The 144,179-nt window shown below is 48.0% G+C and overlaps 1 long non-coding RNA gene across 1 annotated transcript; it reads left to right on the top strand.

Moving 5' to 3' along the window:
- Positions 1-60,737: 60,737 nt before the first annotated feature.
- On the top strand, positions 60,738-134,986 carry LOC127222143 (uncharacterized). The gene is made up of 3 exons (XR_007834529.1): positions 60,738-61,329; positions 132,584-132,663; positions 134,875-134,986. It is a non-coding gene; the product is annotated as an uncharacterized LOC127222143 (long non-coding RNA).
- The last annotated feature ends 9,193 nt before the right edge of the window (positions 134,987-144,179 follow it).

Genomic DNA, 144,179 nt, shown 5'->3' with positions numbered 1-144,179 from the left:
GGTTCAATTCCAAGCATTCACATGGCAGTTCACAACTGTCTGTAGCTCCAGTTCCAGGGGATCTGACACTCTCACCACAGACATACATGCGGGTAAAATACCAGTTGATGCTCATAAAATTAAAAATAATAATAATAAATTTTTAAAACTAGATAGATAGATCAGCTTTCTCCAGCACCATGTCTGCCTGCACATTGCCATGCTTCTTGCCATGAAAACAATGGACTAAATCTCTCAAAATGTAAACCAGCCCCAATTAAATGTTTTCCTTTGTAAGAGTTGCCTTAGTCATGGTGTGTCTTCACAGCAAACGAAACCCTGAGACAGGTATGTCCTCAAATCCTCCTCATGTTGATCCCACACTGTTTTTAAGACCTTGCTTCGAAACATTGCTCTGCAGTACACAGTGGTAGGACACCTGAGCCTGGCTGAGTTCTGTGTGTGACCTTGGGCAATGACATCTTCTCTGAAACTTTGGCTTCCTAGTCAAGTGGTAACCCTGTTCCTGGCCACCTCAGAGGTAAGTGAAGAGGGAATGAACATATGTGATGTTGAGGATGAGGCGGCTCTCCTCTTACAGTTACTCATGGATGGGATGAGGAGGACAGGCCTGAGTCCTCCCACCATGCAGCAGTCTTATCTGGAAGAGTCAGTTGCCAAGTGATGCTCTGTGAGTGGATTGTCCTTTTAACTCAATAGCTCAGGCCGGCTGTCTCCATGCGTCCAGGTTAGACCTTAGCAAAGGCCTCACCTCTTAGCCATCTCAGGAAATAATAAAAGCCTGGTTCTTTTTTTCCTGGTTAAATTTCAACAGAAAGTATACGCATCATTAAATATGGAAATCCAGAATTTTATTAGCAATCTGCTAGATCTGAACTGACGCCAATTAAACAAAAAAGATATCATTTATAAAAAGGCAGAGTTCAACTTGTATTAAATATGAAATGCAATTTTCTCCTGGTTTTGATTTATTACTGGCGGTCCATTGTTCAAAGAAGCATGTTATATTTCAATAGAGAAATATTGTTTATTCATTAATATTTTAAAACAGGCTTATTGCTGTGCATGGCTCTCACCGAATGAAACTTATGATTTAAAACATGAATTAATAAACACATTTGAAAGTGTTAGACGAGATCACAGCCTCTCATTTTTCATTTTCCTGGGAGCATATTAAATTTTTATAATTCTGCACCTACAGTTTTTTCTTTTAAATAAAGACACAGATTCCGAATTACTCTGCTAATTTTAGGTACCTGGGAAAAGGAAGCAGCATCAGGGAGACCAGAGTCAGGGTGGCAGAACCCTCCAGAAGACAGGTTTCTCTTTGTAACATCCATAAATCAAAATGAATGAGCCTTGTGTGGGGGGCGGTGTACCTGGGTGGGAAGGTGCTGGCTGGAGTGGGTCCACACGTGGGGCTGTATGTGGTGCATGTGGGTGTGCCTCAGTTGCAACAGAATGACAGAAACATGGGCGCATCAGCTGGCTGGTAGAGTGTGTGCAAGCTGTTTGCACCTCAGTTGTTCAGTCCAGTGGCCAAGCAATGTGTATTGAGGGCCTACTGTGTGCCAGGCAGCATGCTGCTTTCTGGGATGTGCTGGTCACCATGATCGTCTTACCTTTCTCTTCTCATGCAGCTGCTCCAGTCATCTCCCCACCAGGGCCTGAACCTGTTGACTTTCTTCACACACACACAACACACACAATAGCATGTGATAGCCCTCAGGGAATGTTTATGGAAGTGCTGGTGGTTGGTGAACCTGTGAAAAACAGGGACCTCTGCAGGTGGCAGATAGGGAGGAGCTTCTGTAGTGATGGCTGAGAGATGAACAGCCTGCTTGAGGACCATGGAGCAATGGAGACCCAGGTGGGTCAGTGAAGAGTATGTCCTGAACACCTCCCATCCCTGGGATGGGACCATCTGAGAAGTCTGATCACTGCTGCCTCCCAATGACACATGTGCCATCCCTATCCATATGACAAGAAAGGAAGAAAGCCTGGGAGGAGAGACTTGCCCCAGTGGCAGAATTGGGAAGAAACTCATCTCTAGGTGTTAGCCAGGTTCACACTCCCTCTAAAGAGTGCTCAGGAAGCCAGACAGTGGTGGTGGTGCACACCTTTAGTCCCAGCACTCCGGAGGCAGAGGCAGGTGGATCTACATGAGTTTGAGGCCAGCCTGGTCTACAGACTTGAGTTCCAGGACAGCCAGGGCTACACAGAGAAACCCAGCCTTGACAAACACCTGAATAAACAGAAGGATGGGAAGGGAGGGAGGGAGGGGAGAGATGAGGGGTGGAGTGCTCAAGAGAGGTGTGTGCCTTTGAGTGCTCTCCAGGATGCATGTGAGAAAGTCACTCACACTGCTAAAGCTGTATGAAGGGCTGGAACCCTTAAGAGTTGGAGTGGTGCTGTTATTGCTATTGCAGGAATGGCTTACTTTTTATGAGAAGGAATGGGTTAGCTACTGCAGGAATAAGATAGCTGTCTTGAGGGTGGGTTGCATTGTGAGAGTGGACTAATGGTCACTGGATTGGGCTAGTTACCATAACAGTGAGTTAACACAGACTTCTTTAGAAAGTTCCCAGTAAAGTGAGTTTGTCTCTCTGTCTACCTCTGCTAAATTATGCTACACAAGCCATTGTTTGGTGTTGACTCCATGCTTCTGAATCCAGAACTGTGAGCAAATGCTCTTCTGCCACTTTTATGTTCCACAAGCTGTTATAGCAGCAGAAGATGGACTAAGAAAGGAAGATTGCAAAGAAGGTTAGAGATGATGGCTACACTGCCCTTGGGTGTGTAGACACAGGGAATTTGAGGTGTCTTGGAGAAGTCTGTCATCAAAGGCTATAAAAAGGAAAGCCCCTGGTGGTATGGAATTAATCCTGCCTTTCAATTTACAGGACTGACTCGGGAAGGAAGTAAAGTCTAACCTGCCCTAGAGTGTAGTTGACACACCCAGTGTCACTCCTCTAGAGAAAACTGATTTCCCACTCTCGGCAGCTATAATAGGGAATAGCTCCTTGGTTAGGGGTGTCTTTGTGCTGGCGTTTGTCTGGTTTGAGCCTGTACAGGTCTTGTGGATGCAGCCACAGTCTCTGTGAGTTCACATGTGTACCTAGCCCTGCTGGTCTGGAAGACACTGTTTCCTCTGGCTCTTAACAATCTTTCAACTCTTCTTCCACGTAGATCCTCCAGTCTTGAGGGGAGTATGAGTCTCATTCAGGGCTGAATGCTCCAAAGTCTCTCACTCTCTGCACATTGTCTATTTGTTGGTCTCTGTATTAGTTCCCATCTACTTGCCGTAAAAGGCTTCTCTGATAAGGACTGAACAAGACACTTATCCATGGGTATAACAAGATGTCCCTGGGGGGGGGGGTGTCTTTGTATTGTTTTGTTCACTTAGCAGAATAATAGCAGTAGATTTTTCCCTAGGGTTCATGTCCTATCTAATCTCGGGTTCTTGGTCTCAATAGCAATGTTAGCTATGGGTTCCATCTTGTAGAATGGGTCTTAAAACCAAGCAAAAAGGGATTGGTTACTCCCAATACATTTGTGCCTTTATTGCACCAATATGTCTTGCAAGGAGGCCACTGCAATAGATCACAGGGTTTGTAGCTGGTGGATTATTCTTTTCCCCCTGCTAACCACCTGTGATTAAAGTTCCTCGGGTAGCTTTCCAGGCCTAGGGTAATATCACTGGGTTGGAGCCCATGGCTCTCTTGAACTTTATTGATGGGAGATCACATGGTTTTCCAATATGATAGTGTCAAATTTCCCACTCACAGACTTGTCAACCTTAGTATTTTCAAGATGCCGTTGTTCAGACAAGAATGAATCATCGTGTTGAATTCATGTCATTGCCTACAATATCAGCATCTTTGCAGCAAAAGCCTGTGCTCCTCTGTGATAGACACCTTCAAGTTGTTTAGTTGTCTTCTTCTCCTCCTCCTTCTCCTTCTCCTGCATCTTTTTCTTTGTTTGCCAGTGTATTTGTGTGACACAAGGATATGTATGTATGTGTGTATGTGCATGTTTGTATGGGTGAACATGTGTGGGGGTGTGCATACATGACTATGCACAAGTATGTAGAGGCCTGAGATCAATGTTGAATATCTTCCTGGTTCTCTATATACTGTTTGTATTGGAGCAGCTTGATCCCAGAGCTTACAGATCAAGCAGGGTCCTGTGCTGGGATTGCAGAGCACTGTCATGGTCTCTCAGCATTCATCTGGTGCTGGAATTTGAACTCTGGTCCTCGGGCTTACACAGCAAGCACTTCACCCACCCCCCCTACCTGCCTGTCTTGATGGCTTCTATGTTGCTTGTCTTTTTCTTGCTGGTTTATAGAGCATTTTAATAAACTATGGTTTATTAAACTATGCTTCACTTTAAATTGAACATATTTTTACCCTTCTGTGATTACTGCTTTCTGTGTTGTTTGAGGTAGAGATCTGATCACCCCACACACAGGTCTATGGTGTCATCTCTGTCCACATGTGTGTCCTTCCATTATCCTGATTTCTCATGGCTGCTAGGTGGTTTGCTCACCTCTGCATCAATACCACACTGGCCCAATGCCAGAACTTTCTGAGTCTTCCTGATATGCAAAAGAGTGCTTTATTTTTTCTGAGACAGGGTTTTCTGTATAGCTTTTGAGCCTGTCCTGGAACTAGCTCTTCTAGACCAGCCTGGTCTCGAACTCATAGAGATCTGCCTGCTTCTGCCTCCCGAGTGCTGGATTAAAGGCAATGCACCACCATGGCCCAGCTAAAAGAGTGGTTTCTTATGTCATTTTTTTTTTCTTCAGAAATATCTTGGCTATTCTTGGCTCAGTGCATTTCTGTATAAATTTCAGAATCAGCATGCAAAGTCTCAAATAACAACAAAAACAGTGTTGGAAGCCATATATGCCTATCATCTCAGACTGAGGTGGTTTGAGACCACCCTGGGCTACACTAGTGAAGGTGTATCCTAGCTTGCTTTTTGTTGCCATGATCAACACTCCAAACTTGAGCAATCTGGGGAGGAGAGGGTTTATTTAAGCGTACAGGCTTCAGTCTGTCAGGGCAGGGGTTCAGGTAGGAAACAATTGCCACATACTCGTTTATTCTCTGGCTTATTCAGCCTGTGCTCTTATACTGCGGAGGCCCCTGCCCAGGGATGACACTGCCTACAGTGCACTGAACCCTCTCACCTCAATCATCAATCAAAACAAGCATGCATGGCCACAGGCAATCTGATGAAGGCAATTCTTCAAGAAATGTTCCATTTTCCCAGGTGGCTCTATTGTGTCAAGTTGGCAATGAGACAAGAAGTGACTGTGCTGTGGCCACAGATGTTGGCTGCTGTGAGGGAAGTTGTAGCTGTGGACAGGGGCATTGGGTACAGGGGAATCCTACTCTATGTTTATTTGGGGTGTGTGTGTGTGTGTGTGTGTGTGTGTGTGTGTGTGTGTGTATGTGTGTGTGTGTGTGTGTGTGAGTCAGAGGACAACTTTCAGTAGTTGGTTCTCCCTTCCACTGTGGGTTCTGGCGATCGAACTTGGATTGTCATTCTTGGCAAATAAACACCTTTACCCACTGAGCCTTCTTACCAGTGCCTAAATCTCTAAGCACTCACACCACAAGGACATTTGCTCAACTATGCTCATAGCAACATTATTCATAATAGCCAGATCTTGGAAACAACCTCCCTCGACTGAAGAATGGACAAAGAAAATGTGGTACATTTACACAATGAAGTACTACTCGGTGGTAAGAAATGATGACATCCTAAAATTTGCAGGCAAATAGACAGAACTAGAAAAGAAAAAAAAAATCCTGAGTGAAGTAACCCAAATATAATATGTACTCATCCATAAGTGGATACCAGACATAAACCAAAAGATACCCAGCCTACAATCCATAACCCCAAAGAAGCTAGAACCCTCTTCCAGAAACAGATGGAAGCAGATGCAGAAATCCACTACTAACCATTAGGCCAAGCTCCTGGAGTACAATGGAAGTGAGGGAGGAGCGATAATATGAACACAGGAGTCAAGACCAACCCACAGAATCAGCTGACCCGAGATGGTGAGAGATCACTGACTCAGGTCTGACAAATGGGGAACCTGCATAAGACTGAACTAGACTTCCTTAAAATAGGTGACAATGGTGTGGCTGGGACAATATTTGAGGCCACTGGCAGTGTGTCTAAGATCTAACTCTAATATACAAACTGACTTAGTGGAACCATTCTATATGGAGAGATATCTTGCTCAGCTGAGACACAGGGGTTTGGGGGGGTGGAGAGGTGCCTTGGTCCTGCTTCAATGAGATGATGGGACAGACTTAGACTTCCTAAGGGAGGCCTTACCCTCTCAGTGGAGCAGATGGGGGGGTCAGGCATGTGGGGGGAGCAGGAGGAGAGGAGGGAGGGGAACTTGGATTGGAATGTAAAAAATAAATTAATTTAAAAAAATAAGTAAAAAAATGAAAAAAAAAAAAAGACTATCTCATAGCTCAGGCTGTTTCTAAACTCACTATGCAGCTAAGAAAGACCTTGAACTTTTGATGCTTTTTACCTCCCAGGTGCTGTAATTACAAGGCATGGCCCACCATGCCCAGCTGTATTTTGTTTTCCAACGTATCTAATGACATGTACTCACCATTACATTCATGCAGAATAGTTCTGATGTTTTTAAAAAAGCCTCCATCTTATATCTATTCACCCCACTTTCTCTATTCCTTCCTTTTATTATTTCCATACACTCAATTCTTTGGGAATATTATATGGTTGAGATCATATAATAATATGTGCATGGTAACTCATCCCTTTGTAGTGCTGAATAGTATTCCATTGACTTGGACATACCACCATTTTTGCACGTGTCTCTTGAAGAGTATCTTGGCTGCTCCTTAGTTTGGGTAATTATGAATGAAGCTGCTATAAATATCTAGAATTAGTTTTTTGTGTAGCTTGAAGCTTTTGGTTTATTTGAGTACAGTTGCTGGGTTATCTAAAGATGTATTCCTGAAGCAGAGGCCTAGTGTATTGCATCCCAGCCTCCAAGAGGGAGAGTTCCATTGCTACACATCCTTGTCAACATTTTGTGTTGTCAGTATTTTGGATTTTGGCTGTTCTGAGTGGCTTACGGTGAAATTTCATTTTGTTTTTAATGCATGTGTTTGTGTTCATGTGTGTGTTTATCTGTGTGTATATGTGGAGGTCAGAGGTTGATCTTGGTGTCTTCCTTGGTTGTTCTCCTATAGCAGTCCAGACTAGGAGTGCTAGTGACTAGTGACTAAGAATGACAAAAGATTAAGAAAGACTGACACCAGCTGGCCTGGGGTGGGTCATAGACTCTGATGGAGATATACCACCAGCAGCCTGGAGACTCAGTGAGTTTATTATACACAGCCTGAAGGAGGCAGCAGTTTAGCTAAATTCAGTAGAAGGTCTGTAAGATTCAGACTTGGGGTAGTGGTCATCCTGAACATGAAAGCTATGGGAGGTCTGTTTTAGCTAAAGATCCACCCATTCACCAACATCTGGACTTGGATCAGGGGAAGATATTGCCATTCCCATTAGCCTCAGGCATTGGTGTCCTCAATGGGGACATGCTCAAGTAAACAACACATATTCACTCAGGACTTCATCTTCTCTCCATACTCCCTCCCCTGCTTTTTTGAGATAGGGTCTTTCCCTGAACCTGGAACTCACTGACTAGGTTCTATGGCTGGCCAGCAAGCCCTGGGGGACCCTCCTGTGTCTTTCTCCTCAGTGCTGACCTCACATGTGCAGAACACACACTCAGCTTTTAGGAATGGTGTAGAACCTCTCACTCAGGTCCTTGCACTTGCAAAGAAGGCACTTCACTGATCAAGCCATCTCCCCAGGCCCTTCTCTTGTACAATCGCCTAAAGACACATGGTGCTGAACGATTCCATCTGCTGACTTTTTCATTTGGGTATTTTCTTTGGAGAGGCATCTGTACAGATCTTCTATCCATTTCTAAAACTGACCTGTCTGTTTCTTGTTAAATAGTAACAGTTCTTTGATATTAATAACAGTTGTGAATATTTTCTTAGAGTCTGTGGCTCATCTCATTCTAGTGATTAGTCCTTTGCAGGCAGTGATGTGGCTCTGCCTTCTCTGTCATGTCTAAAAATCCACATCTGCTAAAACTCATCAAGGCTTCCTGAGTTATCCTGAAGGAAGGTTGTGGCTTGCTTTGGTTTCTTTGAGATGAGGTCTCTCTCATGTAGCCCTAGCTGGCCTGAACTTGTCATGTTCAGACTGGTGTGGATTCACAGAGCTCTGCAGGTCCCTGCTTCCCCAGTGCTGGCGTTAAAGGCCTGTTCCACCACACCCCATTCCCCTGCAGTTTTATAGCTAACTGTCTGCACCACTGGAAAGGGTGCAGGGATCATATCTAGACTTTGTCCTTCCCATATGATTTATTGTAGATCTTCTCTGCTCCATAGTTCTTATTTACCTTGTCTGCTGTCAGCCAACCATTATTAGGGATCTGTTTCAGGGACACTGGTTCTGTCAATGCATTTGTCTCTGATTTCCCCCACACCACACTGGCTGTGAAGTCTGGGGGAAGGGTACCCAGTCCTTTCACTTTACCCTTCTCCTCCAGGATCCAGATGGCTGCTCTGGGTCTTTTGCCTCTCACTATGAGCCTTAACATCAGTCTAGATCTGCAAAATAACTTAGTGGTATTTGCTTGCAACCGTGCTGGATGGTCCAAGGTGGGAAGACATGATGGGATTGAGGCTTCCCACCCACTAAGAGGGGCTGTCTCTTCAAATATTCAGTTTTTCCTTCAGTGCCTTTGAGGGCATTGTAACTTTCCTCATATAGATCTCATGTCAGGGACACAGAACGTTGCCCCCTCATCTCCCAGAGGCAGGAGAGCAGTGGGAGGAGAGGCCAGGCTGGTCTGTGTGCAGTCTCAGCACCAGCATGTATTGAAGCCACCAATGAGTCTAATACCCACCCATGAAAGTCCCAGGCAGAGTCCAGAGTGGCTTGGGACTCCACTCCAGAGTCCAGTAGCTAAGTGATGCACCCATCTCCCATGTGTGTAGGGCCTGGGCTCCAGTGGCCTCCTATCCAACCAGTGGCTCCTGGAGGTACCAATGGGGCAGAGGTAAGGCTCACAGGGAGGTACAGGTAAGGGGCTCCTGGCTGAGGTAGCATCTGACTTGGAGGCAGGTTCAGCCTGCTTGGGCTCTGCCTTGGGCAAGGATACCTGGCCATCCCTACTGACCACCTATGACCAGGATATCTGGGGCAGCTCTCCAGGCTTGTGTGAGGGAGACTCCTTTGAAAAGTGGGCTTGGCACCCCTTCCTGGAGTGCCCCCCCAGTGGCAGCAGGCTGCAGACAGGGTTTGGGGAAACTTTGTACCAGGTGCACAGAGCATTGTCCCCTCATCTCCCGGAGGCAGAACAGCAGTTGGGGGAGAGACCAGGCCTCCATCAGAGGGAGTTTTCGCCCTGAGCTCACAGACTTTCTCGACTTCGGATTTACAAATTGAAAATCATTAATAATTCTAACCAGGCGGTGATAAATCTGAGATCTCTCTCGATGAACCCAGACAGCGTTTCATAAATCAAAAAGATTACTTAGGAATTTTTTAAAATCTGACGTCAAAATGTCACGGTTACTAATGGTTTCGGTAGATCTCGAGCGGTGATATATCATTTATCTATGCTACATCTCAGAAGTGACACGGGGGCAGAAACAGGATGTCTTTTAATATCTCAAATACAGCTCAGGCCGTAATAAAGGTGTTAACATGGTGTGGCTTCTTCCGGAGCTGGGGGGTCTGATTGAATGCTGCTATGTGTCCCAAGGCCTGGGAAGGTCTGAGGCTTGGGAATAGTCTTCAACTTTCTCAAGAGGCAGAAAAGAGGTCCCTGAACCCCAGCTTGAAGAGGAATAGGCTTGAGTGGGCTCAAATCCAGCTCTTGCCCACAGGAGCCAGACCCTAAGGCAGCCCCAACTCCCACAATTCCATGAAAGTAACCTGTTAGCAGCGCTAATTGTAGATCTTAAGAACTCACTGTGTCTCTTTCTTGCAACTGAACCCCAGAGAGACATTCATTCAGGGCTCCTCACAGCCACCCTGGGGCTCCCTGGTCTCCCCAGGTCTACTATAATCTGGACCTGAAATATGAGAACAACCCTGCCCCCTGCACACACACAAAGGCCTATGGGTCAAAGGCTTACTTGGTTAATTAGCCTGTGGCACTTTGGGAGGTAGTGGGTCCTTTAAGAGATGCGGTTTAGTAGAAGGATGAGATGTCACTGGTGGTGTGTCCTCACAGTGGGTGCTAGAACACCAGCTACCACCATGAGGACAGGTTAACCTAGGTTCAGAAGCCACCAGTCAGAATAAACCTTTCTTCCTGAGAGAGTGATTTCTTCAGGTCTTTTCTCAAGGTGAGGGAAAGTTGGTTGATACCAGTCCAGAGTTCTCTGGACCAGCTCCCCACCCCATCTGAGCTGTCCACACAGGTGGGCCTCTTCCTGCTTCTGAGACAGCTGCTCAGGCATGCCCCTGTCTCAGGGCCTTTGCAGTCATTGGTCCCTTGTGAAAGTCTTAGTCCCATGGCAAGTAGTTAATGAATGAGCCGTTGAAGGCCTGTGTCACAGAGGAGTCACAATTGCTTTAAACACATTGGTTTAAGCCCACACAAGCATGGCTGTGTGAGCCTAGGTTAGGCCCTTCCCTCCCAACCCTCTGCAGGGCCCCTCCATCCTAAGAGCACCCCAGAGGCCAGAGGAGACTCGCCTGCCTGCTGGGATTCTTAGCAAGAGGCCCAGTGGTGGGCCTGCTCCTCTCCTGGCTCTGCCATCTTGTACTGAGGGACTCTGTCTGAGGCTCTTCCTCTCTCTCTAGTTCCCCCTCTTCCCATTTGGGAACCCATGACTAGGACTCTGCCTTCAGGGACTGGGGAATGAGGTGAGAAGGCAGCATGGGGGAGTGTTGCACTTGTCAAGCGTTTAAAACAGCGGTGCTTGTTAACCAGCTCCGTGTACAAAAGAGATACTTATGTGAGTCTCGGAGAAAGAGAGTGGCTTACCCAAGGGTACACAGCACTCCTTAGGAAATACCGGTGATCTGTCTCTCCCCAGATGCCTGACTGAATTAGAAGAGGGCTCTGCATATAGGCCTGGTGACTCCCCCAGGCTGTGGTAGGTTGATGTTCTGAGAAGTCCGAGGGCCTGAGACAGCCTGGACAAAGAGCCAGAGCCTGGCTGGATTGTGCAGGCAGGACCTCTGGAGCATGGGTTCTTGGGAAACGGGTACTTGGAGATTCAGGTGAGGCTGGGGCTACACCAGGTCCAAAGTTAGCCCCACTTGAGCTGGTCCACGTGGGCCTTCCCTCCCTGTGTCCACCACTGCCAACCTTGGCCTTCTCAACTCTTTCCACCCAGCCCCACCCTGAACGAACCTTCGATCCTTTTTCTCTGAGCTGCTGGTCAGATGGCTTGGAAATGCTCAGAAGTCTCCCATGGGATGGGTGCTGGACTCCCAGGCAAGCTCCCTGGCCTCTTCCCCTCTCCTCTGTAAGCTTGGTGAAGAAATTAGAGCTCACCACTCGCTACCCACCACCCAGGATCCCCCTTCTCCTGGAACCTGGCATGGGAACTGAATTGGGGCAGCTCTCCCAAGGAGCCACTATAACCCTGAGCATGCCTGCCACCCATCCTGGTGCCTCCCCTGTGCTTTGGGTTAGTCTCACTATTCCTTTTTATAGCCTCCTGTCTCTGCATACAGGAGATGCTTAGCTCTTGCTCCCCATAGTCTGGACCTATCTGTCCCAGAATGCTCTGTGCATTCAAGCAAGCAAATGCAGCAAGGTGTCCTGGACACTTCTCACTATCCGTCATCCCCACTCCACAAAAGTCCCTGATAAGGAGGCTTTAGTGTTGGGATATATTTAAACTTGAGGTCTGCCTCTTTTAAAGTAGCCCTTCTAAGCCTCAGTTTCCTTGTATGGGAAATGGGGTGAGGATCACGTTACTCATATGCACAGTACAAGCTCTGTGAGCTGGGCCACATGCTGCCCTATGTTGTTTCAGACTGTGAGTGCTGGGCACAAGCTCCAGGAAGGCAGGTGAAGGATAAGCCTCCCCCCCCCCAGGCCTCTGTGCTCAGATGGTCTGGGTGGGGCCAAAGGGAGCTTTAGCAACAAATGTGCCAGCTCATTATTCTAGTAGGCTAGCCTTTGGCCTAGGGCTGAAGGTCTCCTGTAGAAGCCAAGGTCACCTGGGCTAGAAGCAGAGGTGCTCCCCATGTCTGGTCCAGGTTCCCACACTATAACCCAACCCTCTGTTTGTGTCTTGGGGACTTCACCCTGACTCTGGCCTGAGCCACATGGGCCTGTGGGTCTGCCAAGCTTCTCCTCCCTCCCTCCTCTCTCTCTCTCATTTTGGTTTTAATTTTGTTGTTTTTTATTTTTGCTTTTGTGACTGGGCTTCATGTAGCCCGGGGCCTTATGTAGCCCAGGCTGCCCTAGAACTTATCATATAGCGGAGGATGGCCTTGAACTCCTGATCATCCTGTCTCCACCTTGCAAGTTCCGGGATTACAGGCTTGAACCACCATATTTGGCCTGCCTTCAGTGCTTCTATCATAGTAACCTCCATCTCTTGGAGAGGGACTCCTTCCAATCAACCTGATTGAGAGGGGTAGAGAAGGGGAAGGCTCCCCCACACTAGGGACCACAGGGGCAGCAGGAAACCCCAGACCTAAACCCCAAACCTCAGACCTGAACCTAGCACAGCTCTTCTATCTCCAGCTGGCTACCCTGGCAAGGCACTTGCTACCCAAGCCCCAGTTTCCCCTTTTGGAAAAAGGAGAGTCTGTCTGAATTCACACCTCCCCCTACAAGTTAGTGAGGGGCCAGCTCATCAGTGATGAGTGACTTTCAGTTAAAAAGGTCAGGTACCCACCCCCAGAGCACCTCCAGGGCGATGATGAACCCCACTCTGGGGACTCCCTTACTGTTTCACAGATGAGGAAACCATTTCCCTGGATACCAAGCTACTTGTTGGAGTCATACCACAGGGAGACACAAGCCCCAGGGGATCTGAGAAGCTTCCCTGGTCCCACATCCCTCAGTTCCTGTCATGCCTGCTAGGCCCTGCCTGGAGACATTAACCCTCCCTGAGGTGACATCTATATAAATATTGTTAATGGCCCGCACATAATGTTAAGTCAGGTTTTACTGGGCACCCTCGTCCAGACTGTGGATTTATAGTCATAGGATTTGAGGTAAATGTTTATTGGGCCAAGTGAGTTCTGGGCCATTCTGTCCTGGCTGCTGGCTCCCTGGGGCTGCCCAAGGGCCCTGCCCACCTGTCAGAAGCATGCCAGGATAAATCTCACCAAGTAAAATATTTATTAATTTTGCTAACCAGCGTTGATCTCATAAATTATGGTGACTTTTTCATGAAATGATTATTAACATCCGAGACTCCGTGTTAATGGTTTATTGACCAAATGTAGGATAATTAAGCCTGGGACCATGGCCTGGTCAATCTGGGCCAGGCCAGTTTGGCCAGGATTATGCCAGTGACTTAGTTTATATGGCAGTCAGGGTCATGGGGAAAGTCTAGAGCTGGGACCTGTTCAACTGAGCCCTCATCCATGGAAGCATTCCCTGGGGTGGCCAGGTGTGCAGTAAGCCAGGGGAAAAAGTCATGTCCCTGACCCCAGTCTTCCCTGGCTGCAAGCACTGGCGTGACTAGGGACAACCGCTCTAGAGAGCTATCAGCAAGCATTCTGCAGGAGCTGGGCGAGGGCTGTGCCCGCTGGGCTCCTGAGCTCACCTGGGCTAGCACATCCAGGCACACCATGTGGCCTGCATGCCAATCTGTCCACAACTATATGAGCCTGGCATGGGGTGTTGGTGCCACTCTCCTCATTCCTGTGCTGCTGCTGCCGCGGCTGCTCGGAGACCCCCCCCCCCTTTCCAGAGTGATCCCACACGGCAGTCTGGTCAAGAAAAGTCATACCATTCCTCATAGGTTTCCAGAGTCTGCAGCAAAAACTGCCTGTGTGGCTGCCACGACACCCCATCCCAAGTCCCCCAGGAAGAACCCCAGGATAGGTAGGGACGGTGTCACAGGACTGGTGGTGGCATTCTACTCAAAGGTTGCTCCTGGTTACTGGTGTGGTACAGGGGCAGGGAGAAGGTGTTAAGGAAGCTTGGGCGGGGTCTCACAGGCCCCTCAGAGACCAGTTTTCTATCCTGAGGCTTTGGACAGGGTGGCGGTGGGGAGGTCAGATGCTGGGTGGTCTCTGAGGCTTTGTATATTGTAAATGCGGGCTCTTGGCATCTGGGGCAGGGACATTTGTCAGCTGGTGACCTCTGAGACAGAGGGAAATGGGTGGACAGAGAAACCAGGGAGAGAGGCAGTAGGGGCCAGAGTGGCCTCTCTAGTGGCTGTGCCTCAGGGTTGCTGGGGGCTCTGGGGGAACTGGTCTCTCTACAGAGACCTTGTTTAAATTCATGGACAGGAGCCTTTTCTAACCTAGCTGTGCCTCAAGGACAATGATGCCCTTAGGAGCCTATGGTCCTGAAAGACCTGAAATGTACTGAAAACCAAGCCACTGCAGTTAGTGTCCAGAAACACACGCTTCAGGGGCCTGCATGGGTAGCTCATGGGGTCCTTTGACTTCCTTTCTTTGTCAAGGGTTTATGGACTCTGACCCAAAACCACAGGCCTCTTCCCTGGGCCAGCTACCACAGGGGCCTCTGAAGAGTGCTGTTGGTTGTACAGATCTGCGTTCCTTCCCTAACAAATTTTTCAATGATATGCTCTCATTGGGTTTTTGTTGTTGTTGTTGTTAGATGTGTTTATTTATTTTGTATGTGTTGGGAGGGGACAGGAAGCACGGTGTCATGCTGCACATGTAGAGGGTCAAAGAACAACCTGCAAGAACTGGCCCACTTCTCCCTCCATTTGGGTCCTGGGCACCTAAGTCAGTTCATCAGGCTTGAGCAGTTTCCATTTTTCAGTGCAGGCACTAAGGCCTCAGGAGCTGCCCAAAAGGTAAAAACAGCTCTCAGTCACACCTACTGCTTCTCAGCACTGCTGTGGTAACGGGGAGGCCTGGGGCCTGCAGGGGTCAGAGTGGAGCACTCAGAGGCCATGCTAGCCCTTAGGCCTCTGCATTGGTAGGAGCTTTCTCCCGCTTCAGGCACTGGCCTAGCTCTCCTCAGTTACAAGAGCCATTCCGTGCTGTGGAGTACCTCCTTTCTACCACCCATCACCACTTTAAGTCATTTGCATTTCTTCTTCCCTCACTGTTCTGTAGTCCCTCAAGGCTCTTCTGAAGGGTGTGACTCAGAACCTACTGAACAAATGGATGAAAGAACCAACTGAATGAATGAATGAATGAAGAGTGAGTGAAAGAAGAAACAAATGAATTCATGAATAAATGACCAAGTGAATATATGGATTGAGGACTGAATGTATGATTTAATGAATGAGTGAGAAAATGAATGAATGAATGAATCAATCAAACAAACAAACAATCAATCAATGAGCAAACAAGTACACAGATGGTCCCCCAGGTCCTCCTAGAAGCATCTTCATGGTTGTGATGGATAATCATAGTTGTCAGCTTGATGAGATTTAGACCCTCCATTGAAACAAGACTCTGGGAATGTCTGAGGGAAACTCTAAACTGGGCTAACCGAGGTGGGGAGGCCCATCCTAAATGTGGGTGGCACCATGGGCTGGGGTCCCAGGCTGAATAAAAAAGGAAAGGGGATGTGACAGCAGCATTCACCTCTCGTGAGCCCAGGCGCCCCCCTGTTCCTGCCACCATGCCTTCTCCAGCAATGATGGACTGTACCTTCAAACTGAGTTGTGTTTGTGGGGTGTTTTGTTGCGTCAGTGACTAACATAACGGTTATGGCTGATGCTTGCACCTGCTTTGGCCAATGCTGATACTTCTTCCCTACTCAGCAGCCATGTCTCCCTCCTTTTTCCCTGTCTCGTGGCCACAGCATGAGCTAACCTCCCAGAAGACACCAAGCAGGCCCTGCTCTCCCAAGGCCTGTAGGCCTGACCCACTCTTGCTGGGCTTTCCTAGAGCATACCCTCCTTGACTCCCCCAGCAACTCTCCCTCCAGCCACCATGGCTCCTGGCTGACCTGCCCCTCCACTGGATCCCTGCCTCCCTTCCTTTGCCCTGGTTTCATGGTCCCCTTTGAGAGAGTGTCTGCTTCCCTCGCGGTGGCATGTCTCCCGGTATGCAGGGCCAGGAAGCACGGGCTATGAGGCCCGTCACCCTGTGGTAATGCCAGGCCCTCTAGGAATACTGGCTGAAGTCACCAGACAATCATGAAATGCCAGGTGCTGCTCCTAGTGGCCTCCCAGCACTGCCTCAGCAACATCCAGTCATCTCCCCTGCTCTTGGGTACATCCGACCCATAGTGACCCATTCCTTATTCTTTTGTGGGCCATCCCTTATGAGGGAGGGGTATTGGGTAGCTTGACCACTGGCTAAAATGTGGTTCATGTGTTGCCAGGCCCTCAAAGATGAGAGGCTAGAAATTCTGCTGTTTGTGTTTTGCGCCTCCTCCTCCACACACACACACCAGCCCATCTGCAGCTCTTCAGGTAACCTGAGCTGGCTCCAGGCTTCTGTCTGGCTCTGCCACAGCCAGGTGGCCTTGGGCAAGGTCCCACACCTTCCCAGTCAGTCTCCTCTGTAAAATGGGCAGAGTGTTAGTTACCTTCCCCAGGAATTCTGGGAGATTCAACTCAGGCTTGGAGCCAGCACAGATATGTTCTGAGGGCAGCCAGCCCCTAATCAGATAGGAGGAAAGCAGGGTCCAGGCTAGGAGTGGAATGTCCCCACCCTGCAGTCTCCTCAGGAGGGCTTACCCGCTTGGGGCTTGAAATGTGACTTCCTTTCCATTGCAGACTTGGTACCATTGCTCTGCAGTGACAGGGTGGGCCCTAGTGTCAGGGCAGTCCTGTATGTGGCTAGAACAGCAGTTACTCTTTAGAATGTCCTAGGTTGCTAGATAAGTGAGGTGGCTCTGCTGAGGGACCCAGGGCTATTTTGCTTGTAGAGAAATCTGTGGGTTTTGGAGTGTTTTGTTTTGCTTTGTTTTAATTCCCTAAATCTCCTCACAGGAAGCTGCTCTTCAGGTCTGTGCTAGAACAAAAGTGTCTTCAGGAATCTGTTTGGGAATAGCTGCCATTCAGCTTAAGGCCTAGCACCCAGAGTCTGCAGCTTTGGGGATCACTGGATACCTCCACCCCCTGAGGGCCCTCAGCACCAGTTGAAAAGGAAGCAGAGCTCAGCCCCCCCCACCAGAGACCCGAATGAGAATTTTAATGAGGGTTTATTTTTAATAAAGGTTAATAAAGTTTAATTAAATTAAATTAATAAAGTCTAATATTTGCCAAGCCGTGCGTCAGGCCTGGGTGTGCTGGGATTAAGCCGTGTGTTTGTGCTCCAGGGTTGGGAGGATGGGGATGGAGGAGGGATGCTGAGGTGGGCTGGAGAGACAGGCTTTGTGCCGGGGCTAGGGTCTATGGTTATCTCTAGTAGGTCTGCTGCCAGCCTCACTGAGTGGGAGGGTGCAGGAGGCTCAGACTCCAGTCACCACCCTCATAAAACCCAGACACACTATCTCTAGAGCTGATATCTTTCTACCTTTGAGACAAAGAAACAGCTTTGGAGAAGCAGGCTTACCAGATCTAAAGCCAGAGGCAGGTGGGGGAGGCACTTGAGAAAGAGGTAGGCACTACCAGTGGCCTCTTGCAGCTGGTGGGACCATGGTGGTGTGTATGGGGGGGGTCTTCAGTGCCAATTCTGCACCCCCTAAGGCTATGCCTTCCCATCTTAGTATCTTCATCTTGGAAATGGGCCTGCGACCCTTCGGGGCTGTGAAGGATACAGCAGATGCCTTGTGTGCTGGCTAGAAACGAGCAAACTATCTCCAAAGGCCAGTCACTCCACTGTCCTAAAAGCCAGGGATGAACTGCCTGATGGTCTTTGAGAAAGGAACTAAATAGAACAGAGGATAGGAAACAATCGGAACAGGAGAGCTTTTTCAGGACAGTAACAGCTTCTGTGCAAGCTCTGCCTGGTGGAGAAGGGTAGGGTGTGCTGGAAGAGGAGCCTTCAAGACCACAGAGTGAAGGGACAGAGCAGGGCTGGGGGAAATGGCCAAGAGCCCAGATGGTGCGAGTCTGAGAGGACTGGGCCTAGAATAGGAACCCAAAGCTTTTGAACAAGGGATAGGCATGGATTCCACATGCCAAGCAGGAAGCTAAGCTAGTCTGGGAATCAAAATGTACCAGGAAGGACAGATGTCTCTGGCAGGTGTCCGTCTCCATGTCAGAGAACAAAAGCCTCATTTTAGGACATAGTAGCTGCAATCTAGGGGGCTGTGGGGTGGCTGTACATGTTGCTCAAGTTGGCCAGTTGCATGGCTTTCTCCATGGACCCTACAACAGCCCTCAAAGGGAGCAAATTTGATTGGCCTAATTTTATAGCTAGGGAAGCCAAGGCTCAAAGCACCACCATGACTCCTCTAGGGCAAGGTTTCTCAAACTTTTTCTACCACAGCCTTTTTACTCCTGAGGAATTTTATACGACCCTTAGGATATAACTATATAAACTAGGTATACGATTCAAACATCTGTTGACAATAAATAATAAAGAGATTTATTTTAAAGCAATTCTTTGGTATGTATACTTTTATCACTTATGAAAGATTTATTAAACGTAAATTTGCACAGTAATGAGGATGTACATGCGTGTTTACATTTGCCATAAAGAATTAAATGTTGGCTGAATATTTGATACTGTAGGACAAACAGCATGTTCAATGTTTTTCAGAGTTGATCAATATTTTGATTTTATCTTTGTCAATTTTGTGTAAATATATAGCATAAAGTGTCAGAAGTATGTTTAGGGCTATTTTGGAAGTTGTGGGAGATCCTGTCCTGGTCCCAAGCCAAAAATCAATACATGGTTTTTTAAATAAGAAACTTGAAGGGTGTTTAAAAATCAAACATCTTAACAAAATACAACCCAAAGACACACTGACACATGCTGAGGAATGATGGTAGGAAATGTTAAAGTCATTGTTTCTCTTGGTTAAATCATCCCATTTCTGTGAAAAAAAGTTTACTCAGTGAAAACACTGTAGTTCATACCATGCAAGAGGCTAGAGTCAGCGAGCTGGCACACAGGGTAAAGATGCTTGCTGCCAACCCTGATAACCTGAATTTGATCACCAGTACTCTTATGGTAGAAGGATAGAACTGACTCTTTAAGGTGGTCCTCTGACCTCTCCAAGCACATCCTGGCCCTCTCACCCACACCCAAATATAAATAAATAAATGCAACAAAATATTACATACAACAGTCTTGAGTCCAAGTCAAGGTGCTTCAGAGAGTAATGATCTTTCATTTTGAGCTGTGACGGCATTTGTGAGTTCAGAAAGACACTTCTGTGAAGTCTTGGGAAACAACACAGGTGAGTGACACCAGAGAAGCCTTGAGTTCCCTACATGTTTGGTTTTTAATTAATGTTTGGCCTCTGGGTGTGACTTTCAGTGTCACTGTATCCCCAACCTTCATAGACAGTTCTTTGAGCCCTGTGGAGTTCAGCAGCCAGGCTTCAGAACCTGAATAATACCGGGAGGGAATGGGCCGTCTGCAGGCACCTGCCTGGGGCTCCACAACTGGCTTCACTCCCCTTGGGTGAAGGGCTCAGGCAAAAGGGCCAGCTGGTGCCCAGTGCCCAGGGCAGACATCCCTTGAGGGTCTCTGGCGCCAGCATGGTGGGCAGCCCCTCCCTGAGCTTGTATGAGAGATGGCAAAGCATTATTAACAAAGGCATTGATTTTCCTATCTCTGCTTTATGTATTTTATTAGCCAACACTCTACCGTGTAACCACTCAGCGCCACGCCGGCAGGCGATGAATCTGAAATGCCGGGGCACGTAAAAGGGAATTGACCGCATTGCTTATGCGCCAACGATGAGAATAACAGCAAAAGTGTAATAAAATGAATAGCACCCAGCAATGGCCATAAAAAAAATATGACCCAGGGGACTGTGGAATTTCCTGGGCTGCGAAATAGCTGAGTGAGGGGTCGAGGCCCTGGCAATATCCATCCACGTCTGTGGCTCTGCCTCTTGCCAAGGTCGCTCTGTGCCAGTCACTGGCTTCCTCCCCAGCCATAGTACGTGGAGTTGGCCAAGACCTTTTTCATTTGGAGTGTGGGGGGGACCCAAATTAGCTAGTTTGAAGCAACAGTCCAGACTAGAGAGCTAGAATGAAGCCCAAGAGCCCAAGCTGTGCAATTTTTGATGCTTGCTAACCCTCTCTGTGCTGACCCACCTCTGCATAGGGATGGGGATAGAGCAGGCCTGCCTCAGGAGCAATCACAAAGCTGTAATCACCAGGGACAAATAACGTGAAGCTTCATGAGACTGACCAAACACTGAACAGGGGGATGGTTGAGATGACCTCTTCTATGGTACTGTAAGCCTGAGGCTGGTCAGCAGGACCCTCCTTCCTTTGGGTCCCATGCTGGCTCCTTTAAATCGTAGCTAATGACCATACTAAATGACCAGTAAGGCCTCCCAGGCAAGAGGACAAGATGAGCAAGAATATATATATATATATATATATTCATTCATGTGTCTCTGGGGGCTCTAAATTGTATGACAACTGGTGGTGACTGAGGCAGTGGGCATGCTCCTGGAACCTCTCCCAGTGGAGACACAGGCCCACTGTTCCCAGAAGAGCACAGCAGATGCCCCTCACATCTGCCTAGTTCCAGCAGCCTGAGACAGAGCGCCCACCCACTCTCCAGGGCAAGGCGTCGGCCAGGAGCTGTCAGGGCAGACACCCAATAAACTGAGTGATAGATTCAGATTCAGAGAGAAGGGCCCAAGACCAAACGGGGAAGGTGTTCCTCCCTCCTGAGGTGTCTCTCAGGCATCAGTAGGCTCCACCTGCAGTGTCAGCCATCAGCCCAAGCCTCCTTTCTCCAGTCTTGGGGACACCCCACTCTGCTCTGGCCCACAGGCTCCCATCTTCGGGCTCCAGGCCAGTGCCTCCAACTTGAGCCAGTGAAGGGAAGGTGGCTTTAGGCTTGACCTCTAGGGATTTCCAGGCTAGTGGGGCCAAACACACATGGTGGCTGTTAGAGATCAGAGACACGAGGGGCTATGTGCACATTGCCAGCCCTTTAGGACTAAGCAGAACAGTCCAGGAGGCTTCCTGGAGGAAGAGGCAGAAACTGAGAGTGTGACCTGAGGCATCATCGGGCAAGGCAGGCAACAAGAACGGAAGGGTTAAGATTAAGGGCATAGCACCATGAGCTTGGTAGAGTTACTGTGTGTGAGGCAGGAGGGGTCACCAAGGCCACTCTGCACAGGGCCACAAGGCCACATTCTGCAGCTTGGCCTTCCACTGAACACCAAGCTCACCCAGGCAAGATTCAACCGCTTCTCCTGCAGTGCTGGGAGTGGAGCCTAGGGCTGTGTGCTTGTCAGACGAGTGTTCTGCCTTTGAGCCATTCCATAGCCCCTTTTTCCTCCTTATTTTGTGGTTTTGTTTTTCTCCTGAAAGGTGGCTTCTATTTCCCGATGGTGGCCTGAGCATAGGGGCACACAGGCACACTAGCACTACTGGCTGTGGGAGAAAAGCAGCTCACTTATTACCCTGTAACTACTATAGAATCACCTGATTGTTTACATTTCTCTTGCTTACGTAATTGTGTTTGGCCTTAGCATGTAAATTGGGCCATAATTACTGTATAATTCATAGTTTTTATATCTTAGAACAAGTCAGTGTCTAAATCACACACCCCCATGTAAATACTTTAAAATTATTCAGTAATTACTTATTTACATTATAATTAAAAATAAGTAATTAGCATACATTTACAAAGGATTTACATACTTAATTCTGAATATCAGTTCTTGGCAGCACTAGGGAAATCTTTGGCTGATCATGAAATGGAAACAGGGAAAGGGTTGGCCTCTCCAGGTGGGGAGGGGGACATGGTTTTGAGGACAGCTAACTTCTCTGCTTGTGGGATGAGCAGCTCCAGAGTGGGGAACCCAAAACTGTTCCACAGAACTCATGTTGGGCTTTCTGGGAGAGGAATCATATTCTCTCTCTCTGGGAATTAAAACGGGTGTCACCTGCCACATGAGGCAAGAGGGGGTAGATGCGTAGAAGTACTTCCAGAGTGTGCAGGAGGAAAATGCTGAATGGGCTAACACTCAGAAGGTCTGTTCCCAGGAGGTCTGAGTGCTGGTTCAGTTCTAGACGACGGAGCTCCCTCTTCTACCTAAAACGGAATATTTCCATTGTCAGTGAACTGCTACACACTATATCCAGAGAGACGGTGGGCCCTTCCTTCATCTACCTGTCTAACATGGCAGCTGAGACCTTGCAAGCATGTTCGGATGCAAGCTTCCAGTCACATCAGAAGACAGGGCTGTGATGGGAGACAGGAGTTGCCTCTGAGGCCTGGGTTCCTGCAGAGCCCTGCCCCGGCCACCCTGGCTACTTCACACAGCAACAGGGGCAAGTGCACCAGGTTCAGGGACCTCATATCTGGTGCCCTTACCCAGGGCTGCCGCGTGCTCTCCCAGACAGTGGACTGCAGTGGAATTGGCAACCACAGCCCATTTCTTACAGGTTGCAGTAATCTTTATCTTCTCCATTAGATTAATCCTGAAAAAAATTCGAGACAAGTTCTTACTATATAAACAGGCTGGCCTAGAACCTTCCTGCTTCAGCTTCCCGAGCACTGGCTGAAGTTTTGGCTTTTTATCTTGGCTGGGAGAGGGGCAGGAGGCAGCAGGGGTGTCCACTGGGCTCTACTGATGAGCTCACACTCCTCTGTCAGGTTGACAGGCAGTATTCTTCCACTCCAACCCTGATTTTGTGTATGTTGTATGTGCACATGTGTTAGAGGCCAGAGGTCAACCTTGGGTATTATTTCTCCGTTTTCATCTACCTTGTTTTTTGAGACAGGGTCTCCCACAGACCTAGATCTTGCCGAGCTAGCTAGACTGGCTGGCCAGTGAGCCCCAGGGATGTGCCCATCTGTCTCTGCTCCCCAGCACCGGGATTACAGACTTATGCCACCAAACCTACTTTGTATGTAGACCCTGGAAACTGAACTCATGCTTATGTGGCAAGGGCTGCACCAGCCGAGCCCTCTCCTCCATCCTCAGGGTTTCATTTTTGACCTGACATCCCATGTTCTACTGACTGGGAGCTTGTGAGGGCTCTTGAGACCCTCAAAATCAGCAGCCCCTCGGGCCCCATAACCCATAGCTCCACGCACTCCATATTCAGCTACAGAGGGCTGAGTTCTCAACTGCAGCAATACCTTCTTAAGTGGCGCTGCTAGAACTGAAGCCAGGAGAGGGCCTGGTGTGAGTGGCACCTGGGCCATCTCCTATGGGCCTGGCCTGTGGACCTTCCTGACAACCTGTCACTCAGTGGGGGAGGGCATCTGAACTCAGGACAGCACTCCCGGGGAAGGAGAGCATGAGCCGTGGTTGCTACTGTCTTGGTAGCTAGGAACAAGAGCACTGCTCGGAGGAGGGGACCCTAGACCCCAGCAGCCAGCCCTTCCACTCTCCCCTCTGCATCTTGCAGCTTAGAGTATGTCTGCTCCCTTTTCCTTCACTTTTTCTCGGCTGAGAAAAGGGCTGGGACTCAAAACCAAAACTTATGGGCACACACATGGTTGGTGCATAAACAAGCTCAGAGGGTTGTGAGAAGAGAGTGACGCCCTTCTGGGGGTCCATTCTGCCCTCTTGAGTCATCCGCTTAGGACAGCGTTGGGGTGGGCCAAAGAACTTGATGGGTGCAATAGACATTGAATTGGTAAACATTGAGAATGGGCTCTGGAAGAGGGTCCCTGCTTCAGAGCCAAGCATTTTTATGTCAAATGTCCCTCAAAACCATCTACCCACAGCCACCTGTCTCTGTAATGGGGAGAGGAAAACAGCAGAAGGTGAAACTGTAAGCTCAGCCACTGAGGAGCAGAGAGTCCCTCCACTGGACTTTCAAGGGGAACTTCAGCAGGGCCACCTCTGCTGGGTTTTCTGAGCATTTGAGTAGTAGACAGGTAGTTCCTGTCTAGGCTCTGCTACCTAATATCCAGCCCTTTTGCCTGCTAAATACTTAATAGTTACGTTTAAAACTCACTCATGCAAACCAGGAGCATGGCTGTGGAAGATCATTCTCCAAACTGAATAGAGCAGAGGGCTGTAGGCCAAAATAGTAAGCCATTGTCTCAATAAACAAACACATATAAAAATAAAACCTGGGCTTGAGCCAGCCAGACTGTACCAAATAAGCCCCTCCCAGATCCGTTCCCTCTAGGAAGGCTCCCACCTTCCAAAGGTTCCACCCCTGGCTGGCTCAGTGTTGATTGAGGGTGAGTACACTGAGGAGGTCTGGTGCATCTCAAGATAAGCACACCGGGAGGGGCCTCTGCTATTCTGAGTCTCTGCCATATCGCGCACAGCTTAGTTCTGGAAATCTGTGGGTGACAAGGAAATAAGGAAAAGACAGACACACACACACAGAAAAGCTAGGGTCAGACAGGACTTGCTCTCTCTGATGGAGCAGAAGCAGCATCAACAGAGCCAGGAACCTCAGAGGGAGAAGGAACAGTCTCTGGGCTGGGGTAGGAGGCCTCTGGGGGGAGGGGGAAGTCTCGGGTTACAGTTATGACTGAAGGGGAAGCTACAGTTGCTAGTGTTTGCGCACAATGGCCAATAGTTTCTGAGCACTCTTACTTGGACAAGAGGACGGCTTTACCTCTGAGCCTCCCATAGAGAAGGATTGGCCACTCCCATGGGCTTGAAGCTATGGTTCTTGTCAGTATCACACACCCACCCATGGCTTCCTCCACTCCTTACACACCCACCCATGGCTTCCTCCACTCCTTACACACCCACCCATGGCTTCCTCCATTCCTTACACACCCACCCATGGCTTCTTCCACTCTTTATACACTCACTTGGGGCTTCTTCAAGAGTATCTCAACCCATCACCACCAATAGGCTGGAGCCTGAGACAAGCCTAGCCTCTGATTCCCTAGGTTCTCACCTGGGGAGGCATATCAGAATGGCCCAGGCAGGCTGGACAAGGACAGGGACAGAGCAGGACAGTGATATTCCTGGGGTGCAGTTCACAGAGCAAGAGGTAGGAGTAGATGGGCAAGCAGAAACACATTATTATGGGAGAGAATTTGTGTTAACAACTGGAGTTAACAAAGGCCAACAAATACTGTGTGCCTATGTGTATGTGTGTGAGCCGGTAGGTGTGTATGATTGTATGAGTATCTGAGTAGATTTATGAGTCTGCATCTGGAAGGTGCCAGAGGACAACAGAGCTGAGTTGATGCAGAATTTTTTTTAAAGACAGGTTTCTCTGTATTGCTTTGGAGCCTGTCTAGAACTCTCTCGGTAGACCAGGCTGGCCTCAAACTCACAGAGATCCTTCTGCCTCTGCCTCCCAAGTGCTGGGATTAAAGGTGTGCGCCACCAATTCCCAGCTGCGATACAAGAATTTGTTCAGGGATTTTCTCCTGTTGCCTTTGGACTGAGTTTTGGAAAAGATGAGCCATGTGCCCAAGGCTAACTACTAATTGTTGACACAGCTACACTGAAGCCCAGGGGCATCCAACTCTCTGGGGTTCTAACTAGTCACTTCCCTGATGGCAGTGATCAAATAACCAACAAGAAGCCTCTTCAGGGAGAAAGGATTTATTTTGGGTCACTATTTCAGGGGACAGAGCTCATCAGGGCAGGGAAGGTGTGGTGGCAGGGGACAAGGAAACCAAGCACACTGCACCTGCACGAGGAAGCAGAGGGACTGGCTAGAACTGGGCCAAAGTTTTCACTACCTCCCAAACAGCATCACTAACTGGGGAGCGCCTGTTCCACCACAGGAGCCTCTGGGGGTGTCATCTCCTACCACACCACACTGGGCATATTCCCATATTATTTAAAAAAAAAAAAAAAAAGATCAGTTTTAACTTTTTTGTGTGTATGTGTGTGTGTGGGTGTTGGATGTCCTAGAGCTAATGTTATGGGGAGTGTGAGTTGCCCAACATAGGTGCTGGGAATTGAACTCAGATCCTCTGGAAGAGCAATGAGTGCTCCTAACTGCTGAGTCATTTCTCCAGTTCCCAATCCTAACACTTTTGAAATGTAGTTTATCATTTATTTTTATTGCAGTTTCCAAGGCAGGCATGTGGCTAGCACGTCACGCTGCCATTTTCATGAATAATCCAGACTTCTTTCGAACACCGCCCCCACCCCACAGCCCTGCATCCTCTTAGTGTATTTGTGTGGGAGTGTGTGGCAGCATTTGTGCACACAAGCTTGCTTCAGAGCCCTGTGGGGGAGTGGGTTGGGGTTGGTGCCACCATGGGGCCCTGGCCAGGATGTAGGTATGGGCTGTAGTGTTGATCCCCATGAGTCACTCCGGCCAGGGTTAACAACAGTCAGTCTCTGGGACTTGAGGACCCTTCACCCAGTGAAGGTCGCATTGTCATGCCCAGCTACACTGCAAATGTGTAGATGAACCTTCACTTGCACCCACAGGTGCACAAGGAGTGTGCATTGTCACCAGCAAATGACTTAAGCTTCCTGCGCCTCCATGGCACATTTACAAATACAGAGTGGCAGGGATTTCTGGGCTCACCTGCATTTCCCAGCCTGCCTTGCAGTTAGGCTGAAGCACAAGGGCATGGGGATCTTGTGTGCATTTCCCAGTCAAATGCTTTCTGTGTCCCCAACTGTGCCCTGAGAGGCGGCAGACAGAGGGAAGCCAGCACCACTCCAGCTCTGGGTGACAGTGAAGCCTCCACAGGAGGCTGGTGACAGCTGGGGCCTTTATGAGTGGGGCAGCAGTGGCCAGAGCTAACCAATAGACATGCTCTCTTCAGGTCTGTCTGTGACCCTCATTCTCCTGGGGGCTTTCTGAGTGGCTGCATTCATGGGCATCATAATGAGGCCTTTCTTTCCCTCCCTCCCTCCCTCCCTCTCTCTCTCTCTCTCTCTCTCTCTCTCTCTCTCTCTCTCTCTCTCTCTCTCTCCCTTCCTTCATTCCTTTCTTTTCTTTTCTTTTCTTTTTTTTTTTTTGAGTCTCAGTTTCTCTGTGTATCCCTGGCTATACTGGAACTCAATTTGTAGACCAGGCTGGCCGTGAACTCTGAGATCTACCTGCCTCTGCCTCTGGAGTGCTGGGTTCAAAGGTGTGTGCACCATCATATACCTGCTCATTCTTGTCTCTCATGGAAACAGTTCCTGGGAGCCCAGTTTCCAGACCACACTTGGTCAGGCTTGAGCCTCCTATGGACAGGTGATCTGCCACGTCAGCAAAGAATTCTATTGTATCAAGTGTGCATGAGGGATGGAAGCGGTATGGGTGCTTAAGTGCTTGGATGCAGGAGTACAGGCAGGGAAGAGGCCCCTGATGGTCTTGGTGGGGACACTCAGGCAGGACAGCACTTAGTGACATAGGAACCAGCGCTGTTGTCAGCATAGGTCGGGGTCCATCCATGTGGCACACTCCAAGTCACCGCTTTGGTCCTGCACTTGACTCCTACTTTAGCCATGTTTGTATAGAGGCTTCTGCAGCTGGTGGAGTTGGCCTGAGTCCCGGCTCTTGTCATCTTCTAAGTGCTGTTCTGAGGCTGTACCAGGGGTTCCCAGCTCACCCTGCCAAGCCCACAGGGCCTGCATTGGTTGGGACACCCAGAATAGTAGGGGCTGAAGAAGGGAAGTACAGATAGGGTGTGGCTATTGAGAATGAAGGAACAAAGCCCCAAACATCTACACATCTGAATGGATGGCAATCTGGAAAGGCAGGAAGCAGGCTGGGTCCATTGCTGGAGACCGCTAGGCTGTGTAACACAGTGACCCAGACACTTCATCTGGGTTGTTCATGTTTTCACAATAAGAACATGTTCACTGATCACTTGTGAAGTTAAGAATTTAAGAGACCAGAGAGATGATTCAGCAGTTAAGAGCACTGACTGCTTGCTCTTCCAAAGGACCAAGGTTCAGTTCCCAGCTCCTGCATGGTAACTCACAACTGTTATACTCCCAGTTCCAGTTTTGATGTCCTATGTGGCCTCCAAAGACACCAGACACACACATGATGCATAGACATGCATGCGGGCAGAACACCCATGCATATAAAATAAACATTTAAAATCCCTTTTAATAAGAATTTATTTAGGTGAGTCTTTAATCACAGCACTCAGGAGGCAGAGGCAGGTGGATCTCTGAGAGTTCAAGGCCAGCCTGGTCTACAGAGTGAGTTCCAGGGCAGCCAGAGCTACATAGAGAGACCCTGTCTCAAACACACACACAAATAATAATAACAACAATAATACATTCATTTATAATTTCAAGTGGGTAATGGCTAGCAGGCAAACCAGTCCTGTTTAGGATGGCCTCTCTGCCATGACTACCTGGCCTACTTAGTTAAGTGTTTGATATTGAGCACTGGATAGTTAGCAGGAGCTCAGTGAATCTTTGCTGGTTGGACAGATGGGTGAAAGGACGGGCAGATGGGCAGCCAAATGAATGTGCCCAAGGTGAGTGCATAGTACCAAAGTGGACCAGATGATCACCTTCCTGTTTTGAGTCACTGTATCTCTATGATATGGTCTCTGATAGTACCAGCTACCTTACTTGGGCCTTGTCAGATTGTTTGCGAGGACCAGGACCCTGTATCATCCTCATCCTTGGTGACTCATGTAGGCACCTGCATTCCCTCTTTCCCATCTTCCCTCCATAGACTAGGCTTTTTTCATCTCCAGAAAATCTCATGTGTCTGTTCCCACAGGGTCTTCTTAGGAGGGACTTGTAGGGAATAGGGAGAGAGGAAAGAGACAGAGGCACATTTCCTGACTCGAGAGGGATGGTGGCCACCACTGCTCCTTGTCTACCTGTGTGATCCTGGAAGAGACAAGGCCTGATGAGGAGACACACCACATCACAAAGTTAGGGATGCCCAGGTTCATCCACCCCTCCCCCACCTCACCCAGTTTCCCCAGAGCCAGGGAGCCAGGGGGAGGATCATACACTCAGGCCCTATCTGATACCTATAAGCTTGCTCAAGCTTCTGTAAATCACACAAAAACTGACAAGTTTTCCTATTAAAAGATAATTGTAATCAGGGTGCCGGACGTGCAGTGTGGGGCTGATTGGAGATAGACGGACAGCGTGGAAAGATGGATCGTTTTAATTTGCACCAATTAAATTGAAGTTCATGGGTTCATCTTCTTCAATCTTCATGAATACTTTATTTTCTGGCTGCTACTGAGCTATTAAAAAGAATGATTGAGGCACGCGGCAGGCCGGGTCTATTTTATGAAATATCACCTTTAAAGAATTTGAGTACGCCATTTTCATAATGAGTTTTCTAGTACCTAATCCTCTCCTCTATTACTACATTTAAGAAGTGGATTGATCTGGGAAGTGCCGAGGGTGCAGGTAATGATACATTTTGCCAGGCGCGGGCGGTGTAATGGATCATGGTTTGGCCAGGAGTATAATGGATGGGTGCCCAGAGGAGGTGCGAGGGCATGGGGTGGGGTGGTCTGTCTTGGATGAGGATGAGTTCCGGCAAGCCAGGTACTGTTTAGGTAACTCTTGGGCTGGCAAGGAAGGCATACAACTCAGAGGAGTGGGCAGACATGGGGAGAAAGAAGAGAGATGGGAAGGGATCTGGGCTTTGGGCAGGTCTGCAGGCTCAGATGCTTGGAGAGGCTGGTATGGCCTGGGCCACACCTAGACAGCATCGGATGCAGAGAAGGACACAGGAAGGGGCCTTTTTGGGGCCCCTGGGGGTAGTTTCCATAAGAAGGTAGGACAGGCATATCTTAACCACAGCAACGTGTTTTTGACCTTAAACCCTTCATGGAGGCTTGTCTCCCAGGCCATATTGATCTTTGGGTTTAGAGGCAAAGGCGGGTATCAGACATCATATAGGCAAGTGTGGGTTGAGGTTTCCCTGAGAGAGGCATCCTGAGCCTACCCAGAGCCTCAGGCCTATTCCTGTGCCTTAGACAATACCTCAAAGGACATCTAGGCCCAGCCCTTGCAAGTCCCCATGCAGATGACATCCTGAGGTGCTTGGCCTAGGTTCCAGGAAAGCAAAGTTATCTGTATGTATGTGAGGGGATGTCAGTGGGGAGAGACCTGCCTTGCCCAGGCAGAGTATCTACTCCACCGCTTGGATGTGCTTTCTCTCCTAGGCATCAGCAGCAACAGCCGTCATAATTAACCCTGCTAATTAATCAGGGCAGGACAGATTAATTGAGATCACAGGAGACCAGGAGAGCAGGTGCGGCTCCAGGGCTGATGGGATAACGAGCTCTCTGAACACCCAGGAGGCCTGGCCCTGCCCCAGGGAGCCAGGAGAACCAGGCTGGCTCAGTGAGGCATTGTGCCAGGCAGTCTAAAGGGACCCTACCTGACTGGGGTGCTGGTTGGCCAGTTTCTACCACTTTTGGTGACCAGGGTCCCACCGGGTGATTCCACTGGGCCATGGACCTCAGGGTCTGGCAGGCAGTATGAGTTTACTATCCACTCCAGCACCAGACTCCAGGAGTCTAGAAACAGTCACAGAGAGAGAGCCTCTGCTCTCACCCACTGTATGTAATCCATGAAAATCTCTGCAGCTTCCTGCCCAGAGCTGCCTCTCTGCCCTGCCTAGACCAGGCTACCATCGGGACCACCACCAGGAAGTCACATTTGGAGACACACAGTGCCAGTGTCACTCTGCCGCTAAGAATAACCCCCTGCTCTTGTGTTTGGGAGGGGGGAGTCTTCCCCGGAAACAGGGCCCTTCTCAGGGCCTTGGGCAGCTGTGGGAAGCTAAGGCAGCATCTTTATGGATTGGGAAACGGCTTCTGCTCCCCTCTGCGCCTACTCTCTTGCTGTTCAATTGCTGTCCTGTCCTCAGCAGCCTTGACCAGTTCTTCCTGTTCCCTCAGCACTCGGTCTCCCCAGCAGAAAGCCACCTCACATTGTTTCCCAAGAAGCTACTTGTCCCCAGGCAGCCATGTTGCTGCCCTCTGACATCACACCTGTGGCTTTGCTCATTCTGTTCCCTCTCCTCACGTGCCCTTCCCCTCCTACTTAAGCTTAAATGCCCAGAGCAGGCCTTGTCTTTTATACTTCACTTGTTCTGGTCCCAGTAGCTCCTGCCATAGGGCAATATCAGTCTTCCTGTGACTCTGTAAACCATGCATCCATCTCTTTAAGCTCCTTGGGGGGTGAGTCTGGGATTGAAGTTGCCAGCCCTATTGAATCTTCTGTGTGCTTGCATCAGGCATGCTAAGCCCTTGGATCAGGAGTTCACCCTGGTCTCTTCTTGACAGAGGGACATAGCTATCTTGCACATTGTGAGGTGTTTGCAGGACCTCTGTTCATGAGATGCCACCAGCTCCGACAGCTGAGACAGCCACAAGTCTCCTGAGGGTTCAAAGTCACTCCTAGCCAAAAACTCATTTTGAATAGAAGTGAGAACAAAGAGGGAGGGAACAGACCCATTCTGTACCACAGTCTAACCTGGAGCTCACTCTGCAGTTCAGCCTGGCCTCAAACTTGTAGCAATGCCTCTACTTTAGCCTGCCACAGATTGATGGCCTGATGGCACTCTGGGCTGTGGATAGTGAGAGTCTTAATGCCCAATGCTAACTGCACACAGAAGGCACAGTGTTTTGTACAAATAAGTACATAAAAGTGCAGGCACACATACATGTATACACACACACACACGTTGACCAGGAGACACATATAGAATGTGCATAGAGTCTTTAGATGTGGCTTAGTTGGTGGCGTACTTGCCTAGCATACATGAAGTCCTGGGATCATTGCTAATGTTACATAAACTGTGTGGTGGTGCATACCTATAATCCCAGCATGCAGGGGGTCAGAAGCTCAAAGGTCAGCCTCAGCTACATAGTGAGTAGTAGGCTAGCCTGGGCTACAGAGACTCTGCCCTAAATAAATAAATAAATGACACAAGAAAACAGTGTGTACAGTGACACTGACTAGTGGTTCCTGCATAGGTCATACACACCCTGCAGCAGAGCAGGGCAAATACAGAGCCCTGTCCCTGTGAGCACCAGTGATCACAGCACTCCACACAGCAGGGCTCGACACATGCAGTGTTTCCTGTGGAAGGTAGGTTGCAGGTTGGCAGTCACCTGTAGGGGTGGTGAGGAAGAAGGCTCCAGGGTCCTCCGTGAACTTAGGGGGCTCCCACTCTGGTCTACACACACGCCACGGGCAGTTTTCTGTATTGTTTGTGTGTGTGCGTATATGTGTGTATGAAATGCTGCAATTAAAAGCCCCCCATATGCCAACAGTACCAACTGAAAACATGCATTAAACCTAGAGAACTCTAGTGGGTGTGCTTCAGGTTAACCATCTCTTTACAGGGGTGTTGGTAAACTTAAGCCACACACGAGACCTCAAGTCATTCTTGCCTCTGGTCAATTCCAATGCCTGCTTCCTGCAGGCTGTTTGTCTTAGTACTGTTCCTTAGCTCTCATGATTGTCTGGGCAGGGCCACAGGACCTGAGACCATGTTGTCTATCTCAAATGTGTGGCTAGGCACCTTTTGCCTCAAGGATGACACACACACTTATTACACATATTTATACTTGTGCTAAAAGAATTATGGGGACAAGACAATGGTAGGGGATATAGTTATGAGCTTGTTCTATATTTTGTTCTTACAAGTACAACAAGGACATGGGGTCATACAGCTGATACCCAGATTCAGAGTAATAGAGTAACTGATTTTAAAAGGGCAATGTGTTAAATAAACTGGCTGTGGCGGCCCATGCCTGCCATCCCAGCACCCCAGCAGCTGGATCAGGAGGATCAGGGTTTGAGGCCTTGTTTCAAAACCCCCAAACCTTGGTTTTAGTTTCTGACACCCATGGGTCTCTGAGCCTATGCAGTATGGTGACTACATTTCCCTCCTCACCCCTAAGCCATCATCTTCACTACAGCAGCAGCATTCTTATTCTCTCCCCCCAATTCCCTGGAGTCACTTGGACCCCACCATGCATCTTCTAGACAGTAAGATCCACTGGGCTGTGGCCAGGACATCCTTAGTTCCCATCTCTCCATTCTGTTACCAGCATCTTGTTACCAGCCTGCTGGGCAGAAGCCTGAATGAGAGCAGCAGTCTCGGAGCCACACCATGCCGTCACCTCTCTGTCCTTCACTCAGGGCATCTCTAAGTATCCAGGCACTTACTTCTGAGCCAGGCTTCCCTGATCAACAGAGTGCAAACCATGTCATATCTCACCACACAAAAGTCCTCTGCACTGAAGTCACCTGTCCCCATCCCATCTCCTCCATCCAGCAGGCTGATGGCTAACCTGAGGCCTTCATAGCATCAAAGTCCAGCCTCCTCCCTCAGAATCCTGCTGTGTTCACTTTCTTGTTCTTAGAGCTTTCCCCACCCTCTCCTCTCTGTTTTCCTCATGTCTGCACCTCCAAGGACATCATCCTACATCGGGGCTCATCAGCTTTGTTCTAGAACGGTGGTTATTAACCTGTGGGTGGCAACCACCTTGAGGGTCATATATCAGACATCCTCAGTATGATTCATAATAGTAGCAAAGTCACAGTTATGAAGTAACAAGGAAAACAACGCTACGGTGGGGGTCACCACAGCATGAGGAACTGTATCAGAACTATTGCTCTCTACCGATCTGGCTGGGTGGGCCTGGCTGTGTGCTGGCAGCAGGCGAATCTAGGCTCCAGGCCTCTACTGCTATCAGATTGTGTGCTTGGGCATGAAACTGATCTGCAGAGAGGCCCACTGCAGCGGGAGGGGCAATATTACCAGTGGCCATGGAAGAAACCACAGGAAGGGTGGCCACTGCTCTTGATGCAGATGGCGTTCAGGGGTCATGAGGCTCCAGGACCTGGAGTCAAGAAGTAGACTCCAGGGATTTATACCCAAATCCAGAGACAGAAGGAGCCACAGGGCTCACCAATAAGAAACGAATGAAGCAGAGAGAGTCAGGGGACTGGAACAGCTTGGAATGAGCATCAGACACGAACCAGGGCCTGCATCCACCCAATACAATGATGCCATTCAGGTACTGAAGTGACCCAGAGAGGGGAAGGTACTTGGTGATTGGAAGACTGACGCTGCAGGAACTGGTTCTGAAGGTATCATTGTAGTTGTGGTCCCGTTAGCCACCTGGTTTTCTGAGGACATGATTGTCACAGGCTGGGATGGGGGGTGGAGACACTGGGACACAACAGATAGTTCAGCCTCCCCCAGGGATGGGCTCCATTCTCTTTAGCTGCTGCAGCTCCAGGGTTGGGCTCCAGGGCTGGGCCACAGGCTCTGCCTCATCTATATATCCAGTGATGAGGATATAGAAGCCACTATGGTCAAGAGCCTGAGTGTGTGTGTGTGTGTGTGTGTGTGTGTGTGTGTGTGATGTGTCTGTGTGTATGTATGTGTGTGTGTGTCTCAGTTTGTGTAGCTGTGTAGTGTCCTATTTCAGTACTCAAAGAGGAAGTAATAGGATTTACTAGATTGATATCAGCTCAGGGGGTGAGATCTGAGCATACTGAATGATGGCTGAGCATTTGCAGGTAAAACAAGACAGATAAACAACACTGTCCCTTAGGAGCCTAGTGGCAGGTCATGTGCCGGAGACTCTCAGGCCAGTGGTCTCCATATCTGAGCAAGAATATGAAAGTGATTGAAGAGCTGTAGGGACCAGCCCCCAGGCTGTGGAGTCCCTTCCCAAGCCATCAGATTGCCTGGAAGCTATGTCCCTAATGGTGTGCTATAGGGCTCTATCACAGATCACAAACTGTAAGAACAGAGAGAAAGAGAGCGCTCACTCACGGGCAAGTTGGCTAGGTCTCTATGACACACACTGTGAGGACTAAGATGGCTCTAAGGATGTGCTCCACCCCCAACTGCTCCAGACTGCAGCAGGCTTGGTGATAATGCCTTTGTCTGTTTTTTTTTTTTTGGGGGGTGGGGGGGTGCAGGGAGGAGAGGGGAGCCAGGAAGGCAAACTATCACCCTCTCAGTGGCAACTTGTTTCAATGTCCATGTGTGTGCTGTATGCACTGTATGCACTGTGCCCATAGGAGTTCAATAAATGGACAGACCAGTCTTCAAACTCAAACACTTTCTTCTGATCATGCACGAGCAAAGCCTGATACCTGGAGCCCAGGGTTGGGCCCAGCCTGGTACACTAGCTAAGGCAGCCTTGACAACTGGATCCTGCGGCTGCCACCATCCTTCGCTTTAATTGCTGGAAAATTGACGATAGATGCAAAGAAAATAATGAGGCCTAATTATGTTAATTAAACAGCTAATTCATTAATTAACACACTCACATCCCCAGCTTGGAGAGCCCCTCACAGTGGCCACTTGGTTGGTTTGGTTCCGTTCCAGCAAGGGAGGGGGCACTGCTGGGCTAGGTGCCCCGCCCCCTGAGTAGGGGCCATGTCAGCTGCTCCTGAGGAGCCCTCCCCAGAACCTGGGCTGTTTCCAGTTCTCTGTTCCTGTTCTCAGATGAAGAGGTTCTAGGCAGAGATACTGCAGTTGTGAGGAGCCTGGGTCTGTCCCCCAGGAGTCCCCTGGTTACTTCCTCAGTAGCCTCCATCCTGCGGAAAGTAGAGAGGAAAGCAGGGTCTGAGCAGTGAATTCAGATTGGGTGTGCAAGAGACCCACAGGCAGAAGAAAGCAGGACCAGGGGGTGTGCAGCTGGGATGGCTCTGCCCAGGCCCACCCCCAGGCAGCCTCTGCCTTCTTTGCTTCTTCACCCTGGCTGGACCCTATGTGCTGTCCTCCCCTGCCGCTGTGTTCTGAGCCATGGCAGCTTGCAAAGATCTATGACCGGCTTTTTGTTTCCTCTCATTGTGTTTTAAGGTTTGCTTAGTTTTAATGACCATCACCAAGTTCCCTCCTGAAGCTCTTTCCAAAATCTGCACCCTACTCGTACTTTCCCCCATCCTCTGCCTCTAGCTCCAAAAAGGGCTGCTGGGGCACCAGCCTTCTCCTTTGTTATCCCTGTCTTGTAAGGAATGGTTGGCTTCTTTCTCTAATTGACCTGGTGTCTCTGTGGAGCAGGGTGGGGCAGGAAGCAGATTGTGTGAGCCCCACCTTCCCTTTCCTTGACTGATAGCAATCCCCACCAATGAGGGTCCTTGAGAACCTATAGAGAACCCAGCCTGGCCTGGGAAGGGTGGTCAAGCCCCTCCTGCATGGCTCCCTGCCACCCTGTGTCCCTTAGCCTGGATGGTGGCTGCCTGGTGGAGCAGCCTCTCACTGGCCAGTGACAGAGAGACAAGTCCCCAAGGTCCATGGGGCCCGTCCACCCTGTAGACAAGCCCCCAGTGGAAGCCTCTACTCACAGAGGGCAGTGAAAACCTCCACCCTGCCAGGTATTTTAACCACCTCTCCAGAGACAGGGAATCGATGGCTTTGGAGCTGAGACTTAATTTGAAGAAGCTGAAAGCAAAGGTTCATGGGAAATATGATGATTATAAAGTGCTTAGCCTCTGCCTGGGGCTGCACCGGGCTGGTTTCACAGAGTCTGGGATGCCAGAAGCCAGTTCGCTCTCTAATTACAATGGATTTCAAAAGTGCAATAAAAGCAGCTGCCTCCATGCTGGGCCTTGTGGCTTGGAGCTGTTTGTAGAAGATGTGATGAACGTGGGGTCACAACAGACCTCCCCTCCTGACCTCTGACTCCTGCATTCCGTCCACCTCCAGCCCCGGCCCCGCCCAGTGGAGGAGAGTCACAACCACACAAGCAGCTGGACCTCAAATGAATTCTTGCTGTGCCCTACTACCTAGGCCCTGAGTTGTTCAAGTTTCCACTATTATGAAGTATATCAGTCAGCACTCATCATAGAATTGCTGTGTGACAAGCAACCCCAAAAGCCAGTTGCTTAAAACCAGGCATATCTATTGTCACAGATTTATTTGATGGCTACCTGGCCTTAGCTGATCTTGTCTGTGCTCAACTGGGCTCTGTGCCTTCCTCTTCAGGAGCCAGCCCCTGGCTCTGGAATATTCTTTTCATGCCAAGGAGAGAAACATTTAGGCTCTGAACTAGCTCCCTCTCCTTCCTCATTCTTGATATGTGGCCAAAGTGAGTGCTAATAGGTGTAAACTCAAACTGGGAGAGCAATGCCTATTTTAAAAGACATTTACATTTGTGTGTGTCTGTATATGGGTTTGTGCTTGTGAGTACTGTTGTCCAGGGAGGCCAGAAGAAGGCAACCCCCCTCCCCAGCTCTAGTTACTAATGGTTGTGAGTTGTCCAATGAGGGGGTAGAACTGAATTCTGGTCTTAATGGCTGGGCCATCTGGGTGAGCAATTTCTTGTCCCTTTAGTGGGGGGACACCATAAAATCGAAGAGCATGGCCACAGGCAAGGTGACTAACTGCAACACTTGGATGCCATCGAACACACTAGGAAGTTTCTCTCATTATCCCCATAGGGCAGATGATCACCACTCAGTGCTACAGCTGAGAGGAGATACCCACCCCACCCTGTGTGGTTCCAGTAGCCCCTTCTCATCTGCAAATCAATGTCTAAGTACCCCTGACAGAGCAGCACGTCAGGAACTTAACCCCAAGTACCGCTGGACAGCGACATCCCTCATTCTGTCCAGACCAGATGGCAGACACCGTGACTAGCCGCTACTCTGTGCTGCCTAGTGGATGAAAGATGGAATCTAGAGCAAGCCCTCTCCCTCCCCCAACACTTGGCCAGTAACAGAATCCCAGGAGGCCTGGAAACCTTTTCAGAGGCTCCATTGGTCTCACTGGGCCCCTCAGCAGCCTCCTCTCCTAAGGGCCTCTCCCCAGCATGGCTCTGGCAGCATGCTCTGGGCATGCCCTTCTGTGACACCAGGACCTCTGGTGCCCAGCCCTTTCCCCGTGGCTCCCAAGTCTAGGACCATGTGGCTGGAGGGCCTCAGAGACTCACAGGCTCTCGCCACCTGACTATTACCCAAGTAATATTACTATTTCTATTACCCAAGTAATGTGTGCACATTGCAGAGAAATTAGAAAATACAGAAAACCATAAAGAAAAAGAATCAAGCATAAATGAGTAAGAGGCAGCACACGGGTTAGGGCATAAACAGAAAACAGTTTTATCTTCCCCAGTAACTGTTGCCTCCAGAGGCTCTGTCTTCCTCCTGGCTGGGCAGGGAGTCTGTCAGCCACATTGCAGACTAGTTCAGTGACTTTGCTCAGGCCTATTAAACCTATTAAAGGGGTTTTTGTTTGTTTGTTAGACTCTGGGACTTGGCTCTGCTCCCTCATATTTGAAGACTCTGTTCCTGCCCTGCTCTATCCCTGGGCCTCCTGGCCCCCAGCTGTTTCTGGTGGTTCTTCTGGGGATGGAGACATCCCCAGACTTCCTTCCTACTCCACACCTCAACTAATAATTACCTGGCACTGTTATTGTGTGTGAAGTTCTCCACATGAAATGTTAAAACTTACCTGATATCGCAGAGAGGCAGGACAGAGACATCTGATAGTTCTCTTGACCACTGGGTGTTGACACAGGTTTCTGTCCTCACAAAGTTTGGTGTCATGGCTGAGTTTCTACCTAGGAGATGTGGCATAGCCCATTTAATGAGTGTGTCTGACTTCATTATCTGGTCCCTCTTAATAGGTATTTCACAGGCTTCCTTCCACAGGCTGAGTTGCAGCAGAATGGCCAAAAGGCTTGTGTCCCTATCACTGGGGACCTGGAGGACTTGGTCATTCCACCCGTGTAAGTGCCTTATCCTAGCTGGGAACTTCTAGGGGTGGAGGACTCCAAGCCCACTTGTTTGGATGCCAGCCTGGGGCACACAGGAGTTGCTGAGACATCAGCAACCCTGGGAATCTTGTGCCTGGCTGAGGTGCAGTGCTGGGCCTCGGTCACTCATCCCTGAGGTGCCACATGGTTCAGGAGTGCAGCGCCTGTGTGACCAGAGCACCGAGCTTGGTGGAGGGTGTCAGGATTGAAACACTTAACAGACCACCATGAGAAGTGATGAAGAAGCTGCTGCCATTTATTACAGAGAGTAATGGGTATATATACCCAAGCCAGGAGATGGGCTAAGCATAGGAGGAAATCACGCACCACCCACACCTCGGGTTATGGTACAGGTACTGTGCACCAGAAAACAACCTTGTTTGTTCAACCTTGTTTGCTCAGCCTTGTTTGCACAGAAGTTCTACAGCTGGGTAGGGAGGAAGAGAGCTGTAAGGGACAAGTACTTAAATTTCCCAACACAGGGGAACAGAGGATGACACACAGGCTGGAAGCCAGGGGCTAAGAGAGACCAGAGAGAGAGAGAGGAAGAGAGAGAGAGAAGGAGAGGGGGTGGGGGGATAAAGAGGGAGGAGAGAGAAGGAGAGGAAGAGAGAGGAGAAAAGTCTAGAAGGAGAGAAGAAAGAAAAAGGAGAAGAGGAGATAGACAGATAGACTGATAAATAGATCTTTCTAGGGCTCCCAGTTCAGAGATGTTCATGGTTTCACATCTTAACTGGGAAGGGTGGGTCATTAGGATGAGTCCCCATGGGGTAGATTTGCACAGGACTCTGTAGCCTCAAAGAGAAAATGGTGTGGGGACAGACAGAGCCCACTGTGAATCTAAGAGAGGTGCTGACTACCAAGTGCGTCTCAGTGGGGTCTCCTACCTCTTCATCCTGATCCTCCCATTTTTTGACAGTGCTGGAGATAGAGTATGTTATCTTTGTGTGTTTTAGGAATGTGCTCTGCCACTGAACAACACCTCACCCCTTAACTGTGCGTGTGTTTGTAGGGTTTGTGTGTGGCATGAACCACGAGTTTCATTGGGGTTACTTCCAGGGGCATGGGCACCTTACCAGGGGCTACACTACTGAAGGAAGTACCTCTCCCTCTTCCCAAGAACAAGGAACTATTTGTAGATCTTCAGCAGGGAGAGGGATCTCACAACACTGAGCCCCCACCATGATGTGCTGTTGACAGTCTGTGTTGTGCCAGTTGTCACAGCAGCTGGAGGTCAAGAGCACACTGCCATGCTGTGGCCAGTAGACATCCCTCCCATCCTTCCCCCAGGCTCTTACATTCTCCCCTGTCCCTTCCTCTGTGATATCCCCTGAGCCTTGAAAGAGAGATACAAATAGCCCATTTAACCAAGCCCTCCTAACTTTTGACGTTCTGTGTAAGAGCTCTCAATCCTCCTGCCTCAGGTCCACACCCAGATCATCTCAATCCTTTGAAGACAGTACCAATACCAGCATTTACAGACGAGCAACCAGAGGCTCAGAGCACAGGAATGCCATGGCCAAGGTCCCCTAGCTAGGCAGTGCCAGTGCCTGGCTTAATTGTCTCCTAGAGACAGCATCCCTGCCCTGGCCTTGTCCCCAAGCCATTGCTGGCCTGGCCCAAGCACAACTTAACTTCTTCCTTCTAAAATATTTAAACATTAAAAAAACATTTGTATTTGTGTATGTCTATGAGGAGGTTAGGGTAACAGAAGAAGTCATGAGGTTGTCAGATCCCCTGGAACTGGAGTCATGGGTGGCTGTGAGCCACCTGACATGGATGCTTGGAACCAAGCTCCAGTCCTCTGCAAGAGCAGCAAGCTCTCTTAGCCACGGAGCATCCCTTCCACCCCAGGCACAAAGTGGTCAGAGAAGCAAAGAGACAAGGATGGAACCCCTGACTCTGGGAAGGAAGATGTCTGTCACATCTGGGTTCAACACTAACAGGTCAGCCGGTCCCACTATCTTCAGCTGGGAAAGCCAGGCCCGAGGTCCCCAGTGCACAGGATAGGCCAGTGCTCTCTTGCCCTGCCTAGTAACGGCATTTGAACCCAAGCGAGCTAGGTACTAGCTGCTGGGCCTTTCTCAGTCCCATCCCGAAGGTAAAAAGTTCACCCGGGCAGCCATCTGTCCTGAGCTGTCAGGCAGTCATGTAATCTCTCTGTGATTTTATTACTTAAAAACAGCACAGCATCCGGGCTGGGGATTTTCCAAGGTGTTTGAGGCTGCCACGGGCCCCATTTATATCCAGCCTGCATTTCCTTTGCAGTCTCCTTGAGACAAGTGACCAGCAGGCCCCACTGTGAAGGCCATATCAGTCATTTGCCAACAGGAGCCAGGCTGTGAATTACCAGGGGATGGCAAGGAGGGGGTGCAGGCTGGGGACTCGAGGTGACAGTAAACATGTCCCCAGAACATGTCCCCCATCATTCACAGGTAGATAGCAGACCTGCGCGTCCCCGTCTCTAAATCTCTGTGTGACCTGTAAGGGAGATGGAGGTGACTTTCAAAGGGACCTCTCTATGGCGACTCGCAGAAGTTTATGACAGGGTGGATGCACCTGCCTGGTGGAGACAATCCTTGCTCCAAGTTGCTGACTGGAGAGCAGGCAGCCCAGTGAGCGAGTTGTTTCCACTCAGTGAGAATTTCTCAGCATCAGACATTGGAGGGGTGTACATTTCAAACTACTTGGGACATGCAAAATAGGTCTGCAAAGTTAGGCTTCTATTGTCCCTTCTCTGGGATCCTTTGTCACATTGCCCCTTCTGCCTCCTCTCCCAGGGACCCACCAACCCCTAGCAAGCCACTGGCTCACTTTCTTGTTCTGTCTGGACCTGAAGGGTTTCCTGGGAGAAGCGGTGCCTACCCTGCCCTGCCTTGGGGTGTCTCTCCCACAGGACAGTGGTCTACTCCAGGCCCTTCATTAGCATCATAAGTACTGTCATTCCAGCCTTGCAAGAAAGCTACAATGGGAGTCCATAACTACCCACTCTGCCAGTGAGGAGAGGAGGGTGGAGAGATTGAGAAGTCATCCCTTGATTACCCACTGATTTGATATGGAATTTGAACTTAAACTTGGGTCTGTCTGGTTTTCAGCCTTGGCATGGGAGAGGGCTAGCAGCTGCTTGCAGCCCAAGAGATCTGAGAACTACAGTAGCTTCCTGTTAACAACCATCCCTCTCAGTAGCTAGTGAGGTCTTGGTGTCAGCATCTTGACCTACTGTAATGGGTGGACATTCTGGCTAAGATGAGGCTGGTGATGAAATGGGGTCCTTGAGAGCTGGAATGCAACTAAGACAGAGTGCTTCCAGGCCATGCAATGCCCCGGGCTCTATCTACAACTTCAAAAAATGAAAGGGAGTGGATCTTAAAAGATAGAAAGTGGGCAGAAACATGAGAAATGAGCATAAGCAAGGGTATGAGATGGGTAAAGAGGCTCAGGGATACTGGGTTTATGTTTTCTGCTCTGTCTGTCTTTCCCTCTTACCTGTTCCCATTACTTCCTCTGCCTCTGAACCCGTTTGATCCCATCCTTTTTGTGGCTCCCAGTGTTGGAATGTGTGGCCTTGGGCAAACCCTGTTCCCTCACCATCCTCCATCTCCACTGTGATGTAGAGGTAACCGGTCCAGATCATGGGAGGTGGGGAAGCAGCTTGCCCCATCAGCCTAGGACACATGGAGATGCCACAAGATGGTGTTCTCCACAAATCAAGCCCTGCCATGGCCCCTCCGAGACTTCTCTGATGTCCTCTCTTTGACCTCTTGACCCTGTGCTCTTGGTTTCTGCTTGTTGGCGAAGTCTCACTTCCATCCTTGTCTCTCTCTCCCACAGCCTCCCTCGATGCTTCTGGAAGGTTCTCAACTCTTTTCCCTCTCAGCCTCCACTCCTTTATATATATTGTAAATATCCTTTCCCTGCTCCTCTTCCTAATTTTGGGGAACACTTTTGGTTCCCAGTCTCTTTTTTCCTGCTGTAATATTATCTCTTCTTGGGGTCATATGAGAGCCTGTGGCAGAGGGTCAGGTGGAAATTCTTAGTTCCCTTTGATAGTTCCCCAAGACCCTGAGCTGAGGTCTGAACCTAGGCATGAGCCTGAGGGTAGCTTCAAGATCAATGAGAGGGACAGGTCTACCACGTCCTGTCCCAGAGCCTGGACAGGACCAGGAGGTCCACCACACCCTTGCCCCCAGCCTGGACAGGACCAGGAGGTCCACCACACCCTTGCCCCCAGCCTGGACAGGACCAGGAGGTCCACCTGGGCACCCACTGGTCATGGCCAAAGGGTGTAACCACCAAGTCTTCATAGCTACATGTCTGGGCTCAGACAGGGACTGACTCCTTCAAAGATAATTTATTGGCAGATACCTCATTGCACAGGGTAATAGCTGTGCTTAAATAATAATAAGCTTGATTACCGTGCAGTCGTTAAACTTTTTTTCCCATTTGGTTTAACTGACCATTTTGTGTGTGGTTTGGAAGGGGGGAAGCACCCAGCCGTTTCCCCAGGTCTGCAGTGGGAGTTAATTTCTAATGAAGGTATAATTTTATTTCAATGATTTTACATTTAATTAACTAAAGCTACAAGTAACACGGTGGTGGGCCTCACTTTGGGGAGCAATGGGAGTAAAGGGCTCTCAGGAGGAGAGCTGGGCTGGGGAGAGAGCTGAAGGGAAAGGGACACCAAGTCACACTGTGATGTGGCTGTTCAGGTGGGGCCATGGCCACCTCTTCCTGAATTTTTCTTGGGCTTGGCTCTTCCTTCCTTACATTAACAGACATTGAGTTTGGGAAGGCTTACAAGTCACAACTAGGTGTCTAGATGATATTTTAGATATGTCCACACCCACTAACTGCCACCCAGAGGAAGCGCCCCCAGGGTGTCTTCCAGACACCCAGTGATGATGCTGGCCACCATCATTTTGGACTCCACCTAAAAATAAAATAGCACGAATTCTCTGCCTGGCTTCTCTGCTCTCCCCTCTGCCCCCCATTTGTGTGTATGTGTGTGTGTGTGTGTGATGTGTATGTGTGTTCTGAGCATATTCGTATGCTGTTGGGAGTGTGTACATGTGGAGGCCAGAGGTTGGTGTCAGTTCTCTCTCACTGAACCTAGAACACTCACCACACTAGACTGGCTGGCGAGCACAATCCAGTGATCCACCAATCTCTGTTCTGTCCAGTGCTGGATTATAGGCAAGCATGGCTACTCCCGGCTTGTGTGAGCAACTCCCAAGCTGTTTGGCTTTTCAGTTCAACACTATGCTTGCAAAAATACTCAAGTGTCAGGAATCGCAGAGCTGTTGCTTTCCATCTCTGGGCAATAATCTGTCATGTGGAGCTCCTGATGCACCCTTTCACAGCTCAGCATCTGCTTTGTCTCCAGTCTGGGGTGTTGTGAGCACTGATGTTAGGCTTAGTCTGCTGTTGCTGCTTGCTGGGCAGAAAGACTGTTTCTCTTGGTTCTTTGTCTCCTCTGCTTCTTCTACTTGACACCCTCCTCCCTACCTCTCTGCCTCCTGCCCCTTCCTCCTGACACTCACCCCTTCCTTCCTCACCTCCGCACCCCTTCTTCCCCAACCTATTCCACCCCTACCTCCCCACACCTTCCTCCCCTACCCTGACCCCCATTTTACCCTTCTTCCTTCCCCACCTCCCCCACCCACACCCATTTATTCCTCCCACACTTGGCATCACTGGTCCTTCTGACTTGGTTATCACAGAGGGGAGGTAGTATAATGATCCCTGATGGCTAATGATAGACAACAGCTTTTCTAGGATTCCTGATCATTCATGTCATTTTCTATGAGTACCTGCTATGTCAAATGTTCGTGTCTTCACATGCCTATGATGGAATCTACTCCTTCCCAGCATGGTAGTATTTAGAGGCCAGGCCCTTGGAAGGTGATTAAGCACAGATTAATCTACTATCTCGGAGTCCTCACCACACTCTGAATCTACTGGCACCTTAGTGTTCAGACTCGTGAACTCGAAGTTCTGTTGTTCACAGCTTACTCAATCAGGGCTTTTTTTTTTTTTTTTTTTTTTTTTTTTAACAGCAACTTAAATCAGCAGGAGCTCAGTCGGGTCTTCCAGTTTCTTTTAAGTACTTGGCTTTTTGTTTTTCTTGATCTTTACAGTATGTAAAGAATATGCACCAGGAGACTTCTTGATTGTGTAGTGGTCCTCTGTGGTGAGCAGTGACCCTAATTTTCAGAGGACAAAGCTAAGGAGCATTCTTGAGAACATGAGAACATGTGTCCACCCAGATAAGCACAGGAAGTGACCCACACACCTGTAACTGGCCTGCCACCACACCCCTAGCCTGTTCTCTGCCACCTACTGGTTCTCTAGGGGTTTTAAGTTAAAAAAAAAGTTTCCACCATCAATGTTACAACATGTGCATAATCCCCAAACATACTCTGTTCCTGGTTTCCTCCAACTCTCTCTGCGTGTCTGCGCTTTATTTGTGTTGGTCTTGAAATAGCCTCCTCTGAGCTCCATGGTCCTTTGGGCCTCTGTGGTTGGAATTCAGAAGACACAAAGTAGTGCTGTAGACAGGCAAAGTTGATCAGAGCGAAGTGAGGTGCTCTTGAGGGACGAGAGTGGATGGTGGCTACAGAGGCGGTTGTGCCATTTTGCATTTTATAGGTTTTTGTTTGTTTGTTTGTTTGTTTATTTGTTGTATATGCAGTGATATGCCTGCATGTATGCCTGCATGACAGAAGAGGGCACTAGATCTCATTACAGATGGTGTGAGCCATCATGTGGTTGCAGGGAATTGAACTCAGGACCTCTGGAAGAGCAGTCAGTGCTCTTAACCACTAAGCCATCTCTCTAGCTGCATTTTATAGTTTTGTGTGATGGCTGAAGTCTTGGACAGACAACTTCGCTGAGGGCTTTCCTGCTGGGTGGCAATCATAATTTATTTTGAGGTTTCTTTTTATTGTTTTTAATTATGTGATTGTGTGTATCTTCATATGGGTTGTGTACATGAGTGTAGGTACCTGAGGAGGTCAGATGGGTTGGATCCCCTGTGAGCCACCTGACACAGGTCCTGAGAACTGGATGTAAGTCCTCTGGAAGAGCAGTGTGTGCTTTTAACCATTGAGCCGTATCCCCAGTCCCTGGGTAATCATATAAGGTTTAGATACTCACTTGCCAATCACCATCTGGTCAGTTCAGGGTGTCAGTCTCCAGGACCAAAGATCCAACCTAGGTCCCATCCTGTTCCTCTGGCCAGTACCCAGAGATTAGTGTGTGTGTGTGTGTGGGGGGGTGGAGAATGGTTTAGCCCAGTGTCTTTCAAGCTTGCTAATCTCTAGTCAGTTAGTTGATATTGTGAATATTTTATATGCATGCATCATTTGAGTTGGGTCTGGCTTCTTTGTCATTACTGTATTGCTGCCTAGATTCACTCATGTCAAATACCATAATCCATTCTATGGGTATACAGCATTTTTTTTTTTATGAAATTGCACATCACTTGGTAGACATTTGCATTTTTCCATTCACTGTTATGGTTGATGCCACATGATGTGTGTGTTATGATTTTGTGGGAACCTGTATACATTTTTCCTGGGAGCTTAAACACAACAGCCCATCCTCCAAAGTGCTGCACCATCTTGTGCTCCTGTGAGCAGGGCTGAGGTGCCCAGAGTTACCACACCCTCACCCACACTAAACATTATTTGTTATGTGAGGATAGCTGTCCTGTTGGGGATGAAATAGTACACAACTGAGGCTTGGGGTTACATTCTTGTATGATGAAGGGTGCTGGCCAATATTTTAGCCTTTCATTCTTGCTGGCCATTTGTGTATTTTCTTTGGTGAAAAGTCACCAGGTCATTTGCCAGTTTAAGAATTACTTAAATTGTTTATTATTTCCTTTGAGATAGGGTCTTGCTCTGAAACCCAAGCTGGTCTGCAGCTCACAGTCTCCCTGCCTCAGTTTCTCAAGCCCTGGGATTAACATCATGTGCTGTCCATCATGCCTGGCCTCACTGCCCCTTTTAAATCAGGTTGTCTTTAAGAGGTTGAATGGTGGTGTGCTTTATGTATGGCGGCTCCTAGATTTCCTACAGACACATGATTGGCCAGTGTTTTCTTCCTTGTGTACTGGTGTCATTTCTCTTTCTTGGAAAAGTCTACAAAGCACAAACTTTGGAGTGTTGATGATGTACATCTGCCATTATTGATGGGGCCATTCCTTGTGTTTTCTGTGTCATATCTAAGATTAGCAATGTTGGTTTTTCTGTTTACAGTTTGATACTTTCAATTTTTGCACCTGTATGTTTGATATATATTGAGTTAATTTACTTTAAATACAAAATGTTAATTTATATTTATTGTGTGTGTGTGTGTGTGCGCGCGCGCGCGCGCGCGTGTGTACTGCAGCGTGCATGGAGAGGTCAGAGGACAACTTTGGAAGTTCATTGTGTCCTCCCACTGTGGATCAGGGATTGAACTGAGGTTGTCAGCCACACACAGTCTTTACCTGCAGAGCCATCTTGCTAACTTTGAGTTAATTTTTGTAGATGAAATGAGGCAGAGGCTCTCCTCTCTCTCTTTCTTGTGGATACCCACTCACCTTAACACCATTTGTTGATCTTCCCCTACAGGATGCTACCCTGTACCATTGTTACATATCAGTGGTTCCTTCTGGACTCTTCTCTTCTTCTGGTCTGCATGTCTGTCCTTTACCACACAGGACTGACCACTGCAATTTATGGTAAGTTTTGGAATTGGGAGGTGTGAGCCCTCTGGCTCTGTTCTCTTTTTCAAGGCTGTGTTGCTTCTTCTCATGGTCTTGAATTTATATGTAGATGTTAGGGTCAGCTTGCCTATGTCTGAGAAAAAGAAGAAGGTGGGGGTTGCATTGCCCATGTAATCCAGTATGGGAAACCCCGCCTCTTACCACTAGTGTGCTTCAGTCCAGAAGCACAGGCTCTGTCCATCCTTTCAGCTACATCTTCTTATTCTTTCAACAATGTCTTATAGTTTTTGAAGTATCAGTTTTGGATTTATTCTGTTAAGTTCACCCTAAGTATTTGAGTCCTTTTGGTGCTATTGTGAATGGAGTTGCTTTCTTAATTTCAGTCTGGGCTTATTGATTATCCTGGGTTGAAGTACAAATGCCTTTTTACATGTTGATTTGGGATCCTGTATAAGTGTTCTGCCTGTGTGTATGTCTCTGTACTATATGTGTACCTGGTGTCTGAGTAGGCCAGAAGATTGCTTTGGAACCACTTGAATTGGAGTCATGGATGGTTGTAAGCCACTGTGTGGATCTGAACCCAGGTCCCTTCTGAGAGCAGCAAGTGCCCTTGACCACTGAGCCTTCTAATCCTTATTTTTGATGTGTGCATCTATGCCTGAGGATTTTCTACAACAAAATCTTATGTTATCTGTAGTTATGATAGCTTTACATCTTTCCTTCCCATGTAGGTAACATTTCTTTTTCTTGTCCAATCGACCTGTCTAGACCTTCCAGCCTGCGTCAAGTATAATGGAGGAAGCAGGTATTCCTTCTTCACTCCTGCAGAGAGTAGAGCAGTCTTCCTGCACTGAGTGTGATGGAGCTGTGGGTTTTCCTTGCTATCCTTGCCAGGGTTGAAAAGTTATCTTCACTTCCTGGCTTGGTTATAGTGTGTTGACTAGGAAGGGAGGGTGCATTTTGTTGCTCTTCTCCTGTGTGGTTGAGATGACATGGGATGTTTGGGTTTACTCTATTGATGTGGCATATTACATCACTGACTTTTGGATATTAAACCATCCTGGCATTGCTGAGATAAACCTTACTTTGTCATAGTAGAATTGGCCTTACAAGTTTCTAGGTTCTGTTTTCTATCATTTTCATTAGAGATTTTTGTGTCTATTCACAATTTCTTTTTAAATTAATGTTTTAGTGGGAGAAAACAATGGGTTTCAGTGTGATGTTTTCACACATGGGCACATTCACTCATTGTATTCATATCTACCCCATTGCCCTCTCCTTCCCCACCTCCTGCCTCTGGGTTCACACCATATGCACGTTTCAATTTTATTTTATTGTGGCATTTTTTGGTGTTTTCCCTTCTAGCCAGAGCTCTGTCCTGGCCTGAGGTGTGTGTCTGTCTTTATACATACTGTGTCCCTGAAGCATGTACTGAGACCATTGCTTCTTCTCAGTGTCACAAACTCCTGTAGGACTCTGCCATGATGCTTCTGCCAACTCTCATTGAGTTGCCATGATCCCAAGCCCTGTGTAATAGCCTGGCCTTGCCATCTGCAGTAGGCACACATAGGTCTGGCCTGTGCCCACACTCCCAAGCTCCCTTCCCCTGTGCCCAGTGATTTCCCCCTCAGCTGGTTTGTCATTGTGTGGGTTCATCAGCGTTGTTACAAACATCATCCCTTTCAGCAGCTGGGAGCAAAATGGAGACAACCATACATACTACAGAGATAATGTGAAAATTCTGTCAGCACCCTGTGTGGCCAAGGGGCTCCTTTCTCAGCCCAGTCTCACTGCTGGAAGCCCATTAGCACACTGAGAGCAGAGTGCCATTCATACCCTTTCTGTTCATGTCTTCCCTGGTTCCCCTTTGCCCTCAATTTCTCTGGTGTCCCAACATTGTGACCACATCAACTCTTGCTATGGTGCCTGTCCAGTCTAGACAGGAGCTCAGCCTTCCTTTGTTTTGTGGTGGCTGCCTGTGGTGCTGTCCCCAGGCCACCCAGCCTTCTGTCTCTTTGAAGCTAAAGAAAATGACGGGCCCACGGATGTCTTGTGATGAGATGTCCCCTTTCCATCCCTGAGGCAACTGAACATTTTGATCCTCTGTCCCAATCCACCCCTTATCTGTCACTTTTGCATTGCCTCCACTCTGCTGGGCCCACCTCAGCCTCCCCCCCCATGGACACCCTTGCTTGGTGAAGCTCCATGGATGCTATTCAATGCAGGTTTCTAGCATTTACAAAGGTCTGAGGCTAGCAGACTGTGGACCATTGCTCAGGACATGGAAACAAAGCAGGACAGAGCACAGCCATGCTCCTTGGCCTTTTTCTCACCCCTCCCCAGAGCAACTTTCATTCAAGACCAGAGAGCACTACAGATCTGTATGGCAGCTTTGTCTCTGAGTTCCATGCCAGATGACCGTGGGTCTCCGTTTGTACAATCCATGAAGTCCCTTGGCATATGTGGTAAAGGCCGCTGTCCCAGCTGCAATGCCTGCCACCATTCAGGTAGCTGCTGTGACTGTCCTTTTCATAGGCCTTTTCAGTCCTGTGAATCCATGCAGGCCTCTAATAGAGCCCCTCCCTCCCTCCTCCTTCTTCCTCTTTCCCCTTTCTCCTCCCCTCCATTCTCCCCCTCTTTACTCCTCCTCCATCCTTTCCTCTCTCCTCTCCCTCCATTTTCTCCTTCCTCCTCTGGCATGTGAGTGTATGCACATATGTATTTATGAGCATGGTGTATGTTTATGCATGTGTGTGTTCAGGTGCGAGTGTATACATACACTCCAGGAGCCAGAGGGTGTCAGGTTTCCTGATCCACTGCCTTATCCTTTGAGACAGAATTTCTCACTGAGCACAGAGCCAGGTTGGCAGCCAGCAATCCCCCAGACCCTCCTGTCTCCATCCCCTGAAGCACTAGTGTTACAGGTATGTAAATGGCATGTCTGGATTTTTATGTGGGTACTGGGATCTTAACTCAGATTCTCATGCTTGAATAGCAAGTGCTCTTACCCACTGAGCTGTCTCTCCAGCTCCAAATGCTAATCTTCAAACAAATACAGCTACTGTTTCCTGAGGCCTTAACACATTATATGTCACCTAGAACACTTACCTTGTCTTCTTTCTTCCTTTTCAATTTTTTTTTTTGATCTGCATTATTTCTTAACAGCCCCTGGGATGATGTATCAGTCAGCTTTGACTGTGTAACAAACCACCCCAGAACTTAGTGACTTGAAACACAGCAGTCTCTCCGGCTCTTGTTTCTGTTCTATGCGTGGGAATGTGGGTAGGCTCAGCAGATCTTGACTGGGCTCACTCATGCCCTGTGGTTGACTGGAAGGTAGTAAGCCTTACCTGGATTGGTCTTTTCTTTGTTTTCTGGCCCATTGTGCTCCATGCTCATGTGGGGTGGTGGGGACCCAAGGCCAGAATGATAAACTTATGAGGCCTCTTAGGGTTTGAACACACAATCAGCACATTGTCACTTCTGCCCCTCTCACTGGCCAGGGCAAGCCCCCAGGTTGGCACAGATCCACCAGGTAGGATGAGATGTCACTTTCCCATTGGAGAAGGTACTATGTCACACCGCAAAGGTGTGTGTTGAAAGGCCCACATATTTCATATTAGAGAGGCTAGCTGCTCCTGCCTCTCTTGGTCCTTTTAAAGAACCCATTGAGAGGTAGGAAGATGACTCAGTGGGTATACTCTTTTGCCACACAAATATGATGACCTGAATTTAGATGCCCAGCATGCAGGGAAAGCTGAACACAGTAGCATAGGTGTCTGTAATCCCAGCACTCCCACAGGGAGACGGGAAGTGGGGATGTGGGGACCGGGAATCCAAGGGTCAGCCCCCTGGCATGTATGCAGGGTGAACAGCAATGGACTCTTAAACAAGGCAGAAGGTGAGGACTGTCTCAGTCATTGTTCTGTTGCTGTGAGGAGAACCATGACCGAGGCAACTCTTAGGAAAGAAAGCATTTAATTGGGGCTGTCTTACAGTCTCAGAGGTTAGCATCACGGCAGGAAGCATGGCAGCAGGCATGCAGGCCTGGTGCTGGAGAAGCAATTGAGGGCTCTATCCTGATCTGCAGGCAGAGAGGAACTCTAGGCCTGGAATGGGCTTCTGAAACTTCAAAGCTCACCCCCAGTGACATACTTCCTCCAACAAAGCCATATCTATAATCCTTTTCAAATAGTGCCATTCCCTGGTGACTAAGCATTCAAATCAATTCACCTCTGGGGGACATTTGTATTCAAACCATCACAAGGATGGACACTTGAGTTTGTTGACTGATCTTCTCCATGCATGTGTGTACACACCTGTATTCACAAACAAATGCACGAGAACACACACACACACACACACACACACACTCTGGGCAGCCTCCATCCCAAAGGGTCATCAAGACCCCTGGCTGTGGTAGAATACTGAAGGTGTGTGGCTTTTGTTTATGCTGCTTTTGTTTAACTCTGTGAAGCTGTGATTCGTTGCCTGTCTAAAACACCTGATGGTCTAATAAAGAACTGAATGGTCAACAGCGAGGCAGGAGCAAGGATAAGCGAGGATAGGCAGGGCTGCCAGGCAGAGAGGATAAATAGAAGGAAAAATGAGGAAGAGAAGAGGAAAGCAATAAAACAAGGAGAAGAGAACATCAGGGGACAGCCACCAAGCCAGGAAGCCACCAAACCACCCAGCCACCCAGCCAGTCACAGGGTAAGAAGGAAAGTAAGACATACAGAAGTAAGAAAGATAATAGTCCAGAGGGAAAAGGTAGACAGAATTATTTAAGAATAGCTGGCTAGAAACAAGCTTTCTGGATTAAAAAAAAAAAAAAAAAAAAAAAAAAGAAAGAAAGAAAGAAAGAAAGAAAAAGAAAAAATAAAAAGAAAAGAAAAGAAAGGAAGATATAACTTAACTAGTGTAAGGATTCAGGCATTACCCTGGCCTGCCCCGTCACCTGGCAGAATGCACTGAGGCAGTACTTTCCTCAGCCCAGGATTCCATGAGTACTAGTCTGCAGGCAGGTGCAAAGGACCCTTTAAAAGACAGACCCACCCACTTACGCTCTCTCTCTGCTCTTTACTCTCCCCGCTTTCCTCTCTTTCTGCTCCTGTCTCCCTCTTCTCTTCTGTCCTCTCTGTGTCTCTTCTTTACCTCTTTTTTCTTCCCTCTCCCTTCCCTCCCCTTTCTAATAAAACTTTTCACTCAAGCTCTATCTGCCTGGTGTGTTTGTCCCTGCCTCAGTCACCCTCACTGCCATGGAACCCGCAATGATCGCCCACGTGGAACCCCCTTAGCTTTATCCTAACATTGAAACAAAAGAACAATTAGCATGTATAAAAAGTATATATCAAATAAAAACAAAACAAAAAAGAAACCAGTCAGGCTAAGGCCAGACAGTCATAACTAAGAATAAGCCTGTGTGTGTGACTTATTTGGGAGCTGGGTAGTGGACCCCCCCAAAAGCCAAAGGAGCAAAACAACACACCTGGCAGCATTATTGGTAAGAACTAGATGATCCTGGGGTAAACTTTGCAGACACCTGGCAGGCTACATGTCAATCAGTGAACAGCAGGGAGCTAGCTCTAGGCCTTCTGCCCCAATGAGGCCAGCCCAGCATGTACCCTGGGAGAAAAGGAGGTTCGGGCTGGAGGTGAAGATGCAGAGCTAGGCCTTCATTCATTCAACCAACAAATACTCACTCAGCATTTGCTGTGACTATGATCACAGGAGGAGCACAGCAAGTAAGAGCATCTATAAGCCCCGAGCACAGCTGGAATTCCTTGTGGCGATCCTCCCCTTGTCTCCTCCCCACAGCTGCCTGTCATACTTCTTTCTCCATCCCCCTTTCCCAGGGTTTCTCTTTTTCTTCTGTTGCTGAGGTTCCCCTACGACCCACTGTCCTACAAGCTCATTTTCTGCTTTGTAGAAAGGCCACTCAGCCAGGTCTGGGGTGTTCTCACCCTGGGGGCTCCAGTTCCTGAATCCCTGGGCAGATGCTGCAGGGCCAGGCTCTCGGGCACAGGCAATATGTGACCCTGGTGCCTGAGAGTTTTCTTGGGACTTCTCAGAGCTGGGAAGAGCTTTGCTCCTTGCAGACATGGAGGGTTGTCAGCACAGCAGGACTCTGGTGTCTGGTCAGCTGCTGGACGGGGATGGGATACTGGCCTCTTGATATGTGGTACACAGGCAAGAGTGGGCATTTGCAGGCCTCTGAGTCACTGTGTGTGCACCTATGTGTGTATATGCATGTCATACAAGAATGCAAGACTACAAGAGATTTTCTGCAGCCGTGGGTGTGGATGCCTGTGTGTCCCCCTATGTCCACAGACATCTTTTTTCACCACACAGCTTCCACCTGCCCTGCCAGAAATGGGTGAGATCTGGCCTTGAAATCTTTAAAATTTGGGGCTGTGAATGCCCAGCCTGATCAGGGATGGAATAGGGGATGCATGTATGGGGGGGCATTGCACACATCTGTCAGGGCTGGAGGTAGCTATGGTGTGTAGAAAGAGGCCTAAGGATATCCCCTGTGGAGTAGTATCCATGGTGGCATTGGGAAGGTCGGAAGCTGGAGGAGAGGAGCAAGGGCCTTGTGGAGTAGGACCATGTGCCATCTTACATGGTACAGGTTCCAGGCTTGGAGGTATGATGTTCCTTTTTTGGTTCCTTGTGGCTGCTCCCACATTACAGGTAAGAAGGAAGGCTCATGGAGGCTAGCACAGTTGCAAAATGGGGAGCCTCAGCCCCAACTAGACCAGAATGGGCACTCATCAGCCCCAGAGCTGGACCACAGCTCCCAGCTGAGGACTGAAAATGGCCCATTTTCTGACTCAGGTTCTGGTACCTGGAGTGTGGGACTGGAGATGACCCCTTCACAGTGAGCTGGAGTGTGGGTCAGTCTTAGAGGCAGCCAAGAGGCTTGGACTCAATGGTCAACTGGGGACCTAAGTATACACAGCCAATGAGATGCCCTCTGGTGACTCCCAGAAACACTGGGGTGTGTTTTGGGAAAGGAAAGACTGTGTCATCTGAAAATGGGCCTGGATGCTTTGCTCATTGAAGTGTTTGTGCCTTCCTACATTTTCTCTAGCAGGGATCACTGTAGGGCACCAGGGTGTGATGTAAGGGGCCCTGAGGAGTCTGCCTCTGGGTTCAAGTTCCAGCTCTGTTACTCAGCACCCCAACCTGCTCCACATCTGTGTCATGGGGCCAGTTAGTGGCATGTACTTGCTAGGCTTGTCTGAGGGCTCAGAGGATGAGCTCTGGAACCTCTGCTGAGTGGTGTCTGCTTCTCTCAAACCTGTGGGGCCCGGTGTCAGCCTGGAATTATCTTTAGGACGCAGGCCACCCATGACATTTCTGGGGTTTATGAGTCTGGGAGATTACTTCGTTAAGGAGAGGCTTGTCCCGGCTGGGAATGGACAGGCTGCCTGTGCCTGCGTGTGCTCAAGTGACCAAGAGCGATGTTTTATGGGGTCTGTAAAAGCTGCTGACCCTGCTCTGGAAGTAATGAGATGAGCAGGGCCCGGGGATTCCAATAACCTTCAGCTCCAGCTGAGCCCACGGAACCCCTGACCTAGGAGTGCGCTGGGAAGCAGGGCTGGCCAGTGGGGTGCGAGGGGTGGGGAATGGACAGACTCCCCATACCCTAAGGGCAGGATGGCTGGACACTCAATACCAGCTGTAACTAGGCAGAGTGGCGGAACATAGGAGAGCCGTATCAGTGGCCCTGTCCAGGATTAAATGCTTCTTCTAGCCCTAGTCTCACGTCCCCCACCCCATGAAGTCACAATATATGTCCGGTGGAGAATGCTGTAATGCTACAGAGAGTGTGCTCCATAGTGTCCGGTGCCTACCCCTGGTATACCAGTGGAGAGCAGACGATTGGCACCCCAAGTCAGGACCTAGAATACAACTTGGACTCCCTGGTGTCACCTCCTGACTGGACCCTTGGCCCATGTGTGAGGGTTCAGAAACATGGCAGGGGCGTGACTGCCAATTCATAATGGTGGGAATGGTCAGCTATACCCTGCCAATATGGCCTGCCCCTGCCTGGGTAGAGGGCATATGCCTTGGAATTTGTGTGTCTTGGTGTTGGGTTTGAAAGTTTGGTCTTCTAAGCAAGGTTAGCCAGAGAGAGGTGAAGTCATTATTTCATCCACCGATTATACTCATCCATGTGTCTATCCATTCATCCATCTGTCCAGCCATCTGTCCATCCAGGAATCCAGGCACTCCTTCAGCAGACATCTTTAGGCATGGCTTGTAGAAGGACTGGTTCTCAACTCACAGACGATGGAGAAGCTGAGGCTGCGGCAGGGGGTTCAAGCTCTCTCACCCAGGGTGTCACTTAACTTCCAGTCCAGTCTGGAGAGGATTAAATCCCATGAAACCCTGCAGCCCTGCCACAACCCCTCCGCTGCAGGTACCCTGAAGTTTGAGCTAGAAGTACTTAAAGGTGTGGGGAGGTTGGCTCCAGCATCCCCAGAGATCTGCCTTGATCATTCGCACAAGTACAGCTTGCCTGAGTTTTCTGGCTCAGCATCCAGGACTCCAGAAGCACCAGTAATCAGCCATGTTTCCCATCTGACCCCAAGACTGAGTTTCACCTGCTCTTGCGCCTCTCCTCTCCCTCCCTGGGCCCAAAATGGGATGTAGCTTAGAGAGATGGGGGCTCTGGCCTTAATGCCCATGGTGGCAGATGGTCAGGGGTCCTGTGTTCCACTTTCCTCTCTGTAACGTCAAGCTAATGGAAAGGCCCAGGGGACCCCTCCCTCAGACACCCTGCTCCCACAGGTGTCTTAGTACCTTAGTGTTTTGTCACACCAATGACCCCTTCTGAGAAGTGGAGGGCTGACCCTCTGCTTCCCAGGTCTGCTTCCAGGATGACATCACTTCATTCTGCAGAACAGCTCCCAGCAGTCAGCAGGGGCCAGGGCTCCTCCCAAGGAGCTCTTTCCCAGGAGCTTGCCCAGGCTCAAGCTCCTAGAAGGCCCTGAGTAGCAACTGGGAGTGTACTGTTGTTGACTCTATTCTAGAGATGTGTCTTCCATAACTCTTTAAAGGCCTTGTGAGCAGTCAGGTCTTCCCTCCGGGGGGTCTGATGGGAACCTGGGAGCCCTGAGCCCCCTCCTGAAGCCAACAGCCTTTTCCTGGGAGGTTGTAGGGGTGTGTGGGAGGTAGTGGGCAGGGCCAGCTTCAGGCTTTCCTTTTCCCAGGAAGGGTTTCCTGGACATGGACAGCTGGGGGCACCTGACACCATTCATGGGCAAAGAGCCCAGATTTTGGTACTAGGTGGGCAAGTCTTCAAAATCCAGTTCAAACATTTCCTAGCTGTGTGACCAAGGGCAAGTAGTTCAACCTCTCTGTGCCTTAAAATGGAGATAACAGAGCCTGCCCCTGGGGTTTAATACAGATTAAACTTACAAAGTTCTTGGGACAGGGCAGGGTTTGGCACCTCTCAGCTCCCCTCATTTGACATGCTAGAATTTGCCCCTCACTGGTGAGACAGGTGTTTCTACTGAAGTCACCTGCTGGCCAAGGAAGTATGACTCCCAGCACACCTACCCCTCATAGCCTGGAGAGGAGGGCCTCTGAGGTAAAGTGCAGCAGGGTGGGCCACTGGCTGTACCCCAAGACCTGGTGAATCTCAGCCCTACCCGAGGGCCAGCTGGACGAATGCTCCAATTAAAGGTAATTCCCCCTTTCCTACCTTGAAATTCCTATCGATTTCTTCCCTAAATAGAAATCCCCATCGATTCCTTGTCTGTCCAGATTACTATCCTCGGCTGTTGCCTGCAGAACTGCGTGTCTTCCCGCTTCTTTCAAGTCCCATAACTCTTTGCAAGGTGACCCTGCCACCATCTGTACCTCCACAGCTGGGCCGGGAAGAGGGGCCCTCTTTTGCCCCAGGTGGAAATAAAGATGTCACAATGCTTGGGACAGATGCGGGGGGCCTGACTCTCCCTAAAACTTCATAGCTCATTGCTCAGGGGAGAGGTCGAGGACCACAGGGATATCCTTGACTAGAAGCAGGCCCCCATGTGCGGGAAGGGTGGGGTTTAGATGGGTTATCCTGGAGGAGGCCACGCCTACTGAGTCTGGGCTGGTTCCCCAAAGCACTCCAGGATCTCTGGGAGGGGAAGATTTATACCAGGTAAATTGGTGAATGCTGCACATCTGCCCAAGTTGTTCAAAGGGCCTTGCCTCTTGTCCTGTGGCCGCTGCTCTGGCCCTTCCAGAAGCAACAAATGGCTCAGTCATCAGATATAGTCTCTCTTCCCCACACCTCCACCTCTGCCCATGTTCTACTCAACACCTAGCCCCAGCCCCACCCAGTAGCAATTCTTATAGGCACTGTCCATTTTCTTCCCTTCTCTGCTCCCCTGGGCTGGAAAATAGATCAGGTCCCCATCCCATGGAGATTCCTGGCCAGCTGACTTAGTGGCTAGGTAAGCTCAACAAGTCACTGTTTCTGGGGTCTTCAGTCCCCTATCTGGACAGTGCATCTGAACAAACTGTCAAAACCCACCTTCAAGCAGTGAGCTGAAAACTCAGGCTGCCCCACATGGAGAGGGGTACACAGAGAGATAAATGGCCATGTCCAAGGTCACACAGCTGCTAGGTCTTGGCTAGGATATGAAGCTATCCCTGTCCCTTTGAGGTTTGCTGGGACCGTTGACAGCGGCAAAGCCACCATGCTCTATAGTCAGCTTTGTTTCCCTGAGTTGGGGTCTCTCACTGACCCTGGAATTGAGCTGGAGGCCAGAAAACCCCAGAGATCCCATCTCCCTGCTCCCAAGATGCTGGGGTTACAAGTCAATGCAGTTACACTCAGCTTTGGCTCAGGTGGAAGGGATGTGAAGACAGGTCCTCAAGCTTGCCCAGCAAGTGTTTTACTTCCCAAACCATCTCCCTAGCCCACTGACACCCTCTTTTTGTTTTTAAATTAATTTTTCTACACAGGGTTTCTCTATATAGCTTTGTAGACCAGGCTGGCTTTAAACAGAGATCCATCTGCCTCTGCCTCCCCAGTGCTGGGATTAAAGGCGTGTGCCCCCATTACCCAGCTTCAGTTTAGTTTTTTCAAGACTGGGTCTCTCTTTGTAGCCCTGGCTGTCCCAGAATTCACTCTGTAGACCAGGCTGGCCTCGAACTCACAGAGATCCACCTACCTCTGCCTCCTGAGTGCTGGGATTGAAGGCATGAGCCACCACTGGCAGGCTTGACACTCTCACATAGCTTAAGATGATCTTCAACTTACTATTTAGCAGATGATGATCTTGAATTCCTGATCCCCCTGCCTCTACCCCCCAAATGTCTTAATGCCTTCTTCAGAGCTCCCACTTGGGGAGCACTGAGGACGCCCTCCAGAGCTCTTCTGTATCTTTTCACACCCCCAAGAGATATATCAGTAGTGCAGCCTCTGACTCGACTGATTGGCATGGTGAGGAGCTCTGACACTGGGTGTCCATTTCCTTGGGCAGCTTCTCCGCAGTTTCTCCAGAGCTACAACGTTATCCTCTCTGTACCCTCCATCGCATTGCTCTGTCTGATGTGCTGACATATTTGTGCAGTGTAAAACCTGATTATTTCCTTATTAGTTACTCACCATGCTTAATCCATTCTTCCCATTGATCCTGCTCCACACGGAGGGATAATCCTGCCCCTACCACTCCATCAGCCACTTTGATATGGTGGGGAACCCAGTAGATCAAAATGGCATGGCCTGTGGGGGATCTGGGTAGCCAAGCACTGATTGGCTGGATTTGCTTAAAGTTCATTTGGATATCTGATTGCAGTGGGTCAGGAGTGAGGGTTAGGTGTTTGTCACCTCGTCTCAGTTAGGGTCTTCTGTGAGGAAGGAACTTCCTTTGAGAAAAAGCCTTCATCACACTGGCTTATGGTCAAGTCTGAAGTAGCTTCTCAGTTAGTGATGGATGGGGGAGGGAGGGCCCAGCCCACGGTGAGTGGTGCCATCCCTGGGTTGGTGGTCCTGAATTCTGCAAGAAAGTAAGCCTGTAAGCGGCACCCCTCCGTGGCTTCTGCTTCAGCGATTCCTGCCTTGAGTTTCTGCTCAGACTTCCTTTCATGGTAGACTGTCAACTGTGAGATGAAAGAAACCCTTTCTCCCAGGTTGCTTTTGGTCGTGGTGTTAATCGCAGCAACAGAAAGCAAATAAGGACATCATGTGGTACAAAGGCTGGTACCTCTGGGCCTGCTCTGTGGACATCAGTGTTTCCTTTATTCTTGGCCCATCTGCCAGAGGCAAAGCAACTGTCATCCTTTCAAGTAACTGACCAAGCCCTGTCCCGACTCAGTGTACTTCCCCAACAAAAGGCACTTGAGGCTCTGTGATGGTTGGCTCTTGTATACTCATTTGTGGTGCCCAGACTTCATGTGAGCCTTCGAGGCTGTGTCAGAGGACACATGGGGCCATACTGACATCCCTGTGCTCATGGGGGGGGGGTCTCATCCTAGAGAAAGAAGAGAACAATGAAATGCCTGGACCTGGTTCTGGTGGCGGCCACAGCTGTGAAGAAAAGTTTGTGTGTGAGTAAGTGAGTGAGTGGATTCTCGAGGAGCCCTTCTGGATTGGGAAGCCAGAGCTGAGCTGCCAATGGTCCTAACCGAGCATTCTGAGAGGAGGGAGGGGGAAGTGTGAGGACCCTGGGCAGGTGTGAGCGTGTGATTGAGGATATTGGCTGCTCTCTGGAATTGGGCCCAAGGGACTTCCTTTGCTCCCTCAGCCTCCTCTTCCTCCTCTCTCCTGGGACCAGCATCCTCAAGCAGCCTGGAGAACTGAGCCATGCTCTGGTCAGGGCACCTTCTCCCAGCTCATAAACCTGAGCTATAACGGACAGCCCCATTTATGGAGCAGCGGAAAGGTGTGGGTCTTCGAACAAAGCAGCTTGTTACACTTAGGCCCCAATAAAAAAGCTTCTAAGAGCCTAATTAACAGTTTAGGTACATATAAAAACATAATGAGAAAAACAATCTGTTTGCAAAAAAGGAACGAAAGAAAAAGAAAAAAATATGAAAAGGCCAAGTTGGCAGAGCCTGGCCTGCTGCTGGGCATGTGGTGTCGGCACAGCTCGAGTGGCCGGGAGGGCTGGCCTAATGGCCTCCTCGCATGCCGACATTCCACCTCTGTATGTCTGAGCAATTTTCAACTTGGCAGGAAGGGAGCTGCGCAGAAATTTGCGTAAGCCTTGATAAATATTTTATGCAAATTAAAATTGAATTCTTTGCTTAGTTTAAGCAATTTCCCTGTAAGGAGTGTGTCGAGGAGGGAGATTACAACATTTGCCTGGTTTGTTTATAATTTAATTTTTTTTTTATGTTGCGGCTGGCAGAGGAGGAGATGGTAACACCTGTGAGTGTTTATAACGTCCCATCTCCTTCACAGCTGCTCCTATTCAAAACACCTCGCCGGCGTAATAATTTCATAAAATTTCATGATTTACCATCTGCTCGTGCCGGTTTGGGCTTCGGCAATAAGCTCGTGCGTGGCGCCCGGCCCAGAAAGGTACAATAACTGTATATTTTAACTTAATGGTTTTTTGGGGGGCATGCAAATTTCTGTGAGCAGATTGTGTTGAGGCCTGGGCTTGGAGCGGCCTCCCTGAGCCCCAGAAGCCCCCCGGAGCACCCCCCGGCTCAGTGAAGGTTGCCCGTGTCGAAATCGAGATATCAAACACCAAGTGCCGAAAGACAGGGTAGGAGGTACAAGGAGATTATTTTCCTTTTAGCATTTGATGTCTGTGCATTTGGGTAATTAAAATGATTACTACAACAATTAAAGCAAGTAATTAGAAACTAATTACACCAGCATTTTTTGTGATTACAGGAGCAGATGAAAATAGTGTTCAAAATTAAATTCATTGCATATTCATGGGAATGAAATTAAATACTGCTGGGTGGATGAGATAATCGGAGGAGAGGAGAGGAGAGGCATTCTGGGGATTCGGAGAACAGACTGCGGTTAATACTCCAAACAGACATTTGGTTAAATCAGTGATAATCTTTTAATGGCTTTAAAAGGGGCTAATATTTGGAAAGCAGTCAAAATTGCTGAGAGTTTGTGTTTTTCACTCACTCTGTGATAATACATACCAGCTGTAGCACAATGGAAAACATTTAATCATTAGCCACTCAAATGGAGGCACAGGAGCCAGCGTCTCCCCGCCTCTCCTGGTGTCTCATGCACGACAATAAATTAAATTAAAGAATCTTAGCAGCTCTTTCTTCCCCCGCCCCCTCCCCCCTCTCCTCTTTCCCTGGCTATTGACTACTTCCCAGCCACTGCCTTGCCACGACCATTTAATGAGATCCCGTAGATTAAATAGATTTTCTGTTTAACTCCACACTGGTGAGATAGCATGTCAGCGATGGAATGGCTATTAACATTTAAATATTTCACAGAACAAAAAAAAATCAGAATATGAATTTTTCATTGTTGCGACGCTCAATGGAGACGCTCCCTCCCTTTCTCTCTCTCTCCCCCTCCCTCCCTCTCTCTCGGCTCTCTCTTTCTCTCTCTCTTTCTCTGCTAGACCTAATGAAACTAAAGTAATTAGAAAGATACAAGAAGAGGGCTTTCACCAGAGTGCAATTAAATTGAGCAGGGAGCCGTTATTTATATAGGCTGGCCACTGCGTAGCCACGGCTATTTTCTCAGCCTGCTTGAGTCATAGATTATTACAAGAGATTAATAATGTAAATTTCACTGACTCGGCTGCTCTCCGAGCCTTGGCCTTCAGAAATTGATGGGCACGTCATCCATCACCTCCTCTGGTCCAGGCCTGTCCCTCTGCAGAGCTCACTAGCCCCTGCACCCCACCTTGAAGCTCACCTGCTCAGTGTCCTGTTATGGCTTTGATCCCTAGCCCCCACCCTGTTTTTTTGTTTTATTTTGTTTTGGTTTTGGTTTCTATTTCTTTGTAGGTTTTTCCTTCTGTTTATTTCCTTGAGCACTAACCCTGTTTAATTTCTGGCTGATTTTTTAGAGTCACAACACTATGACCCTCCGGTAGTCTGAGAAGGGGTCGATTTGCCTCTTACAAACCCATCAGACAGTGGGTGGATTAAAGGCACAATTTGCCCACTGTCTCTTCTCCCCCGATTCTCCCTCTGGGGCCACTTTCTGTGCATCTGGCTGGCTGGCCATCCATGCATCCATCCTCTCCATTTCTCTTGGTGCACCTCTGTTTCCCATTGCCTTTCCAGCCACAGGAGGGAGGGAGGAGCTGAAGCTGGGGTGCTGTCTGTGGTTTCCTAGTGGTGTGACCTTGGCTTGGAGCCTTCTGACCCTCATCCACTAAGGAGAGGTAATAAATCAGAGATTACAAACTCTATGGAGGGCTAGGTTCTCGGAGGAGCATACTGATGAAAACGTGTACCCATCCTCCCTCACCTCTCCCACAGTGCTTGCTCAGAGTGCTCCCTCCCTCCCATCATTGGTCCCAACCTCAGAGCATCTTGTCAGCTGGTTGTGTTGTGAGGAGGAGACTGGGGGGGGGGGATCAGCTAGAGCCTGAAGTGAGTTGTGGTGAGGTCAGGGAGGAGGAGGTCTCCATGGCAGGTCTCTGGTGTGTCTCACACCTACCTGCCCAGTCTGGGAGTGACCTCACTTTCATGGCTGGGGGAAATGCTCAAAATGTGCCCTTCTGCAGAGCCAAGAGGGCTGGCTTTCAAAACAATTAGCACTAGCGTCTGCCTGAGCACCCATGCTGGTTTTGTATAATTAAAGCAAGGCTCCAGAATCCCACTGGACACTCTTTAAAAACGACTCATTTTCAGCATTATTTACAACAATGGGATGGAGCAAGGGAGGCTCCTGGACCCCTTCAGCTACCCCCAGGAGAGGCCTCGAGCCGCCATTGCTGCCTTTGGCCTTTGCTATCTTCCTAGTAGTGGACCCAAAGCCCAGGGTGGGCCTGAGGGCACTTGTGCAGGGTCTCAGCTCACTGTGGTCCTTTCTTACTGGCTCTTACTGGCTCAACCCAGAGAGTTATAGAGGTGGACTTGGGTGGAGGTGGGAACAGGGGTGAGAGATCATGGGTCCCCTTGAATTCTCGGAGCTAAAATTAAAACTGTAAAGATGTATTTTATTTTATATGTATGGGAGTTTTGCCTGTATGTATATCAGTGCACCATGTGTGTGTGTGGTACCTTCAGAGATCAGAAAAGGACATTGGATCCCTTGGAACTGGATGGGGTGATCCACCATGCTGGTTCTGGGAACTGAACCCAAGTCCTCTGCTAGAGTAGTAAGTGCTATTAACCACTGAACCATTTCAAGGGAGAGTGAAATTATTATTTTTAAAAAATGTTTTGTTCATTTAAGTATATGGGTTCTGTCGATTGAATTTGGTCATGAGACCTGATGGCAAGGTGCTTTTACCTAAATGGTTAGCCATCTTGCCAGCCCTGGCACTTTTAAATAAAGCCTAGGTAATAATCAGAGAAAAGGTGACAGCAGTTCTCGAAGAAAACAATGTATTGGAAATAATAATTCTGAGGGAGTCATGGCATTAATCTTCAGCTGTGGAAATGGGGAGTGGGCAAGGCAGGTGGGTGTTGACATCTAGTCTGCCCTGTGTCACCCTAACTCATGTACTCATGCAACTGCAGCAAGGAGGTGTATTCTTTGTCAGCTGTGTATGTTGGAAGCCCACAAGAACACACACATGAAGGTTATCTGGGTATGGACACAGACACACATGTGCTTGAACTATGTTTGAACACATACATGAGTGAGCAAGTCACACATCCAAGTATGAGATTGTGTATGCACATACAGGTGCAAGATGGGTATTGCAGACACTACTGCCTGGTGAAGCAATGGGGGTCATATCCTGGCTCTCTGGGGGCAATTATTGGGGACAGTAGACCTGCTATGTATGCCTTTCAAGACACTTAGTCAAACCATAGCATGGTCACCATTTTTTGTGCCAGCCCATACAAAACCTCCCCTACCTCATCTACTTTCAGTATACCAGGAGTAGTGATGGCTGTCTGGGGAAAGCCAGGTAGGGTCTTGCAGTCGGCTGCACCAGACACCATGTGGGACTCTGGGGTCACAGCTGTACTGAGAACCTCAGGGAGAGCTGCTATCATAAAAAGAGACATGGTTGACTGACCTGGGGACCGAGAGGTTCACAGCATGTCACAGGAACTTAGGTCTCCTCCATCCCAGGAGGCTGACATGTTATGAACCAAGAGAAGAGAACATCATGGAATCAGAGCTCTGGGAGGAGAGGTTAGATGGGGGTGGTCCTGCACTCAGACCAACCCCTGCACTTGGCCCCCATGTTATAGATGAGCTGACAGAGGCCTGGGTTACTGTGACCATTTGGATATGTATGGACAGCCGATCTTTGTTTCCACTCACATCACAGATAGAAGGTATTTTCCCCAGTCTGTGATGCTGACCATGGCCAGTTAGTGGAACTGACCTGAGGGGTGATGCTCACTATGCTATATGGTTCTCTTAGGCTTGGTGGGAAGCTGCCTTGGGCAGCCATTTATTGAAAAATGATAAAAGACCACGAAGCTGCCTTGACCCTGACCCTCAGCCTGAAGCAAAACTTTGCCTAGACTAACAAAATACAGTTAACTTGTAGTCCTATGTGCATGACAACTTATTTACTATCAGTCACCAAGTAATTTCAGGTTGGTTTGTTACACAGCATTGTAGGCTGTAGCTGACAAATACAATTTATTGCTAAGAGTGGCCAAGTTGAGATTTAAAAATGATGTGGTTCTATCCAGAGCCTGTGAACAGAACTGTGTGCGTGTGGTATAAGTGTAGCAAGTTAGAAAGCATGGGGGAAGTGTCTGGCACAGAACCAGGTCCTTTACCAACATATACAACCATTGCTGTCACCTCTGTAGTCACCTCTAAAGGGCAAAGGAAAGCCCAATACAGCCCCAAGATGTGACAGGAAGGTCCCAGGTACCTCTCCACGGCCACAGAGCTGCTGTGAGCTGCTGCCACTCCCTTAGACATCCTTACTGCAGCTGAAATCAAGAGGCTCTTGGCTCATGGCCAAGCCCCAGCCCTCCACAGGCTGCCTCAGATTCTCATCTTTAAGAGGGGAAAGGAAGCTGAAGGAAACTGTTGTAGATGCTGATCCTGGGGTGGGGGGGCAGGTAACTACCAGCCCTCAAGTACAAGCACAGCTATGTGCATCTCCAGGACACAGGTTCTCAGAGGCCAAGCCAAATGTCCTCTTGAGAACTTTGGGAGGACAGGAGCCTGGAGGGGTTCATTGTGTGGTCAAGCGGACCAGCTCTACTGTAACACGAGGTGAGCCTTTATTCAATACCCTCTTTCTGGCTATTCCCTCCATACATGTCATTCTTAACCACAGTGAGAGTGACTTATGCTTTGTAGACGGGATGAAGACAAAGAGAGGAAGGAAACATTCCCTGGGCTCTGTGGCTACCAGGTACCAAGAACACATGGCTCATTTAATCCTCACCAAACTTCCTCTGCAAGAACAATTAACCCCATTTTGCAGATTAGGAAACTGAGGCTCAGAGAGGAAGCCCAGGTTTGCCTGGCTCTGAAATCCGATTCCTCCCCAAGTCCCTTTCCCTTCTGGACCTCCAGACCCTGTGGCCCGAGGCAAGACTCACCACCACCCTTAATTGTAATTCAACTACTTGTGATATTTTGGTACCAATTAATATTGATTTTACAATTGGTTTACGGAGATGTTGTTTTATTACTAATATATTTAATGCGCAAATCAATGAGAACACTTGCCTGGCCCTCTCCCTGGAAGGTAATAAAATCAGATATCTCAGGGGTGAAACACTACCCGATTCGTGAAAGGCAAAGCAGATGTTTAATGTAATAGTTAAAGACTCTCTGGGTGGTCCATGAAGCTGCAGCTTCCCCAGCCCATTTTCCTTGCTGCCAGCACAGGCTTCGTTCCCAAGCCCCAGGGATAAGCAGGGGTGCAGGGGCCAGGACCTGGGGACAGGGGATAAAGACAAGACACACTTGGCTGCTCACCCTGCTGCCTCCCTCCTCTTACCTTCATGGCTCTGCCTCCCCCTCCTTCCCATTTCTTCATTTCTTCCCTTCTGTTACTCTGTTCTGTTCATTCATTATTCCTCACCTAATTTTTACGTCTTCCATTCCATCCAACTGTTTTTTCTCAACCCCAGATGTGTTTCTCTACTCGTTTGTTCTTCTGTTGCTAATGTTGGTGTTTTCTGTGGGGTTCTTTTGAGACAAGGTTTTGCTATGTAGCCAAGGCTGGTCTCACACCTACACTCCTCCTGCCTTCTGAATGCTGAGTTACCAGTGCGGCCATTGACCACTATGCTTTCTAATATGCTCAATCTTCCTTCATTGGCTCATTCAATTATTTGTGTGTCCTTTTGTCTCTTCACTTCATCCATCCATCCATCCATCCACCCACCCACCCATCCATTCATCATCTGTCCACCTATCCAAATGTTCAGTCATTTGGTCATTCATCCTTGTATCCAAGTATTCGTTCATTCATTCCTTTCATCCATTCATTTGTCTTTGATTTATTGATCTTTCCTCTATCATTGTCCATCCATCCATGCATCCATCCACCAGACCCTTGTCTGGCTAGGTGCTGAGGTTGGAGATGGAACTCTGGATCAGACGCATGGTTGCAGTTCCCTCTGGGGTCCCCATCACACAAGGGAGAAAGTGCCCTTTTTCCCAATGGTGACTTGTCCCCCTTATGTCGATCTTCAAGGCCGGAGTTGAGGAACCTCTGTGGTACCTGGTCCCTTGGGGTTTTCCAGAGTCCTTTCTTTCCTGGTGGACACTGGGACTGAGGCATCTGGGGTCTGAGACCAGCTAGGGACTCTGCAGGTCCAGTCAGTGCTGGTCTCTTGAGACCTCTAGCTTCCAACGTGGGCACCCCAAAATCTGGCTGTGAGGTCCACTCCACTCTTGTCCTAGACTGGGGTCTCAGAAGCCCAACTCTAGTGTCCCAGTTCTTGGCAGGAAAACATTACTGTCCGCATTGGGAAAGGAGGCACGAAGAGGGAAAGTCTTGTTCAAGGGCACATGGCTTTTAGTCATTAGACCCGCAGCCAGACCCACAGGTCTGAGCAATCCCAAATCTTGGAGAACAGACCTCAGAGCTAAGAGACAGAATTGAAATCCTCGTGCCCCTCAGAACAACTTCAGAGCCTCTGGCAAGGGACTTACCCATCCTCTGTCTTGGCACCTTGTTTATCAGTGTGGCTGTAGCTATGGCAGTCAACTTGGGCTTTTGTAGTCCCTAGCATGGAGTAAGGGAGGAGGTCTGCCTCCACACTGGAGGTTTACAATGAGCTGTCCTTCTGGGGGCTCTGGTTGGGAGTCCTAATGGTGCAGGGCACTAGGTCAAGCTGGGGTCAAGGGAGTCAAGTCAAGTGTGGGCTCTCCAGGACAGTCTCTCCCCTCCTGGCCCCCTCCAAGGCTCTGTTGGTGAGCAGACAGAGGCAGGTGGGCAGGAGCCTAGCTCTCTGCTGTGATTTATACAGGAACTCGTAATGGCACCACTGGCAGTAAATAATCAGATATGAAATTTTGCCATTTAATTAACAAAAAAAAAATGATCAAGGGCTGTGCAAAGAAGGGAGCCTGGCCACCCCCACATCAGCTGCCATTGTGGGCACAGAGTGCATCATTACTGAATCAGTACTCATTTACCTTGTGGGTGTGACTCTCATTGTCTCTGCTTCATAGACAGGCAAGCTGCGGTCCAGAGAGGTCCAGAGACAGCCTGGAGTTCCCCAAGAACCACTCAGTAACCTGGGGCAGGCAGGATCCTCTGGACTTAGTCCTTCTGCTCAGCTCATGCACCCCTCCCCAAATGCCCCTTGGGCTGCTATGGTTGTGAAGCCACTGGGAGGGATCTTCAGATAAGGGTTGTTTGGGGCAGTGGGTGGCATATGGAACCTCTCCTCGCTCCTCCTTCAATGGCAAGACCTTTGTATTCAGAGAACACATATTACTCCTTGCCTCACCCCTCTGGAGAGACACTAGGTTCTCAGGCTTGTGAACGATTGGGAGTGTCCAGTTCTGGGGAAACAGGGGTGAGGAGCCCAGCAATGGGTGACTTCTTCCCTTCTCGTCTTTATTTTCCCATACTTACCCACACTGCCTACCTGTTATTCTGTAAAATGGGTACATACATAGAAGCAGGAACAAGAGCAAGGGGAGGGAGAGCTGGAGAGACCTGTCCCAGAATCCTCAGCTGTGTTTTCTTTTTTCTTTTGGGGGTTGGGTTTTGGCTAATCTCACTGCATAGTGTATTTTATTTGCAAGTTTTAATTATAGGAAAGATTTTTGGGTGTCTTCCTTTTTCTGCCTTTGCAGTGCTGGAAATGGGACCTAGAGACTCTCTAGTCTCATATAAAATCTATACTGTATGCTGTATGCTAGGCACCGTTGAGTCACCTCCCGCCCCCAAGGGGTCTTGCTCTTAGTTTAAGAGATGTTGTGTTCCAGACATGCCTGTCAGAGAGGGTCAGGGAAAACATGTGTCCTCAACAGGCATACACTGAGGCAGAATCCGGGACTTCAGGGCTTTGCCTCATTTGGTGGGAGGGGATGTGAGCTCAGAGGAGGGACTCTGGGCCGAGCTGCCCTGGTCCACAGTAGGGCATGGGTTTGGGGCACAGTGCAGGAAGTATAAACATACTGACTCACATGTATGAGTATTCACAGAGGCCTTGACCTTCATGACCTTGGAATATTCCCTCCCATCTCCTGTGGTACCTTCTTAGGGCCATGGGAGCCCATGCACATCTGTTCAAGGGTACACATGAAGCAACCCCAGATGTGAGCTTCTGTGATGGTGATTGGTGACATAGCTTAGCACTAAGCATTACCACAAACTCCTTTGTTGTAAAATTCAGACATCTCTATCCCACATTTCCACAAAGGTACCTGACACATTTTGGCACATATTATTTCTCTTCCATTAAATGTATACGTATTGATTTCTCCTCCCACTCCCTCTTGCCCCCCCCAAAGAAATCCAGAAGGAAAAACACCAACATGTCTGCAGTGATCTTTTCCCAGGGTAAATAGAATTGGGAGATGGTTCTTCTCAGTGATTTTCTGTGGGTGTTTTTTTTTTTTTTTTTTTTTTTTTTTTTTTGTATCTTTAGTGGAAGGAGCTGTTGAAAAGGGAAACTAGAAACAACAGGAGCTGCAGTGAACAGTGGCCCACCCGCCTGTAGGATTTCCTGCTGTTCACTTCCAATGGAATGCTTTGTTTCCCAGGGTGACAGCAGTCCAGAGAGATGGAGTCACTCTGGAGACCCAGACCTGGGGTTTGGGGTTCTCTCTTGTGCAACTCGCCTTGGGTGTATCTGAGGGGTGTCCACAGCTGGGCTATGGCCCCAGGGCCCTCCGGACACTTCCTTAAAATGGCAGGAGAATCCTCCCAACAAGTCACCAGGTCTTGAGTTCCCCAAACCTCAAAAATACCCCAGTTTCTTCACTCCCACCCCAGCGCCTGGCCTGCCATTTCCAGCCCCCTGGCCCGTTGGCTTATAGAACATGGAGACAATAGAAGCCGCGTGTAACCGCTGTTTACAGAAAAAAATGGTACAAGATTTATTTATTGGAAAGTGACTGAGGAATATGAATTCTACACTCCATTTAAAATGCTTTTTATTTCTCTCAGCCTTGGGGCTCAGAGTACATCTAATTTCACCCACAGCTATAATTCTCTACCAAACAGTTCCTGCTGTTCCTCTGGGGTCCCCAGGAACTGAGTTAGTTTATGTGTGCTACTGAGGAGGCTCAGACATGGGCAGCAGCGGCTATGTGCCAGCGTGGGGGAGGGGCTCCTGCCCCCACTGCCCCTGCACAGATATTCTGCACATGTGTGCACAGTGGGCCAGCACCCCAGCAAAGCAAGGCCTTTGGGGATCCAAGGTGCCCAAGCCATGGCACCTTTTGATGACATGGACTCCAGCAGGCGAGTGGACCATATCTCACACTGGACATGTTGATTGCTAAAACCTCAGCGCTAACAAACAATTAGTTTGTTAGTGTATTTATCCTGTGAACATTGGAGTCCGTGATTACAGATCCAATAGTGGAATTGCAGCAGTGTTTAGAGATAAATCTGTGCTGAGTCTGGAGGTGTCCGCGACGGGTGGAGGTGGGAGACCTCCGCAGGGAATGGCAGACATTGCCTGCCGTTCCATTCCATCCATCTGATTTTTTTTCTCCTGGCAGACGGTTGGCCTGTGTACCTGCCAGTCTGCTTGCCTGTCTAGAAGCATCTCTCTGTTTGACTTTTTGTGAACTCAGTTCTTCCCTGTATTTCAGGTCCTGGAGTCACAGAAAATACCAGAAGATGCTGAGTGCCCAAGTAATTCCAGTGTTTTTTAGATAAGACAGCCCACTTTCATCCTTGAGCATGGATGGAGAAAATATTGTAGACGTTTCCAAAAAAGAAAAAAAAAAAAGGAAACTAGCTTTGTCCAATGGTCATTGAGGCTCCTGTTGGTCCTGACCTGCAGCCACACTTTCTGTATTGGTTGTTTGTCTTATTGTGGCAACAAAATACATCTAAAACACACTTCATGGCAGGCGAGGCACAGCGACAGGAATGTGAGACAGCGTCTCGCATCACATCCACAGTCAGGAGGCAGAGGGCCATGAATGCCAGAGTTTAGCCTACTTCCCCCTTTTTATGCCGTCAGGGTTCCTGCCCATGACATGGTGTTGCCCACATTTAGGGTGGGTCTTCTCACCTCAATAGACCTCATTGGGAAATGGCCTCACAGCCATGCCCAAAGGCTCAGTATTTAACCATCACACTCTTGTGTCATCAGTGTTTTGGGTATTTTTCCCTTAGGACCCTCCCTTAGTCACCACTGACTCCCCACCAGGCTGTATGCATTCAATGCTTGAGCTCCTTCAACCACTCAGTCAAACCAGCTGCCTACCTATGGGCTATGTCAGTCAGTTCTCTCTGGCCCTCAGACATTCTGGACTTCCTTTCTATGGTGACTGGACCCTTGGTATGCTGTTCTGGGGCCAAGCTTCTGCCTCCCTGGCTTTGTCTCTCCCAGCATCTCCCAGGCTCCTCCTCAGCTGTCTTCTTAAAGGTCCATGAACTGTTTCTCCATCCTCCTCGCCTGTGGGTGTCCTCCATCTGTCCAGGGAGCTTGTCTGATATTGCACCTCCCTCCTCACTGATCTTCCTATGCCTCTGCTTTCAGCCTAGAGTGCTCTGTGGTCCTGGGGTTCTGGGATCTCCTTCCCTCTGTGCCCCTGAGCCCAGGGCCTAGCAGCCCCATCAACAGAAACCTGGGAGGGGTCAGGCCAGGGGTGGCAGGCCGGCATGGCTTTCCTCTTAGACACTCCAGGAATTGAATCTTCTGTTTCTGATCTGCATGGGCCAGGTCACCAACCTGACAGTATGTCTGCAGCAGCATCCAACTGACCTCAAAGTTGCAAGTGACTTTCCATAAATAGCCACAAGAAAGTGACTTTCCATAAATAGCCCCAAGAGAGTAACTTTCCAGTTAGAGCAGGGCCCTGGCTGAGGCCCCCACTCACTCCAGCAATAGGCACTTTACCTGGTGCTCTTGTGTAATAGTCTTTTCTTCTTTAGGAGTTTTGATACTGGGTGTCACATAACTCAGGTTAGCCTCAAATTCACTATACAACCAATGATGGCCTTGAAACACCTGCTCTCCTGCTTCTGCCTCTCAAGTGCTATATGACAGGTGTGTCACCACAACTCTTTTACATAATTTTCACAAGAACTAGGTAAAGTGAGTGATGTCTGTGCCTCATATACCAAAGACATGGGAAATGAGACTCTGGGATTAGGGACATGCCTGAGGTCACAGGATCCTCAGTGGTGCAATTAGCATTTCAGAGCAGGTCTGTGTGACTCTTAGGCACTGCCCCTGCTACTGTCCATGAGACTTACAGGGTCACAGGGCCCTGAGCTAGCCTAGTAGCTGGCCCTCTGGTGGCTCAGGACCTGTAGACATGCTTGCCTAAGTGGCAGCCTGGGCTCTCAAGGCTCTGTGGGGTTCCCTAAGTTGTTGAAGGACATCAGGGCTCTGACTAGTGTTCACCGTCTTTTCAACCAGTCCTTCCTTCCTTCCTCCTCCCACCTCTTTCTTTCTTCCTCTTCATCCTTCTCTTTTGTAAGACTGTGACTCATGCCATTAAATCGATATCTTTATGGGCACAGGGCAGTGTTTCTTAGTATATCAACCAGACGTGCAACCAGCACCACTGTCTATACTCGTTCCCCTAAGCAGACCCCCAAACCTACAAAGGCCCCCTCCTCAGCCCCCGGAAGCTACTCATCTGCTTCCTGGCCCTCCTGACTTGTCTTCCTGGGTGTGTCATGCGACTGTGGCCATGCTACACGTGGTCTTTTGTGTCTGAACATTCACTGGCTTAGGGTTTCTCAGGTTTATCCACATCAGGCATAACTTCCCTGTCCCTTCCTCCTTCAACTGTGCCTGCCACTGTGCAGACAGACCTGCTTTGGTCACCTGCGCCTGGGTCAATGGTCTCTGTACTGTTTCCACCGTTGGCTACTTTGATCCACACTACTGAGTTCCTAGAGGAAGCCAGTATGGAAGATATCACACACCTATTTTGTCATTGGGAATACACGCCTCGATGGAATTAAGACATTGCCAATGTGGGGCAGATTTAGAGTTGAACTCCAGAAACACTATTATTTCATTCCCCAAATCCTGGCTCTACTTAGCCTTGTAAAATTTATGGGACAAAGGAAGGCAGAAAGAGGAGGGCAACAGGATCCTGCAATATTCTAGAAATTCTAGATCTGTTGTCTTGTTAGCTACTTGGCTGCCCCCAAGAGGAGGGGTGCATTTCTGGGTTCAGACCCCTTTGGTGGTTTGGGGATGCTGGATTTGAGATATGGAGGCCTTCTCTGATGTACAGGTAGGCAATTTGAGGACCAGAAGGACAAATGGCAGGCCCAAGTCAGAGAACTAGAACTTGAATTCAGGTCTGTTTATATGAGAAGCCGTGTGTGTGTGTGTGTGTGTGTGTGTGTGTGTGTGTGGTGTGAGTGTATGTGTGTGTGTGTGGTGTGAATGCATGTGTGGTGTATGTGTGAGAGAGTGTGTGTGTGTTTTGTGAATACATGTGTGGTGTATGTGGAGTGTGTGTATGGTGTGTGTGTGAGTGTGTGTGTGTGTGTGGTATGAGTGTATGTGTGTGTGTGGTGTGAATGCATGTGTGGTGTGTGTGTGAGAGAGTGTGTGTGTGTTGTGTGAATGCATGTGTGGTGTATGTGGAGTGTGTGTATGGTGTGTGTATGAGTGTGTGTGTGTGTGTGTGCTGTGAGTGTATGTGTGTGTGTGGTGTGAATCCATGTGTGGTATATGTGTAAGTATATGTGTGAGTGTATGTGTGTGTTCTGAGTGTACATGTGTGTGTGGTGTGAATGCATGCATGGTGTATGTTTGAGTGTGTGTGTGGTGTGTGTGAGTGTGTGTGGTGTGAGTGTATGTGTGGTCTGTGTTTGTGAGTGTGTGTGGTGGTGTGCATCTGTGTGTATATCTGCACGTGAGAATGTCTCTGTGTATGTGTGTGCATGCATGCATGTTCTAGATGTCTGTGGAAGGCATGACTGAGAGGGAGTGCTGTGTGCACAGCTGGCTAAGGGGCTTTTAAGCTGAGGTGTTAGCATGGGAGGAGGCAGCACCAGACAACCCAATTTTGTTCAGTCTTATCCCTAACACCACATAAAACCAAGCATGGCAGCTCAAGCATGCAATCACAGACTTAGAGAAACAGAAGCAGAAGTTGGGTATCATCATGGCAACACAGCAAGTTTAAAGCCAGCCTGGACTACAGGAGACTTTATCTCAATAAGAGGGAAACTGGCATGGGGACTTTGCCCATTGAGTGTCAGTTACGCCAGTGAGCACAGAGGTGCAGGCAGTCTCTGTCTCTGGAGATGGGAGCAGAGCTTCATTGGAGGCCTGGGCTGGGGGTCAGCAGGGAGCAAACAGCTCAGAAGCTTGTGTGAAATCCAACTGTGTCCCATGCTCTGCCTACCTGTTTGTCACCAGCCTCTGATACATTTGTGCACCAGGATGAAGGCACTGCTGTCACCTAGTCCTCTATAGTTTCCAATCATGTGCCAATCCCTGTCCTGGCTCTTCGTAATCATCCACTCATTTAATCCTTACATCGCCCCCCAAGATAGGTTAGGTTTTATTATTCCATTTTACAGCTGAAGATATTGTGGCCTAGAGAGATTAATTACATGTACAAAGGCTCACATTGAATAAATTAATGGACTTAGATGTGGATAAAAGCTGTCTATATCTCAAACCCATGCCTTTGGTGAGTGCTAGATTTTATTGTCTCTACATGGCTGTGCTGTCTGGAGCTGGGACAATTGATGAGCAGAGCCCTGTGGGGTCTGAGGAAGACAGTCATGGGGACAGACACAGCTAACATGGCCCAGGAGGAACCTTGGATCCTTTCCTCCTCAGTCATGTTTGACAAAGCATTGTCTGGCATAAATGGCCTGTTTAGTTGTATTTCTTTTCTGTCAATCTTTGGGATTCCTGAGGGCAAGGACCTTGCTCGGCTGACCTTGCATGCCTCACTCATAGCTAGTGCTGGGCTTGTAGTAGGGAGCTATCAGCTGCAGCGTGTTACTGGCATTCTGTTTTGAGCACATGCCTGGACTCCTATTCTCTTCCTTCTTCCAGGTTAGAGCCTGGGTCTAGGAAGAATAGATTGTGACCTACAGTGTGTATCCAGATCCCAAGTCTGGGGTGATTTCAGAATCTTTATCTTTCACTTTTCTCAGTCCAAAGCACTGTCCCCGAGTTGCCTCTTCCAAACCTGCCCCCACCTTGGAAACTATCTGAAAATCCCTCTGCAGATGCCCATGAGGAGACAACTCAGTAGTTTGCAGGAGTGATTCCGATGAATGTGGTGAATGGACACAGCAGCCCTAGCTGTAGAGGCTGGCTATCTTAGTCACTGTTCTACCTCTGTCAAGAGACTCCAGGGACAAGGCAACTCTTATAAAAGAGAGCATTTAATTGGGTGGCTTACAGTTCCAGAGGCAAGTCCATTATCATTATGGCAGGGAACATGGTGGCTGTCAGGCAGGTATGGTGCTGAAATATCTGAGAGCTACATTCTGATCCATATGCAGCAGGTAAAGGGGGCGGGGGAGAGGGAGACGAGATGGGTGTGGACTGTGAGACCTCCAAGCTTATCCCTAGTGACACACTTTCTCCAGCAAGGCCACACCTCCTAATACTTCTCAAACAGTGCCACTTCCTGGTGGCTAAGCATTCAAATATATGAGCCCATGAGGACCATTCTTATTCAAATGGCCACAATGACCCATACTTGCTGTTCCACACTGAAAGTAACTGGATCTGAAGACCTTCAACCTCCCATTTAGAGGAATTTGAGATGGTCACATTCTGATGAGGGACAAGTGGGGAGGAAAGTCTTGGTAATAGTAACAGATAAGGGATGTAATGTCTAAAGAAACAGCTTTGGAGCTGAGCCTTCTAGACAGGAGTCAGAGCAGTGAAGAGACAAGGATGAGGGCTTTGGGGTCACCTTGAGTTCATTGAGAGCATCTTTGTTGGGAGTTGGCACCAGGAACAATGGCCATACACATCTCTGAGACAAGGAGTCTCTGAGTTTTAGTCTGGATGTGAGGCATATCTTCTTCCTTTACCTCTTGTAGTGTAAGCATGGGTGAATCTCTGACTTTAGGGGTTCAGAGTAGGGCTAACAACAGTACCCATTTCAGTGGTGTTGGTGGAGAAATAACAGGACCAATAATAACGTATGGCCATTTCTTAGCCTATTGTGGGTCCCAGTGTGGGAAGAGTTCCCAGGTTGTGCAACTCAAAAGACAGCTGGCGATGACCCAACCCCAGAGCCCTGTTCTTTAGTGAAATATCCTGTTGGGCATCCTGGCTGGAGTGTGGGATAAGTGGAGGTGAGGTGTGGGGTGGTGGGCGTGTGGGAGAGGCACGCGGGGCTGCTGGAGGGGAAGAGGGCAGCTGACAGGAGTGAGAAACAGAGGCTCTAGGCAGCACCATGGACAGGAACAGGCCGCTGTCCGTAGTTCTGATCTCCTTTTCAGCAAACCTTTATGGAGAAAGGCAGTGTTTGAAAAGAAACACAAATGCATGGTGTGTGTGTGTGTGTGTGTGTGTGTGTGTGTGTGTGTGTGTGTGTGTGTGTGTCTGTGTGTCTGTGTGTCTCTGTGTGTCTCTCTCTGTGTGTGATCATGTTCATATGCATAGTACATATGTGTGTATTGTGTATATACATGTGCATACATTAGTGTTTGTGCAAGAGTGTTCAACAATGAATGTCTGTGTGCATGTGTGTTTTGTGTGCAAGAGTGCATATGAGTGTGGACACACATGCTTGAGTATCTGTGTATAGACCTGTATGAGACAGTAATTGGCTTCGCAAGTTGATCTCTCTGTCGGTTTCCCTAAGCCTAGCAGGCAGCAGTGTCTAAAAAACAGGCAGGGTAAGAATCTTGAGGAACCCTGACACCATTAGGTGATGCTATGAGCTTCCTATAATCCTCTTCCATCCTAAGAAAATCCAACATGTATCTATCTAGAAGAAATTGGAAAACCATGATCACAATAGATAACTTCTTCTGAGAGCCACACTCTTCCTAGTAATCAACGTGAGTATCTCCAAGTGGGGACTTGTGCTTCTATGGGAATGGTGATTGGATGGAGTCTTCTACTCAGGCAGCATATAGAAGGTCCTCCCAGCACCAGCGGTATGCAATTGTTCCTAATCAAGAGGTCCCTTGATGCATTTAGGTCAGGAGCATGTCACATCTGTCCATAGACAGTTGTGGTGCACACTCCTGTTATCCAACCAGGAGGAATGACAGGGCCAGTGAGATGACAGCTGGTGTTGACAGTGGGGTGTTATTTACCTGCTCAGGGGATGTGGTCTACAGTCCTGTAACAAAAGTCTAGTTCAAAGACACCTGCAGTGTTGGATTATAGCTTCACTTTCTCTCTCTTTAGAGCGACATTGTCATGGGCAGGGCTGGATGACTTGTTTCAAGTGCCTGGTGTGTGTGTGTGTGTGTGTGTGTGTGTGTGTGTGTGTATACACATGCGCGCACACTTGTGCACAAGTGAATGCATGCACAAATGTGTGCATGCATGCGCACAAGTATGTACACAGGAACAAGCATCAAGACTACACTGGCTTCTGTGCTGGGTCTTTACGCTGTGATCTTTCTAGGCACAGAGATTTCATGCAAGAAATGGAACATATGCTCTTTCTTTCCTTCTCTCTTATTCCCTCCTTTCTCCTCCTCCGCTCATCCCCTCCTCTTTCCCTCTCTCTGTTTTCCCCTCTCCCCCATCTCCTGTCAGCACATTAATGTGCCCGGTTCCTACTTACTGTGTGTTTTTCTGCAAATCCACAGTGTGACTGACAGGGTGTGACCATGTTCTCCCAAGATGAGCCATTTTGTGCAGGTTCCCAGCAAGCCTGTGTACACATGAAGACCCAATGCTTATGTACTTGTCCCTGACTCATGGTGTTGCTGAGTGTCTGTGGGGGTGTGATACCAACATGGTGTCAGAAGTCAGCCCCTTCCCTCCTCCCACCAACGTCCTGACTTCCCCTTCTCCATGGCAAAGCTGTTTCTTTGAAAGGCTCCAGCACCTGGTTCCACAGATCTTTCTGTGTGCATATTCCCAGGCCCGCACTGCTCCCAAGTGACTGGGGACCTTTTGTCAAGCACATATGAAATTAAGTGAAATAAAAATCATATTAAAAATTATTACCATGTAACAGCCATTAGTCTGCACACTGCTGTCAGCCTGTGATGGATACCTCACTTACTTCAATGAATGTTCTAACAGCAGTGATAAAATCACTCAGAAAAAAAATAGAATAAACCGTTAACCCTCTCCCCATCCACACTTGTTTTTCTTTGAGAAAAATACAATAAAGATCTTTGCAGGAAGGGCTCAGACTTCTGTGCCTCTAGGAATGAGGGATGAGCTGGTTCTAGGGTCCTGAATGCACTTCTCTGTGTTGGGAGAGAATGTTGATCCTGCTCCAGGCATGAGCCCCATTTCTTAAGCTGGTTTCTGGGGGCTGGGTTAGCATAGGCTCTTGCTGAGTCAAGTCAGGGAGGGCCCTAGTTCTCAAGTGCAAGACTTTAAGTGAGGCTTGTTTGCTAAAGCAGATTTATTAGCACCCCTCCCCCATTGTATGTATGTTTGTGGTGTTATGTGGTGTTTGTGACTTGCATGGTGTATCACCAGTATTCATTCATTCACATGTGGAAGTCAGAGCAGGACATGGCATGTCCTCTATTGCTCTCCACCTTACTTCCTTGAAAAGGTCCTATGGATGAATATGTGGCTCACTGCTTCCACTAAGCTGAATGGCCAGTGAGCTCCTTGGGTCCACCTGTCCCTGCTCCCTACAGTGCTGGGGTTATAGACACGTGCAACCCTGCCTGGCCTTTTTCACTTGAGTGATTGGATTCAAATTCTGGCTCCTATGCTTGTATAACATGCAGTCTTACCTACTAAACATCTCCCATTTCCCACCTTGTTTTTTGAGACAGGATCTCTCACTGGGTCCAGGGCTGGTTGACTAAGCTATGTTGGCTGGCCTGCAAGTCCCAGGGACCTGCCTGTCTCCATCTCCCCAACACTGGGATCGAAAGCATGGTGCTGGAGATCAAATCAGGTCCTCATGCTTATGGGACAAGAACTTTATTGACTGGGCTAACCCCCCCCACCAGCCCAGACATCTACATCTGATAGGTGGGGGTCATTCTATACCTGACAATGGCCTTGGCCAGAGGCTCAAGAGATGGGTCAGGTTAAAAGGATTGATGAATGAGGGGCATGCAGAACAGCTATCTTTTAAAGGTGGCGTCGTATCTTCTGGATGTTTACCTAGAAGCTGGAGGATGGTACACTCTGAGACAGGGAGCATGTCGTATGTCTTTATTGGAAGAGCTTGGAAAGCCATAGGTTTGGGTAGTCTGGACAAGACCACAGAGCTTCCTGAGACCACAGGGAGCTGAGGCTAGGGGTGGGGTGGCAGATGCACCATTCAGGCTAGAGAGGCAGCAGATGAGACCATACATGTGTGGGAGCACAAAGTTGCAAACAGTGCTGAGTACAGCTGGCCACAGAGTCACTGGAGGAAATAATGGAGAGGTTGAGGAGGAGGAGGTTAGGGAGAAGCAATGTTACTGGGTGAGGGGCTGTGGAGTTGCCAGCAAAGTGAGGCATTGTGACAAACCATATAGAACTAACAACTGTGGATGGAGAGATGGCTCAGCAGTTAGGAGCACTTGCTGTTCTTGCAGAGGACCTGGCTTCAGCTCCCAGAACCCACATGGTGGCTCATAGCTGTCTGTGACCCCAGCTCCAGGAGATCCAATGGCTTCTTCATGAGTACCAGACACATGTGTGATATGTAGACATACATGCAAGACAACACTCATGCACATGAAAATAAATAAATCTTAAACTTACAAAAATTTAAAAAGTATTGAAAATGTGAATGATAACAAAATGCCTGACTGCAGCAATGTGGGGAAGAAAGGTTTTATCTCAGCTCATAGTTTGAGGGTGCAGTCCTTCGTGGTGGGGAGTGTCATTGTGATGGGAGTGGTCACACTATACTGTGTCAGAGTGAGTGATATAAATGCGAGTGTTCACCCACTCCCTCCCTTCTACTCAATTCAGGACCAAGGCTCTGTGGCAACATCCACACTCAGAGTGAATTTTCCACCTCAATGGCAGTCTGTCTCCTTGGTGACGCCAGATCCTGTCAGGCTGACATCAGTAACAGCCATCACACAGGATCATCTGTCACCTCTTCTGCCAGCCATGAGTAGGGCCCCCCACCATGACTCTCAGTGACATTCAGCCAAGGGCTACCATCTTTACTGACACTGAGCAGAAGCCATGGCCAGAGAGGCTGGGCACCCATCCAGATGTGGTGTCTTTGGAGAGACAGACTCCATGGCCTGCAGGTCCCTGCCCTGCGCAGTCATCTACATACTGTGGAACTCATTTTTGGTGCAGCCTGTCCCCACATGGCTTCCTGGCCTTGGCTTCTGTGTCACCCTTCTTCATCCCAGCATTACCTTGATGGTCCAAGTGCCTTGTGTGATCAGCTCATGTCATAGAATGAAGAATTGTTCCATGTAGCTCCTGGCTTGTGACCCCAAGGACAGAAAGCCATGAGCCCTGGTTTACAAAACATGTTGTCACAGTGAACACAAGCTGGTGGTAAAGAAGGACAAGACTCTTATCTTCTCACAGTTCCAGGGTCCACCAGAAGTCTGAAGTGAAGGCTTTTGGGGGTGCTTCCCTTCTGCCTCTCCAACTCCACATGAGGCTAGTGATTGTCCATACCCTGGACTATGACTGCACCCCTCCACTCTGCCTCTCGGTACCAGTACAGCTGGATTGAGTGTCTCCCACTCTGTAAGACCTCATCTTAAATTGGCCAAAGACCAAATTTACAAATAAGGCCCCACTCACAAGTGAACATTAACACTGCAATGTGGCTTTTTGTTTATCTGTTTGAGGCAGGCTCTCACTCTGTAGCCAAGGCTGGCTTGAACTCCCTTTGTAGCTCATGCTGGCCCTAAACAGGAAGCTGCCTCAGCAACATGATTCCCCCTGAATGCTGGATTATAAGCATGAGCCACCATGCCTGGATGCCTGCATGCCTGGCCTTTATGTGGCATTGTGTGTGTGTGTGTGTGTGTGTGTGTGTGTTTATGTTTATGTACGTGTGCAACCACACCCAGCTCTAAAAAGATACATAGGTGCTCGGAACTGAACTCAGACTCCATTCTTGGGAGACAAGCACTGACTTCTTTGAGAGATGGGATTTAGTACACAGCATCTTCTAATGGCATGTGGAAGAGGAGGGTGCAAGCTGATGCAAGCAAGTGTAGTACCTTGGGAAGTTAGTAGGGATCTCCACCCCAAACCTTCTCAGCACTGGGACCTGGGAACTATCTCAGAAATAACAGGAGGGATGTGCAACTTATTTTCTGTTGCTGTAATAAATGCCATGACCAAAAACAGCTTAGGGAAGGAAAGGGTTTATTTAGTTGTTTCTGAGTTGCTGACCATCAGAAGGAATTCAGGGCAGGAACTCAGCAGAAACCACAGCCAGCTTTCTTATACAACCCAGAGCCACCTACTCAGGGGTGGCACTGCCCGCAGGAGACTGGACTCTCCTACGTCCATCACTAATCAAGACAGTTCTTCACAGCCCAGCCAGCCACCATGCCTGACAATCCCCAGAATCCACATAGTAGGAGAGAGCTGACTTCTGCAAGTTGTTCTCTGAAGTCCACACACACGCTGGAGCTTGCATGTGTGCACAAGCACACACATATGCATGTCTACACACTCACACAACAGTAAGAAACAGCTAGAGCCTGCACTCCCAGGACTGTTGTGAAGGCTAGCCTCCAGCACCATTTACTGTGGGGTCATCTCTGGGGCCTCTGTGGTAGTGTTTTGGGAGAGGTACAACTGAAGGCCCACCATGAATGTGGGTGGCACTATCCCTTAGGCTGGGGGTCCCCACTGAATTAAAAGGGGGACAGGAGGAGGCCTGATAGGCACCAGCGTTCTTCTCTCCTTGTTTCTGGATCCAGGATGTGAGTAGTTCCAGCCCCACAGACCTGCTGCTGTGATGGACTGTACCCTCTTGAGTCATCAGCCCAAATGCAGCTTTCTTCCTTTGTTGCTTCTGTTGTCATAGTGATGAGCAAAGCAACTAACACAGCTGCTCTTTGGCTCAGAAAATCACCACAGAGGCAAGGGCGTTGCCTACGATCTTGGCTTTCATAGTACTGGGACACCTCTTGTGATGGCAGTGAGGGGCATCTGTTCATACATTCATTCATCAGATATTTACTGAAGGCCTACTGTGTGCCAGGGATGGCAAGTGTCATGCAATTTCCTCCTGGACAGAGATGTTTGGAAATGGATCATCTCAGGGACCCCATTTGGCTATGATGACTGCTATTCTAAAGTTTCCCAGGAGCAGTTGAAATATGAGGCAGGAGGCCAGTTGTTTATAGCAGAGTTTGGGAGATAAGAGGAAGCCTAAAGGGCTATTCAGGAACCATACTAAAAGGGAAGATTGTGTCTAGTGTTCTAGCAGGTGTGGGATACAGTGGGTGGGTAGGTAGGCTGCAGTGGGGTGGGGTCCATATGTGTTGAAGCCCCGAGACTGTGGCCATTCATGGGAGTGTGGGCTGGGAGAGTTGAGACTTGGGGAGCAGGTGATGATTGGGGGATCACTGAGGATATGTGGAGGGACGATTGAGCAGGACTCCTCATGGAATCTTGTCAGCCTTGGGGCTGTGCCCCTGTCTGAGGCAGGTGATGGTGTTTCCATGCCCTCAGCCTTAGCTGTTCCTATCACTGTATCCTTGAGACTGCCAAAGGGACACTAAGGCGAGGGAAGGGCATAGTAATTGGGGAAGGAAAGCTCTGGGTGTTCCTCCAGATCTCCCTCTTTCCCTCTGTCCCTCTGTCCCCTCAGCTTTCACTTCTTCTCTATCCAGGGTTTGCAGAGAGACTATGTGGGCTGACATTTCAAATGAGCATGGATAGAGAGACTATGTGGGCTGACCTTAAAAGTAAGCAGGGATTGAGAGGTGGGATGGAAGACAGAGCAGCTGGGGTCTAAGTGGTCCCCGGATCCCACAGGGTCTCGCTACTTTGACACAGGAAAAGCAATGAGAACCTAGACATGACACTTGACCTGGTAGGAAACTCAGTAGCTTCCTGTAGTGAAATACCATCAGCTCCCAAGGCCTACTGGGAGTATCAGGAAAGTAGAGTTGAGTGTGTGTGATGGTTGGGACCTTATGGTGGATTTGAAACATGGGGGGCTGTGTGATCATGATGGAGAGGAGCAGGTTAGGGTGAATGGGCTGAAGGAAGAACAGGAATGGGGCTGCTCCTACCTGGTCCCAGACTCACATCTGCACAGGAGCTGAGAGCATTTCAACAGAGGACACCTGGGGCTGGGGTAATGGTAGAGGGGCTGCTGCCCTGTCCTCATCCTGCATGGCATTCGTTCTTTATGGGCTACAGGGGATGGAGGGTTTTGGGGGCCAGAGGACCTACAGGCTTGATGTCTCAGACAAAGGCCTTTAGTAGAGATACAAAGTTTACCAAGAACAGGAAGGTGCTATAGGTGATATTGTCCCTGCAGAATCCCAGTTACTCGGATGCCCCCTGCCAGTGTGCTGGTGTGGGATGGAGGACATGCCAGGGATATGGCGCCCCATGGTCAAGGGCTGGAAGTCACAGGGTCAAGGTGTACTGGTGATATGGTGTTCCTTCTGGTCGTGGGTGTCCAAGGGAGCAGACACTAGGTCAAAACTTAGGCAGCTGTGCTGCACACACACCAGGGCCTGGTCTAGGTGAGGAATTGAAGTGCTAAGACTACATGTAGAAAGAGCTGTCCACTGATGGGGTCATCTAAGTGCACAGTCAGGCCCTCATGCCTCTCACCCTAGTCCCAGTAGTGACATCCATCTGCCTCAGTCCTCATGGAGGCTCGTAGACTACATCCTCTGAGTTGGCTTCTCCAGTCAAGGAAAGAGGGAAGACTGGTGTTCCCTCCTATGTGAGTATTGGAAGCCCTCTGTTCGTTTTTCCCAGGTCAAGCTTGGATGGTGAAGTCACTGTCTGGGATAGAGGAGAGGCCCAGGGTCGGGGAACTGCAGACACAGCTGTATTGGACACTGCAGATAACTGTGCAGTCATGCCTATGTTGTCAACCCATGCCACATAGAGTGGTGGAAAAGTGCTCTGAAGCCAGATGGGCAGGCTCCAAGCCTGACCCTGTGCCACTGCAGAAGGGCAAGCTTAACCTGTGCTTCACTCATTTCTAAAATGGGGATGGTGATGAACCCTACCTATGAAAAGCTGAGGTGCCCAGGAGACACCTGAAGGAGACTGTTGTGGTCTGATGTGAAATGTCCCCACAGGATCCCGTTTTTGAACACTTGGTCTCTAGCTGAGCTGGAGACACTGTTTTGGAAGGTTGTGGAACCTCTAAGAGCCAAAACTTTGCTGGAGGAAATGGATCACTGGAGGGCAACTTTGATGTTTTATAGCCCCACCCAACAACCTCTGGCCCCTCTGCTTCCTGAGCGTTGGTACATTGTAACCAGCCACCTATGTCTCTAGGAATTCTGTGATGGACCAAGAGGATGTGAGGTGTCGTGGGAGTGAACTTTAAACTTCACATTATTCTAGGTTTTTGTTTGTTTGTTTGTTTGTTTTTAAGCTTGGTGTTGTATCATGGACCTTTAATCCCAGCACTCAGGAGGCAGAAGCAGGTGGATCTCTCTGAGTTTGGGGCCAGCCTAGAGTACATAATGGCTTCCAGAACAACCAGAGCTACAAAGTAAGACCTGATCTGGGGTGGGAGAGAAAGAGAAAGGGAGGGAGGGAGAGAGGGAGGGAAGTAAGGAGGGAGGGAGAGAGGTTCACTTTTAATTTTAGTTTTGTGTATATGTGCATCTTAGGTTTCTGGGTAAAGACCCAGAGGCCACTCAGCACAACCAAAATCTGAATTCAGAAACACTCCTCACAGAGCAGCCTTAATGCATTTTATAAGTCTTTAAAGGCCAAGAACACAGAAAAATTACATCCTTCTTGGCAGTTTCAGGGGGAAATAAAGCAAACAAACAGTTTAACAGAAGCCAAACCATACAACTGGGGCATTTCAACCCCACATTTCTAGAACAGAGCTGGGTACTTTCCCACAGGACTTTTCATAGCAAGGGTAGAAAGGGGGGATCAGATTCAGGTTAACCCAAAGCTGAGACAAGATGGAGGAAACTGTCCATCACAATGCAACACTGTGAACAAAAGCAACTTGGGGAGGAAAAGGTTTATTTCAGCTTACGACTCTCAGGTCACTCTCCATCAAGGGAAGTCAGGGCAGGAACTCCAGTCAGGACTCTGGAGGCAGGAACTGAAGCAGAGGCCATGGGGGAGTGCTGCTTATTAACTTGCTCCTCATGGCTTGATCAGCCTGCTCTCTTCTAGAACTTAGGGCCACCTGCCCACAGTAAGCGGGGCCCCTCTCACATCTACCACCAATCAAAAAATAGTAATAATGCCCTACAGGCTTGCCCATTGCATTCTTTCTTCCTACCCCCCCCTCTCTCTCTCTCTGTGTGTGTGTGTGTGTGTGTGTGCACATGCACACATGTCGAGTCCAGAAGAGGGTGTCAGATCCCTGGAAACTGATGATACAGATGGTTGTGAGCCACCTGATATAGGCGCTGGGAACTGGATTCAGGTCCTTTACAAGAGCAATAAGCATTCCTGACAGCTGAGCCATCTCTTCAGTCCCTTATCGATTTCATTCTTATATGCCAATAGCTTTCTCTCTCTCTCTCTCTCTCTCTCTCTCTCTCTCTCTCTCTCTCTCTCTCTCTCTGTGTGTGTGTGTGTGTGTGTGTGTGTGTGTGTGTGCCCACAGAGATCAGAAATGGGCATCAGACCCCTAGATCCCAGTTTTCTGAGGCATGACAATGGGATGCTCAGAATGTGAGGCTAGCACCCCAAAATCTCACAGGGTGAAAATCAATGAGAATGAAAAAAAAAACCCTCACAGTTGATTTTCAAAGGGAAATTTAGCTCATTGTTAGAGACAGACTGTGAGAGATTCAAAAGGTGGCCCTGGCACATCTTAGCAGCACAATCTCAGGGTCAGCACCGATGTCTCTGTGACTTTTCCCTCTCATCTTTACAGCTGGGATAATGATGACCTCCCTGATAGAGCATTTGGGGGACTAGCTGGTTAAAATCCACAACACACAGAACAATGTGAGACCTTGGGAAGAGCTGGATATGGCTCAGCTCTATTGTCTTATCATTACTATTGTTAAAGGGAAGCTGCATTGCTTGCTGGAGAGGGCAGCAGCTGTAAAAAAAATAAACACAATGAAAACACTGTTGGTGATTTCAGCCAATGCCTGCAAGGGCTCGTTTCTGAGGGTGATGTTACATAGATGTTCCCAGGAATGAAGCAGATTTGTGCCTTGACCTGAGCATGTCTGAAGGGAGTTAAGAGAAAGGACTTTTCTAATGCCATTCTCTGGGAGCAACTAGGCTATCAGCTCCTAAAGTCTGTCTTTGGGAAGCACTAGGACAAGCTCAGAGATAGTCAAGAATGACAGATGGTCCCACCTGGGTCAAGAACTGTGTTTATGCTGCTTGCCAGCCATGCATCTTAGGCAGACTTTTCCACCTTTCTGAACCTCAAGTGCTCATCTCAAGATGAGGTAAACCAGATGTCCCTCATGGGCTGTTTTAGTGAGAGTGAGGTGATGAGGTCAAGACTTGGCATAGTCCTGGCTTACACCCAAGCCAGTGTCACCTTTAGTGAGTCAGGGAGGCCTCAAGGCTGAGGGAGAAGAGAGGGAAGGGTGGGCCTGAAGGCGGTGTTTTGAGGTACAGTTTGCAGGTGTCCCTCGGTGGGCATGCTCTCCACTGGCAGCTGGAGTTCGCATTTGATCTTGCTATTTGCAAAGGCTGAGAAAGCTATTGGAGCCCGCAATGATGGTCAGAGGAGCCTTGATGGCCTGCTTGCACTGCTGTCATCCAGGGGCTGGGGGTTCCTGTGGAAGCTGCCTAACAAGAAGGCGAGGTGGCAGAGGTGGACTATGAGCCCACGCTGGCTGAGCAGAGCAACCAGACGTGACGGGAGGGACAAAGGGCCTGCCCGGGCTTCTCCACATGCCCAAGTAGCCAATTTGCTGGTGACCCCATACCAAACTCTTAATCTTAAGGTCTCAGAGTTCCCGTCTGTGAAGTGATGAGGGGCAGACAGACTGTCATTGCTGCACTGCAGAAGGTTCGAAAAGAGAAGGTTCAGGTATAAAGTCCAGTACCCTCTGTCCACCCTGGGTCTTATATTGGGGAGCTCAGTCTTGTGTTGGGGATGTGATTCTGCTGTGCGCAGAGCATTTGCTAATATAGACATGGACGCATGAAGTGGAGGCAAGAATTCGCATGTTAGGTTCCTGTGAGCAGACCTATGTCCCACAGGGTACCTCGGATGGAGACACCTAGTCTAAATGATCTGTGTCTGAAGTCAGTCACAGCTAGCATGATCTTGCCCTCTTTACCCTGGGAAAATGTCCCTCTTCCTTGAACCTCAGTCTCCCCATCTGTAAGACAGGGGTGATGACAGCATTTGGGAAAATGACATCATGGTGTACACTGTTGGACACTTGCCTGGCTTCCAGAAGGGTTTCATCCATGACAAATGCTAGTAATATCAGTCATTGTATGTTGCTGTTGGTCCTTTTGTGTAGTGGCAGGACCAGGGAAGTAGAAAGATATCACAAAGGGGCTGGGCAGGTCCTAGCTGGGGTACCAGGAGCCCAAGGGTTAAATCTCCATGGAAACAGGCATGCATTATTTACGTGGCCTAATGAATAAAACATTTATGTGGTAGGCTAATAAATTCCCTCACACAAAGCAAAGTAAGCTATGATTTAAATATTGGCCTCTGCTGGCTGGCTGAGTTATGGGACCTGCTCAGGGGGACCCTCTTGCTTTTATACCTTCTACAGGATGGGGGGAGGAGTGCGCAGGGGAGGGGCAAAATCTTTCTAGTAAGTGGCTTTTGTGGCCCTCCTGACCTGCTCTCCAGTTACCCAGTGCTGGGACCCTCTCTCTTCCAACCCAAGGCTGTGTACCCCGAAGGACTTTGCAAGAGTCAGAGCTGGGAAGTACAGTTTGACAGGGGGCAGGTCCCTACCCAGGGGACTGGCTTTTATATAGGACAGAGATGGCCAGAGGTGGTGTACCCATTATAGTCTCCTGAAACAATGGGTCACATTCCTGGGGATCACGGGGCTTAAGCTGGGCATTGGGTGGTAAAGGGACAAAGGAGAAGGACAGGAACGAGTCCCTGGGAGCTGAGGGGAGGCCGAGAAGGGTAGGAACCAATAGGGTGTTGAACTGAGCAAGAGGACGGGGTGGCTGCCCCCCAGCCTGCACAAGGCTGTGCCCTGCCTGGGGTCCTGCCCACCACCTCCTCTATTGGCTTTCTGCTCCTTCTCTGTCTCTCCTTCAGGCTGGTAACCCCCTCTTCCCCCCCTTCCTCCTTTTCTCCCTCCCATATTTGCCCAGGTTAGACTCCCTCTCCACCTCTGTAGATTTGCCTATATCTCTCGGTGTCCATCACCCAGCAGGGATGGGGGCCCCTCTGTTCATTCCTACTATGTGGGTGGCTCCCTCCTGGGCTTCTAAGGAAGAGGGCCTGGGACATTGTTTGTGGGAGTTATATGGAGGGGTACAGGTACCTTGGGAAAGGGTACCCACCATGGCATCCCTGGGTCCCCTGGGCCTTCTCAGTCCCCTTGCCCTTCCTTCCCTTGGAGAAATGGAAGCTACAAAGTGGAGTATGATCTGGGATCTGGGGGATACTTAAAGGGGGGCATAGGTCTGAACGGGCTCTTCACATGGGATGAAGCCCATGGCTGCTACATGGTAAAGCAGAGGGAGGTGATGATCTGGGCCTAGACTCAGTATAGACCCCACTTCTTCTGCCCCTGGAGTCATGGCTGGGCGGTCTTGGTTGTGGGAGATGGCAGGGGTGTCTCTCTGGGACCGTTCTCTGTACAGCATCTCTAAGGGCTTCATTGTCCACAGTAGGCACTGTGCTCCATGTCTACCCCTGTCCTGGGATGGCAGATGGCAAATTGGGGCAGGCACCACCATCTCTCTCCTCCTGCATCTTTCAAAGAGTCTGGCTTGAACTTGTGCAACACTGGTGGTCTTCGGTGGTGCTGGCTTCTCCCTGCCAGCACTCCTTCAGAAGCTGCGGCACCGCTTAAGGGCTGGGCCTGAGCTCCGACATCATACTTGCTACTTACCGTCTTTGACTTAAAGCTGCTACAGACCAGCCCAGACTCAAGCGGGGAGGAAAGTCATGCTTCTGGGAGGGTGGCAGGTAGGCTCAGTGGGGGTTGGGGGCTCTGGCAGCACTTCGGAGGCAAAGGACCCACTTCCCATCCAGCGTCTTCATGGAAATGAAGACTCCCTCCATCTTCACAGGCGGGGGGGGGGGGGCGGGTGTGGGCTCAAACTAGACCCTTTGGAGTTCAAGTTTCAGTCACCTCTCAGCAGCTGAGGTCCCTTCTCTTCCCCAGGGACAATAAACAGACATCAGCTTACCTCAGAGAAGACATGGTTTCACCTGAGTCCAGCTTAGAGAAGCAGTTACTCTTCAGGTGCTGTTTGCAGGAGCCTGGCTGTCAGAGGCAGCAGCATCAGTAAAAGCCCACCCCAGTATGAGTGATATGAAAGCTGAATCCAGGTCTGGGGTGGGAAAGTCCCCCCAGATAAGCCTGGGAGCAAAGGCATGCCCAGACCTCCAAGATGAAACAGGACTAATACGGAGACCCCAGACAAGCTTGCTGGGCACAGTGGCAGTGGGTGACATACTGCCAAGTTCAAACTCACATTTCCCAGTGACATGAAACAGGCCAGTCCAAATAAGACTAAAGACAAGACAACACCCACAGGGCAGTTTGAGAATATTGGTTGGGTGTGGAGTTACTTTTAAAAAAGAAAAGTAAAGAAAAAAGAAAGTGCCCATCTTGGTGCTAATGGACAGATGTTACCTTTCTCCTACAGATGTGGTCTGCCTGATAAGGGAGGAGGCAGTAAGACTGTAAGTGTGTTTCCTAAACTTCAATGAAATAAAGGTTCTTAGCAGTAAGCTTTGATCACTGCAAACACACAAGAAGAAATTAACATGCTCTATATTTCTGTCTGTCTGTCTGTCTTTGTCTGTGTGTGTTTTCTTTCTTCTGGAGACCAACCCAAGGCCTTGCACATTCTACACAAGCACTGCACCCCTGAGCCTCAGCCTTTCTGTGTTTGTTGTTTCCTTATGTCTGTTTTAGAGAGCATCTTTCCATGCAGCCCAGGCAAACTTTGAACTTGTTGTATAGCCCAGGCTGGCCTTAAGCTCACAATCTTGCCTCTACTTCCTAAGTGCTAAGACCATAATATGTCCATTATCCAAATTCAGGTCCTGAAACTTGCACAGCAGGCATTTACTAACTGAGCCATCTTTCCTGCCCGTGATATACTTCTTGATGGAAGTGTGCCATGACACTTGTGGACTAGTGTAGACAAGAAAACCATCAAATATGGTCAAACCTCTAGATAACTGCCAACTTATAGGAAATACAGAGATTAGAAGGAGGTGGTGTGGAAAATGGCATAGATAAAATTAGAAAAGTCCATGTGTTCATAATAGAGATATTTAGCCCAGGCTAAACTAATCCTGCTGCCTCGGTCTCTTAAGTGCTAGGATCACACCCAGATCAATAATTTGTTTTAGATAGCAGCATTTTATAATTAAATAATTAAAAGTCTAGAAGAAGCCAGGTGTGATGGCACCTGTAATCCCAGCCCTGGAGAGGCAGAGGCAGGTGGAGCTCTGTGAGTTTCTGGGCTAGCCTGGTCTATATATTGCGTGTCATTCCATAAACTAGGACTATATAATGAGAATCTGTTTCAGAATAAAAAAAAAAAAGAGGCGCATGTGAAATAATGAATGAGATGGTAGGCTTCTGGGTGTTCAACTCGGAACTATGTAGGGACAGGAAATGGGAATTACGTGTCAAGTGAGACCATATGAACGGAAGCCCCTCAAAACTGGTGACAGGGCGTGTGGCCAATGTGCTGAGTTCTCTACCTCTGTGTTTTAACACTTTTTCTCTCGCTCCTTTTTGTTGCTGTTGTGTTATGGTGTAAGCACCAGTGTGCACATCTATGAATAGAGGCCAGAGATCAGCATCAGGCATCTTCTTCAGTCCCTTTCCATCTTAGTTTCTGCTGACTAGCTTAGATGATGAACTGTGGTAGGAACATGTAAGCCAAATAAACCCTTTCTTCTCCAAATTGCATTTGGTCATGGTGTTTAATAACAGCAATATAAAGCCAAGTAGGACAGCCATATAAGCTTCCTTGTCAGCTCAGAGAGGACCCAGACCATCCTGGCAGAGGAAACCTCTGTGCAGACATAGGCCCAGGGTTCTGGAAGCAAGCCCCAGCTATCCCAGCCAGCACCCATCCAATATGGCCACTCCAGCTGAGCTCCAGTGCCTGGATCCACCTAGGCTGACTGTACGAAGCAGGAATGTGCCTTATGCTCGCTGGTCTCCTCCCTGCTGTGACAAGACATTTGCCAGAGACAGCTTAAGGGAGGAAGGGCTTATTTTGGCTTAATTTTCAGAGGGTTCAGTTCCTCATGATAGAGTTGGAAAAAGCAAGACTCAGGGAAGCATCTCAACTCATGGTGATGTCATGTCACCCCAAGAAGCAAAGACAGGCTGGGACCCAAGGTGGGTGTAACTGTCAAAGGCACCCTAGTGACATAGTTTTGCCAGCTGAGCTCCACTCCTGACAATCTCCAAGCTCTTCAAAATAGTGTCACAAACTGGGAACTGAGCATTCAAACATGAGCCTAAGGGAAACATTTTAGATTCAAGCTCAAACAGGTCATACCTCTGAGCCCTGTCCCCAGTTCCCACTCCACTGGATCACGAAGGGTGTAAGAGTATTTTAAGCCAGTGTGTGTGGAGTTGTTTGCTCCATAGTAACAGATGATTGACAGGCATACATTCCACATGGTAAGGCTCTCGATGCTTCAGTTGTATTATCTAGCAGAGGTCAGAAAGTCATCTTGAGAGTACCTGTGGTCTCAATAGAGGCAGATGGCTTTTACAAGACTGTAGTTAAGAGAATGTGGGTTTTTCTGACAATTACCCAGCTTCCTGGGTCTGCACTAAGCAGCTGGATAACCCAGAGGCCCATGTATCTGGGTGTGTTTATGTCCATGTGTATGTGCCATGAGTGCAGGTGACTGAAGAAGCCATTGGGCTCCCTGGAGCTGGAGTTCAAATGGTTGTGAGCTGTGGGACATGGGTGCTGGGAACTGAACTTGGATCCTCTGCAAAAACAATAAGCACACTTAACTACAGATCCATTTATCCATCCTCCATAAGGGGTTTGACCATGTAGAGAGTGGCTGTGTTCCCAAAAACTGTCCTCAGAGTCCAGAGACAGAAGCAACGTGATTGAACTGTGCATATCACCAGGGAAGGGGAGCAGGAGCATGCCTATAAACCAACTGTCTAGTTATAAGTGTTGGGAACCTGCTGGGGTACAATGCTGCTCACTGTGGGCCATGTCCTTGCCCAGTAGGTCAGCCGCCTATACATCACACCTGGTTTCCTAGTCTCAGCTCCCAGAGCCAGGAAGGTTTTCTTTTCTAATGTAAATCACACAGAGAATCTTTAAAACCAAGAATGATGGTTGCTAGTAGAGTGATGATGCTAACTAGCTCTTCTTTGAGTGACAACCATCCAGGGTGCTCCTAAGGCCGGCAGAGAACATGCACCTGGGGAGACAGTAGGGCTGCCCAAGCCTGCTCTCAAGGGGAGAATCTGAGAATGGGTTGTCTATCTACCCTCACCCCTTTCCAACTACCAGTATAAGGGCCTTATATTGGATTTTTGTAAAAATTAAAATAAAATAAATGGATATTTTTAACTCATAAAAGGGGGTGGGGCTGAACATCTATAGATTTAGGTGTCCTCAGAGGATCCTGAAACTAATGGGTGTGCATGTGTGTGCGCATGCGTGTGTGCGCATGCGTGTGTGTGTGTGTGTGTGTGTGTATGTGTGTGTGTGTGTGTGTACATGTGTGTGAGTGTGTGTGTGTGTATGTGCGTGTGTAGGCCAGGGGTTGACATCAGGTATATTCTGCCTTATTCTCTAACTTATTTTCTGAGGCAGGGTCTCTCAAATGAGCATTTGCTCACTGACTTGGTGATGGTGGCTGGCCAAAAAGTCCAGTGCTCTCTCCATCTCTGCCTCCCTACTAGAGCCTGGATTCTCACTGCCCACATAAAAATCCAGGTGCTGTGGCACACCCCTGTGATTTGAGTGTAATAGCTTTGAATTCAGGCCATCATACTTGTGCATCCTGGACTCTGCTGATGGCGCCGTCTCCTGGGACACAGACTTCTGCTTTTTAAAGACTGTAAGTGGCTTACATTCTTTTTCTCTTTGTGAACCCTCATAAGTAAAAGAAACATTTTGTGTAAAATGCTTAGCATAGTGCCCAACATAAGAAAATCCTTCAGGGATAATTCCTTTTCTGACTGTCATCTTGAGCAAGTGGAGGCTAAAGTTCAAACACAGGCAGGATGGTGCCTGGAATCTGCCCTGTCTAGAGCAAAGTGGTTCACAACCTGTGGGTCATGACCTTCGAGGGGTTGAATGGCCCTTCCACAGGATGTCAGATATCCTGCATATCAGATATTTATGTTACAATTAATTATAAAGTAGCAATGAAGAGCTGTATCAAAGGGTCATGGCATTAGGAAGGTTGAGAACCACTGCTTAGAGGAAGGCAGCTGGCTTTCAATGTTCTGGTTTTCCCTTCGGTTGCTGCGATTAAACACTCTGACCAAAAGCAACCTAGGGGAAGGATGGATTTATTTGGCTTACACGTCCAGGTCATAGTCTATCACTAAGGCATGTCAGGGCAGGAATTGGAAAGCAGGGAACCCATTCACAGCCAAGGAAACACACCCGGACTACAGTGGAGTGTGTCTTGCTAGCTGGCCCACAGGCTTGTGCTTAGGTACAGCCCAGAACAGCCTGCCCAGGGATGGCACCACCCACTGTGGACTGGGCCCTCATACATCAATTAAGAATCAAACAGTTCTCCGAAGACACACCCACCGGCCAATCTGATCTGGACAGTCCCTCAGTTGAGACTCCTTCCTCAGATGACCCTAGGCTGTGTCAAATGGACAGTGAAAACTAACAAGGACATTTTATCAGCTCTAGCTACAAGTTGGTAACCATGAGCTTCTCTCAGGCCACCACCTTGCCCTCATAATGGCCCATGAAGAAACTGTCATTATCTTTATGGGCAGATGGAGAAACCGCACCAGTGACATGGATTCCTGGAGTTTATGCAACTGGCTTTCAGTAGAGCATGAGCCTGCCTCCCTTCCCTCCCTTTCCCCCCTCTCAGAGCCTCCTTCCTCCTCCCTGTGTGTATAGGCCGGAGGTAGATGCTCACATCTTTATCACTCTCCACTTTATTTTTTGTAGAATCCTGGGATCATTTCTTGGCGAGGCTGGCTGGCCAGCAGGCTCTGGGTGTCCTCCTGTAGCTACCCATCTTGAGCTGGGTGGTTGACAGGCATGCCTTCATCTGGCTTTGGCTTTGATGTGGTACTGGCTCTCATGCTTTCACAGCAAGCACTACTGACTGTGATTTTTTTTGTCCTTTTTCTTCCCATGGTGTGTATGTGTGTATGTGTATACATATGTGTGTGGGTACACTCACCTGTATGGATGTGCATGGAAGCCAGAGATTAACATCAGGATGTTTTCTTCAATTGCTCTGCATCTTTGTCTTATTTTATTTTACTTTTGAGACAGGGTCTCTCACCGAACTTGGAGCTCTCTGATGTAGAGACTTGCTGGCCAAGACAACCCCAGGATTCATCTGTCTTTACCTCAGGACTGGAGTGACAGGCACACACCGACATACCCAGCTTCTCCCCACTCCAATGTGAGTTCTTAGGATTCGGTGCAGGCCCTTGTCCTTGTCCATACTTTCCCCACCAAGCCATCTCTCTGTTCTCCTTTCTGGCTTTCCATTCTTTTGAGATAAGGTCTCATGTAGCCTAGGCTGAGGCTGGCTTTGTGATCCTGATTCTCCTGCCTCCACCTCCTGAGTGCAAGGATTACAGGCACCTGTCACCCAGCCCAGCTGCTTCTAAACCAGACTTGCAAAGGCACAACTTTATTTAAGCAAGTATAAATGGACTCTTGCCCAGGAAGACACCACATCTGTGGTTTCCAGTGTTATTTGTTAAGTTCATCAAACAGAGTACAGTTCTGCTGCGCTAATGTCAATCTCCACAGCTCATTGGCTTTTTTAAAAGCTCTCATCTCACCATCTCAATGAGAAAGGCAGCCCTTCAGCCAGCTCAGGGAACCCTGAGTTTCCCACCCCAGAAAGAGCCATAAAACACGCTGGGCACTGGAGCACCAGCCCATTTGACAAAGACAATTTGATTTGTCCGTGGCTTCTAAAATATTCATTCCCTTTGATGGACTATCGTTTTATAAATATAGATTATCATTAGCTGACACCAGCGGTGCACTGCAGGTCGACCCAGCGCCATACCACCGGTTGGAGCAGGGGAAAGATGTCCAATAAAACAGATCATTATCTCTGTCTGTGGATCCTGATCTGTGTCGTTTGACTCATTTGCAGAGCAAGGGTCAGTGGCTCACACCAACTACAGCTGTTTGTGCCTTTCACAGCCTGGATGCCCCTGCTGGGGAGAATGGAAGGATGTTTTCCAAGTTCAGACCTAGGGAGGGAAACCAGACACATAGGGCACTAGAGAAAAAGAAGGGCAACAGGAGGGGCCTGGGACTCAAGTTTCTGTGGAGATGCTGGAGCAGCGGTGGTGGTAAGCATGTGGCTTGAATGGGTCCAACTTACCTCAGAGGCAACCTGGCTATGGGATGGAGAGACAAGAATGGTAAACTCTCCGAGTCTCAACTTACTCATCTATACATGGGTATTATACTCATAATTGTTTTCTAGGAGATAGCTCCATTCATTTAAATCCATGGCCTGTCCTGCAGCCCATAGCCTTTGTTACTTCCCAGAGCATAGATGGTGGTGTGTTTCATGAGTTACTAGAACTCTCTGAGGCATAGGTCCTTCATAGACAAGCAGTCTCCAATAGTATCCATTATCAATGATGGTGAATGTTTACCACACATGTTGGGCATTATCAACGATAGAAAATGTCCATGGTACACATTCTGTGGTACACTGTACAAACCCAGAAGTGCTGCATTTTTTTGTTTTGTTTTTTCTTTTAGTTCCATGCAAGACAGACAGGGTAGACAGGGAGAGCTGATCCAAAGAGTCAGAAGACAAAAAGTGTGGGTCCAGGGCTAAGAGTGGCTCAAGGTGTCATGTTGAGATGGGCAGATCTGTTATGGTCTTGTTCTGCCATGTCAGCCCCTTCCTCCTGGGCATCCTAGCCCTGGGTGTGACCTGAAAGAGATCCACAGTGTGGGTGGTGGGGGAATGTGAATTTAGTGGACACCTGCCCCAGAGCACACTGTGCTGTCAGGGATGATGAGTGTCAAGATGGAGTTAGGTGTGTCTATGTCATATGAGTGGAATATATAACTAGGTATGGAGAAATAAGCAGATGTGGAGGTTTCTCCTAGCAGATGGCCAAAGGGAGGAGGGAATTTATGGGAAGATAAGGAGTGGAGACTGACAGCAAATGCTTCACCCAATGGTATTGGGCTCAAAGAAGGTGGAGCTAACCCTTACACCACAGCCTCAGCTGTAGCTAGTGGGATAGGTGACCTAGAACCAGCAGGGAAACACTATTGTTTCTGGAGGCATGCTGGCCAACAGTTATGCCAATACCTCATCTTAACTGGAGAGACAACCTTAGAGGAACTCAGCCCCAAAGTTTATTTAAGTGTGTGTGTGTGGGGGGGTGGATATCCAGAGACAAGGAGTGTTACGCCACTGTCAAGTGTTAGATGTCGCCATCAAGAAAAAAAAAATTACATCCTGTCCTGACGAGCGACTAATCAAGGCAAGGCGAATGGTCCTGCAATAAATTACACGGGCATGGAATAAACCACACAAACAGACCGATGATAATAAATGTAAATTATTTCTCTGAAGAAATTTTCTTGGTATATGAGTAATTCGAACCATCAGGAAGGCGTCTTCCTTAACATTAATTACAGAAGATGACAAGCGGGCTGATGGCTGCGAAGGCTCATTATCTGAGAACATATTCACAACTTTGCAATTTGCGCGAGATGTACTCCGGCTAAATTAATCTCCCTTCTTTGCATGAGCCTCTTCTAATTTTCATGTTATTAACAGGTTTGCAGTATCAGTCAGCGCCTGTCACTCTAATCAGGTTTCGGCATGTTCGAGAAAGCGAAGCGTCATTTATAAGGATAAGGCCTCATAATGGTGCTTGCTTTCATGTGGAGAATTCTACAAGGCTGCTTTTAATAAGGTACTTTAATCATCTCCTTTGCTCAACTTTTGGCCCCACTGTTCCTTTATGAAGAGTCATTAAAAGACTTGAAGTTCATCAAGGAGGGAATATTCATGACATTGTTCTGGTGAGGTTGTGCTGGTTCCAAGAAGAAGGCTACAGGAAGCGAGGGCAACAGAGTGACCCATAGGCAGCTAACGATGACCGTGTCCTTTGTCTCCATCAAACACTACCCCATGCAGCCAACCTGGTTCTCTGATCAACCAAGGCACACCCCAAACATGCTGGGCTGTGTAGACTACAGGATGAGTCTCAGGGTCCATGAGCATCAGAGGAGGGGGCTAGCAGATCAGTTCTTGGGACAGCTCCAAGCATGGCTGCCATCATCACTCCACGCAGAGGATCCAGTCTGCTCCTGGTTTTTTAATCTCCCTCACTGTTCTGTGTGATTTGGGGTTCAGAGGACAAGGGTAAGCTTCTGTTCTAAGTGGAGTATCTTCTCAGAGTTTTCAATAGCCATAATGGACTTCTAGACCAGGGTTTTGTGTGTGTGTGTGTGTGTGTGTGTGTGTGTGTGTGTGTGTGTGTGTGTGCGCGCGCACACACACATCCATGCACGTTCATATGTGAATCTGGGTCTCCTCTCCCCTGAGTCTCCTTTTGTGCAAATTTGGGTTCCTTCTCCCGTAAATCTAGTTCTCCCTTCCGTGAATTTCATTTCCTTTCCTGTAAATTTAAGTCACTTTTTCTGTGAACCTGGGTCCCCCTCCTATGAATCTGGGCCCCTCTCCTCTAAGTCATGGGTCCCTTTCTTAGGCTCATGGCTTGCAGGGGAAAAGCAGAGCTCATTCTGACATTAACACCCACAAAGAGCCCCGTGTCCTCTTCAATGCCCTCCTCTCTAGAGTGGGAAATATACTCACACATCTCAGCTGAGACAGTGTTAGTTTGCCTCCAGCGATCCTTGCTGGCCTCTGACAAACATTCTTAGCTCATTGTTGTCACACAGAATCCTTCTGGCCAGGCCAGCTCATTTGTCAGTGAGCAGAGTACCAGGCTGGAAGAGGAAGGTAGTCCCCCCATTCTCTGCAAGCAGAGAAGCTTCAGTGACATTGCACAGGTCATGCCTCTATCCTAGAGTCATCCATGTAATTTCTGAAGGTTCCTACAGCTTCCCTCTTTGTCCTATGTCACCAGTGCTTACAGAGACTTCATCTTTTATTGGCCACTGAGTGATGGAGCTGGAAGGCTCCTCAAGACAGGGTAGCTGTCCTATGCCCATAGATGTTTCTCTCCCCACAGAGTAGGCTGACCTGTGGTAGCCTAGGTCTGTCCTGGCTGGGCTAAGGTTGGAGCCTCCTCCCTTCTCTCTGAGGCAGGAATTTACTATGTAACTCAGGCTGCCCTATGACATGCAATGCCTCAACCTCCTGCACGATGGCATTAGATGGTAAGTGCCACATTGAACAACCTGAAGTGGGGGCTGGGAACAGAAGAGTAAGCACTCTTAACTACTGAGCTGTTTCTCCAACCCTCACTTCTGTTTTTGAGAAACTATTTCTCATTGACTTGGAGCTCATTGATTAGTCTAGGCTAGCTGGCCAGTGAGTGCCAGGGATCTGCCTGTCTATGCCTCCCCAGTGCTGGGATTAAAAGTGTGTCATCACATATGACTTTAATATATATAAATGTGAGGTGTACATATGCACCACAGTACATGTGTGGAGGTCAAAGGACAACCTGCAGGGATGGCTCTTCCTTCCACCATGTGATTCCTGGGAATTGAACTGAGGTCACTGGGCTTGCTGGCAAGCACCTCTTTACACACTGAGCTATCTAGCCAGTGTATGCTTAGCTGTTAGTGTGGGTTCTGGGAATCTCACTCAAGTTCTTATGTTTGTTATAGCAGTTTGCCACCTGAGCTATTTCCCAACCACCTTGAATCTTAAACTCATTTATTTATTTAAAATCAGCATATTATATGTTAGATACTTAGTGTTCTATTGCTGTGAAGAAACACCATGATCAAGACAACTCTTAAAAAAGGAAGCATTTACTTCGGGGTTGCTTACAGTTAATCCATGGTCACCAGGATCAGAAACAAACAGGCATGGCACCAGAGCAATAGCTGAGAGCTTTGCATCCTGATCTGCAGCAGACAGACACACAGACAGACACACACACACCTCAAAGCCCATTCCAATGACACACACTTCCTCCAACAAGGCTACACCTCCTAACCCTTCCTAAACATTTCCACTGACTGGGGACCAAAAGTTCAAACATAAGAGCCTATGAAGACAATTCTCATTCAAAACCCCACAGATAACACTATGACAATTTTTTAACCAAGTGTCTTTTTATGGTTCTCCATCTCCCACCTGTCTCTCTCCTGTTCCCTCTTTGTAGCTCTCTTCCAAAACTCTTATCCTGCTCCATATCCCATGTGTCCTTTTGTACGATATCCATCTTTTCTCACTGCCTAATAGTCTTGTTCTCTTGTTCTTTCCAAATGTTAAATTGCACCCGCACTTACACCTGTGTGCATATATGCATGTAAACACTGCACCCACACTTACACCTGTGTGCATGTATACATGTAAACACTGCACCCACACTTACACCTGTGTGCATATATACATGTTAACACTGCACCCACACTTACACCTGTGTGCATATATACATGTAAACACTGCACCCACACTTACACCTGTGTGCATATATGCATGTTAACACTGCACCCACACTTACACCTGTGTGCATATATGCATGTTAACACTGCACCCACACTTACACCTGTGTGCATATATACATGTAAACACTGCACCCACACTTACACCTGTGTGTTCATGTACCCCTTACACCTGTGTTCATGTAAACACTGCACCCACACTTACACCTGTGTGCATATATGCATGTAAACACTGCACCCACACTTACACCTGTGTGCATATATGCATGGGGGGTTAACACTGCACCCACACTTACACCTGTGTGCATATATGCATGTTAACACTGCACCCACACTTACACCTGTGTGCATATATACATGTAAACACTGCACCCACACTTACACCTGTGTGCATATATACATGTTAACACTGTACCCACACTTACACCTGTGTGCATATATGCATGTAAACACTGCACCCACACTTACACCTGTGTGCATATATGCATGTATATTTATTAGAGAATAGGATCCACATGTGGTTTTTTTTAATCCTTTTAGTTTGGGTCACCTTTATTTAATATTAAAACCTAAATTCTTAAAACTCCATTTGGGGGCTGGAGGGAAAGGTCAGTGGTTAAGAGCTCTTGCTGCTCTTGCAGAGGACTCAAGTTCAGTCCCCAGAACCCACATCAGGCAACTCATAACCACCTGTAACTCCAGCCCCTGGGGGACCAATGCTCTCTTCTGACCCCTGCAGCACCCCCACACCCCTAAACATGATTAAATCTTTAAAAACTGGAAAACAGTTTCCTGTCTCCAGCTCCATTGAACAGCTTTCTCTTATTAATGCAAAAGACAGAACCAATATTGCTTTCTTGAATGAATTGGGCTTGATTTAGACCACAGTCTGTACTAGGCAGGGCAGAGATGGTGAGCCAGCGCAGGAGGCAGTTAATCTCTTACAGTGGTGGCTGCCTGGGCACTAGGGAGGAGGATGATCCTGTGTAGGGGGTGTGGGGGGAGTTGTTCTGCAGATATTCTGGTACAGGGGGAAAGTTCTTGAGCAGTTGAGTTTAGTTTAAGAACAGAGAGCTGGTATTCAGTGATCTGTTTTAGTCCGGGCTCCCTGTTACCTGTGTTTATTTCTCAACCATCTTGTTCCCCAAGTCTCTTCAGAGATGGCAGCCTGACTTAGCTCTGTTGTGGCGCCAAGGGTCATGGAGGGACATCCAGGGTCACAGCCTGCTAGGAGGGACACCTGAATATAGTGTTCATGGATCTAGAGAAAGAGCCCCGAGCGAACATAGCTGGGCAACTCGGTCCCACCTGTGTGTGAGAGGACCCTGTCTGGGAGCTTTTCCCAGCCCATTGGCACTCTTTCAGGTGGACAGCAGGGGCACATGTTCAAGTCAGTAATGCTAGGCCACCTCTAAACCAGCAGGGGTGTGGGGGGAGCAAACTGCATGCTCATGGTGTGTCTCTGACTTCAGCTATGGTGACTGTGGCAGAGGAAGACCCCTGAGAACACATGGGCCCGTTGTACACTGGAGCCCCCTAGATAGACCACGTGGGTTCCGAGGGTAGCAACTCAGAGGGTGCCTCTGAGTTGGTGAAGCATTGCCACCTCCAGTCCATACTCCAGACCTGGATGGGGTGCAGAGGCCTCGTGGGCTAAAAAGATGGAAGGTGTATAAGGAATGCTGAGGGCAGCCAACCTGAGCTAGGTAATGGAGCTCTCCATGCCTGGCTGTCCCCAGGACAATGAGCATATTTTCTCTTGTCAAGAATGTCTTTCATCTCCCAACTTTGTTGTAAAGTGTATCCCTTTGGGTGATCCCTGAACTTGTATTTATTCTGACTGTAAAGGGAACCAGTCACTCCAGGTCTACCTGCAGCATGGAGTCCCCATGGGTCCTGTGAGGCTGTGTGTGCTTTGGTCCACATGTCACTGTGGATTTGTGCGCTGTGTGTGCCGGGAACTTCAGGGATGACCAGGGCTACTCCCAGACCCTTCCTTGGGACCATGCCCTCTGCAGACAAAAGTTCAGAGTTCAAGAAGGAAGATTGCCCAGGGAAGGACTTGTTGAGCTAACTGGGAGGAATCTGAGCAAGCTCAGGAAGAACTTCAGCATTCCTCCTCAGCCCCGGGGCCCTTCCTCCTTCTCTGGTCCTTTTAAGCAGGTAACATGCAGTGATAAGAAGTGGGAGCTGCAGTTCTGGGGCTCTGAGACTCATGGGAACACAGCCTCAGGCTGCATCCGATTCACTCCATTGTCCAGATGAAGTCATTGAGGTCAAGCAGGGCAGAGACTGGCTCTTGGACCACAAAGTGAGTTGGTGGCATGCCTGTCCAGCACACCTTGATTTTCTATTGTACGTGTGTGTGTGTGTGTGTGTGAGAGAGAGAGAGAGAGAGAGAGAGAGAGAGAGAGAAAGAGAGAGAGAGAGAGAGAGAGAGAGAGAGAGAGAGAGAGAGAGAGAGACCTGTATCAGGGGATAGGCATACATACATGCCATAGCGCACGTGTTTGAAAGTCAGATGACAACCTTTGGGAGTTAGTCCTCTCCTTCCATTTTTACATGGGTTCCAGGGACCAGACTAAGGCCATCAATTAACACAACAAATGTCTTTTCTACTGAGTTATCAGCAATAAAATCTTGTTTTTTTTTGTTTTTTTTTTTTTTTAATAAGATGGACCTGAGGGTTGGGTCTGCCTCAGATTCCCCAGAGCAGTTAGGCTTTGGGGAAAGAGGAATGAGCAGTCATAGTAATTCAGAAATGCTCCAGACTGCGGCTCGAAGTTTATTCATTTCTTGGACCAGGTCTTGAGTCCTCCCCTGGGTAAGGTCAGGGTACTGATGACCAAGTCTCCCCATTCACTGCAAAGTCAGTAACAGGCAATGCTATTCCTCTTAGCATGGAAAAGCTGGCACCCAGATAACTGCACAAGGAGCTGGTAACTGTTGGCTTTCTCTCAGCCCTCTCATATTTCTGCTGACCATCTCAAGGAGACAATAATGAAGCTCTTCACCAAAGTGGGAGCCCCCCAAAATGAGCCCCATTGTAGGCACAGGTGCCTATGGGACATCCAGGTGACATCCAGATGATGAGCATTTAGAAACTTAACAGAGCTCAGAGGAGCTACCAGGGTGAGGAATTCTCACTTGTTGATGGTAAAGAAGAAAGGCAGGTGTGGATAAGATCGCACAGTTGCAAATGTAGTGTTGGGAAGGGTGCTTACACAGAGGAGAGGGACTCCAGTGAAGCTGAGAGATTGGCCCCGTGGCTGAGTGCAAGGAGGAGCGATCAGAGGGACACAGTGGTGGGCATCATCAGGCAATACAGAGAAGCTTCACCAGGGTGAGATGGAACCTTCTTGGTGGCCATGTCTATGCAGAGCCACCTCAGACTTAACCAGTACTCTTGATCCTGTTCTACTGAGAGCCAGGGGAGAAGTTACAGGAAGGCCCTAGGTTGATTTGAACATAAAATGTCCACTAGAGATTCCTAAGTTTGAACACTTTGTCCCCAGTTGGTGGTGCTGTTTGGGAGAGGTTGCAGGACCTTTGATGGGGGCGGGGTTGGCTGGAGGAAGTGGAGCTCTGGAGGGGTGAACCCTAAGGCTCTGTCTATCCCTGCCTCTGGTCCTCTCCTGGCTTCCTGGACTGTGTAGATGTCAACAGGCAGTTGCAAGAGTCTACTGCCATACCTCCCCCTCCATGGTGGACTGTCCTATAGCTGAGCCAACTCTCCCTCCCTTGAGTTGTTTCTTATCAAATACTTGGTCAAAATGACAAGAAAAGTAACTAATACAGCCTATTAACCAGAGCTGTAGTGTGATAGATAGCATGTCCAGGAATGTGGAGGAAACTGGGCTGAGGGCAGTGGGTAGGAAATGAGTTAGATACTCACCAGCTGCCCCTCTGGCTCTGAGCTCTAGAGCAGTCTTTCTCAACCTGTGGGTAACATGTCACCTAAGACCATTGGAAAACACAAATATTCGCATTACAAGTCATGACAGCAGCAATGAAGTAGCAATGAAAATAAGTTTAGGGTTGGGGTCACTGTAACATGAGTCGCAGCTTTAGGAAGATTGAGAACCACTGCTCTAAGGGAGTGAGAAGAACGACGTGGCCAGTGGTGTCCATGGGGGAAAAACCCTCCATCATTTGCTCCTGAGAGCCTAGCCTACCAGGGCTGGCTCAAGACGAGACAAAGCCATGCCACAATGGTCAGCACCACCCCACCCTTCTTCCTGTCTTTTCCATTGTCCTTCATTCCTTTTTTCCTTCTGCCTTCCTGTCTTCCTTTCTCTCCTTCTCCTCCTTGGTTCCCTGGCAATGTGGCAAAAAGGGAAATCCAGTTGCAGCCACACGATCCAAGGTGTCCATAATGTGTGTGGCTCTCCGGTGGAGCAGCCCACCCTTGACTCTGACCCAATTTCCTGCTCTATCACATCCCTGTAGTGTATTCTGTCCCAGGGGAGCCAAGCACTAGGCCTCTAACCCAAAGCCCCCTGCCTTGGGCAGTGCAGGGTCCCTGGGCCTCCTGAAGGAGGTAGCAGTCGACCCTGGCAGGGATGGATGCATAGCCTGGCACCTCCAGAGTCCTGACAGCTGCCTCTTGTGTTCTGTGTGGTGGAGTTCCCAGGCAATGTCAGTGCACTATTCAGGCTGACAGAAATCCCACCGATAATTGGGAAGAGTGGAAAATGAAAACATAAAAATTTGCCATGTCATCTGTTCGCTTTTTCTGATTGCCTGATACCCACCGTCCACTGACAGGTATGTGTTATTAACACTTGATTAAAAATCACTTCAGGTTTGAACCAGCCCGTCGAGAAGGGAGCGCTTTGACAGGACTTGCGGTTCCTGATTGACAATTAGTAATATTCGGTGTGTCACAACACAGATAGTGTGACTTATTGGCGATGGTGTAACGCAACGCACTTCATCTGAGTGCCTCAGATTCTTACATAGGGATCAGAAGGAAAAGATGAAGTCACAGCCAGCCGCCTTTGATTACCAACAAAGGCGAGATTATACCTCCCTGGCTCCTACCGACCTGGAGCTCCATCAATCAGAGCAGAGAGAGATCCCAGGCTCCTCTTCAGAAAGGGAACCTCCAGACCCGGAGCTCATTATGCAACCCTCAACTTCTCCATTGGCAGCCTGGTCCCTCCTGTCTGTAGATATGAAAGATCTTCACCCTGACGCTGCCTAGCGCTCTAAATTACCAGCCCGCTCCTCTTAAGACAAAAGGCTTCTCATTTTAAAAGAATAAACCCATCATGTTTTGATTGACGGGTTACATACTTTTCTTTCAACTATTTTTTTTTTCTTACTTGGTGTCGGTGGGAGTTGGATTCACAGGCCAATTTTTTTTTTTTTTCTTGTCTCGGTTCTAATTCAATTCCTTTTAAGAGCTTTTAAGAACAGGGCAACCCAAGGTCTTTCCTTTTTTGGGTCTGACCCGAATTTCATTCTTCTTCTTCCTTTTATTATTTTTTTTCTTTTTTTTTTCAAATTTCCTTCTTGGCTAAGAATATCCAGGCAAAGTACAGTTGTTCGCATCCACGACAGGTGATCAAGTTAATAAGTTAATGCAATTGTCTCAGAACACTTTGGAAGAGTAGGCCCTGGGGTGGATTGCAGTGTTTTTCAGAGCAATGTACCTTGTGAAGGGAAAGTGAACAGCTATAGGCAGCTCACTAGCTCATCATTGTGTGAACTGGCTCTTAGGGTTCACCACCACCTCTTGGTGTGTGTGTGTATGTGTATGTACACAAGTGTAGAGGCCACCTTGCTCTGTTTTATAAGATCTATTCATTTTTACATTATATTTTTGGGTAGTTTGCCTACAGGTATGTTTGTACATGGAATGTATGTATGCATTGCCCTCAGAGGCTGGAAGAGTGTCAGATTTCCTGGAACAGGAGAAATGGGTGAAAGTTAGCAGCATGTGGTGCTGAGAACTGAACTTGGGTCCTCTTCAAGAGCAAGTGCTCTTAACCACTAAGCTATCTCTTAGTCCCACCTTGCTTTTTGAGATGTGTTTTCTCACTGAAATCTGGGATCCATTGACTTTGTTAGGTTGTCTGGCCAGTGGGCCTCGGGGATCCATTCCCCTCTCTCTCTTTAGTACTGAGTTTGCAGTGTATACTGCTATGCTCATTTTTTATATGGGGTTCTGGTCCTCATGCTTGTATGGTAAGCACATTAACAACCTAGCTAAGCTCTTTAAAACACTCTTGTTTTGTTGATTTGGCTTTTGGTTCTTTTTATCTTACTCTGGAACTCCAAAACTCATGAACTTGGACTCATGGTTCTCTGCTGGGTTCTCTGTGCTCTTGGACAATGGTCAGCATTCAGCAACTGTTTGTGGGATGGATGAATGTGCTGGGAGGAGTTAGATGCTTAGGCATTGGGGACTGGCCCAGCCATGCTTGGCCCTCTGTTTCTCTCCTCACCCTGTCACCCCTCCTGAGAAATGCTGATCTCCCAACCCTGGTTCCCATTGTCCCTAGGCTGTAGAGTAAGTAAGTCCCCATGGGCCAGTCTCTATGAGGAAAGACAAACAGTGGAAGATAGTAAGAGTCAGACCAATGCTGTTAACAAGGTATACAGAGGGTAGGCAGAAGGGGACAGTGGTGGCTCCTACTTTTCTAGGACACCCTGGCTGCTCCAGCCTCTACTCATTCCATGCTGAACCTTCGAAATCAGTCATACAGCAAAACCCACTGCATCCCTGATGGTGTGAAACCAGGGGGTTACCACCCTTTTCTCCCTAGCCCCTCAGTCAGGGCCACAGGCCTGCCCTTCCTGGTTAAGCTCTTGGGAGTCTTCCTTGGGCCTGCCTTCACTCCATTCAACTCTTAAATAGTTCAGGATTCCCTGCCTAGCTAGGGATTGGTGCCACCCACTGTAGGCTTGCCATGTCAATTAACTTAATTGAGACTACCCCCCCACAGACAGGCTCCCAGGTAACTCCAATTGTGTTGGGTTGACAAAGCTCACTGTCACGGCTCATCAACTCGATACACAAACACCATAACCTTTTAAATCCTAACCTTGTACTCATTGTCCCCAAAGTCTCAACTAGGACCCCAGGAGAACCAGGCTAATTCTTCCATGACCTAAACATGTCCAAACAGCTCCACCTCCTTTTTTGGCTTTGTTGCTTTTTTAACTTTTTGTTTGTTTGGGTGGGTGGTTTGGTTGTCTTTTTTGTTTGTCCAGACAGGGTTTCCCTGTGTAGCCCTGGCTGACCTGGAACTCACTCTGTAGACCAGGCTGGCCTGGAGTTCACAGAGATTCACCTGTGTCTGCCTCCCAAGTACTGGCATTAAAAGCATGCACCATCACTGGACTCAGGCCGACCTCTTCAAGGCTCCTACTCCTAAAACTGCTGCCTGAGCACCCTACTCCAGAACCTTCCTTGCAGTTGCTCTCTGCAGGGAAAATTCCAGGTAGAGACTTTATTGGGGGAGCCTAGATTCTCAAGAACACCCTCTTCCAGGAGGGTTGCTGTATGGTCACTTCAGAAATGGGGGGGCATTGGTGGAAGACATAGAAAGCCTCGGTCTGGAGCAGGGGGGAGCCAAGCTGAGAAGGCAGAGCCAGCAGTGGTCCCAGGAAAAAAACCTAGAATGCTCAGGGTGATGCAGTGAACTCTAGAGGCTCATGAGGCATGGATCTATGGGGGTTCTTGTGATGAATAGGAGACAGAAAATCATCAGGACACAGAGGATATACATAGATGCAAATCCCAGATATCCCAGATACTGATTGTGCGAGCTCAGAAATTCCCTTAGCCACACTAGTTAATTACATCCACGTGTCCAGTGTTTAAAGATACTAAGGAAATGGCTTGGCCAAGAGGCGAGCACATCCTGGGTATTCGATGATTGCTGAGAGACTAACAGAGAGTGAAGGCAGCTTGGATCTATGAAGCACCCACTAGAGCTGACAGGCCACATCTGCCTTTCCAGTCAGGCTCAGTGGGAAGTGGATGGAGCAAAATCTAGTTCAGTCAAGGTGAGGCCATCTTAGCAGAAGAACCATCTCAGCTCCCTGAGGCCTGACACATGCCTACCATGGGGCTCATCAGATGACAATGTGATAACAAATACTCACAGTCCATGTGCCTTGGGGCCAAAGATACAGAGCAGCAGTTCAGAGAACAAATCATGGGAACCTGTGATGATATGCACAGCTCTTCCAGCAACTGTGAGGATGAAAGGGGAGGCAGCTCACCAACACAACGGGAAAACACTTAGAATAAACATAATGAGAAATGTGTGGGACCATATAAAGACAACCACAAAATTTAATTGATGAAATAAAAAGGGACCAGAATAAATGGAGAAGGTTCTTCATTTCTTCACGGGAGTGTGGAGGTCCTGTAAAGACATCAGGCCACCTCCACTGTTAATTTGCAGATTTAACTCAGCATCAAACACCCCACAAAGAGAACTTGACAAGTCTGAAGTTCATCCAGAAGAAACAGTGATCAGAATAGCAAAGGATAGCCTTACCAAGGGAGGCTGGTGGTCTACCACCTTGCTGACCTTTAGAACAGCAAGAATTGGAAAGATGAAGACCAACCAATCAATGCCTAAGGGGCAGGGAGACCGTCCAGAGAGTAAAGTGTTGCTGCCAAACAGGAGGACCTGAGTTCAAATCTTCAGCACACTGGTAAAATGTCAGGCGTGACGGTACCTGTAATTCCAATTCTGGGAGGAGACAGGAGGTTCCCAGGCCAGCCAACCTAGCCAATTGATGAGCTCCAGGTCCAGTGGGAAACTGTCTCAAAATAAGGTATTGAATGGTCAATGAGATGGCTTGGTGGATAAAGGTGCTTGCTGCTAAGTCTTATGATCTGAGGTGGATCCCTGGGACCCACATGGTAGGAGAAAAGAAATGACACTCTCAAGTTGTCCTCTGAGTTAGTCACACACACTCACACACACACACACACACACACACACACACACACACAAATAACACATAATAAAGATACCTTAAAAATAAGGTGGTGGTTTGGAGTGGTTGAGAGCACTTACTGTTCTTATAGAGGACCTGGATTTTATTCCCAACACCCGCATATGACTCCAACCATCTGTAACTTCAGCCTCAGGGGGTCTAAAGCCTTTTCTGGCCTCTGTGGGCCCTGCATCATGCATGTGATGGTACACGGATGTAGGTGTCTTTTCTTTCTCACCAACCAGTTCCCAAATAACTGATATGGAGATTTATTAATTATGAAACAAGCTCAGGCTTGTTAATAGCTAAGTTATACAGTTATACAGTTTAAATTAGCCATATTTCTTATCTACCCTTTGCTATGTGACTGTACCTTCGTTCAACATGGCACATTCATCTTGCTTTTCTATGCATCTCTAGAGACTCCTCTGACTCTGCCCTCCTTCCCAGCATTCTCTCTGCCCTGAAAATCCAGTTTAGCCATTGGCCAATCAGCTTTTTATTAACAATGAGAGCAACACATATTTACAGTGTACAAAGATTATTCCACAGCACGCAGACAAACATGGGGGCAAAACATTCATTCATTCACATAAAATACATACAAAATTTTTAATTTTTTAAGATTTATTTATGCGTATGAGTGTTTGCCTGCATGTATGTCTCTGTACTACACACGTGACTGGTGCCTGCAGAAAGGGCATTGAATTTCCTGGAACTGGTGTTATGGATTTCATGAAAGCGCTGGGAATCAAACCTGGGTCCTCTGCAAGAACAGTAAGTGCTCTGAACTGCTGAGCCGATTCTCCAGCCCCAATATAAATCTCTTTTTTTTTTTGTTTTTAAGTAGAGAGACATTGAGAAAGACACATGATCTGGATTTCTGACCTCTATGTAGCCATGCATGGGAGTATATCTTTGACATACCTATGCAGACACCCATGCACATGCATGCACGAAAATAAAAAGTAAAAGGAATCAAATGCCTAGAAACAGATGATAATTTTATGTTGAGGAAGGACCCCCACAAAGCCACCATTGGCTGGTGAGTGACTCAGTACTATTGAAATGAACTGATTAGCTACAGGAAAAAAATGTAATTTAGATACACCTGATACTTCATCTCAGAATAACCTCATCTGCATGATAAATGAAGTAGGGAAAAAACCCACCAGAGAACATACACAGGTATTTATTAGCTCTTGAGAATGCTAATTTTAAAGGGCCATGAAAACCGTCTATAGAATATACAATATATTCATAAGGAAACAATGACTAAGTATTTGCTCTAGGAGCCATGCAAGCATATTAAAGGCTAGGGGAGGTATTTTTTTGTTTGTTTGCTTTAATATATTTTTCAGTAAGTAAGAATTAAGTGTCTGAAGTCCAATGGGCTCTAGATGCCACAATGCTTCATTGTCTGATGACAATCCCCCCTGTCTGTTGTTGCATTCACATTTAGAGTTTGGAAAATGTTCAAGGAAATCTCATCCCTGCTGTCCTCTACAAGGGGCTGAGGACCCTACCAGCTCTTTAATCTCTGAGATTCTGCTTTGCTTTCATCTCATTCTCCACAGCCAAGACCATGGACTGTGTCAACTCACCCTAAATAAAATAAAATAAAATAAATCTTTTGCAGTGCTAGGATAGAGGACAAAGCTTCAGACACTCTAGACCAGCTCTCTTTTTAATGTTCATTGTCAGTTTGACTGGAGTTGGAGTCACCTAGGAGACATATCTCTGGGTGAGTCTGTGAGGATGTTTCCAAAGAGATTAACCGAGGTCAGGAGGCTTCTCCTGAACACAGTGGCCTTTGCCATGGGCCGAGTATAAGGGGGAAATGGGGCCTGGGGGAAGGGGTTGCTGTGCAACCATGCAGACCTGAATTTCGATCCCCAGAACCAATATTTAGACAGATGTGTGTGTCTGCAATTCTAGATCCCTCACGGTGAGGCAGGAGACTCACTGGGAACTCCTGGGTCAGCTAGCCTGGGACACACACGAAGAATGGCAAGAATTCTTGGGGTTGTCTTCTGACCTCCACACATGCCATGGTACATGCATGTCCACACTTGTAGACACACACACACACACACACACACACACACACACACACACACACACACGACATGAAGGTAGAAGGGGATTTGTTCAGGAGAAGAAGCAGTTTGTGGGAGTAGGAGGGTGATAAAAGAAGGTAGTGAAAATAATGAAAGAACACTGTAAATATATGTGGAGTTGGAAAAAATAATTATTTAAAAGCAGAATATAAAATTGTCTAAAAGAAAAATTAAAGGGAAAAAGCTTACAGTGCATGTGAATGGGAGGTATTGTGCATGGGAGAGGGAGGTAGTGTGTGTGAGAATGGGATGGGGGAGATGGATAGACTCCAGAGGAACCTAGGCCATGAAGAGTAGGGAAAGGTCAGGGACCAGATCTTGGGTGTGTGTGGTGGTGGGGTGCAGGGGAGGTACAGAGGAAGTAGGAAGGAGGAGTCAACATGGAGAGGCTGGGTAGACCAGATGCAAGCCCCATTCCCCGGTAAGATGAAAGCACGTGGAAATATTAGATTAACAGAAATGGGTTAATACTTACAACAGAGCAAGCCAATAAGAAACAAGTAACTGGCCAACAGCATTATATCAAACACAGAGTCTCTGTGTGTTATTTGGGGCTGGCGCGGCGGCGGGACAAGACCAGTGGTGGGCGGAAAAACCTTACTCCTTACATATGGCACCCACGTGGCTAATAAGAATTTCCACTTAAATTTTAACAAAAGCTTAAAAAAGTGTTTTAGAAACAAAAGAACAGAGACAAGTAAGGTTTCTTGGTAGCAGCATTTTTCTCAGTTGGACTCTGCTTTGCAAGAGACAAGCAGATAATTGCGCGGCTCCTTTAAGGGAAGTTTCCTGACTCAGCATAAGCGGCAAAAAACCACAAGGCTTTAATAAAGCACTGCTAACAATTTATTGGTGTGTAAGAGAGCTGGCAATGGCCGTGACCACATCTCCAATCCGGCAGCATGCTGCTGGATGGTAGCGCAAACCAAGACGGTGAGCACAGCTCTCACTGCTGGTGGTAAAGGTACCCACCACCATCTTTGGTAAACCACGGCTGACACAGCTATGACTTTCATTTTAGCAATTTTGTTGTTTACCAGATAAAAGACTCGTGGCCAGAAAAAGATAAAGATTTACAGTACAGACAGATTCACATTAAGAAAAACCTCTAAAGGTTTACAGTGTGTTTTAAGATATACATAGACATGGGGATAAAAAAACAATACAATGGTTTTAAAAAGACAGAGAACAACTGGGTGTGGTGACACACGCCTTTAACCCCAGCACTCGGGAGACAGAGGCAAGCAGATCTCTGTGATTTGCAAAGTAAACCTGGTATGCAGAATGAATTCCAGGACAGATAAAAGTTACACAGAGAAACCCTGTCTCAAAAAATAAAAAGTAAAAGAAACAGAGTAATAAAAAAGCTACCTAAAGATGAAAAGCTCAGAGAGAATCTGGATACTGTATGGTGTTATATTGTCTTTTTATCTTTTGACTGCTGAGGAAATAACAACTGTTAAAACAAATGCTGCTGGATTAATCCAATTTATATATTTTAAAAATGCTTTGACTCCAAAATTTAAGTCTAAGGACAAGTTACTGGGGAAAAGGATTTCTATTTTTGTTTCCACAGAAAATAAAAAGCTATGGATTCCTTCCAGACTAATGTGCTTTGAGCAAGCCAGACCCCTAGAAACAGTGTTTCTGGTGATCCTACATTCAAAACAGCTTGAACAAGGCAGCCTTGCAGACTACAGCCAGGATATCTGCATCTTCTTAGAATCCCTATAACAGTGCCCCCTGTCAGCAGGAAGTAGTTTGGAAAGAACGGCGCCCAAATTCCCAAATATTTTATAAATTTTATAAAAATTATAAAATAAATATATAAATGTTTGTTTTCATTTAAATGGACTTGGTTATAAATGGTTATGATCACAGCTAATTCTTTTTAAAGGTAAAAAGGGAATTATGGTATAGATATGATTACTTTGTGTTGGAATGAATTTTCATTTATTGATACAAATTTAAGGTCAATTTTGTGATATGTATATTTCTCTTGTTTAGGTATTGTGTTTTTATAGCTCATTTAGAAATGTATAGGGCTGGAGAGATGGCTCAGCCATTAAAGGCTAGGCTCACAACCAAAAACATAAGAAATGTAATGTATAATGTAGTACAGATTATAGATAATTACCTATGATAGTCAAAGCTTAGTGCTAACTTAGTTAGGTTTTTCAAGATACACAGAGATATATTTGAGATAGATAGGCATTCTTCAAACCTTTCAAAGACCTACGGAATATGACATTTAAAATGGTTTAGGGTTCTCCTTTACAGCGAGACATAATTGCTCCTGGCAACACAACCTGCGTCAAAAAGGAAGATGGACATTGTTTGGTGTTTACTTCCAATGTGGCAGGACTAGCCATTTGGACAAGATACTGCTCTTGTCTGGACTGTTTGACTTTATGCTGTATAAACTGGACATGCAGGACCCACAGAAAAGTGACAGCTGATTCAAGATGGACATTGCTACAGAGTTTCTGCTTCATGGAAGAGTCTGCCAGACAGTCTGCAGGACACAGAAAAAAGTGACTGACAAACTGCCAATACAAGCAGACAGTTTAAAGTTTCCTGCTTTGCTGAGGAGTCTGCCAGACACACTATGGCCTATGGGCTGAAGATGGAACATTGCAGAAGAACTTCAGATGACTGACCAGGAAAGATGTCTCTGTCATTTCTAGAGTTTTTGATGGGATTTGAAGACAGATAGTTATGGTTATAGTTTTCCTTAGTTAGGCTTAAAGATAAGTTACATATAGGACTTTAGACTCACAAAGATAGAATAGATGATGGAATATTTTCTTAAATCTTGCTAAATGTCAATGAACTAAATATTGTTAACTGATTCTATTTAGACAGAAAAGAGGAGATGATGGGAGATGTCATTCTGTAAATATGTTTCTCATACTGGTTAATGAATAAAGCACTGTTGGCGAGCAAGATAGGCAGAACTAGGAGACAAGGAGGAAAGAGGAAGTAGGAAGGAGGAGTCAACATGGAGAGGCTGGGGAGACCAGACGCAGGCCCCATTCCCCGGTAAGATGAAAGCACGTGGAAATATTAGATTAACAGAAATGGGTTAATACTTACAACAGAGCTAGCCGATAAGAAACAAGTAACTGGCCAACAGCATTATATCAAATACAGAGTCTCTGTGTGTTATTTGGGGCTGGCGCGGCGGCGGGACAAGACCAGTGGTGGGCGGAAAAACCTTACTCCTTACAAGGTACAGACTTAGAAAGAGGCCACAGGCTTCCATCACCCTGTGGTCCTTCTGATGTCTGGGGCTCTGAGACAAGGCCTCCCCAGGATTCTGTTACTTTGGGGCAAGCACACCCCCAATCCCAACCGTTTTAAATCAGGTCTTCTAGGGCTCAAATCCAGACCCTTATGCTTGTATAAGCAAGTACTTCCTGACTGAGCATCTCCCCCAACTCCTGAGATTTATTTCCTTACTAGCATTTGCCACTCTCTGAAGCTCTCTAATTAACTGATTGATTTCCTCACTCAGTAGGTTTCAGATTCCATGTTTACTGAAGTGACAGCAATGGCCAGCGTGTGCCAGTTGTTCTGTACACAATACAGGATGAATATGGCATGAGATGATAGTGAGAGTGTTGGCACTGGAGGTAACAGGACATGGAGGGGAGGCGGGGAGGAGGGTGGTGAGGCTGTGTGAGGATGGCCTTGGTCTCCAGGTGTCCTTGCCTGGCTTGTTGGTGGCCTTCCTGTGTGGGAGCTGTTGCCTAGTACTCAGGGCTCCTCATCACTCTCTGGGTTATGGACTCAGCCTCTCAGCCCCAGAGGCCTGCTCTCATCTGCTTAATATTCGGCTTAAACTTTACACATCATGTTCAAATATTTTAGCACCTCCTTCTCTGTTCTGGGTCTCACCAAAAATAAAAATATTTTTGTTCCACAAATAAAACAAATATTTGACAGCACTTAGTATTTTTCAGCGTGTTAATTTGCAGTTTGCTGGGTAAACACTGCTGTGCACACCAGTGACATCTTGCCAGGGATTCCAAGCCGAGTTCATGGATGTGGGCACCCCCTCCCCAATCAAGGTGAGCTGGAGAAGGTTTCAGAGGTCCTGGCTAACTCTGCCTGGGCACCAGGCAGCCCAGGGTGATGGTCACCCTCCCTGAAGACCTGGGCCCCTTGGCACCCACATTGATGGAGATTTGGCATGCATATGGCTCTCGGCATGCATCTGACAATTGGATGGACACAGGGGAAGCCAGACTAACTGCTCCTTGCTGTGTGACCCTAAATCAGGTGCAGCCCCTCTCTGTTTCCAGTGTAACAAAGCCCAGCTCATAGGATAGTTCTGGTAAATGAACAGCACTTAGCACTTAGCTCCATGGTGCTTAGCAGGCAGAGGTACCTGTCTGTTCAGGATGGCTTGCTCTGGCTGTCTTCTCTGACTCATGCCTCTCTTCTTAGGCACCTGTCCAGGATGATATTGGATTACATCTTGGTTGGTGGGCTCTGTTCAGCCTGTCTAGGTGACATCTTGACTGGCCAGGAAGAAGAAAAGTGGAGCCGCTCTGCTGCTCTGACACAGATCTGCAAGAAGACCATTCTTGCTCCTAAACTGTGATCTCCAATCTGGGGAGCCCTCAGCACTTGGGGTGGATAGTAGCTCAAAGAGAGAGGCCTTCTTGATCTGACAGAGGGACAGATGGGTCAGGCTGAGGACAAAGCACTGAACTGAGCCTTTCTGTGTGAAACTTTCTCCCCCTGGCTTTCCATCTGACACCATGCTGGGGAGCATGGAGACATGCTGCCATCCATGCAGTCAGTGTTGATGAGTTAGACACTAAGTGAGTTTCCTGTGTCATGGGAGGAAGATGCTGTGAGAAAAGCCGGAAATCTGCGGAGGGCTCCGGCTCATGGGTCTTTCCATGTCAATCTAGAAGCTTCCTCACAGACATGTCCAGAGGCTGGTGTCCTAGGTCACTGTAGATTCCATCAGCATTAACTCCCACATGCCTTAGATGATGAACCCCATTCACACCAGGCTCACCTCCTCCAAGCTCTCTTGCTCTCCTTGTCTGGATCTGGAAGATTCTGGCCAAGTTCTCTCAACCCACAGGGATGGACCAGTGCTCACAGTGGGAATGGGGGGTTGGAGGGAAGCCTTCTGCCTCAGGAAAAACTCAGCAGTTCATAGCAAAGGAGTTAGTGGTGTCGCAGCAGCAGAAAACTTCAGGAAGAATATCTGATCATGTGCTCAGTGAGGTTCCAAGGACACTGCATATATTAACTGAAATTTCCAGAGAGGTGGGGGAAGCCATCCATTCCATAAGGCTGACTGACTGATTAGAAGCTGAAAGATTGTGGGGAGTTGGAATGCTGTAGGTTCAAAGCCAAATTACAGTAAGCTCTCTTAGCTTACTAAATAGCCAGGTATTCAGTAATACCTGTGTGGGACCTAACGCCCACCCTCTTGAATATTGTTACCTCCCCCAGCTTCCACAAACTCAAAGGCTCTCCATCAGACAATCGTCTGCTATTGTCTGATGCTTCTGAGACCTCTAGCTGTCACTTCCAACCTAGCAGTAACCCCACTCCCACCCATACATCTGAAATCATCTAATCAAATTTACAATGTGGGGAGTAAAGAATATAGTTAGATAATTCGTTCGCCCTTGTTTTGGTCTTACACCCAGTCGCCGTTCTCAACCCTCCCCAATGCATTGACAGTCTGTGCGTAGGTCTTGTTGAGTTTCCAGAGGTAAAGAAAAGCACATCATATGCAGACATTAACATGTCCCCTTTCTGTTTGGTCTTTAGAATTACACTTATTTGTCTTCTCTTGTGCCATCTAAGACCTCTAGGACTCTATTAAATAAAATTATGCTAAAGAACACTCAGACCCTAATATTTCACCATTAAGTAAATTATTTGCCAGAAAGTTCTGAAGGGCTGTAGGTTTTCTCTACACATTCCATTGTTGCTGTTAAAAGGTATTTTTTCCCATGAATTGGTAATATGTGCTTTTTGAATTATTTTCATACTTACTGGATTTATTTTTGTGTGTGTATGTATATATGTGTGTATGTATGTGTATGTATGTGTATGTGTGTATTCTTGTGTGTATTATATTTGTGTGTATTATGTATGCATGCGTGTGTGTGTGTGTGTGTGTGTGTGTGTGTGTGTGTGTGTGTGTGTGTGTGTGTATGCTCAATCAGTGAGTTCAGGATCAATGACAGACCCTGCCTCAAAAGATAAGATAAGGTGGCCACTGACTGAGGAGATCACCAGTGTGGATCTCTGTCCTCCATGCTCACATGCACACATGTAAATACACATGAACACATACACACACATAAATTTACACAAATAAAAGTGATGTTATCCTAAGGTACACATGCCATAAAATTGATCATCCTAACCATGTTCACATGTCCACATGCACGGTGTTCACACAGTGGTGCAGCCGTCATCACCCTGCATCCCTAAAAACTCTTCCCTCCCTTGACACCCCCCCCCCCTCTGTCCCCTCAGCCTCTGGAAAGCACCATTTACTTCCCGCCCCTGTGATTTTGACTCCTTTCGGTCACTCTAATGGGTAAATTGTGTCCTTTTAGTGGATGGCTCATTTCACTTAGCAAAATGTCCTCAAGGCCCACCCACTGCAGCATGGGCCAGAATTTCCCTCCTTTCAATGGTCGAGTACTATTCTATGTTTCCATGTTTGCCATGTTTGGTTTATCCAGACATCCTTTGGTGAATATTGGGATTGCTCCCACCTCTTGCTTATGGTGGAAATTGATGCTATGAAGATGAATGTGTTGATATCTCATCCAGTTCCCATTCTTTTGATATTTATCCAGGGATGGGTTATTTGATAATATCATAATCATACTTTTTAATTTTTTGAGGTACCTCCATACTGTTCCCCCAGTAGCTAAGCCATTTATATTTCCACCAGCAAGACACAGGGTCCATTCTCTCACTCTTATTAGGCAATTAGAAAAATAACATATTCTTTTAAAAAACTTTTTAGATATATTTTGTGTATTTGCATGTTTTTCCTTCATCTATGAATGTGCACCACATGTGTGCCTGGTGTCTGAGGAGTTCAGAAAGGGGCATCAGCTCTCCTAAGACTGGAGGTACAGACAGTTGTGAGCCACCATGTAGGTGCTGGGAACTGAACCCAGGTCCTCTGGAAGAGTCACGGTACTTTAGCCTCTGAGCCATCTCCCCAGATCCCATTTTCCTCTTTTTAACCCTAGCTACCACATGGGTGTAGGGTGGTATTCTTCTGTGATTTTGATTTGCATCTCCATAATAATGAGCTAATTGTGTGATTATTAGTATCTGGTTAATATTTTAAATCAGCTCTTGGAAACTTTCTCCTTGAATGTTATTTCTTCCATTCTCTTTATATCTCTTCTTCCCCTTTCTGTTCCAAAAAGAATCTCACCCATTTCAAAGCCGACCCTTTACCAAGAGTACATGGTCCACTCAGGAAAGCCTTCAGCCAGCACATGCCTGTCTCTGTGCAGGTGTGAGCAACCCTGGCCCCTCCCCGGGAAGCTGCAAGAATCATGCTTGCACACACACACCCTTTGCTTTCAGGTCTCAAGTTATATCTCACCCCTGTGAATCCCTTCTCCTCTTCTGAAAGTTCTGAGAGTTTGTTGTATGTGTTGAATATTCCTAGATGCTGCAGTGAGATGAGTTTTGGAATACCTGCCCCACAGTGTTCTAGAAGCAAGGGTCCTTTTAACTCATTGACAAAGCTAAATAAACCTGACAAAAGCGAGCACCAAAGGGAAGGCTGCGGGCTAATCCTACTTACAAACATGGATGCAAGCTCTTCAATAAAAGATTAGCAAATTGAATCCTGAGATATATTAAATGAATATCCCACAATGGCCAGGTGGGGTGTGTTATTGGAAGGCAAGGACAGTTCTATTTTCAGAGTTCTATTAATATAATTCATCATATTAATAGGCCAAAAGGGAAAAGGCATAGATGATAAAAAGGCATTTGATAACATTCAGCATCCATGTTGTGGGAAAACCTCTCTTGGAAAAATAAAAATAAGACACTTCTTTGGCATGCTAAGAAAGGCTCATAGAAACAGCCCATCCCTGAAGGGGTAATCCACTTTACTGGGGACACGCTTGTGTGTGTACGTGTGTGTGTGTGTACGCACATGCACGCACACATACAGCTGTGGGTACACAAGCGTGTGTGTGGTTGCACACAGAGGCCAAACAGGTCAACTTCAGGTGTCTTGCCTCAGATTCCACCCACTTTGGTTTTTGTTGTTGCTGGACAGGGTCTCTCCAGAACCTATGGCTACACAGCACAGTTAAACTTGGCCACATGGTCACACCTGTCAGTAAGACCTGGGACTCCAGTGTCCTCGTTGTGGCTTCCTAGTGCTTGGGTTACAGGATTCATACATAGGAGCTTAGGTCAATCTCTTGCATTTATACTGACTAAGCTATGTCTCCACACCAGGGGAAAAGCAGAGGGGCATTCTCCAGTCTTGTTCCACCCAAGGTGACTGTGGACCCTTCTCCCCTACTCCTCTGGATCATTTGGAGCAAACCCCTCTCCCTACAGACCTTCCAGACCCACACTTGGGGCCCAGAAAGATAAAATGGTTGTGCTGCAAACTGGACTGGATAGGTTTTTAGAAAAAATAACAAAAGGGTACACAGCCTGGTGGAAGGAGGTACCTTCAAGGGCAGTGATGTCACCCTAGCTTCCTATGTCTTCTTCCCTGGTCTCTCATCCCCCTCCCATCCCTCCTGAGATCTGTATGCTGAGCTGTCTTTTTGAAACAGTGCCCTACTTAGCTCAAACTGGACTTGAAGTTGTTTTATAGCCAAAGGTGACCTGGAACTCCAGATCCTCTTCATCCTACACCCCAGGAGCTGGGATAACAGACATACTTCGCCACACCCAGTAAGCACAGTATTGAGGATCAGATCCAGGCCTTTGGGCAGATTCTGCAAACATGATACCAACTGGGCTACATCTTCAATTACACAAACACTATCCGTTCAATGGCAACTTCCTGATCTATTGGCTTCACCATATCTATATCATGCTAAAAGCAACATCTGGAAACAGGGCAGACTCAGGTATGGGTGGCTTGCCACATGTTTTGGCTTCGTTAGCTCTCCAGACCAAGTACTATGAGCAATAGTTCTGTGGTCCAGATTTCAGGGGTCTCTGCACCCTTGGGGTTGCATCTTAACTACTGTAGAAGATTTTTAAAAAATGCTAGAAGGTCTGAGACTGTCACCTATCTATCATATTTGTCCTAAAAGTGGTTCACACCGCTGCTGCTCATCCTGATGGCCAAAAAAAATTATACAAGGCCATCTCACTACAAGGGTGTGTGACTTTCCAGGCATCTCAGGAGAAAGTGGCAGGTGGAAAATTTCTAGAAATTTCTGTCACACTGTCTTCTGTGGGTATAGTCAAAGGGAGCACTCTGGTTTGGGTTGATTCTAACCCCCAGCCTGATTGGGCTAAAAGAGGCCATGTCAATCTACTGGGGTTAGCTGGAGAGGACAGCACAGGCTGGGGCTTGCCAAAGCAGGAAGGCTGCATTTGTGGAATGTACCCAGATTTGGGTACCTCTTCCAGACAGAGTGGCCCAGTTTAAGAGAGCCTAACCTGGAACTTTCAAAAATTAAAAGATTGGGGGATGGGAGGAAGAGATCCAGAGAGAAAGAGACAAACAACAACTCCAATCCCAATCGGGCAGACACAAATAGTGACTTTTAATTATATAATCTACTTTTGATGAATTTATTTCTGACAGTTTTATAGGTTGACGAGAGAGTGCATTTTAGATGCAAAAAAACCCATTATTCATTCCAAGCTCTTTGAGCATAAAAATTGTCAAATGATTTTAATACAGTTTTAAGTTTTATGTTTATTGTCAAGGAAAAAAAAGTCCACAGCAATTACCGAGTCACATGCCCCTTAAATCTTTATGCTTCTGACAGCAAGAACAATAAAATATGTTTTTGCCCAAACCTTTTGCCATTCAGATTGACATGGCTGCTGCGACAGCTGCTTTTCTTACATCTGAACACCGTTTAAGAGAGAGAAAGCTAACTTGGACCCAATTCCTCCATGGGGGGTGGAGACGGTTGTCCCCACTGCTCTATAGCACAGAATTTTCTAGGTAGGAAGCTCAGCTCCAAAGGGCTAAATCTGGGAGTGAGATGGTGGGGAAGCCAATGGGCAAATGCATACTTTTACACAGTCTTTGATATCCTGTTGATCTGTAGGTGCTAAAGAGTGGGAATCCACCATCTGCGTATGCCATTGGTTATGTATGGATCAACAAACAGAGGACAGAGAAGGCAGCTCGCCTGCTGATCCCTGGGACCGCAGGAAACACTGGTGGGATTGAGATGAGGGGCAGGGAAACTGTGAGGTGAGATGCCAAGCAGAGGCTTCTGGCAGGTCACTGGAACAAAGTACGCCTCAGGCTTCAGGAAGGTTTGTAGTACACATCCCACTCCCGATGGCCCCACTGAAGGTGTGGATGGCTTAGAGGACTTCACCTCGCTACCTGGCTACTCATCAGTCTAGGCTGCCTTTAAAGGAGAGAAATCTCTGACCTCAGTCTGCCTAGGAGTGAACTGAAGAGGAGTCCTGGACTAAGGGACATGGGTGCTGTCAACAGTGAGCAACTTCGCACTTGAGGACAAGGCATAATAAGCACACTTGCCAGCAAAAGACAGCCTGCCCATCAGGGAGCACAGAGCCTGTCAGGTGCTAGCTCTATGTACAGAAGGGAGAATGAATGCCAGGCAGGTGGCTTGCTCTGGCCACCCCTTCATTCACCAGAGCTGCCAGGTGCTGTGCTGCACTGGAACCCCAGCAGCCTGACTGCAGAGTCCATCATCTTACAAGCTCCCCTCCCCGCCAAGTGGCACCATTTCCTGAGGAACTGAAGACTGTGGTGGTGGCTGCCATATCACTTGCTCTGCAGCCTTCCAAAGCCCTCACTGGTTGCTCTGCTGGGGAACTGGTGGTGTTTCTCTTCTCCAGTAGGTGACTTAGTGAGAAGTTCTCTTAGCCCCTGCCTGCCTCTGACTTGTGGTTTCTCAACCTGCTGGGCTGCCAAGCAACTCTGTTCTTCCTCACTTCTTTCTCCAATCCCATGGTTCCCTAGACCGCTGAGAAAGCCTCCTTTGGCAGAGCTGGTCTCTTTAGAAGCAATACCAGACTCTGGAGTTACCACACCTCCAAATGGCATGCCAGGGTGGTTCTTCTTGGCTTATTCTCTTAGGAAGATGAGTCCTAGTCATGTGAAATGATGCTTTGCAAGGAGTTTAAGGTACAAGGTGGCAAGAGCATGCTCAGAGGCTATGGAGGATGTTTTCAGAGTCCTGTTGGTGTGTCTGAACAGGTTATTAACTCTACAACAGGCAGGATGGTGCGTGCCTCTTCCAGACAGTCGGAACTAACTCTACCTCACCCTTCAGGGCTGGGCCCACAGGCTCTTTTTTAGAGCCTCCATGGATTCCTCGGTCTTGCTCATGTCACATGCTGCTTGAAAGCTCCTTTCCCAGAAGGAGCACTCACTACACTTTTAGTAAAAGTAATTGTGACTTCTGCTGATTTTCGGTGCATCTTTTTCCTCTCTATGCTGGAAGCAGTAAGCAAAACAGACTCTGGCCTTGTTGCCTATGACTCAGATCAGCTCTGGATGTTTGCCATTTCTAGACATATTCAATTGGCAAGACTCAGTCAGGTGGCCATGTCTGCTTACTCTGAGTCCTAGGGTCAAGGTCATGGTCTGTTTTGATTCCTAAAGATGGCATGGTGCCTAGCAGACAGCAGATCTCATTGTAATTTGAATGCATAGTTAGGATGTCCAGGCTGAATAGATGGAATGAATAGATGTAAAAATGGATGGGATTCATGGATGAATGAAAGGAATGGATAGATGGATTGAGTAGATGTATGCTTGCATGAATAGATGGATTGGATGGATTCATGCATGCATGCATAGATAGAATAGATTGTGTAGGATGGACAAGATGGATGGGATGGCTGGATGAATGGATAAATGAGTGGGTATGTGGATGTATGGAATGGATATATGTATGAATGGATGATGTGTGGATGAATGAATGGAATCGATTGATGAATGCACATATGCATACATAAATATATGGATTGGATGGGTGGATTGGGTATATAAGGATGGATGACTACATGCATGGGATGGATGGGTGGATAGAATGGATTAGTTTTATAGGATGGATGAATGGATGGATGGGATGAGTGGATAATGGGTGAATGTGTGAATGAATGAATGAATGAATGGGATGGGATGGATGGATAGATGCATGAAATCCTACATTCACAGCTTCCCTTGCATGCAGACATGGCCATGTGACAGTCTTGCCAGTTAAATATGTCTGAAAGTGGCAGACTTCCAGCACATGTAGTCCTAAAAGAGAATATGCCGAGTCCTAGGGAACAAAAGAAATTATAGTCAGAAGGTATTTGAGTTCCTGAAATCTTTGTGGGAAGACTCCAGTTCTCTCCCACTCCAATGGACTCAATCCCTTTACTGTAGTGGGAAATCACTGCTGTTGCATTAATATCCAGAAACGTGAGGCTTTAGCAACCAGAATAACTGAGCCCAGATGGCACACGCCTGTGACAGGTGCCACAGAAAGCAGGTCTAATTGTTCTTTGCTTTCAGCATCCCTCCTGGCTTGTTTAAAGTGGGCGAGGGCCACCTTCAAAACATTTGTTCCCTAGACCGTCCCTCTCCTGCTGTGTCAAGCAGGCAGCACAGGCTGGGAGGCGCTGGAGCAGGAGGGTCAGGCATCCTGGAGGAATTTAGACCCAGTGTGTGTTCCAATCCTGACTTGTCTGATTGTGGGCTCTTGCTTGCTGCTTCTGATACTGATTCCAGCCACATGGAAACAAGCCACCCTCCATGCTCTGGACTGGATCAAGCCTCTGCAGTGGGAGCATTTGTAAAAAGGAGTCACTGTGGTCATTATTGCTTTTCTCAGGTCCTGGTGTCTCCGCTGCAGGGAGCCCCTCACTGAAAGCATTTTGTCTCCTTCCATTTCCAAGCCAGACGGCCCCATTTTTCTCCGGCTTTCTGCCGTCTGTGAGCTGCCCGGTGCCTATTACACAAACCCCAATGCATCTTTGAAGTGAGCAGCTAATTATGTTCCAGGAAGTTATAGATCTGGAGTTTCCCCAGTGCCAGCGGCAATCGCCTGCTCCAGCTCTCATTTCACAGAGAAGCCTTCCAGGGCCTGATGGAGGCTGTAATTGGGAGCCCCTTCCCAGGCCAAGGGACTTGAGGGGGTTGTGCCCTCTGCCCCTGGGGAGGCCACTGCCCCTTCACCTCCTCAATTTGCATCCTTTGCAGGCCTGGCCCTCTCTCTGCATAGAAGTGTTGGTGTCCAGAGAGCTGTCTGTAGTGGGCTAGGGACAGAAACACAGATGTTCAGGGCTGAGGCCAATGGGAAATGTCCCTCCCTCTTGGTAAAAATCTGGTTGGTACTGAAATATTTTGTTGCTGCTGATCAACTGAACATCTTGTGTCTATTTTATACATAAAGGACTGGACCTACCTCCCATCCCAATGCCAATCCACCCTGATTGGCTTGTTTCTGCTCCCCTGGAACCAGACAACCCCTCCCAGGGCTGTCCCCCGGGAAATCACTTCCTCTCTCCACAATGACATTCTTCAGTCCCATTCATGGGACAGAGATAGGGGAATGGATGGTAGGTGCCCACAGTATAGATCTCTCACAACCCACCCACAACCAAGCATCTTCCTAAATCAGGTGCCTGGCTGGGATACCTAATTCAGGTATCATGGTGAGATAGGAGATGAATGGCCTCCAACCAACAACTCTTCAGAAATGGCTGATAACTTCAGATTAACCAAGTGAGGGCTCTGAGAGGGCAGGATCCATGGCTGTTCGCTCAGTCCTTAGCACAAAGTACAGCTTAGGGTGAGTGCCCAAAAAACTCTCCTCCCAATGGCCAAGGTGAAAGATAGCAAGAGACGATGGCAGTGTAGCACTGGGCTGGCATGCAGTAGATGCCATCAAGGCAAGGACATTTCAAATCTGATGACTTCTTCTGGCCATGTCCTGAGAGTAGTGCTGGGGTGAGTCTGTGAAACTGAGGCAGGAGAGAAAGATCTGGGTGTCTAGGTGGAACTAGAGCCAGTGTAGACCTACTGTGTGACACACTTCAAGAAGAGAACTACCTCATCCTAATTTACCCAGGATCCCACACATCAGCCTTCACAGCCCTCTTTTGTCACATTAAGAGCCATTTCTGAGGCATGAATAACCCATGTCTGGTTTAATTTGTGTCTTGTCTGGTCTGAATAGATAAGCCCCTATTCATATATTGGATCATTTGACCTTATCTTAATAGATATGGAGTCTAGGATAAAGAAGGCGATAGTTCTGATAATTTCTGACTAGTGGGAATTTACCCAGCATGCTCTCTCCTAGGGGAGCCTCACTTTATGAGATATCTTGACAATTCTGAGTGAGCTCCCAGCCACCACATGCAGAGGCAATAAGGACAGACAAAGCCTGTGGGGACATTGCACCAGGCTGAGAAGACACTCTTTCTTCAACGGCATGTTTTAACCACTCCATGGAGCAGTGAAGCAAATGGGTAGAGGACAGCAACTCCCCAGGCCTGGCTCAGTCCAGGCTGGCAGCCCAGTGAGAGCAATCTGCCCTTTCAAAGGTACCTAGTGCCAAATAGTGGACCTCCTACATCAGAGGTAAGCAAATAAAAAATGGATCTGCAGGGGAGGGATGTACTTTTGAACTCTCAGATGTGACCACATGCCTGACAGGAACAACTGAAGGCAAAGATTCTGAAGGTTCCTATGGAGTAAATCATCATAGCAAGGAAGGAGCTTCCCCATGATAGGAAAAATAAAGAAGGAGACACAGGAAGGGGCCAGGGCAAGATGTAACCCCCAGGACACCCTTAGTGACTACTTCCTCCAACTAGGCTCTACTTCCTACTTTTTACCACTTCCTGATAAGGTTATCACCCTATGAATCCAGCAAGAAATCAGTCTATGGGATGCATCAGAGCCCTGAAAACCTGGTCACTTCTCAAAAGTTTATCAGCTGGCAACTAAGCCCCCAATACATGAGCCTTTAGGAGGAACATGCCATAGCCAAATGATAATAGTCAGCTAGGTATCTAATCACCATCCATCCATCCATCCTTTCATCCATTCATCTATCCATTTACCTGTCAATCCATCCACTCATCCATCCATTTACATACCCATTTGTTCACCTGTCCATTTATCCACTCACCCACCATTCGTCTTTTTGCCTACCAACCAACCTATCTATTCATCCATCAATCCATCTACTTACCCACTCACCCACCCACATATCTATTCACTCAAACACCCATTTATTATCCTTCATCTACCTTCTGTCTACCCACTAATTCATCTATCTATATACATACCTATCCATCTATCTATCCATTTATTCATCCACCTATCCACCCACCCATGTATCCATGCATTCATGCACCCATGCATGCATGCATCCATCCACTTACCTATCTATCCACCTACCTACATATCTGTCATTTCACCTACCCATCCATCTGTGCATCTATCCATTCCTGAATCCACCCATGCATGCATGTAAGCATCTATCTTTCCATTCATTCATCCATTTCTATCCCTTCACCTATTTACTTATGTGGCTATTCACTTATGCAACCGTCCATCCATGTATCCACTCACCCTTCAATCCTTTATTCTCCACCTACTTTCTAGCTACCCACCAGCCCACTCACCCATATATTCACCCATTCATCCATCCATCCACCCACCCACCCACCCATCCATGTACCAATGTACTCATTCATCCACCCATTTGTTTGTCCTCTATATATCAGACCATCCACATTCCTATCGCGGTTAAATAAGGATCAGGATAAACAAATAGGCCGAATAGATGTTTATTCAGGGAGAAATAACTTACAACCTAGACAGATGAACACCAGGAAATTCAACCTGATGCTCTCCTGTCCAAGTCACACCAGCAAGAGAGAGCTTTTCCCGGCTCTCTCCGACCTCCTTCCCCAGGTCACTTCCGCCCATGGCTCCACCCCCAATGGGCGTGGTCAGTGCCACAGAAGGACTATCTCACTACACATTCCCACTTTCCCATGCATCCATGCATCTACCCAATACTATCCATCCACTCATTTAACCATCTACACACCAATTCATTCACTCATTCATCACCCACCTAACTGAATATCTGTCCATCCACATACCCACTCATGCACCTCCGCATCCACAAATTTATACATACACATATACATACACCTATCCACCCATCTACATCCGTCCACCTGTTGTCTTTCATGTACATACATACATACATACAATGGTTCTTCAGATCCAATCTTGTGCAAGGCACTGTGGTGAGTGTTGTAGAACCATGGAGGAAAATATAGCTATACGTCTGCCCCTAACAATTTTCTGCTCCAAGGAAAGCAAAATAGTAAAGCTGTTGGACCAACCTCTAGGATGTGTTGACAATGACTCCTTTGTGTGTCGAAGCCCCCATTGCTTCAACCAGACAATGGGCATCCTGAAGTCCCCTAGGAACAAAGCCAGTTCAGAAAAGATTAGGTGACTGAAAAGAGGGAAGACAGATGGGTAGATGGGTGGATGATATGACAGATAAACCACAAGACCAAAGACAGAAGGCCTGTCCACAAAGCTGAGCTAGAAGCTGGTACTCTGAACCCCCCCTGCCCCTGGCAAGGTGTAAGTCACCCCTGCAATGCTTGAATCCAGGGCTGTGAATCTGGGGCTTGGCCACCCTGCACTGTCAGGTCTTATTATTGTGACCTAGATGAACCACCAAGGGCCTAAGCTCAGAGCAGGGTCCATGGCTGTTCCTGCTACCAAGCTGAGTGGGTCTCCAGGCCCCTCTGGCCCTCTGATAGTGCCTCCCGCCTCTTTCTAATGGGAAGATCGATCTCCTGGATGGAGAAGCCAGGATCAATAGAGGAGTTGATTAGTTCTGCATTCTCACTGCCATCTGTTTCCAGCGAGATGGTGTCATGGAAAGGGCATGGACCCAGAGCCAGCAGCTGGGCTGTGTCCAGCCTTACCACCCACACTCCTAGCCAACTCTTTCCCCTTTCCTCAGCTTTCTCACCTCGAAAATGGGGTTCCTCTTGTTGCCATAGGGCTTGCTCTGAACCCCTGCATGCCAGACACTGGGTTTGGAGAAAAAGGTTTGTGGCTTCAGAAGAGGGAAGAAGGACCTGGATGAGCCTGTCCCTGTGTTTCAATGACAAACTCCTAACCTCTGAGAGGCAGGGAGGGGACCCAGGGTATTCTACCCTACATTGGTGTCTCTGTACTTAGGCTTCAGACTCAGGCTCCACAGCCTTGTGAGCCTATGCAGCAAGTGGGTGAGCTGGATTGAGTAAGGGAATGCCCATGCTAGAGGAGACAGGAAGTTAGAGACTTGGGACCTCCACATGTATGTCTGAGTCCTGGAGTGTAAGCTCACAATCAGATGAGAGGCCCTGCCACAGCATAGAGGGCCTTGAGAGGGTCAGGGCTTCCTGGGCCTCTCTGGCTATTTCAGTGGAAACTTGTCTCATTTTCCTAGTCATAAATCTAACCCTGACTCAACAAATATAGAAAAGAACAATAAGAAAACTCAGGCCCTTCTCAACTCTTATCCCCTAGAGATCGCCACCCTTCATGGTGCTTCTTCTTCACAAGTGGCCATGCTCACTGCTCATCCAATGGGTCTTCAGGTCGGCCTTGCTTGGGTCTGCCAGCTAGAGTTCCTACCATCTCTGATCCTCAAATGTGTGTGATGAGTAGACCTTGTCATTACTGGTGCCATGCCACCCTGCACATACTCCCAGTACCCTCCAACACCAGGTTGGGTAAAAGGTCACAGAGGCCCAGTGAGCTGGTGAGCTTCAACCACACGCTGAAGTAGATAACTGTAAGGGTCCCACAGCAGAGTCTCACAGAGATTCTGCCCTGCAGACTTTAGAGAGATGGCCAGGGCTCTACCATGCCTTGGTGTCATATTCCTGAGAGCTACTTAACGAAAGAGCCTCAGAGAGGGATTCCATTTGCTCAAGATCACATAGAAGTTCAGGCAAAGGTCAGCCAGAGTTTTCTGTGTGGCCAGTGTGTGTCCCCGACCCTCAGTGGGTTGCTGAAGTGAGAGATCTTCACTCTGTCCTCAGTTAGATGGAACTTTGATTGATGCAGGGAATGGGCCACAAGAGGTGTGTGCTGCAGGGTGAGAGCAATTGAAAATGGTGGGTATGAAGGAAGATGGCTTTGCAATAATGCCATCTAAAGTTAGAAAGGCTCATTAGTCATCAGTAGATTTGGACTTTGGTTTTGAAGGTGCTTGACAGAAGCCCCATCCTTGCCAATATCTGAGCTCACCAGTTTGCCCCTTCATTAAAGCGTTCACATGCACAAGATTACAGGTGCACTCACCCTCACACTCAGGCACACCTGCATGTAGTCATATGTCCACATTCCTGCAGGCCCCATATTGCACATTCACAGGCTTGCATACCTGTATACTTGCACACTTGGTTTCAACCATTCCTTTTCCATCTCCTTCCATTTGCTCTAGCTCCTTTACCATTTCTGTCTTTGCACTCTTTCCTTCCTTTCTGCTGTCTTCATCCCTTTCTTCCTCCCTCGGCCCTTGTGTCTCTGACTCAGTACCTTTCTTTCGCATCCCATCCTCAGGGCTCTCCATATCTGGAGATCCACTAGGATGGGTGCAGCTCGCCCAGGACCTGCACCCAGCCCCTCCCACACTGGAAGAGGTGCCTCTCTCTCCCCCATTGCCCGTGTGGGTGCCGGTTATTTCACCTGCCTTTGGATATGAAGCTCAAATTGCACATCAAAAGGATAATGCATCTTTAAGCTGTTACAACGACTTCTCAATTTTTCATTTCCTGTCAGGGTGGGAGCTGCAGGGGGCAGGGCGGCCGCCGAGCCTGTCTCCTGCCAGCCAAGTGTCTGCCTGGATTTGAGCAGTAGGAAACCCAGGGGTGATAAATCGCTATTTCTAAGTAAATTTCATGCATTTGCCCTTTGGTTAAAGTCTCTCCTCTCAGCACTTTCCCTGTGCACACAGCCCGACTAATAACGCTCCGTGCAAGCTCTCTCCACTGTGACAACTGATTGCACTTTGAAGTAATAATGGCTGATTTAATAATTGGTATAATTTTTCACTAGTACCTGAATGTCATCGACGCACAAAATAAGCTACCTGGGCCTACGGCTGCAGCACTTTCCTTTCTCGGGGAGATCAATAATGCATTAAACCCCCAACCTGGGACCCCAGGGGCCAGGCCTGGGGAGATGAGGGAAGCAGTAATGGGGATGGGTGGGGTCACACTACAGTACCTGGAGGGCAGAAAGGCTGGACAAGAATAAGCTGCTCTCCCCGTCACACCCTGACTGGAGAGCAGAGAGCACCATGAATCCTCTGCCAAGACCCAGCCCACTCTCCAGGTCCCACATCAATGTCTCTCCCCTCTACCACCAAAAGTACTGGGGAGCCCTAGAAGGCTGGAGACACAGGAAACTCACCCCCAAACACCCACACTAATTGTGTACTGTGCATATGTACACACACATGCGTGCACACACACACAGAAATCCACTCAGACCCCCTCATTGTCAGTTACTCTCAGGGGCCTGGTTTCCTTATAAGCCATGTGCATTGCTGTGACAGGGTGGCCAGTGAGAGCCACAGGGTCTCTCAGGGCACATGTGTGTGTTAGCTTCTCTATCCTGATGCCACATGAGATGTATATAGCTGTCAGTGTCCAAGTGTTTGCCTGACGAGTCTTGGTAACGGTCAGGGTTGAACCTCTCTCTGCCTGCCTTGGCCTTGAGAGCTTGCTCCTTGCTAAAGTCAGCATATAGCAGGATAGAAGCAGTGACAACCTCCCGAGTGGGAAGCCTACTCCTCACGATGTCTTCTCTGCTAAGGGTACTCTTTCACACCTGCATTGATAGAACCTACCCATAGAGAGAGCACAAGCTCCTCAGGTGCCTCTGCTCCTGTCCTTGGAGTCCTCACATACTCTGTGCCCATCTGAAAGGAGGTCTTGAGAGCCATGGGCTCTCAGGTCCTGTGAAGATGTAGTAATGGGATGAATGTATTATCTTTACCGTGCCTTCCTGGTCCTGGATGGATTGCATTGGAAGTGGTTTGGGGGTGGGGGTGGAGGTGGGGGTATGTGTGCATGGTGTGTGTGTGTGGTGTGTGCGCTCTGCTTGCTTGTATGTGGGATGTAGGCAGAGCCTATGTATGCATGCATCATGTGGAAGCAAGAGAAGGGTGTAAGGTGCCCTGCTCCATCACTCTCCACCTTATTCCCTTGAGACATGGTCTCGCACTGGACCTGGAGCCAAGCAGGTGGCCAGCCAGCTGCATGGATCCTGTCTCCATCTCCAACAATCCTGGGGTTACAGATGCACACACAGCCACAATCTCCACTGCACCCTCCCCACTGCCTGGAACTGTCTGAGTTTGGTGGTGGAGACAAGCCTTGGAACAGACTCTGGGCAGTCAAATCTGTACATCTAAAGGTCAATTCCATCTGTACAGAGAAGTGACACCCACCTTCAAGGGGACACCCAGATTGTCGTTGGGGGTTTTCCAGGGTTGCACAGACACCAAGAGGGTATGAAGTCCGTGTCTTGGCCATAGCTGGACCAGTGAGGCCAGGTTATTCCCCTCCCCAAGTCTCTCCCCTGCCCTCTGTGTCTGGCTGTGAACCAGGAAATGGATTTCAGCTTCACCTCCTCCCCAGATAGATCAAACATCTTAAGTGAGATTATTCAAGACCCTCCATTGTTTCTAACTCATTTCCTATTTTCCAGTTGAAGAACCTGCCAGAAGCGCTCAGTGGCAGAGATTAAAACAATTTTAGAAGCCGGAGCCCAGTGCCTCTCGTTGGATGGTAAGCAAATTGGATGTCTGTGAGAGGCAGGCAAATTTTATTATCAACACATAGTTTGCGACTTAAGTATCCTTAAGACCCCCTGGTGCTAAAGAGTTCTCGGCAGGAGGTCTTGGGGGGGCTAGATGAGGGGTGGGAGGGAACCCCCCAGCCGGGCCCCTGCAGGCCCAGGCACAGTGGGAGCTGTCAGACCCTCAGGAGCAGACAAACCCACCCTTGTCATTCTCTTCCACCACCAGGCACGGGTTTGGCTCTTAGAATATTTTTCTCCGTGAGTGCTCTGACCTGTTTGTTCCCCAAGAAACCAACTCAGAGAAGGGAAGGGTCTGGCATAATCTCACACAGCAAACAAGACAATGAGTCAGAAGAGGAATGCCACACTCGCTTGTTTCAGCAGACTGCAGAAATGGTTGATGCATTTTCTTCCTGCGACCGTAGAGTGGCCAAGGAGAGAACTCTGGAGGAGCGCCCCTTGTCCCAGCCAAGGGTGTCCTTGACTAGCTCACAACAAACCAGTCTCTAAGCTCGTGACAGGAACTAGTTAGCTTTGACTGGACTCTCAGTGGGCTCTGCTGAGGCCACTGGAAACCACCGCTCTGGGCAGGAGAAGTGGTTGCTAAAGATAAGCACATTGTTTAAGCAACTGAAAGTGACTGAGTATGGAGTGACTTGTTACATGGCTGTAGCTATCTGGTGACAGGAGATGCAGGCCTCCTGTCCTTGCTTCAGACCCTGGAGGCCTGTCCCGTGGAAGCAGATGTTCTGTTTCTGGCTGCTGCTCCGATGGCCCGGTGCATCTGGAATGATGGAGATTTGTGTAACCCTGACAACCCAGAGCTTTCCCAGGTGTTCTTTGACATTGCTTCCCTCCCCCAGATTCCCTCAGACTGACTGGGAGGCCGTGGGCTACATGCTCTGCCAGGGCTGCATCCTCAGCCCAGTCCTGGGAGGGAGGCATTTCCTTCATATCTTATAGGTGCAGGAACAGACTCAGCAGTGTGTCCCACAGACTGCAATGGGCTGTGTTCAGGACAACCTGTGTCTGTACACACTTGTTGACAAAACCTTTGTCCAGAGCCCGAGTGAATAGTCATAGAGACCCCCAGACCAACCCTTCTTGGTGGTAGCCTATCTCAGACTAGAGCCTGTCTGTGTCACTATCTGTATATGAATCTCAGTTGGCCACATTCTGCTCTTCAGACTGTCCTACCCAGTGGTACTGATTTCTGAATTGGGAAGCCTCCTTCCCCGCTAGGCCTCAGCTCCTGGAGCCACCTATTGCATCTGAGCACAGGTACACAGTGGGGTTTCCTGGGTTTTGTGGCTTGGACAGTGTGACTGAGAAGGAAGAATTGGTCTGGCATATGCAGAGCTGGAGGCCACCCGGTATGGCAGGTAGGACAGGGACAGCAGATGTCTTTGGGGGCTACACCCAGACAGGTGCTGTTCTGACCCCTGCTACACAGATCGGAATCCTGGGACAGCAGCCACCCCTTTCTCTCCTCGAGGGCTTCACTGGGCCTCTGTGGGCCACCAAATCCAGAGCTTTCCACTTCTTGGTGGCTCCAACTTCTGAACTGGCCATTGTGATTCCTTGGCTTTCCCAGCTGCTCCTGGAGGTGAGGAGCAAACACTTGTGACTTGGAGTGACACCCCCCAGCTCAGCAATATCCCACAGGGTTCTAGGCTAAGTACCCTAGACACTGTGTCAAGCAGAGCTGGCTAGCAAGACCTCAGTTAGAGCAAAGGCTAGCAAGACCTCAGTTACAGTACAGGCCAATTCTGGTGTCCATGTCCTCCCGAGGGCAGAAACACTGGCTCCATCATGAGCCAAGAAGGGCAAGAGAATGAAGAATGGATGGGGGAGTGATTATGACACACATTCTTAGGAGCAGTGAGGGTGGGACACATCTTAGCTGCATGCTAGAGCATCAGTGTGGCCTGTCCCCTCAGCTGTGACATAGGACTGAGGTAGAGCTCCCACTCCCAGGGCCCATCTGGCCAAGTCCAGACTCCAGAAAGTGACAAGGCCTTAGCCCATGAATTTGGTTACCAATATTGCGTCCCAGGAGCTGGCAGTATAGGGGACAGGGTGTTAGAGCCTAGAGGGCTAAGCCCCGGAGATGGACCAGCAGAGAGCTGGGAAGGTTCCAGTGAGAGTGCATGGCCCGGAGCCTGCATTGTCCACGTGGTTTACCTCCCCAGTCTTAGGACTGGAGGCTTTGTGGCCATCTGTGTGCCAGGCACTCAGCATGTCGTGAGAGCAAGTGTTTGTGATACATGATGCACGACATGGACCCTCAAAGCTGGTACCCGTGTCAGGTAAGCCCTGGGTTGATCCTCCAAGGGCCATGACTTCAAGATCACATATAATCACTACTGAATCTTGTGTCATGCACAACTGTGTGTGCCACCTCTCCAGACCCTCCCCGCACCCACTCCCTATGTGCAGACTAACACCAAAGCACAAGGACTGAGAGGGGCTGGCCCTGGGTTACTGGCCAGGCCCCATGCCAAGACTCCTTTTCAGTAGCTCTTCCCACAGATGTCCCCCAAATTAGCAGGTGTAATGCCAACATGGCCTCCATTTGTGCGGATGTAATTCCTAAGGATGCCTAGACAGAGGGCATACCCAGTGGTCCTCAGTATTGATGGCCCATGAGCACCCTGTGGGTAAAGTGCTGAAAGACCACACAGTCCTGGCTTTTCCCTAGCAGATGACATAGGACTCCCTGGAGAGGAGTCATCTCTGTATGTTACAAAGCTCTCTGTATCACCCTCATGGTGCCAGGCTGGGGCCAGGTATGACCAAACTTTAGTGGCTATGTGGGCTAGTTTTGTGACAACTTGACACAAGCTAGAGTTATTGGAGAGGAAGGAGACTCCCCTGAGAAGATGCCGCCATATGACTGAGCTATAGAATATTTTATTAATTGTGATTGATGGGGGAGAGCCCAGCCCATTGTGTGTGGTGCCATCCTGGACTGATGGTCACGGATTCTATGAGGTAACAGGCTGAACAAGCCATGAGGAACAAGCCAGGAAGCAGCACCCTCCATGGCCTCTGCATCAGCTCCTGCCTCCAGGTTCCTGCCCTGTTGAGTTCCTGCCTGACTTTCCTCAGTGATGAACTGTGATGTGGAAACTAAGCTGAAAAAACCGTTTCCTTCCTGACTTGCTTTGGTCATGGTGTTTCACCACAGCAATCGTGACCCTAAGACAGCGGCTTTCTTGCCCATCCTAAGGGGTTTCCATTTTCATATCAGCTTAAAGCTGTATTCATCTGGATTTCATTTAAACCATTTCATGAGTCACTTTAACCTCATGTGAAATCCCAAGTGTCCTCCCATGTGGGGGCACCCTGGAGTGCTGGGACACCCTTTGATACTGGAATGCCCTCCTACAGGCTCTCCTGAAACCCTGTGCCTTTGGATCCTGGTCAACCATTGGGTCAGGGAAGGCAGAATCTCCACCCACCCAGGTTCTAAAGCCTAAAGAGGCACCAATGCAGACTTCCATGGAGTGCCAGGCCCCTTCTGAACATCATGCCTGCTGGGGAGGTGGGGTAACTTCATTTTATGACTCTTCCCAGGTGGTTCCCTTAGCAACAGGGGGTTCCCTTGACAGCCACCTCTGTAGACCCTCTATTTTCCAGAGAGAGGCTCTTTACCCAAACCCTTTCACTCATTGAGTGAGAGTCACTGCAGGGGTTCCCAGGTACCTCCTCTTGAGTCTTCTACAGCCTGAGCTGTACCCTCACCCTGAGCCTACCCAGGCTCCCACAATCCTGTCCCTACAGGTCTGTCATCTGCCCTCCCCCCATGACATAGGTCCTAATTAATTGAATCTGGCTTCTTTAGCCCCAACCTCTCTGATTCCTTCTTGCTGTTTCTACCCCAACTTGTCTCTTCCCTCCAACACACCTGCAATTCACTCTCTTTCCCCTTCACATTAGCAGCTAAAGCGCCTGTGCTGACATTTAACGTTCTTAATATAGACCTTGGTAACAGAAGAACGAGAGCACAGAGTTTTCACACTGCCAGGGAGGGGGCTCCTATGGCCCAACCCTGTTCTGAGTACAGAAACTTTTCCTCCCCCAGTTAGGGGATGGCCTCAACAGGTCCCACAGATCATGTGGCATTCAATGGCTTTACCTTTTTTGTAGCATTCTCTCTCCAGGTGACCAAGAACAATGGTAAAACCTACTACCGTGTGTCAGGTTTATCGAGTGTGGCCATCAGGCCCTGCCCAGGGAGCCTGTACCCCAAGGTTGGTGTTAGCATGCATGCAGCTGTCAGCATCACCCCACACACACACACTTCACAGGTTGGAAAAGGGAGCTTCAGGTAAGCTTAAGGTTAGCTACCATGGTTAAAGCAAAATCTAAGGTAAGCCGAACACCTGCCTTACAGGTCTGGCTGGCTGAGGAAGAGAGTGGGTCACAGAGAAAGAAGGGAAGGGGCATCCTGAAGGACACTGGGAGGGTGGAGAGAGAAGGCAGGGTTAGAACAAGGGAAGGTCTCAAAGCTGCTGGGAATCCAGGGCCACAGGTCTTAGCAAGGCAACACTGTTGGTGACCAAGGAAGTCACAGTTTGGTGAAGGGGTAGGAGACACTAGATCTTCTAAGCAGTGGGCAAAGGTATTGAGAGAACAGGGCTTTGGGCAGCGATTCCCTTAGGAATTCTACCCTGGGCTCTAAGAAAGGGGAGCAGATGAGTGACGAACACTCATGGCGACATGTTTGCACAGTCTGTAGGCGCAGAGCATAGTGATGAGAGGTACAGGGACAGGCCAGGGGCCCCAGTCTGGTCCTGGTGTAGCTAGCTTGAGCAGGAGGAAGTCCCGCCCTCCAAGAGGAGGCTGTCTGCGGAAAGGACCTTGGAGGAGTTGTAGCTATAGTGGTCCTGAGGGAAAGGGTTGGTGGGCGGGGTTGAGGAGCACAGAGGATGTCCTAATGATTGTGACCTCCTTGTCACCTTGACACATACCCAAGAAAAACTATTGAAAAGAAGCAAAGTTTCCTTTGGACCCAGTTTCACCCTGTGGTCAGCTGGCGTCCATTGCTTTGGTCAGATGGGAGACAGGATATCATGGCAAGACCATAAAGGAGGGGACCATTTCCTGGGGGCCAAAAAGTGGGGGTGGGGTTCTCAGAGTTCCAATATAATCTTCAAAGACTCACCCCTAATGACCTACTTCCTTCAAATAGACTCCACTTCCCAAAGGCTCATCCACCTAGCAATAGCGCCACCAGCTGGGGACCAAATGAACAACACCAGAATTTTGGGGAAATAGCTTAGCTCTGATTATCAGCTGAGAGAACTGATGGGGTGGTCAGGACTTGGAAGGCTAGGCAGTGATAGGAGCCACAGCATCAAGTGATCTTTCCGTCTTTTTGTAATGACCCCTTCTGCATCAAACAGATGTCTTGTGGAATATATCACAGGCATTCTCAGAGCTACTGAAGTAACCCCTCATTGCCCATTGCAACCTGGTGTGTGTGTGTGTGTGTGTGTGTGTGTGCGTGCATTTTCCAATTTTTCTTTTGGTTATTGTGTTTTTGTATATGTATGTTCTTCCCTGGAGATCACCTCATGGTTGAGGGCATGTGTCCCTTTATAACCTCATCTAGTGACATCACATTGGCAGCTGAGGATCAGCTGTGATGGGAATATTTACACCATAGAAATTGCTCAGAGCTCCTCATTGAGATTGCTTCCCCTGGGGAAAATGGTGTTTAGTGTTGCTCCTTGTGCCTCAGAAATCTTGACTTGGTTAATGCAAGAAGAAATATATACATTATGTACACATGTTCTATTACCATTATGTATATGGTAAGATCAAAAGAAAGCAAAGGGAAAATTCACGTTATGTGATTATTTACCTAGGAAATTTGAAAGAACAAGCAGGAACTATTATAATTAATCAGGAATTCAGTAAATGCTGACTTAAAAGAAATATTCAAAAATCAATGGCTTTCTTGTGTACCCACATTAATCACGGGCAATGTATGATGGGGAAAAGATAACATTCGAAATAGCAACAAAGAGAAAATATCCAAGAACAAGTTCGGTCATAAATGTGTGAGGCGAAAACTTCACATGAAAATGAGAATTGACTACATAGAAACACGGCCGGCTGGGTCGGTGGAAAAGAAGATTAAAAATTGTCAATTCCATTAAGATTAATCCATACATTTAATTCAGTTCCAATGAAATCCCAAATGTATTTTCTTGCAACATCAGTTCATTGGGAGTTATAAATAGACAAGAACGGCTAAGAACATCTTAATAAATGAAATTGATCAGGGCAGGAGGAACTTCTAAGGTCAGATGTTTAAATGCAGGTGTTCAGAGGCACACCACTGCCCACTGTCCAATCTGTTCTAAAATAGCTCCTATCCACAGAAAGACTCAGGTTAGATTTGTTTAAGAAGTTACTTGATTCTGGGGTTGTAGCTGAGCTGGTAAGGCACTTTTGAGGATGCATTAAACCCTGAGATCTATCCCAGCACCACAAAAGCTGGGCATGGTGGTGCACACCTGTAACCCCAGCACTTGGGAGGTAGAGGTGGTGAATCAGGAGTTCAAGGCCAGCCTGAGCTATGCGAGACCCTGTTTCAAAATGAAAACAAAAGCAAGCAAACAAACAAAAACAACCAAGTGTGTTAATGAGTGAATGAATAAGCCAAAATATACTGTAGATTTATATATACATAAGACAAAATAGTAAAATTGGCATAATTAAACAAATGAGCCGACGCAAGAAAATAACTGAGGTGTGCATAGCTATTTATTATATGGTGAAAGTGGCATTTTAAATCAGTAGGGGAAACAAATTATTTAATAAATAGTGCTGGAATAGTTGGTTAACCATTTGAAAAAATAAAGTTAGACAATTGGATGCGTATTAGCAACTGGGTCTGTTAAGCGAGTTGTTGCTTCAACATGATGGGATGTGATGGGCCGGTGAAAACCATGTTTCAAGCCAAGTGTGGTGGCACAGGCCTGTGATCCCAGCACTCAAGAGGTGGGGAGGCAGGAGGATTGTAAATTGAGTCTGGCTGGACTGCTGGCCAGGGAACTCGGGTGGGCCTGCTGTTGACCCTCTTGTGCCCATGCACCAAGCGCTGAGGTCCACCTGAGGTCAATCTGAGTTCTAGGCGCAGTGCTACCATGCCCAGCTTTCTAAAGTAGGCGCCAGGGATCCAGGCTCAGGTCCCCGTGCTTCTGCTGCAGACACTTTACCCACTGACTTATCTCCCAGCCCCATTTTAGGCCTTTGTCTTATTACAGCATCTGAGAGGCTGGGTAACATACTGACAGTGCCAGCATGAGGAGCACAACGCCCAGAGCAGTGACTACAACTGTCATCCCAGCACCAGAGGCAGCCTGGCCATTCTCCAGGCTCACTGGCCAAACAACTTGCCCAGCAAGCTCTAGGGCAAGTGAGGGACTCAGTCTCTAAAGAGGAGGTGGGTCACCTGAGGAATGACACCTGAGGTTGAGCCCTGGCCTCCACATGCACACACTGTACACCAACCTGCAGATACACGATACACACATGAACACGCACACAGTTTCATATTTATAACAAAAATAGTGAGTACGATACCCAAATACTCTTTATTGCAACTTAACAATACTCTTTGAACCTCTATGATCAGTCTTTTGTCTCTCTTTCATACATGATGTACACATAATACACAGCTATCTCTGCATGTAAATATATACATGTGAGTGGATGTCTTAAATGTAAATACATGATTACACATACTCACACAAACTCACACACACTCCCACAGAACACACACTCTTACACTTTCACACACACTCACATACTCTCTCACATACATGCACACTCTCACACTCTCATGCACTCCCACAGAGCACACACTTACACAATTCTCACACACTCACACTCTTACACTCACATCTTTTGCATGCTAGAGAACCCAAGGTTATTTGTAGATGTGACTTATCTTCTTCACAGAGTATTCCCTGAGAACCAGGACTATCCTTTCCAATCTAAGTCGGCTTATTAAGAAATATGAAAACAGAAATACTACAGTGCTCTTATTTCCCCAGGTTCTTATTGCAATCTCCCTAGCTGTCCAAATCATGCCATTTATAGCTATTTTGTTTATGGTCTGGGGTCCAACATGTTTATCATGTTTGGTTGTCATCTGTGTTTGCCAAGTTTTGTTGCTGTGATAAAATATCACACATGACCAAGGGCATATTACAAAAGAGTTTATTTGGGCTCAAGGTTCTAGACAGTTAAAGTTCATAATGGTGGAGGAGGCATCGAAGCAGGAGCAGGGAGCTGAGGGATCACACCTCAACTGCATCCAAGAAGCAGAAAGAGACCAGGATGTGAAGTGGGACTGTAAATCCTGTGACACACTTCCTCCAGGATGCTGCCCCTCTCGAATCTTCTATAGCTCCCTAAACAGCACCATCTGCTGGGACCAGGCATTCAAGTACCTGAGCCTGGGGGGGGGGGGGAGGGATGACAGACATTTCTCATTCACTTTACAAAGTCGCCACAGTCACTCTACAAAGATGATATTGGATACTGTGTTACACAGCTGTAATTCCAGCACTTTGGTGGTGGAGGAAGAAGTACTTGGAGTTCAAGGCTCTCCTCAGCTACATAGCATGTTGGAGGCTAACCTGAGCTACATGAGATCTTAGCTCCAAAAATTCTTAACAAGACAAAACAAAGTTAAACCAAAGCTAAAGGAGCTTGCATGGTGGAGTGAAGTCACAGCTTGAGTTCCCTTTTGTTTTTCAATTTTTAAAATTAAGAATAATTCCTGTAACAGAAACTTTAAAACAGTCAGAATGGTGAGGTTAACCATTTAGTAGCATGCAATTCAGTTGCACTTAGCAAACTTTCAACATGGTGAAACATCCACCATGTAGGTGTAGAAGCTTCCTATCCACTAGGCACATTCCTCATTCCCAAGATCCAGGTCGAAAGCCCAGGATACCTCTTCTGCCTCTGCCTAATGTAGACATTTCATAGAAATTGAGTCATTGAACATGTGGCCTTTTCATGGTTCTGCGTTCTTCCATGTTTCATATTTTCTAGATTCATCCATACTACTACAGAATGTCTCAGACTTCTATCCCTTTTCTATTGCATGGATATGCTACCATTTGTTTATCCATCCATCAGTTGATGTGTTGGGTTGTTTGCTCTTCTAGACTTGTAAACAGTGGTGTTACAGACTTTTTTTATTTCGTTTTGGAGACAGGGTTTCTTTGTATGGCCCTTGCTGTCCTGGAATTCACTCTATAGATCAGGCTGGCCTCGAACTCACAGAGATCTAGCACCTCTGCCTCCAAGTGCTGAGATTGAAAGTGTGCACCACCACTACCTGGCACTATGACAGATGCAAGTATCAATGTGTTTGGTATGTGTATGCTTGTGTACTTATGTAAACCTGTATACAGATGCCAGAGGTTGACATCAGGTGTCTTTTTTGACCTCTTTGCTTTTTTTGAGCATATCTCACACTGGACTTGAAACTCATCAAATGGCTAGGGAAGCTAGCTAAGAGCTTCAGGTATGCTTCTGTATCCAAAACCCTTCTCCCAAGCACTACAGTTACAGAGGAACTCTGCTTTTTTATGCAGGTTCTGGGAAGTCAAATGCAGTAGTACCTCGTGTCTGTGTGGTATCTTTCCAGCTGTCTTCATCCTAATGTTGCAGAGAAGTACTCACTGTCACACTGAGACTAAACACCAGTTTTGTAGTGTTTATAGATGCCTTTGATCAAGTCCATTCCTTTTTTATGATTTATTTGTTTTTATTTTATAGGTATGAATATTTTGCCTTTACCTCCTCAGTGCTGAGATTAGAGGCACATATCTCCATGTTCTATTTATATGGTACTTGGGATCAAACCCAGAACATCATGCATCCTAGGCAAACAGTGTTTAGATATTGAGTCTACACTTGCATCCCTGCAACAGATCTCACTTGCTGTTCTGATACAGTCTTAGTGATATGCTACTGTATTCAGTTTGCTAGTATCTCATTCAAGGATTTCTGCATTTACATTTACTCAATGTACTCATTGATGTTTTCTTTGCTTTGTGTTGGATAATACTGGCCTTGTATAATAAATATATTTAGAGGAGTTTGAGCAGAATCAACATTAATTATTCTTTAAACATTTTGGAGAATTGGAGAAGCCATCTGATTCTGAGCTTTTCTTTGTTAGAAGCCATTTAATTACCAGTTTAATCTATCTTTATTATCAGTATTATTATTATCATTAGTAATATTGTGGAGAGTAAATTAAGTCCTGGATGAATGTATATTGTTGATATATATGGGCAAGAATCCCAATGCCTCAGACCCATGAAAAGAGCAAAGCCTTCCCCTTCCCATGTGTGGATGTATGTGAAGGAATTGTCAATTGTAGCTTCTTCCTCCAGATATTTACAGCTTGAGACTGGTCCCTTTCAGAGACCTTCCACTGAGACTAGCTAACCACTCCCCCTTATGCTGTTTATAACTAATGCTCTGAGTTTCTGGGTTGTGCAGTAGATAGATGCCCTCCATCAGAGCAAGTGTAGCCCACCCAATCCCAGCTTTCCTGTATGTGTGTCTGCCATTTCTTCATTCTCACCTTACCCCACTCAGGTTTCCAGGACCAAGACATGTAAGATGTGGCTTCCTATCATCATTGTCATTGTCATCATCATCATCATTATCATCATCATCATCATCATCATCATCATCCATGGATGAATGTCTTGCCTCCATTCCCAAAGAGGCCAGAAGAAAACATTGGATTCCCTGGAGTTGGAGTACGGATGGTTCTGAGCAGTTTGGTGTCAGGGCTGGGAACCAAAATTAGATCCTTTGCAAGAGTAGTACATACTCTTAACCACTGAGCCATCTCTCCAGCCCTTTTTTTAATGAAGGAGTTCACAGCTCTAATTTTGCCTCTAAGCATGTTTTCACCACTTATAAATTCTGATGTGTTGTGTTTTGAGAGATACATGTTTTCTATCTTTCATTCCATTGAGTCTTTTTTGTGATTTAATATACTATTTATCCTAGAGATGTTCCATATCAACTGAAATAACATGCATTTCACCATTGCTTTTGTGGGTAGAGTATATTGTACAGGTGTCTGCTCAGTCAGACTGTCTTTATGATGCTGTTCAGGCCTTTCTCTTCTTTTTCTTTCTAATTGCTTTGTCCATTGTGGACAATCAGATAGTATAGGCTCCAGCTAGAAAAGGGGAATTTTGTTTTTCAATTCAAGTTTGCCACTATTTATGTATTTTTGGAGCTCTGTTGTTAGGAGCAAATGTGTTAATAATCACAATGGCCCCTTTATCATCATTTCATGTATTTATGTTTATAAAATCCCCCCTTTCTCTCTCTCTCTCTCTCTCTCTCTCTCTCTCTCTCTCTCTTTCTCTCTCTCTGTGTGTGTGTGTATACTTGTGTATGTGTGCCACAGTATGCACGTGCAGTTCAGAGAACA

Source organism: Phodopus roborovskii, unplaced genomic scaffold (genome assembly GCF_943737965.1).
Source record: "Phodopus roborovskii unplaced genomic scaffold, PHOROB, whole genome shotgun sequence".
NCBI lineage: Eukaryota > Metazoa > Chordata > Mammalia > Rodentia > Cricetidae > Phodopus > Phodopus roborovskii.
This window is presented reverse-complemented; position numbering and strand designations above follow the sequence as displayed.